The sequence below is a fragment of the Paramisgurnus dabryanus genome, chromosome 3, assembly GCF_030506205.2.
Source record: "Paramisgurnus dabryanus chromosome 3, PD_genome_1.1, whole genome shotgun sequence".
Classification (NCBI taxonomy): domain Eukaryota; kingdom Metazoa; phylum Chordata; class Actinopteri; order Cypriniformes; family Cobitidae; genus Paramisgurnus; species Paramisgurnus dabryanus.
In genome coordinates, this window is record NC_133339.1 from 16,242,776 (window position 1) to 16,386,954 (window position 144,179).

At 37.3% G+C, this 144,179-nt stretch overlaps 11 protein-coding genes, 1 non-coding gene and 1 pseudogene across 19 annotated transcripts; 5 read left to right on the plus strand and 8 right to left on the minus strand.

Annotated features, from left to right (window-relative positions):
• Positions 1-11,470: 11,470 nt before the first annotated feature.
• On the minus strand, positions 11,471-34,406 carry LOC135768483 (interferon-induced very large GTPase 1-like; annotated as a pseudogene).
• A 3,882-nt stretch (positions 34,407-38,288) lies between these two features.
• On the minus strand, positions 38,289-42,678 carry LOC135769073 (GTPase IMAP family member 7). The gene is made up of 3 exons (XM_065278425.2): positions 42,166-42,678; positions 41,548-41,595; positions 38,289-40,228 (listed from the first exon to the last, which is right to left on the minus strand). The coding sequence occupies exons 1-3, from the start codon at positions 42,197-42,199 to the stop codon at positions 39,303-39,305; spliced, it is 1,008 nt and encodes a 335-aa protein (XP_065134497.1). The 5' UTR covers positions 42,200-42,678; the 3' UTR covers positions 38,289-39,302.
• Positions 42,679-42,785: 107 nt separating this feature from the next.
• On the plus strand, positions 42,786-47,580 carry tefb (TEF transcription factor, PAR bZIP family member b). The gene is made up of 4 exons (XM_065278426.1): positions 42,786-43,016; positions 43,600-43,986; positions 44,458-44,678; positions 45,954-47,580. The coding sequence occupies exons 1-4, from the start codon at positions 42,902-42,904 to the stop codon at positions 46,167-46,169; spliced, it is 939 nt and encodes a 312-aa protein (XP_065134498.1). The 5' UTR covers positions 42,786-42,901; the 3' UTR covers positions 46,170-47,580.
• An 8,342-nt stretch (positions 47,581-55,922) lies between these two features.
• Positions 55,923-60,976, minus strand: tob2 (transducer of ERBB2, 2). Its single transcript, XM_065278428.2, has 2 exons — positions 60,790-60,976; positions 55,923-58,538 (listed from the first exon to the last, which is right to left on the minus strand). Exon 2 carries the CDS (start codon positions 58,315-58,317, stop codon positions 57,202-57,204), a length of 1,116 nt encoding a protein of 371 aa, XP_065134500.1. The 5' UTR covers positions 58,318-58,538; positions 60,790-60,976; the 3' UTR covers positions 55,923-57,201.
• A 794-nt stretch (positions 60,977-61,770) lies between these two features.
• On the plus strand, positions 61,771-65,993 carry polr3h (polymerase (RNA) III (DNA directed) polypeptide H). Of its 2 annotated transcripts, none has more exons than XM_065278430.2 (7): positions 61,771-61,930; positions 62,087-62,249; positions 62,482-62,578; positions 63,465-63,551; positions 63,680-63,743; positions 64,450-64,690; positions 64,786-65,388. In XM_065278430.2, the coding sequence occupies exons 2-7, from the start codon at positions 62,139-62,141 to the stop codon at positions 64,834-64,836; spliced, it is 651 nt and encodes a 216-aa protein (XP_065134502.1). In that variant the 5' UTR covers positions 61,771-61,930; positions 62,087-62,138; the 3' UTR covers positions 64,837-65,388. The 2 variants fall into 2 exon arrangements, with proteins under 2 accessions (XP_065134502.1, XP_065134503.1); XM_065278431.2 differs by having other exon boundaries at positions 61,772-61,930; positions 62,139-62,249; positions 64,786-65,993.
• A 155-nt stretch (positions 65,994-66,148) lies between these two features.
• Positions 66,149-70,241, plus strand: csdc2b (cold shock domain containing C2, RNA binding b). Of its 2 annotated transcripts, none has more exons than XM_065278433.2 (4): positions 66,149-66,275; positions 67,047-67,310; positions 67,408-67,530; positions 68,036-70,241. In XM_065278433.2, exons 2-4 carry the CDS (start codon positions 67,126-67,128, stop codon positions 68,196-68,198), a joined length of 471 nt encoding a protein of 156 aa, XP_065134505.1. In that variant the 5' UTR covers positions 66,149-66,275; positions 67,047-67,125; the 3' UTR covers positions 68,199-70,241. The 2 variants fall into 2 exon arrangements, with proteins under 2 accessions (XP_065134505.1, XP_065134504.1); XM_065278432.2 differs by having other exon boundaries at positions 66,150-66,275; positions 67,070-67,310.
• On the minus strand, positions 69,676-75,553 carry LOC135769081 (phosphomannomutase 1). 2 transcript variants are annotated; one of them, XR_010542366.1, is made up of 9 exons: positions 75,270-75,553; positions 73,397-73,514; positions 72,649-72,725; positions 72,479-72,570; positions 72,214-72,313; positions 72,062-72,137; positions 71,117-71,232; positions 70,804-71,038; positions 69,676-69,874 (listed from the first exon to the last, which is right to left on the minus strand). XR_010542366.1 is itself a non-coding variant. In XM_065278429.1 (8 exons), exons 1-8 carry the CDS (start codon positions 75,351-75,353, stop codon positions 70,916-70,918), a joined length of 786 nt encoding a protein of 261 aa, XP_065134501.1. In that variant the 5' UTR covers positions 75,354-75,553; the 3' UTR covers positions 69,676-70,915. The 2 variants fall into 2 exon arrangements, 1 of the variants encoding a protein (XP_065134501.1); XM_065278429.1 differs by having other exon boundaries at positions 69,676-71,038.
• A 3,120-nt stretch (positions 75,554-78,673) lies between these two features.
• Positions 78,674-93,378, plus strand: gucy2ca (guanylate cyclase 2Ca). 2 transcript variants are annotated; one of them, XM_065278435.2, is made up of 27 exons: positions 78,674-79,174; positions 80,700-80,812; positions 80,914-80,981; positions 81,165-81,383; positions 81,584-81,702; positions 81,845-81,941; positions 82,012-82,126; positions 83,518-83,656; positions 83,731-83,816; positions 83,899-84,010; positions 84,090-84,171; positions 84,268-84,370; positions 84,478-84,540; positions 84,682-84,753; positions 85,922-86,026; positions 86,123-86,209; positions 87,055-87,187; positions 87,260-87,397; positions 87,498-87,586; positions 91,078-91,169; positions 91,249-91,407; positions 91,488-91,680; positions 91,807-91,981; positions 92,197-92,295; positions 92,621-92,715; positions 92,897-92,973; positions 93,103-93,378. In XM_065278435.2, the coding sequence occupies exons 1-27, from the start codon at positions 78,982-78,984 to the stop codon at positions 93,275-93,277; spliced, it is 3,198 nt and encodes a 1,065-aa protein (XP_065134507.1). In that variant the 5' UTR covers positions 78,674-78,981; the 3' UTR covers positions 93,278-93,378. The 2 variants fall into 2 exon arrangements, with proteins under 2 accessions (XP_065134507.1, XP_065134508.1); XM_065278436.2 differs by lacking the exon at positions 78,674-79,174 and having other exon boundaries at positions 80,736-80,812; positions 80,919-80,981; positions 93,103-93,377.
• A 1,663-nt stretch (positions 93,379-95,041) lies between these two features.
• Positions 95,042-97,521, minus strand: LOC135768432 (tumor necrosis factor receptor superfamily member 17-like). The gene is made up of 3 exons (XM_065277657.2): positions 97,359-97,521; positions 97,063-97,239; positions 95,042-96,509 (listed from the first exon to the last, which is right to left on the minus strand). The coding sequence occupies exons 1-3, from the start codon at positions 97,456-97,458 to the stop codon at positions 96,301-96,303; spliced, it is 486 nt and encodes a 161-aa protein (XP_065133729.1). The 5' UTR covers positions 97,459-97,521; the 3' UTR covers positions 95,042-96,300.
• Positions 97,522-100,252: 2,731 nt separating this feature from the next.
• On the minus strand, positions 100,253-108,555 carry plbd1a (phospholipase B domain containing 1a). 4 transcript variants are annotated; one of them, XM_065278440.2, is made up of 12 exons: positions 108,427-108,555; positions 107,754-107,849; positions 106,822-107,044; positions 104,572-104,655; positions 104,353-104,491; positions 104,040-104,180; positions 103,815-103,959; positions 103,193-103,393; positions 102,969-103,109; positions 102,668-102,853; positions 101,045-101,151; positions 100,253-100,975 (listed from the first exon to the last, which is right to left on the minus strand). In XM_065278440.2, the coding sequence occupies exons 2-12, from the start codon at positions 107,812-107,814 to the stop codon at positions 100,799-100,801; spliced, it is 1,605 nt and encodes a 534-aa protein (XP_065134512.1). In that variant the 5' UTR covers positions 107,815-107,849; positions 108,427-108,555; the 3' UTR covers positions 100,253-100,798. The 4 variants fall into 4 exon arrangements, with proteins under 4 accessions (XP_065134512.1, XP_065134509.1, XP_065134510.1 ...); XM_065278437.2 differs by lacking the exon at positions 108,427-108,555 and adding an exon at positions 107,964-108,088; XM_065278438.1 differs by lacking the exon at positions 108,427-108,555 and adding an exon at positions 107,970-108,031.
• Positions 107,967-108,039, minus strand: trnar-ccu (transfer RNA arginine (anticodon CCU)). The gene has a single exon. It is a non-coding gene; the product is annotated as a tRNA-Arg (tRNA).
• A 425-nt stretch (positions 108,556-108,980) lies between the features above and the next one.
• On the minus strand, positions 108,981-114,955 carry pick1 (protein interacting with prkca 1). Its single transcript, XM_065278441.1, has 13 exons — positions 114,783-114,955; positions 114,471-114,560; positions 112,698-112,809; positions 112,426-112,554; positions 112,052-112,118; positions 111,882-111,971; positions 111,741-111,794; positions 111,591-111,653; positions 111,375-111,508; positions 110,972-111,064; positions 110,848-110,898; positions 109,921-110,065; positions 108,981-109,846 (listed from the first exon to the last, which is right to left on the minus strand). Exons 2-13 carry the CDS (start codon positions 114,509-114,511, stop codon positions 109,602-109,604), a joined length of 1,224 nt encoding a protein of 407 aa, XP_065134513.1. The 5' UTR covers positions 114,512-114,560; positions 114,783-114,955; the 3' UTR covers positions 108,981-109,601.
• A 10,316-nt stretch (positions 114,956-125,271) lies between these two features.
• Positions 125,272-127,917, plus strand: LOC135768433 (aerolysin-like protein). The gene is made up of 2 exons (XM_065277659.1): positions 125,272-125,303; positions 126,632-127,917. The coding sequence occupies exon 2, from the start codon at positions 126,649-126,651 to the stop codon at positions 127,588-127,590; it is 942 nt and encodes a 313-aa protein (XP_065133731.1). The 5' UTR covers positions 125,272-125,303; positions 126,632-126,648; the 3' UTR covers positions 127,591-127,917.
• The last annotated feature ends 16,262 nt before the right edge of the window (positions 127,918-144,179 follow it).

The window sequence follows — 144,179 nt, forward strand, 5'->3', positions numbered from 1 at the left end:
GCTCCGCCCCGTCTTTACTCTGCGTTTTAGCGCCGTCTTCAATCCACGGTCTCACAGTGCGCGTGAACTTCAGAAGAGAACAAGGTGTGTGTATTTACTGCTATTTCCTATGATATCTGCATATGTGCACTTCCTTACTATAAATGCAGTTTACACAATGTGACGCTGGAGCAATACAATGCAGTTTTCTTTCCACTGTAAAGTCTTCGCTCTGTTCACCCCAGTTTAAAAAAACACAAGGGGATTTACGTTCCCTGTTTTGTGTTATGATTCTAACGCGAAGTCAGCCCTTATAAGCTGTTTAAATTAACGTAGCCCGTATAAGCTAATTAACATAAACTAGAAATGCGATCGGTTACACACTGTTTTGTTTTGTAACGCAATATGCAAAGAAAGGATTTTTATGCAGTCTTAAATCGAGTTGGTTGTGATAAAACTGAAATGCAACTAAGGCTAAACTAGTCAAATTATGTATATTAAAGCTTCTCAACTTGCAACAGGATTAAGAAATCAATGGAAATCTATGTCGTAATCTGCTATAGTTGTCATTCATTTCATTTTAGAGCCCCGTTGATTAAAAAACAGTCTCATTTAATAACAGTATAGCTGTTTTCTTAAATAATAACTCAACCCTAAACCAACTTTTTTTAGTTAATGATCTGTAAGAATGGGGTTTTATTAGTGCTGTTCATTGATTTTAGTAAGTTTTTTGACATTTGGATATAAAGTGTTTCAATACTGGTGTAAAAACGTCTGAGTGCTGCCATCTTCAGGTTGAACGGTGGCTACTGCAGTTGAATTTTCTTATTGAATGTTGGGTCCAAAAAATGCCTCGTAATGTAAACAGGTTCAAGCTCACCACGCCGCTTTGGTCAAGCATTGTTGACCCAGTCTTATTTCAGGCAGAATGTACATAGAAAAGATGCATTGTTGTTGTTCGCCATTTTAAAATGTTACAATGTCTCGTGTGTAACAGCTCAAGTATACAGTATGTCACTAAGACTGTCTCTGAAAATCAGACTAAAGCCTCAAATCTTATTGTGAGATAAAAAGCATCACAGTTTAATTTCAAGCATTAATTTCACTATGATTTCAATCGCTGATATGACATTACTCAGTCAATATTAAAGATATCAAGTTTATTAAAGATATTAATTTTCACAAATGTTCTTTACATTATATAGGATGATTTTATGTGGAAAACAGTAAATCACAAAAAAAATACTTCAGCTGGGTTTTCACGGGCATGGTCACATTTATCTTTAATCTTTAAGAATGTTGCATTTTCTCTGAATATTTGATTTAATGTACTGTATTTTTCAATTAAATTTACATTGAACAATAAATTATCTTAGCTGCAGACATTTTAGGTATCTATAAATACTGATAACTGTGGTCAAAACAATATCAAAATAAATAGTTCTGTATTATTAAATTACAGACAAAGATTTTGAATAGCTACAGTAGGTTGGATTGTATGTTTGGTACGAAATGGGTATGGGGGGGCCTGACCCCCTATTTTTTCATAGGGCCCAAAATTGCTAGCGGCGCCCCTGAGCACACACCGCGAGCGTGGTGACGCTATTCAAAGATGCATTTATTATAACATCTCAACAAAGTGAGTTTGAAGGCTCAAAAAGATTATTAACAGCACCGGTGACAGCTACCAATGCTCGTATGTGCTTCTCTTCTGTCAAGGGCGCTTCAGTCAGACGAAGGACAGTGAATGAACGGACACACAGGGGCGCTTCATGACAAATGCGTCGACACATCTTGTTCATTATATCACAATATCTGAGCTTTGCGATATTTCCTGTCACAATATTTCCTGATCTGTTAATAAATACAATTGTTTTAAAAGATCGTCAAATGTTTTTATATGAATCAGACCTTTAGATTAGCCTACCGGTGTATGTAGGTGATTTATAATACAAAAATTACATTACCTTTGCTTGCATAAACTGTTTATTTCCTTTTTGAATGACAACGTCAACATTGTTGCTTTTTAATTACACCGGAAAATTCCACATGGCAGACAAAATAAATCGTAGATGAGGGGTTTAATACAGTTTAAAGTTTTAATCTAAGATTTGTTAATCTGTGTTTAAATTTAAGTGGTGCAACACAACTCGAATTAAAATTAAACTGAGATCAACAAACCCTAGATTAGCTCTAAACTCTGCTTAATTTAATCCTTGTTGGTGCAACCCACCCTAAGAATGATAAGAACCCTGTATTCTTTTATACTGCTTATGCTGTTAAAAATCTGTATTATTTTATACTCCTCATACTGTTAAAGATCTGCACTGCCAATGGGGTAAGCTAATTTTTCTTGAATTTTTCTTGAATTTAGTGTTTAAGAAAAATTTGCCAGATTGGCAGATTATTATTTTTTGCTTGTCTTATGCACAAAATCACTTAAATTTGATATTTTTGGTCTAAAAACTAGACTTATTTTTTTGGGTCGTTTTGCTCATGAAGAAAAGGCATCTTAATTTAGTAATTTTTAGATATTTTTACTGAAAACAAGACAAAAATACTACAAAATTTTTTCTTGAAAATAATTTTTTGCAGTGTGTATTCCTTTATATGCCTTATTATATTTTATGTTGCTTTCATGCAAAGTATTGCATGTTTTAAAAGAAAAGAGAAGACACATGTGTGATTTTGGATTGTTTTACTCAAAATAGAGTAGAAAGATTAATGCATGTATTAGATAGAGTAAAGTAAAAGAAATACATTACACTTTGACGTGTGATTTTTAGACCTGTCTTCGACGAAGAAAGCGCAGGAGAGCTCGGAGAAGAACAACAAAAAACTTTGTCATATATATATATATATATGAGAAGATATTAGGGGCATTCCCCAGAAAACGTGCGTTCCATGAGGCATTGAACTTGACGTTGAAATTTGGCCTTGAGACTTTGACTATGAGTTGATCCAGCTGGGTGACTCTATTCAGATCTGGATGCCGCAGCCGGCCTCTCCGTTGTCTGACAGCCTGAAATCTTGTGTGCTCTAGACTTAGTATTTTTTAGACTCTGTATTTTTGTTTCACTACTTTTTATCTAATTTGGTATTTTTATTTCTTTTTCTTTGTAATTCGGCAAAACTTGTAATCGCAAACAACTAAATTGTAATATCTTTTATTTTCATCTCATTCATTCATATCATACATGAACGAAAAAAGAAAAGAAACAGGAAGAAGAAAATCTTATAATACCTGTCACTTATGCCTACAGAGTCAAACAAAAAACAAAACAAAACAAAACAAAAAATAAAGAAAGAAACTACATAAATAAGTCAACCCCACTCCTTACCACAACCACCAAACATTTTTTTTTCAATACCACTCTTAATCATATTAGTCATCTTTTTTTAATAACCTTCCAGAATATTTTCTTATACAGATTCTTAAATTTACAAACACCTTTGCAGTAACCAAAATATGGAAGAATTGGGGAATTGTACAACATCAGCAATGTAGAATAATCTAAAACATCTTTAACTTTATACAAGACCCCAATACTTTTACAAATGTTATTCTTAATATTTACTATGTGATCTTTCCAATTCAATTTTTCATCCAAAATAACACCTAAGAATTTTATCTCATTAACTCGTTCTATATCATTTCCTTGAATTGATATTCTTACCTCTTCCTTTTTTTTACAATTACCAAAAATCATGTATTTAGTTTTTTCCCAATTTAAACATAGTTTATTTTTATCAAACCACAGCTTAATTTTTCCCATTTCTGAACTTATGTTTTCTATCATTTCTAACAAATTATTTCCAGAACAAAAAATGTTGGTATCATCAGCAAACATCAAAAACTGTACCACCTCAGACACTTCACAGAGATCATTAATAAACAAAATAAAAAGTAATGGGCCTAAAACGGACCCTTGTGGAACTCCACATCTTATCTCTTTTAACTCAGATCTTAGACCATTAATTTGAACAAACTGCTGCCTATTATTAAGATAACTATTAAGCCATTGATAAGCTAGACCCCTTATGCCATAATTGTATGATTTTGACAATAGTAAACTATGATTTATAGTGTCGAATGCTTTGCTTAAATCGATGAAGACCCCCATTATATGTTGCCTCTTCTCAATTGCAGATGTAATTTTTTCTGTAAGCTCAATTAATGCCAAAGCAGTTGATCTTTTTGCTCTAAAGCCATATTGTTTTTCTGTAATTAATTTATGTTTTTCTAAAAAAATAGTAAGTTTTTGAGCAAACCACTTTTCAAGGATTTTAGAGAACTGGGAAAGCAATGACACTGGTCTATAGTTATCAAAGTAATGTACATCTCCATTTTTGAAAAGAGGAACAACCTTGGCAACCTTCATCTTCTCAGGAAAAACACCCGAGTGTATAGACAAATTAAAGATAAAAGTCAAAGGCTTTATAATGCAGTCAATGGTCCTTTTTACAATAATCATATCCAGTCCGTCACTGTCGGTAGATGTTTTATTTTCACATCCACTAACAATAGATGTAATTTAATTTTCCTTAACCTCACATAGGAACATGGACTGCATTATTCTACTATCCATTCTATAGGCAGCAGTTTGATTTGTGTTAGGTACCTCAATTGATTCGGCAATATTTTCCCCAATATTAATAAAAAATGAGTTAAATTCATTGGCCACATCTATACTATTATTCATAACGGTTTCATTGCACACAAAATATTCAGGTAGCTTAATATGTTGTGAGTTTGGTTTTATTATATTATTTAATATTTTCCATGTAGCTTTCATATTTCCATTTTTGTCTTTCAGTTGTTTATTATAATAATCCCTTTTAGTGTCTCTTAAAATTGTGGTCAATTTTTTTTATATACTTTATATTTAGCCTCACAATTTAGTGTCCTATTTTTTACAAAATCTTTATACAATCTATTTTTCTTTTTACATGCTCTAATTAATCCTAATGTCATCCAGGGTTTATCACTTTTAGGGTGTTTCTTTAACAACTGTAGTGGGCAACATTTATCATAACTAGATATATACAAGTTTAAGAAGGTTTCATATGCTTTATTCACATCAGTGAACGTCTTGTTGTAAAAGCTCACTCCTGAAGTCATTTATTGTTTTTTCGGTTCTTGCTCTAAAATATGAAGGCTGATGTGAACTCGTGTATATCTCAGGTTGCATATCACATATGGTAAAAACAGCTTAAGTCATTTATCAATAATCCACTTTGAACAATTTTTTTAAAATCGTTTGTAACAATATTATCAATTAATGTAGCACACGTGCTAGTGATTCTACTAGGCTGTGTAATTAATGAATAAAGAGATCTTGTGTGCAAGGCATCCAAAAACTCTAACGTGAGCTTACATTTAGATTGATTAAGAAAATCAATATTGAAATCACCACTTATTAAAAGTGTTTTCTGATTATTCTGTGTATCAAGTAATTCTTCAAATTTATCCTGAAAAAGATCTATTTTAGATCCTTGAGCTCTATAGATGCAAGCAGCGATCACATTCCTGTTTTTTCCCATATCAATTTCAACAGCTTCACATTCAAGAATTCCCTCAATTTCAATTGTTAAAAAGTTTACATTTCAAACAACTATCAACATATAATGCCACACCTCCTCCTCTTTTTAATGATCTATTTACGTAATATAACTTGTATCCTTCTAGTTCAAAGTCTGCACCCTTTTTATTACTAATCCATGTTTCAGAAAGTGCTATTATATTAAATCGACTTGTAAATGTACTAATATAATCCTTCATTTTATTAAAATTTGCGTAAAGACTTCTGATGTTGAAATGAACAAGCGACAATCTATCCCTTAAATTAACATTTAAATTAAATTCATAGTCAGTATAGTATTTTGAGGTATCACCTATTTCATTCAACCCATAGTTGTCAGGGTCCAGATCCTTATCAAAATCATACATACTTTGTTCTCCAATATCAAATCCTATCAGTGTTACATTTATCTAGTCTTACATAATGATAACTAAAATCTCCATATATCCAGATCTGTTCAAAAGATAGGTAGACAACAAAATATTGGGCTGAATCCGAAACCGCATACTGCCATACTATATAGTAGGCAAAAAGCAGTACGCGAACGAATAGTATGTCCGAAACCTGAGTATACGTAAAAGGGTAGGCGAGAATTAGCGGGATTTTTGACTATTTCTCGCGAGATTCAGAGGCACGTGTACTTAAGTATTGTTCGAAACCGCCTACTTACTGAAAATGTAGTAGGGGAAACAGTACGTGAACAGAGTAGTACATCCGAATCCTCAGTATCCATAAAATCAGTAGGCGAGAAATCCCCGGGTGCCCTACTGAGTCCGCCCAGATTCTGAAGCGTGCATCAGATGGACACTTCTATCCCAGCTTTCCCATGATGCCACGAGAAAGCAAAGCAATCGACCGGAGACCAGCCAATCGGGTGATTTCGATACACACACAGGGCTGTTCCTCAGCACCCAGACTTCACGCACAGACCCAGGATATACCACAATTAAAGTGCTCAGCTGATTCATGAAAATAAAGCTGTAGAATTGTCACAGCTGTGTTGAGCTGACAGTAAATATGTGATGGTTTGTTAGAAAAATACATTTGAATAAAGTTTTGTTTCATATGGGATTCACTTCTATACGTTTTCATTTATTGTGATGGTTTTATTCATTCATTTTTTAATTCATGTTTCCTGTCGTTTTAAGTAAATACAAGAGATTGCTTCACTAAAATGTATATAATAACATTGCCTGCATTGTCTAGTTTGTATTCAAGCACAGTTGTCATCTGACAATAGATATTAAATTACAATCTGCTTGTTTTACTTATTTTGTCCACTACAAAATAATGTGTAATATATCTGTAACACTGTTACAGATCAAGTTACTGATGCAATCAGGTGTTAGTGCACCTGTCCCTCATACACACGTATGTTTTCATGTCTGTTATTAGGTTTGTTCGAGTTTATGCACTGCTGTAAGAACCAACAGTTGGATGACATCAAAGTACCGTGAGAGCGATTCCAGAAATCACACGGAGAAGTCTGATTTCGAGTTGCTCTCGCGGTATTGTGATGTCAATCTCCTGTCAGTTCTTGTGGTTCCGCATGAACTCAAACAAGTCTACTATGTTATATGTCACATGATAACTTCCAACATGGCGAATGCTGTCCATACTTAACGCGAACGTACATACTGCCTTAGCGCACGCTAAGTAGGTACCCAGTGAAATTCAGTACACAGTAAGTATGCGATTTCGGATTCAGCCTTGGTGATTGAACATTCCCTTCCCACTCTTCCCCCACTCATAATAAAGATACATAATAGAGATCCCGCTCTCATTTAAAGATACATTAGGGGGTAGCTAAAATAGGCTTAACTGTAGTACTATGGGCACAAACACTAGATAGGAATTAAAATAGTGACGTGCTTATACAGTGTATGAGTTTAGATGTCGAGTTTATTTTGTCAACAGTGGACAAAGATGACTTAGGGACCATAAAAAATATATGGTATGGACAACAAACCGTTAGAAAAAAGACAAGGAGAGCCAGTGAAAATGGATTGCGTTAGAAAGTACCAACAAGAAATAATTAATTTCAAGGTTGAGAAAGAGATCCCACCAGAACTTAAAAAAACAGAAAAGGCAGAAATATGAACTTAAAACAGGAGTTTTCCCAACAGGTTTTCTCCTAGGGTTTTTTTTCGTCCCCGGGAGAGTCAGCCAACATTGGCTTAAATTAGCACTTTACTGTATACATTAAATTATTAATACGCTCGCTTGTACGGTTTAACCTTAGCTGCTATATTCTATTTCTTATACTATCTATTGATTTTCTGTGTTCTCCTCTACATCTACTCATGTAAAGCTGCTTTGCAACAATTAACAATTGTGAAAGCACTATATAAATAAAATTGAATTGAATTGAACATAAAAGTGACAATACACAATGGTCTATTAAAAGACACTAGCAAAGGTATGTTAGTCCTAAATTTCAACGAAACAATGATTACGGGAGTCAGAACAGCAAGTGCGATATTTAACAAATTAGCAGAGGACGCATTAAAAGAGATTAAGATCTCTCGCGAAAATCTAGGTGCATACAGGTAACCAAAGGGAACCCAACGTGGAAATGTATAGCACACGCTGTTATGACAGACTGTAGAACAAAGCTATGTAGCAGAGAGTGATCGGAGTTGGAAGCCGAGACGATAACATCATCATTAATCGAAATCGCCATTAGTAGACAAGTTAACCCCCTGGGGTCCAAAAACTCGGCACCGCGTTTTGACATGTTTTCTCCTTATCATGGCAGAATCAACTTAAAATACTCCATCATTAATAATCATACACTTACGTGTTTTACATCATTTGAAACTGTAAAGGGTCTTCTTTAATATGTGTACATTCACAATAATAACAGATCTTTGTGTTTTTGTCAAATGAAGAAAATAAACAGGGTGTGCATCCAGACATTTCTGTCTCCGCCAGCTGTCTCTCAAAACACGATACAAAAATCAATTGAAACTCCGCGAATACTCATCACACAAACATGATACACATATTCAAAGAAAGCCTAAAGTGTCTACTTTTAAACAAGCTAATTATAATCGAAAACAAATAATGCCTGTTTATATAATCTGCACTGAAGTAAAGAGAGTACTGTTTTTCCTGGCTGACTTCATTATCTTTAATGCGGTCACGCCCACAGGCGGTACACGCTGTTGACATGGTAATGAAGACAAGAGCTGTTCAAACCATAACAAGCAAAGCATTAAGTTTTATCAGATTTAAAGACTTTACCGCATGTTTGGATGATAAACTTTATACACACACGTGAGGAAGATCTTCATTTATGTCTTGACATTGAGGAAGAGAAGCACTTTAACATTACCTAAAAAGAAGAACAATGGAGGACGCACTGGAGGAGGATATTTGAAGTAAGTAACAGTTAATTTATACCATTTATATTTGCTATCATGTAAATAATATGCTTATGGCTTGTGCAGTTCAGCCTACATACAGTAAGCAACCTCAGCAGACTGCACGCTTCGGATTGAAAAACTTTTGCATTGTTTACAAACGAGGACGCGTGATTTCACGTAATGGCGGATTTCACTGTTGCATGCTGTACAGTGTTAAACACAGTTATTCACTTATATCCTTCATGGCAACTTTGAGTAAGGCTGCACTGCTGTATCTTTTAACTCTTTCACCGCCATTGACGAGATATCTCGTCAATTAAGAGAAAACTCTTCCCCACCAATGATAAGATTTTCCGTCTTTCCGCAATACCGCTATTATCCACCAGGATAATAAACCCGGAAGTATTGCCCTATGGCAAGCGGCTGCATGTCCGTGTCTGTTTTAAAGATCGCTCTGAATGGGATCTCTATGAAAAGTCCGTCACAAAAATTGAATTATCTCTGCTTTTTGCTCAAAATGTGGTGTTTTTGCAGAAACCTACCCATATTCAAAAGCTGATTACAAAAGAACCACTGAAGGTAGGATGAAAGTTTTTTTTGAAAGCAGAGGGTCTGTTCTTTCATTTGGTATATTGTATGTTTATATATTTAAAGAAGAACATTTTCTGGAAGGCATTAAACTTTGGTGAAAATCATGAAAAACGTTGGCGCTGGCTGGCAACTTTTTTTAAAAACGCTGGCGGTGAAAGAGTTAAGTGTGTGCTGTAATATGATTCCATGTTTACATGCTTATTTACAAACGAGTACACGTGACCTCCCGTAATGGCGGATATCTGTAAGTAATGCTGCACTGCGGGATCTGCTGTAATATGATTCCATATTGTTTACATGCAAGGGAATTCCATACATTGCGCTTTACATGCAACACCGTTTTTATGAGCACCGCATTGTTTACACTGAGACGCGAGCTTGCGCACATAGACGCCATATGCTACGTGTTTTTAAAGTTCATAAGCGTTTACAGAAACGCGTTTTAAACAGAAGCTAGACGATAAGGGGAAGGGCATCTGAAAACAGTCATCTAAAAACAGCTTTTTATATAACTAATCATTGCAGATGTTTATCTGAGATGTTCTGAATTTAGTCCAAATGTATATGATAGTTTATCTGAATGTGGTGCTATCAGTGATATTTACCCATCAGTTATGTATGTAAGGGTACTTCTGTGGACAATTTATGCTAACAGCTGTTTATAACTCTCTTATAGGTCTGCATCCCTCTCATCAGTACAAAACTATGAAGTGGAAAAACATATTCACACTTTTTGGACATAAAGTTATATGGTAACATGAGCCACATGAAGTTTACAGCTCTGTTGTTTATCAGTTTCTTATACAAGTTAAGTTTTTGAATAGAGTTTGTTTCCAAATAAACTGAAAATGTCCTACTGACCTTCATTTCTATTTTGATTATATTGTTAACTTCTTAAAAAATCTCAAACAAACGTGTATACATTTGTCCTCACATTCTTTACTGTAGTTCCCAACATTCCTGCCTCATTATGCAGCTCATTATACGAGTCTTTTGTTGCTCAGCTGTCAATCAATCCTTCTCGCATACGGCCCCTCTAAACAAAAAGTGTCTTACAATTTCTAAATCAATATATTGGTTTATGTGAATGAGTAAGCGGAATGATTTCCACATCATTTTAAAGAAATAACTCTAGACTACTAGATTCTGTTTAGGAAAGTCTTCTTAAAACATGTTTAGTAGTGACTTCAAAATTTTGCTTTTTTAAAAACCACGCATAAACCTTTTTCTCTCAAAAATACAAACATGTACATACATGTAGCTCATATAATATTTTAGCCCAGTTTGTGCTGAACAAAGTGGTATGAGACACTTGCCATTATTATGTTTTAAAGCAACTGAAAAAAGACCAAATGTAAGAGCATGTCACAACCTCTGACAGTGTCCCAAAATGGTCGGACCCCAGAGGGTTAAGTACTAAGTAATAATCATCAACAACATGTACTTACTATACTGTAGGGTTGGGCAGTGCTGTAGTGCAGGGTATCTGCAGGTATACGGAGTATTCCCACCTCTTTATTTGATGGCATGGGGTATACCCACTTCTACTGGGGGCATACATTAAGAGTATACCCTCTTCTACTGGGGGCATACATTTAGAGTATACATCCACTTCTCCAGACACCACTACACCACTGGGGTTGGGGTTAGGATTAGGGTTTGGTTTAGGATAAGTTGCATGTAATTATGCATAATTAACTGTTATTACTATAATAATTACATGTGTCATGTGTAACAAAGACACCGTAAAATAAAGTGTTACCCGAGGTTTTACTGTAGCACTGTTCACTTATAATTACAATAAATGTTTACAGTACAGATGATGATAATGCAGTGCTCTTCCACATTAATCTCTAAGATTACACCAAAAGAGCAAAATCCTGAAGTTTAAATGCAATTTGAATTTAGTTTGTTGTGATTCAGTCACATATATTTGACACAGGTGCTTCATTAGATGTATTTATCGAGACTCTCAATAGCATCCTGCTTTGTGTATTGCATCCATTCATCTGGAATCTCTCCTTTTCCCTGAAATGTTTTCTTATAGTATATTTCCAGATCTTTCTGAAATCTGCACACAAACCACTTCCAGTAAGGCATATTAGAGAAGTCAGGGGTGATGCTCTAGTCAGCATAAACCTCTTCTGTTATTCTTTGTATTTTAAATGGATTCCACAGATCTGATAATTTGAAACTTTTTGAACTTCTGACTACAGTTGAGCAAAAATCTGTACAGAGATTCTGTGTATCTTCATTATAGAATCCATTAACTCCAGTCACTCTGTGGAAGTGAGCACTGTGATTTCCATCATGGTCTTGTATTTTGTTGGTGCAGATGGCTTTACAAAACGGACACTGAACCCAACAGCACCGACAGAAATGATTAATCAGAATCTGATCTGTTCTGTTGTTGAGATCCAGTTTTTTATTAAATGTATCTGTGCGGAACTCTCTGCTGATGTCAGATATTATAGGATGAAGTTCTTTCCTTATCACATCTTCCACAATTTTATAATCATGAACATAATCATGTTGGAGGCCTCTGAAGTCCTTCATAGAGAATATCAGAACATCTGAGAGCTTCTGTGTGAAAAACTTCAACCACAAATCAACATCTCCACTCTTCATTTGAACATCTTCAGTAGATTCATGAGCTGCTGTCAGGATCTTCTGCTGCAGGACTTCAATGTTCTGATTCATCTTGGGTTGAACTCTGATACTGAACTGATCACTGATGTACTGATGGACTTCATCTATGATGAAACTCTTCAAGTGATCTCTGGGATTATGAATGTAATTCATGTATTTATCAAAGTTATCCTCTTCTGTCAGTCTCTTCAAGATGTGTTTCTCCAGATTTGATCTGTTTCCATTTAGTGATGGACAGTTTAGTTTTATTTCAGCTGCTAAATCTCTGGCAGTCTGTTTATAGACACTCTGTTCAATGAGTTCTTTTAGTTTTTGACAGATCTCCTCACCAAAAATAACAGCTGATGTTGCTCCTTGACAGTATTTCTGAAAAATACTAAAGTATTCTCCTCTCTTCTTCTCCAGATAGAGAACAGGATCATTGACTTCTCTGAACATTCTGTGTTGGTCAGTGAATGTCTTTTCTGCTCTCTGAAATATAGAAAATACCAAATCTATGAAGAATTCCTTCTTGAACACATAATTCACTGCTCCTTCCTCATATTCTGTTATTCTTCTCTTTATGTACTCTGTGAGTTGTTGAATGTAGCTGATGTTGTAGCCCATCTTTGAAATATTAAATGACCATATTGTTCTGTGTATCTTATAATCAATGTCAGTGACCAAGGTTCGTAAATTCTGTCTGTCAATTTTAAAGAAATTAACACATTTTGTAAATCCACTGCATTTCTTTATCTGTACATAATCTGAATAACTCTGCACAGTAAAAATATCACATATGTTCCTGGTGTCTACAGAGAGACTTTCATAAATGTCACTGAGGATCTCTTTCACATCTCTCAGTATGTCAATGTCTTTGATTGGTGGAGTATCTGTGGAGATTTTCTTTACACACTCCTTCCAAAACACATCAAACTCTCTCTTCAGTATATCTTTATTATTTGTTTTGTGTTTGAGTTTTAATGCAAGTTCTTTACTCTTTTCTAAAAGAGTGTTTTCATGTTGTATCCTCTGAGCATCTATCTTTCTTTTCAGATCTCTCTGAAGAAAATCATTCAGTTTTCTCTTTGTTTCTTTCACAATGCTTTCCTGAACATCTTTGGTTTTTATCTCAAAAGATGCTTTCCACTGAATCAGTATATCTTTATCTGCGTCTTTCTCAAAGAAATCTGACATTGAGTTTTTCACTTCTTCAGTTTCTCCTTCAGTTCTTTCTGAAGATCTCTTTCCTCAGTCTCATAAATTGCTTCATTTTCTATTTTGTTTTGTAGTTTGTTCTCAATTTCCATCATGGCACTGCGTAGAGTCCAGGTCCACTTGCTGTATTCTGTCTCCAGTCTTCTGTATGCTGAAATCTCCAGAGAATTTTTAAAGCTGAACACAAATTGTTCATTCAGTAAAGCCTCCCAGAGATTTTTTATTTGATCACGCAGGTGTGTCAGACTCCTACCATGTGATTTTGATGCATTGGAAATAATATTTTCCTTTAGTTCTTGAATATTCTCACAGTAGTTTGGGTTTGGTGGTGCCATTGGTGGGCTTCCCTCCCACAGCTGTGAAAAATACTTCACATCATTCTGTACAGCAAACCTAATGACATCACTGAAACATTTAGCATCGCAGACTTCCTCTTTAGCAGCGAGTTTTGTCATCTCATCCAGTTTCTCCTGCAGTCGTCTTCTTCCTTCCATGTTTTTCTCTCCAGCTGTGACGTCTGAAACGTTCTGATGTACAAACATACAGCTGGGATTCAGATTGACCTTCTTCATCCTCAGAAAGGCCTGAACAACAATCTGAAGAATATACTGCATCTCAGCTGGGTTTTCTCCAAAGATGTTGATTAATGTCAGATTACCAAGACCAACAATAAATGTGGCCAGTTCATTACCATGATGTCTTGTGGATCTTCCAGACAGTTCTAGAGCCCGAAGACCCTCAGTATGAACAACCAGAATATAATCAAACTTCATCTGATCTTTCATCTCCTCTGATAATCTGATCAGCTGCATGAAAGCTCCTCTGGTACATCGTCCAGCACTGACTGCAAACTGAAGTCCAAACATGGCATTCAACATGGTGGATTTCCCAGAGCTCTGAAGTCCTAAAACTGACAGCACAAAGACTCTCTGGTCTCCCAGTTTCTGTATGAGTTTATCTAGAACAGCAGTGATCCAAATCAGAGGAACATGAGCAGCATCTCCATCCATCAGCTCCAGTGGAAATCCACAGATCATCATCTCTGCTGCAAGACTCGGGAGAGAAGAGAAATTAAACTGAAGATCTGGCTTATTCTTCTGCACAGATGAACATGATTCATAAATCTGACTGATCTCTCTCATGATGTGCTCCAAGCCAAAGGTTGATTCTTTAAGTTCTTCAGATATTCGCTCAAGTTCTGTTTGTTCAGCTTTGAGTTGTTCAGCTTTATTTTTGTATTTAAGTTTTAAAAATGTTGACCACTTGTCATTACATATGTGATGTAGAGCAGAAAGATCAGCTGAGGTTAAATCATTCAGGAGGATTCTGAGCCATTTGAGGAAAAACATCCTTTTAACAGTTAATTTCATTTGTGTTGTAAAAAACTTTACAAAGTCACTTATGTGAGATTTCTGTTGCTGTTCACGAATTTTCTTCATTTCTGTTTGTTTTCTGCTTATTTGTTCCATGTCTTTCCTTTGAGTTCGATGAAGTTCTTTGTTCTTTTGACACCACTGATGCCAGAGTTTCCCCTGACAGGGCAGAAATGTTTTTTTGATTTCTCTCAGATCTTTCTTCTTCAGTAAACTCATCATCTGCTGTGCTGCTTCTCTTCCTCTCCTGCAGTCTTCATCATCTTCCTCATCTACTCTGATATCTGAGTGTTTGGACAAATCTGAAAGTCTGAACATGGAAGCTGATGCTGAAGATGAGAGACAATAATTTATAGCTCTTCTGAGTTCTTCAGATACTTCTGACTGATTTCTGTCTTTCAAACCAATTTTATATTTTCCTACCCTCATCTTAGTAACAACAGATTCATCCTCAGTAAAAAGCCAAATAAGTGGCTTTTTGTCTCTGTACAGGTTTTGAATCTTAATCATGTTTTTGTCATTATTGTCAAGTTTTGGTAGGAGAACAACATTGACTGAAGACATCTGAGTCAGAATCTGCAGTTGTTTCTCATGGACTCCTCCATCACCATGAAGATTACAGAAGGCAACACAGTCAGTAAATTTATCTGTGCTTTTTCCAGATGGACAGAACCAGGCGATCTCCACCACTCCATCCATCAGTAGTCTGGTTCTGCTGCTGCCTGGACAGTTTCTGTGGAAGAACGTGTTGTGCTTCTCATTGATCAGATTGTTCATCAGCTTAGACTTGGATGAAGACACAGAACCAAACCTGAAGACAACACCATTGGAGTTTCTGCTTTGTACACCGGCTCTTCTTTACTGATGATGTCATTGTTAGTATTTCTTATCTTCAAGCTCTTGTTGATTTGTCTGAATGTCCAGAGAGGAAACTCAATCTGTTGTGTGAATGGATGAGGAACAAGAAGAGGAAGAGCAAACTGACACTGTGAGAGTTTAGTGACCATCAGCTGCTTTAGGAAACTATCAGCACAATGAAACACAGACATCTGAACATCCATTGGGTGAACTGGGTCTGGTTTACTTGTTCCTCTACTAGACAAAGACATTTCTTCAAAAATATCCTCCTCCTCAAGTAAGTCATCGTCTGTTTGTTGTGTGTGATGTTGTTCATTGGTGTCTTTAGTTGTAATGTATCTTGCTGTGTAGTTCATCATCAGTAGTTTCTGTAGATAAATCTTCACCAGCTCTTCTTTATCACAAGACTCATGAGACTGAAATGAATGTGTAGATATCTGAAGAACATCTGAAGCTCTCAGTTTATTCTGGTGTTTGTCTGTAAGATGAAGCTTCTGAAACAGATGTTGTATTTGTTCAGTCTTATCTTGTTGTAGATGTTAATCTGGTTTGACTTCTGTTGTTTCGAAGTCCTTATTTAATAGACAAAACAATAAAACAATGTTTATAATCAGTGTCATTTTTTCTGAACTTCTGTAGTGTAAATAATCATTTAATAATGAATATTAATTATAAGAGCAGACATAAACTTATACACTCAATCAACTTATTGTTAATTTCTGTCATGTAGTTTTTCAGTTCATCTGATTCTTATGTTAATTTTGTTGTAATGTTTGTACATTTTTTGTTTTATTGTTTGATTCTTTATTATTATTCCACAATTAATCTATCATTAAGAATCAGTATATAGAGTGTAATAATGTCTAAATCTCATTCACTCTTATTCAGTCAGTTTTATTTCAAGGTTTCTCAGATCTGAAATGTTTCTTTAAAGATGTGATTGTGACCGTGAGATGATTAAATAATATGAATGCAGTGAAAGTATTTAGCTGTTTGTCAGGTGTAAACATGAACATTAAAAACAGAAAACTATAAATAAATGTGTAATGTTTCTAGCAAAAATGTTGTTCTGAATATGCACACGCGGTACGCAGAAAAAAGTATGATGGCACCATGCCAAATGTGTTTGTGATGCAAAACATGATTCTGTAAATGTGAATATTGGTTCAACTCTACACACCATGTCTGTATGTGACATCACAAAATGCAGAATGAAGATTATTGAGGATTATAAACATCAATGAAACACGAGTCTTTAAATATCTCACCTGTAGTGACTGAGAGCAGATCTTCTTCATCTCTTCATTCTCTTCTTTCATGAGTTTCATTTTATCTTTAAAGATCTTTTCTTGTTCTTCTCTCATGTTTCTCTCCTCCTGTATTCTCTTCTTAAACTCTTCTAGTTGAACATCTTTCTCTCTTTCTATTCTTTCTTTCTCTCTTTCTATTCTTTCTTTCTCTTTCATGATTTCATTCATTTCACTCTTGAGTTTCTCACACTGTTCAACATAGATCTGTTTCTCTTTCTCATCTTCCTCTCTTCTCTGTCTCTCCTCTCGTCTTTGCTTCTCACATTTCTCTCGTTCTCTTCTTATCTCATCTCTCTTCCTTCTCACATGTTCATCTTTCTCTTTTATTTCTTTCTTGTATTCTTCTTCTCTTTGTCTGAATTCTTCCTCTCTTTTCTTCTTCTCTTTGTCTTGATTCAGTTTTTCTTCATCTATGTGGTCTCTTAACCTCTTTATTTCTTCTTCATGTCTCAGCTGATGATCTTCTTTCTCTGTTTCTATTCTCTCTTTCTCTTTAATGATTTCATTTATTTCATTCTTGAGTCTCTCACACTGTTCAACGCAAATCTGTTTCTCTTTCTCATCTTCTCCTCTCCTCTGTCTCTCCTCTTGTCTTTGTCTCTCATGTTCCTCTCTTTCTTTTCTCATCTGTCTCTCTTGCTCCTCTTTCTCTTGTATTTCTCTTTTATATCTCTCTTCTCTCTCTCTAAACTCATCTTCTCTTCTCTTTCTCTCTCTCTCATGATTCTCTATTATATTCATCAGTGTGTCTGTTTGTGTCTCATATTTCATCAGGAGATCTTTATTTTCTTTCTTCAGTTCATCTATTTCATTTTTTAATGTGCCTCGTTCTTTTCTCATCTCATCTCTTATCTGTCTCTCCTGCTTCTCTTTCTCTTGGCTCAATTCTTCAATTCTCTCCATCAGTTTCTTTATTTGTTGTTGTTGTTTTTCTCGTTCCATCTCTCTGAATATCTTAGATGAGTAGTAACTTCCTCCGTTTGCTTTCACCATGTCATCTATTTTCTCCAGTAGAAGAGAAACTTGTGTTTGATCTTCAGTCAGATTATTATTGAACACATGATATCTGTTTCCACACTCTTCTAGCAGATTTCTAATCACAGATCCAGGTTTTCCTAAACACTGATCAATAGTTTTGTTTCTCAGTTGATCTCCTCTTGTGAAGAGCACCATGGTGAACATTAAAGAGTTTTCACCAAACATCTCTTGAATGATCTTCACTAATGTTGACTCCTCTTCAGTGAAACGTTGTGCTAAACTCAACACAATAATAAACACATGAGGTCCTGGCAGAATCATTGAGATACAGTTCATCATTTCTCTCTTGATCTCTTCATGACTGCGTTCAGTATCAAACAGTCCTGGAGTGTCGATCACAGTGATCAATCTGTTGTTGATTTCAGCTGTTTGTTTCTGACATTCACTGGTCACTGATTCAAAAGATTCTTCAGATATAAACGCTTGTCTGTTTAAGATTGTGTTTCCTGTGGCACTCTTCCCAACTCCAGTTTTACCCAGCAGCACAATCCTCACATCATCTCTCATCTCTGGAAGATCTATCAAAGGGAAAATGTCTTATAGTTATTTGTAGACAATGTCTGATATCAAATCAAATTAAACTGCATTGTTGTGTGAATATAATAGATGTGTATATCTGTCATCTTGTTTACAGCTATGGTATGATGGGTGCTGTGGTTATAACGGTCAATCATCATAACATTATTAAGTAAATAAATCGGGAGAAGCAGTTTATCAACAGGAGTCTACAGAAACGTGTAAGTGTATTTGTTTATAGTAGGGATGCACCGAATCCAGGATTCGGATTCGGCCGAATACTGGGCTTTTTGACGGGGATTTTTTTCCCACCGAACCGAACCCTAGGCTTGCGCTACGCTGGTCGACGTCACGCGGGCGTTGATTACACACATCGGGTGCTGACGTGGAGATGAGCTTTTTCTTTCGGTGAGCCTTAGGGGCTGGACACACCAAAACTTTTAAACACGGCTGAAACGCCTTGAGGACGCCAAATGCCAGCTGTTTTTCAGCCGAGCGCTTGGTAGCTGTGATGCTTCAGCTGTGAGCCGGTTGGTTGCTGTGGTAATGTCCCTCGCCTCCTCCACTGTAATTGGACGGCCGTGTGAAAACTAACATTGACGAGCGGAGCTTCTCACTCAAAGTTAAATATAGTTTTCAGCGCGGAGCTGCTTGCTTATTGTAAAAACGAGCGTGTCGCAACGCATCGCTTTCATTATGCATAGGCTTATTGTCAAAATAGTTTTTCCAACTTGTCATCCTGGCATAATGTACAGTTAAAATTAAATAAAATGAAAAATACACTGCTGTGGACGTTGTTTACTTCATTAATGTGTTTTACTGTGTTGGAATAAGGATGCGAGTAGGATTCGGTATTCGGTTTCGGATTTGGCCGAATCTTAAACGGTGGATTCGGGATTCGGCCGAACCTAAAAAATCTGGATTCGGTGCATCCCTAGTTTATAGTCTTAAGTTTTAGCACAGTCCCATTGCTAAGAAACAATGTCTTGTTTACCTTTGTCTCACATGCTGAAATTGCGTTTATTCTTGTGTTTATTTGCGTGCATCCCCCCTCGTGTGAAACCTAAGAGTGTAAGACCAGAGACTCTAGCTGCACGACTCCAATGCACTTTTTGTACTAACTTTTTGTTCTATATTTATCTTTTTCTCCTTTCTTGTACATTTCCAACTTCTTTTGATTATGTGCTTTATAATCCCCACTGTCACTACAACTTGTAAATCAGTTGTATCATGTGGACGGCAACGCAATGCTAATAATCTTTGCACTCTTTCACTATCCACAACTACCTCAATTACTTTTCATGTTGGCTTATGGAAATGAAAGCGTCAGCGTAAGTTCTACCAGGAAGACTCTAATACCACGTCATTCATTCATAAAATCGGCTTGCCAATCACAGCTCAATGCCGACTATTTAAACGCTGAACTAACACTCTCTCCTGCTGCCCGTAGGTGTCGTAGCTGAAGTTCGATTGCTCGATGCTTAGTGCAAACCAAACGTTTTCGAAGCGATTGTTACTCATACGTACCACGCAGAATCGGATGTCAAACCGCTCGCCCTTCCTCTGCTTATTTGTGAATTCGGTATGTTTACTCGGCCCGCAATGTTTTCGTGCCAATTTAACCTTTTCCCAGGATCTTTCATTCACGAAATGCTACTCGGTTTCATCTGCCACTCGTTCTCACAGACTGCAACACAAGGTTACGGTAGGCGTTGTTTGACCAGCCCCTTCGAACGCAACTCATCTTTGCCAAAGTCCCTTATTTAGGGAAGCTCGCAAATTTGGCACAAAAACGCAATGAATGAGGCCGTTTCATTTCAATGAACAGATTAATACAATGCAGTCCTGTTTAACGTAAACTGTAATCGACCAAAGCAACTCACTGGACGCTTGCACAGGTGTCACTGATGATTGCCTGAGCTTCGGCCGCAACAGGTGTCACTGATCATATTGAATGCCTGAGGAGTTACGGTTCATGGTAAACACCGAAGGGTGATGTCTTCCTAACTAAAATATCTCTGTCTTCTCAACTAAACGAGACTCACCACGCGAAGGCTCCGTAAAGCAAACATGTGTGTGTATATATATATATATATATTATTTTTTTTAATGGCATTATTCATCCTGAAAGGCGATCGCGTTTTAACAGCACGGCATTAACGCGTGAGTAAGTTAACGTCAAAGACCCGAACGCAACGGTCTAAGTGAATTACGTGTTTGTTGTAAACAAATTGTGTAAAATGCGTAAACGACAAAATGGTGTAAATTTTTCATGTGTCTGCCTAAAAACCAAGGTAAGGTCACTGCTTTACATAATTTTCCTGAATATGTCTAATTTATACAACCTTCCCGATTGCCTACCTGTTCCGACCAATTTAAGGGACTTAAATGTTACCTATTGTATTTGTCAGTTATTGCAGTCTTTGACCAAATATACGGGATGTCTTATTTTAGTTGTGAATGTCATTCTTAATGTCACTGTTAACATCTCTATGCAGGCTGCTCAACACTGACGATAGGCCACATTGGCATACTAACAGCGGAATAAGCACGCAGTCGTAACGCTCAACATGCATTTCTTGCGCAAATCGCGAGTGTTTGTCTGGTTATGTTGGTCAAATGTACAATTATCACTGTTTCATCCGACGGCCGTTCGAAACGCCGTTGTCACTTATACAGTTGAAATCAATTTATTGCATTTCATAAGAATTGTGGCATTAAATGCACTGTCATTTTAATTTGGTGTGAGGTAAGTTACATCATTAAAATTATTTTTCTGATCTAGAATGGGCGATATTATCCAGAGATCTCCTCATAACGCAGCCCGTGAGATTGCCGACACGATATACTGGGAATGTGACAATTTATTTCCTCTTATTTAATATAGCAATGCTGACATCGCGGGCACGCGCGTAAAATCTGCTTCTGCCCGCGCGGCAGAATGCGTCTCACTTTTACAATGCATCTCATGCAATATCCAGTCCTCGTCGCAAGGTTGTATGTTTTCACTAAATACGACAATAAATACGTCAAGTCCGACCACCGGAAGCGTTTGATATGTTTAGTTTTCAACTCGGAGGTGTTTTTAGTTCACAGCAACGGTTTATAAATGAGTGTCACTTTCAACCGGTCGGTATGCTTCCACTAAACTCTGGACACTAATGAAACGTTGATGGACCACAATATATCTTTTATCTTGGTGCTGAAACATGGTAATATGGAGGAGATTGTATTTAAATAAATCGCGAAAATGTGCATATTACATTTCTTGTAATAGACTACAGTGAACGTCATGTCAGAATGTCCACTGCAGGCATCGTTCTAAAAATAATGGTTACCACGGGTCCGATGCCCATTCCAACTAAAGTCTGATGCCCACTCTGACTAAAACAGTAAATGTTTATAATTTAATTTGAAAGTACTAACAAAGTTCTACCTTCTGTTAAAATTTCATGAAAATGTCTGATAAAATGAGAAAGTTATAAGCAAAAACATGTGAATAAGCAGCATTTTGGTCACACATCATATAACTTTCCTCTGATTTCTAATATTAAAAATACCATAACTTTCTCAATCTTCAACGGACTTTTACAATCCTGGTATCTTTGTAAATTGGAATGTCTGCTCTGTCTAGTCGTGTGATAGATTTTGAGCTTTGGGGTTTTTTGAAAATTTTCATCATATCTATTTAATATATTTAAATGCAAGTCACCAGACCGACCAGCTTAAGCAGCTGGCAACACCTTCGTTTGCAAACCTCTTAAACTTTGTTGCACATCACTGATGCCTTAGCGGTTTGAAAATTACCTTGTAACAGGGAATGGAACTCGCTCTCATTGATTTTAAACCCAGTGTGCATTTTAACCACTGTAGTGCGAGAAGTCCACGCTACATGCATTACAAGTTCAGGTGCAGCGAAGTCAAAGCATTACTCGTGTATTGAAAAGGTAGTTTCTCATAAGGCAAATCATGCTATGCACATTGGTGTTGCAACTGCAGGTTATGTAAGGATGGTATGTGAAAGTGTTCAGCATAATTAAGTTAAACTTTAATGGATAAACAAGTCAATTGCATGTTGTCAAAGACTTTTGGTGAAGTCTGACTCACAGCATCGTCTAAAATATGTTCTCTTAAATGTTCGAAGGTCCCCGTGTCAACAGAATCATGCCCCGGAAGTGATCTGGGAACGCTTACATGGAGAAAACCTAGTAAAATTGCCGTAAGATACACGTAAGGTATTCAGAGTGAACAAGGGCAAAACGATGCGCAAGCGTCACCACAACAAGTTATGGTTTAGCTCTTCGATGCTGGAATTTAAACGCAGCTCAACATTCACAATGAGATGTCTGCAATCTGGACTAAAGCAGAGACCAGGGAGCTCCTCGCTATACGTGCTGCTAAAGCTGAGATCATTCACATGCATGACAGAGCAGCGCATCACGCGCTCCTCATGATCTCCCAAAAACTACGAGTTCCGAATAACTGCCAAACTTCAGAAGCGTCGAAAAGACAAGCACGTGCAGGACTTTACATGCATCACACGTCTTTACGGCTTTTCACAGTAAGCATGACTCCGAAAAATCATTGGCAGAATAAATGGCCCAAAATTTAATGATTCCAGACAAATCCTGGAAGTTTTTTCTGTGTAGTATCATAATCTCTCTGTGAGAAGGGCAATTGATGGCGTCGGCTATCATTGATAATATGGTCTATTGACATAACCTGATCCCGCACCTTCTAGTTTCAAGATGTTAATAACACTTCAGTCAAGACACTAAGCATTCAATTGCGTATTGTCCGTTCAGATTTAGTTTATACAGCTTAGATTAATTTACTTCCATTTTACTAACCTTTCTAGTCTATAATTATTAATCTTAATTCAAAAACCATAAATTCTTTCTCGATCAGTTTCATGTTAATTGTTATGATTCTGTTTTCCTAGGTAATTTTTCTGCCATTATTATGCTTGCAATTCAAAGCCATAGCCAAAATCCTATCTTTTACTACATAAATACTTCGAAAAGTTAATACACTTGAAATGCAAAGTTTCATCAGTTTTCTATAGTTTTAAGCTGCATAATGATCACGGTATGATCAAGCATATACTGGTGGTGGTGTAGGTTACTCAACCATGTCTCATTTCTCGCTAAATTAATCTGTGGCATAGCGTGCTTTATCGGAATATTGTTGCTTTTCATCACAGCCTCCGACATGGCATTCACAGCCTCCGACATGGCATTCGCAGCCTTTCTCACTATAGGGTATATTGTTGCCCCATTGCATGGCTCTCGTGACCTCCTTGCTGCGTGGCCTATCATTGCCCTATATCCAGCATTCACAGTCGTCTGCTATACTGCAAACTGTTGACTTGTATCATGGCCTTCTCGCTAATCAGCATATCATTGCCTTATCATGGGCTCCCGCTCGTTTTTCGCCATGTAACTTATGGTTTATCTGTATCACGGCCTCCTCGTTACTTTGCATATGGTTACATTGTGTCATGGATACCACAACCGACTTATTACATTCCATATGTTGCCCCGCATCTATCCTCCACAGCCTTTATAATGAGTCGGCATATCGTTGCCCCGCATCATTGCCTTCGCGGTCTTCACGCTACATGGGAAGTCGTTGCCCTGTAACAGGCTTTGTCGCATACAGCATATCATTGCCCCGCATTTACCCTCCGCTGCCTTTATCGCTATTTGGCATATCATTGCCCCGTATCTGTGCCTTCACGGTCTTCACACTAAATTGCAAAACGTTGCCCTGTAAGTGTTCTCCACGGCCTTCTCGCCTATCGGGGCTATCGATCAACATGGCCTATCGTGGCTTTACACATCGCCTATCGGGGCTATCGATCGACGTAGCTTTACATATCGCCTATCGATCGACGTGGCCAATGGTGGCTTTACACATCGCCTATCGGGGCTATCGATCAGCGTGGCCTATCGTGGCTTTACACATCGCCTATCGGGGCTATCGATCGACGTGGCCAATGGTGGCTTTACACATCGCCTATCGGGGCTATCGATCGACGTGGCCAATCGTGGCTTTACACATCGCCTATCGGGGCTATCGATCGACGTGGCCAATCGTGGCTTTACACATCGCCTATCGGGGCTATCGATCGACGTGGCCAATCGTGGCTTTACACATCGCCTATCGGGGCTATCGATTGACGTGGCCTATCGTGGCGTTACATATATTGCCTATCGGGGCTACCTATCCACGTATAGCCTACCGTGGCACTTTACGACGAAGCATTTTGTAATTCTTATCCTATTCCTTTTGTGTGAATCAGACATGAAAGTGAATGCCTATGCCTATTGTGGCTTAATTTTTGGGGGGGTTCCAATAAATAGCTTTTATAGCTTAAGAAGTCTGATTCCTTCTTAACATTTTCTCTTGTTTCAGGATTGACATCTCTTCGATTTCCTAGCAATCAAGCCAGTTGATCTATTTCACTTTTGGGGGTAGGCTCCGCCCCTGCCTTCAACATCAGGCAGGATCTGCCGGACTACAGCTAGACCCGGACGAAAGGCGGGGCATACGCCAAAATAATTTATACGAGACTCAAGCATCCATTTAATTGAGTCTGATTTGAATTTCTGTCTTTTAATTCAACATGGAATAAATGTCATTCATACGTTCACTTGCCTTCTGAGTCTTTATGGTAGAAATGAAAGCGTCAGCGTAAGTTCTACCAGGAAGACTCTAATACCACGTCATTCATTCATAAAATCGGCTTGCCAATCACAGTTCAATGCCGACTATTTAAACGCTGAACTAACACTCTCTCCTGCTGCCCGTAGGTGTCGTAGCTGAAGTTCGATTGCTCGATGCTTAGTGCAAACCAAACGTTTTCGAAGCGATTGTTACTCGTACGTACCACGCAGATTCGGATGTCAAACCGCTCGCCCTTCCTCTGCTTATTTGTGAATTCGGTATGTTTACTCGGCCCGCAATGTTTTCGTGCCAATTTAACCTTTTCCCAGGATCTTTCATTCACGAAATGCTACTCGGTTTCATCTGCCACTCGTTCTCACAGACTGCAACACAAGGTTACGGTAGGCGTTGTTTGACCAGCCCCTTCGAACGCAACTCATCTTTGCCAAAGTCCCTTATTTAGGGAAGCTCGCAAATTTGGCACAAAAACGCAATGAATGAGGCCGTTTCATTTCAATGAACAGATTAATACAATGCAGTCCTTTTTAACGTAAACTGTAATCGACCAAAGCAACTCACTCACTGGACGCTTGCACAGGTGTCACTGATGATTGCCTGAGCTTCGGCCGCAACAGGTGTCACTGATCATATTGAATGCCTGAGGAGTTACGGTTCATGGTAAACACCGAAGGGTGATGTCTTCCTAACTAAAATATCTCTGTCTTCTCAACTAAACGAGACTCACCACGCGAAGGCTCCGTAAAGCAAACATGTGTGTATATATATATTATTTTTTTTAAATGGCATTATTCATCCTGAAAGGCGATCGCGTTTTAACAGCACGGCATTAACGCGTGAGTAAGTTAACGTCAAAGACCCGAACGCAACGGTCTAAGTGAATTACGTGTTTGTTGTAAACAAATTGTGTAAAATGCGTAAACGACAAAATGGTGTAAATTTTTCATGTGTCTGCCTAAAAACCAAGGTAAGGTCACTGCTTTACATAATTTTCCTGAATATGTCTAATTTATACAACCTTCCCGATTGCCTACCTGTTCCGACCAATTTAAGGGACTTAAATGTTACCTATTGTATTTGTCAGTTATTGCAGTCTTTGACCAAATATACGGGATGTCTTATTTTAGTTGTGAATGTCATTGTTAATGTCACTGTTAACATCTCTATGCAGGCTGCTCAACACTGACGATAGGCCACATTGGCATACTAACAGCGGAATAAGCACGCAGTCGTAACGCTCAACTTGCATTTCTTGCGCAAATCGCGAGTGTTTGTCTGGTTATGTTGGTCAAATGTACAATTATCACTGTTTCATCCGACGGCCGTTCGAAACGCCGTTGTCACTTATACAGTTGAAATCAATTTATTGCATTTCATAAGAATTGTGGCATTAAATGGACTGTCATTTTAATTTGGTGTGAGGTAAGTTACATCATTAAAATTATTTTTCTGATCTAGTGTTGGGCGATATTATCCAGAGATCTCATCATAACGCAGCCCGTGAGATTGCCGACACGATAGTACTGGGAATGTGACAATTTATTTCCTCTTATTTAATATAGCAATGCTGACATCGCGGGCACGCGCGTAAAATCTGCTTCTGCCCGCGCGGCAGAATGCGTCTCACTTTTACAATGCATCTCATGCAATATCCAGTCCTCGTCGCAAGGTTGTATGTTTTCACTAAATACGACAATAAATACGTCAAGTCCGACCACCGGAAGCGTTTGATATGTTTAGTTTTCAACTCGGAGGGGTTTTTAGTTCACAGCAACGGTTTATAAATGAGTGTCACTTTCAACCGGTCGGTATGCTTCCACTAAACTCTGGACACTAATGAAACGTTGATGGACCACAATATATCTTTTTTATCTTGGTGCTGAAACATGGTAATATGGAGGAGATTGTATTTAAATAAATCGCGAAAATTTGCATATTACGTTTCTTGTAATAGACTACAGTGAACGTCATGTCAGAATGTCCACTGCAGGCATCGTTCTAAAAATAATGGTTACCACGGGTCCAATGCCCATTCCAACTAAAGTCTGATGCTCATTCTGACTAAAACAGTAAATGTTTATAATTTAATTTGAAAGTACTAACAAAGTTCTACCTTCTGTTAAAATTTCATGAAAATGTCTGATAAAATGAGAAAGTTATGAGCAAAAACATGTGAATAAGCAGCATTTTGGTCACACATCATATAACTTTCCTCTGATTTCTAATATTAAAAATACCATAACTTTCTCAATCTTCAACGGACTTTTACAATCCTGGTATCTTTGTAAATTGGAATGTCTGCTCTGTCTAGTCATGTGATTAGATTTTGAGCTTTGGGGTTTTTTGAAAATTTTCATCATATCTATTTAATATATTTAAATACAAGTCACCAGACCGACCAGCTTAAGCAGCTGGCAACACCTTCGTTTGCAAACCTCTTAAACTTTGTTGCACATCACTGATGCCTTAGCGGTTTGAAAATTACCTTGTAACAGGGAATGGAACTCGCTCTCATTGATTTTAAACCCAGTGTGCATTTTAACCACCCTAGTGCGAGAAGTCCACGCTACATGCATTACAAGTTCAGGTGCAGCGAAGTCAAAGCATTACTCGTGTATTGAAAAGGTAGTTTCTCATAAGGCAAATCATGCTATGCACATTGGTGTTGCAACTGCAGGTTATGTAAGGATGGTATGTGAAAGTGTTCAGCATAATTAAGTTAAACTTTAATGGATAAACAAGTCAATTGCATGTTGTCAAAGACTTTTGGTGAAGTCTGACTCACAGCATCGTCTAAAATATGTTCTCTTAAATGTTCGAAGGTCCCGTGTCAACAGAATCATGCCCCGGAAGTGATCTGGGAACGCTTACATGGAGAAAACCTAGTAAAATTGCCGTAAGATACACGTAAAGTATTCAGAGTGAACAAGGGCAAAACGATGCGCAAGCGTCACCACAACATGTTATGGTTTAGCTCTTCGACGCTGGAATTTAAACGCAGCTCAACATTCACAATGAGATGTCTGCAATCTGGACTAAAGCAGAGACCAGGGAGCTCCTCGCTATACGTGCTGCTAAAGCTGAGATCATTCACATGCATGACAGAGCAGCGCATCACGCGCTCCTCATGATCTCCCAAAAACTACGAGTTCCGAATAACTGCCAAACTTCAGAAGCGTCAAAAAGACAAGCACGTGCAGGACTTTACATGCATCACACGTCTTTACGGCTTTTCACAGTAAGCATGACTCCGAAAAATCATTGGCAGAATAAATGGCCCAAAATTTAATGATTCCAGACAAATCCTGGAAGTTTTTTCTGTGTAGTATCATAATCTCTCTGTGAGAAGGGCAATTGATGGCGTCGGCTATCATTGATAATATGGTCTATTGACATAACCTGATCCCGCACCTTCTAGTTTCAAGATGTTAATAACACTTCAGTCAAGACACTTAAGCATTCAATTGCGTATTGTCCGTTCAGATTTAGTTTATACAGCTTAGATTAATTTACTTCCATTTTACTAACCTTTCTAGTCTATAATTATTAATCTTAAAATTCAAAAACCATAAATTCTTCATGTTAATTGTTATGATTCTGTTTTCCTAGGTAATTTTTCTGCCATTATTATGGTTGCAATTCAAAGCCATAGCCAAAATCCCATCTTTTACTACATAAATACTTCGAAAAGTTAATACACTTGAAATGCAAAGTTTCATCAGTTTTCTATAGTTTTAAGCTGCATAATGATCACGGTATGATCAAGCATATACTGGTGGTGGTGTAGGTTACTCAACCATGTCTCATTTCTCGCTAAATTAATCTGTGGCATAGCGTGCTTTATCGGAATATTGTTGCTTTTCATCACAGCCTCCGACATGGCATTCACAGCCTCCGACATGGCATTCGCAGCCTTTCTCACTATAGGGTATATTGTTGCCCCATTGCATGGCTCTCGTGACCTCCTTGCTGCGTGGCCTATCATTGCCCTATATCCAGCATTCACAGTCGTCTGCTATACTGCAAACTGTTGACTTGTATCATGGCCTTCTCGCTAATCAGCATATCATTGCCTTATCATGGGCTCCCGCTCGTTTTTCGCCATGTAACTTATGGTTTATCTGTATCACGGCCTCCTCGTTACTTTGCATATGGTTACATTGTGTCATGGATACCACAACCGACTTATTACATTGCATATGTTGCCCCGCATCTATCCTCCACAGCCTTTATTATGAGTCGGCATATCGTTGCCCCGCATCATTGCCTTCGCGGTCTTCACGCTACATGGGAAGTCGTTGCCCTGTAACAGGCTTTGTCGCATACAGCATATCATTGCCCCGCATTTACCCTCCGCTGCCTTTATCGCTATTTGGCATATCATTGCCCCGTATCTGTGCCTTCACGGTCTTCACACTAAATTGCAAAACGTTGCCCTGTAAGTGTTCTCCACGGCCTTCTCGCCTATCGGGGCTATCGATCAACATGGCCTATCGTGGCTTTACACATCGCCTATCGGGGCTATCGATCAGCGTGGCCTATCGTGGCTTTACACATCGCCTATCGGGGCTATCGATCGACGTGGCTTTACATATCGCCTATCGATCGACGTGGCCAATGGTGGCTTTACACATCGCCTATCGAGGCTATCGATCGACGTGGCCAATGGTGGCTTTACACATCGCCTATCGAGGCTATCGATCGACGTGGCCAATCGTGGCTTTACACATCGCCTATCGAGGCTAGCGATCGACGTGGCCAATCGTGGCTTTACACATCGCCTATCGGGGCTATCGATCGACGTGGCCAATCGTGGCTTTACACATCGCCTATTGGGGCTATCGATCGACGTGGCCAATCGTGGTTTTACACATCGCCTATCGGGGCTATCGATCGACGAGGCCAATCGTGGCTTTACACATCGCCTATCGGGGCTATCGATCGACGTGGCCTATCGTGGCTTTACACATCGCCTATCGGGGCTATCGATTGACGTGGCCTATCGTGGCGTTACATATATTGCCTATCGGGGCTACCTATCCACGTATAGCCTACTGTGGCACTTTACGACGAAGCATTTTGTAATTCTTATCCTATTCCTTTTGTGTGAATCAGACATTAAAGTGAATGCCTATGCCTATCGTGGCTTAATTTTTGGGGGGGGTTCCAATAAATAGCTTTTATAGCTTAAGAAGTCTGATTCCTTCTTAACATTTTCTCTTGTTTCAGGATTGATATCTCTTCGATTTCCTAGCAATCAAGCCAGTTGATCTATTTCACTTTTGGGGGTAGGCTCCGCCCCTGCCTTCAACATCAGGCAGGATCTGCCGGACTACAGCTAGACCCGGACGAAAGGCGGGGCATACGCCAAAATAATCTATACGAGACTCAAGCATCCATTTAATTGAGTCTGATTTGAATTTCTGTCTTTTAATTCAACATGGAATAAATGTCATCCAAACGTTCACTTGCCTTCTGAGTCTTTATGGTAGAAATGAAAGCGTCAGCGTAAGTTCTACCAGGAAGACTCTAATACCACGTCATTCATTCATAAAATCGGCTTGCCAATCACAGCTCAATGCCGACTATTTAAACGCTGAACTAACACTCTCTCCTGCTGCCCGTAGGTGTCGTAGCTGAAGTTCGCCTCCATCCTCCCCACCACCACCAGGTTGTTCCCTGTTCTTTTGTCCGGGGGTAGGCTCCGCCCCTGCCTTCAACATCAGGCAGGATCTGCCGGACTACAGCTAGACCCGGACGAAAGGCGGGGCATACGCCAAAATAATCTATACGAGACTCAAGCATCCATTTAATTGAGTCTGATTTGAATTTCTGTCTTTTAATTCAACATGGAATAAATTTCATCCAAACGTTCACTTGCCTTCTGAGTCTTTATGGTAGAACTGCCAATCTGCTGTAATCAAAGCAGATTTCATTTCTGCTATTGCTTCACATTCAGTTTGTTTTTGTTCTAGCACTTACTGAGACCTGGATCAAACCATAGGACACTGCCACTCCAGTTGCCCTCTCCAACAATTACACTTTCTCCCACAGTCCTCACACTACAGGGACGGGTGTAGGGACCGGTCTGCTCATTCCAAAAGACTGGAAATTCCAACAGCTCACACCCTCATGTGATTAAGCTCTTTCATGTCGCATGTTGTTACTATCATCCACCCTACTAAAATCCATTTTCTAGTTATCTATCGCTCCCCAGGTCACCTTGGACACATCTTGGAGGAGTTTGATTTACTTCTGTCTTCATTCCCAGAAGATGGTACTCTGTTAGTTGTACTTGGTGACTTCAACATCCACCTTGAGAAATCACAGGCAGCTGACTGTAACACCCTGACTGCATCATTTGACCTCAAGTCAGTCCCCACTTCACCATCCCACAGGTCTGCTAATGTTTTGGATCTTATCTACACACGCTGCTGTTCCAGTCTTCACACCCAAGTCACCCCGCTGAACACATCTGTTCACTTCCTTCTCACTCTTGATCTTCTCCTGAACACTCATCATGTTTAAGATCAGAAGAATGACATGAGGTCCTGGATGAGACAGATCCACACACTCTCTCACTGTCTGTATGATCTGATGATATGAGAGGTTCACGTTCCGGCACAACCTATGCACGCTCCTTCCCTCCCGCTTATCCTCTGTGGTCTCTTCCATGCTCCCCCAAACAACTCTCTCTACTAGATACAAACAACGCCACCAACACTATACTCCACACTTACATCTTGCTTAGACATCTTATACCCTCTGACATCTGGACCAGCCCAGGCCACACCATCTGCCCCTTGGCTATCTGAGGTTCTCTGTGAGCATCCCTCCAGATTAAGGCCTGCAGAGAGGAAGTGGCGCCAATCTCTATCAGTCTCTTCTGGCCTCTTTCTCCACAGATGACGCATCTGCTAAAACTCAGTACTATCACTCAAAAATCAACAGCTCACCTGACTTTCGTGCTCTCTTTCAGATCTTCCCTGCTCTTCTCTGTCTGTCCCCCCACCTTCATCTGACTTAATGGCTGACTTAATGGCCCCCCGCCACCTCTTGCACATGCTTAAACCCCTGATGCATGCTCACTCCCCTCTTTCGCTCTCCTATCTGAAGTGGATGTTTTCATGGTTTTTGCTTCTAAACATCTGACTACCTTCCTGCGAGATCCCATACCCATCCATCTCCTTCAGACCATGTCTCCATCCGTTATCCCTGCTCTCACCCACATTATCAACTCATCTCTTTCCACTGCTACATTACCCGCAGCTTTTAAAGAGGACTGGACCCACACTTAACCCTGCAATGTTAGAAAACTACAGACCCGTATCTCTCCTTTCCTTTATTCCCAAGACTACCAAAACAAGGGTATGGTTTTTGACCTGCTCTCCTCCTTTTTCACTCAAAATATCCTCCTGGACAGCAATCAGTCTGTTTTCAAGAGCAGTCACTCCACCGAGACTGCACTGCTCTCAGTAATTAAAGCCCTAAGGCAGGCAAGGGTAACATCCAAATCATTTCAATACCGGGGTACCTCAAGACTCAGTGCTTGGACCAGTGCTCTTTTCGATATACATGACATCCCTGGGTTCTGTCATTGAGAAACATGGCTTTCACACAACACACAACTCCACGCGACCATCACGCCTTCCAAGACAGCCAGAAAATTGGGAGTGTTTATCAACTAAGATTCTTGGAGATTGTTAACAGCACCGCCTGCACTTGTAGATTTATTCTCTACAATATTAGGAAAATTAGACCTTTCATAAATGAGCATGCTACGCAAGTCCTAGTTCAGGCTCTTGTCCTGTCCAGACTAGACTATTAATGCCCCGCTACCTTCACTCACTTATACAGACATCTGTATCCTCTAGATCCCTGCGCTCTACCACAGAGCGACAGCTTGTGGTGCCGTCCCAAAAAGGAAAAAAATCACTATTGCATACCTTCTCAGGAGCTGTTCCACATCTGTGGAATGATCTGCCAGTTGCGACACAATCTGCTGACGTTGTAGCTGTCTTTAAGAATCAACTAAAAACCCGTCTCTTCTGCCAACACCTCAATTACTAATTCAGAGCTTAATCTCCTTTTCTATTTTCCCATCTTTATCTGGACATTTTCTGTGACATTGTTTTATTAACTAACCTTTGGCTATGTATACTGTGTTAGACTTGATGAGACTAGTTTTAGTGCACTTATGTATTGCTGTTCTTGTGTTGCTATAATTGCTGCTATTGTTTGCCACATTTGTAAGTCGCTTTGGACAAAATCATCTGCTAAATTACTAAATGTAAATGTAAATCCTGTATGTTCACACTCACCTCTTTCATCTGTCTGCTGTTTCCCTATGAAACTCTGTGCATCTTCATAAACATCACAGATCAGATAACAACCATCATTTGATTTGATAATGTCTCTAAAAGTCTCAATAAGATGAGCAGCAGTGCAGTTTTTCTTCAGTCTGTAATGTCTGTTAAAGGATTTTTTAATGATTTTCTTTATGTTGTCATTGACTTCAGTCTGATGAACACTGTGTGAGTCGTGTGTTGTCAGCACCAGTGTGTGTTGATAAACACTATCAGAGAAATAGTTGAGGATTATCTCCAGACGCTGTTGATCTTCTCTTGAACAGTCATCAGGTTTAAAGATGAGAAGGATGAGATGAGGTCCTGGATGAGACAGATCCACACACTCTCTCACTGTCTGTATGATCTGATGATATGAGAGGTTCAGCTGGAGCAGATGAGGACAGTTGATGATCATCATGTCTTTTCCTCTGACTCTCTCAATCTGATGATCATCTGGAGGAGCTTCACTATCAAACGCTGATCTTCCCAACATAAAGTTTCCCACTCGACTGTTTGTTGACACATCTTTACCCAGCAAAATAATTCTCACTATAGACAAGAATCACACATTTAATATTTACAATCCTCAACATCAAACACTGACACAACACAACATCATCTGTAACATGTTTCTGTATGTAAAGACTTACTGTTAGGAGGATCTTTTTCTTTGCTGTTTTTTCTCCTGCGAGCAGGATTGTGAACAACAGACACTGCAGTAAACAAAAACATTACATTTATATTAATTTATATTATAACTCTGATATTCATAACAGTGAGAAACATCAACATTATCTGTGTATCTCACCTGTGCTGTCAGTGGTGGACATGATCCCATTTCTTTATTTTATTTTCACATTATCTTCTTCTAGCCACAGATAAACATCATCACACCAAACATTTGTTTTTCTTCTGCTTAAATCTTTTGAAGTTTAAAATATTAAAGTTTCATTAAACAGCTCAAGAGATTTGATTTCAAAGTGAACATCTGTATACATTACACTGTATTAGATTTCTTAAATTTGTCTGAGCAGTTGTTTGTTTGACACGCCAATGTAATACATAAAGAAACATAAACTGGACAAAGTACACTTTCAAATGTCAAAGTTGGATCAACGCCTACAAATTACTTCAATGGGTAACACCTGCAATTTTAATTTATTTATTTATTATTATTATTATTTTTTTTTAAATGTGAAAATGTTTAATTTTTTAGGTGTTAATAATTGCAGTAATTGTAAAAGTTGATTCAACTTTTACTTTTTACAGATCAGTCATAGGATAACTTTAAGATCTTAACCTGAAGAACTCTCTGTGTGAGCAGACCTTCATATCTGATATACATTCAATACAATGACACCCCATAGAGAACTTATGAGAATGTAACCTGATGATAACCTAAGGGTCTAATCATTTTAATAAACAATAATACAGTAAATTACTTCATATTTAAGTAAGAATAAATAAAGATCTTAGTGCATTATGATTTATTTACAGTAAAGTTTAACCAAACTTTTATCTCTTAATGCAGAATTTGTTCATTAACTCTTAATGCATTATGTTTATGTTCTGTGTTTGTTACACTTGTAAAGTAAAAATAATCATAACACATCACACAGCTCTTCTTCTGACACTTAACTAAATCTTTAACACAAAGATCTGATCATGAGTCGATTCTGTAAAATGAAAGTGAAACTATCTGATGTTACTGCAACTCATTCAGACATTAATTACATTTATATCTCTTTGTTTTTTTTATTTTTTCTAATATTTATACACACTTATATTAGAAATATAAAGAGATTTGAAAATACCTTTATGTTAAGGTTTCATCATGTTAAGGTGATTCTGGCAGTATTTTCTTCATGAAAGCAGGAAGAGATCTGAATGGGGGTGGAGTCTGCGAGTGCGTGCGTGTGCTTAAAGGTATAGTTCACCCAAAAAAATTGTAATTCTCTCATAATTTTCTCACTCTTATGTTGTTACAAACCTGTATTAATTTCTTTTATCCAAACCGATCATGAGCCCCATTCACTTCCATAGTAGGTAAAAAAAAATACTATGGAAGTGAATAAGCTCATGAATGGTTCGGTTACAAACATTCCTCAAAATATCTTTTATAACAAAACGGAATTGAGAAAATGATGAGAGAACTTTAATTTTTGGGTAAACTATCCCATTAAGTAAAAGCATGTAATGGTGTGTTACTGATGGGTATGTTGAGGCAAATCAACGGCATTGGCATATAGTTTAAGATCTATCAGTGAAACCCAGTACACTTCCATAGTGTTTTTCAAATGCTTTATTTTCATGCAATAATTCTGTACTTAGTATACTAAAAGTTCTTCTTTAGTACTTCTTAAAATAATCTTAAGAACAAAAATGTGCTAAAAATGTATTTAAAAATGTATTTAGGTAGTAAACTTGAACCCATCTTTGTATGAAAATAGAGCACTTTAAGTACATTATGGAAGTGTACTACTTTTTCACCTGGGAAGTTATTTTCAGTTCCCTTATGCCCTCTATTTGTTTGGGCCACTGCCCCTCAAAATGTCTACGCACGGCCCTGTAGATAGTAGAAATTATTCCAGCACAGTAAGTGACACTCAGAGGTGGACACTACTTAGTATTTTAAATAGTATTTTAGTTACATTTTCCAAGCATCTGTGCTTTATCAGGGTGTTTGTCTAGGGAAAAATGTACTTTAGTTTACTAAAAAATTTTCACTACATTCCAAAGCATAGAATCATACTGTGTATTCCTTTTATATTTCATATTAAAATTGATTTAATACCTAATTACATAAAAATTGTGTACTTTTACTTTTTTACAAAAGTACTTTTTACTTAAGTAAAACAAAATACTATTATCAGTGGTGTATAAAGACCTTTCATAATGAACCATTATGTTTTTATTATCTTAGAATGAGATGTTTATATCTACATGCACAGAGGGTCCCCTTAGGTGGAAGTCGTCATTTTGTGCACCATGTTTCTACAGAAGCCCTTAACAGACAAACTTTTTTTACTAAGTTGTCTCAGAAGATGACATGTTTGTCCGGTGGCAGCTACCGTAACTTCTATATGCGTTTCAAAAGGGAGGGGTGAGCTGTGGACTGAGCCGTTAGTTGCAATTCGCATCTGCTGCTAAAATGTACACACTGCACCTTTGAATATTAAATATAAACCAAAAACTTGAATTTATGAAATGTAGTGGAGTAAAAATTATGATAATATGCTTTGAATATGCTTTATAAAATACAAATACTTAATTTACTTTTATGAAGAAAGTAAAAATACTTAAGTAGTGTCCGCCTCTGGTGACACTGATAGATTGCACAATACCAAATAAGAAAAAATAATATCTAATATGATTCTAAGACTCTAAGCTTGTTGTCCCAGTTCCTGTTTTCTCCACGAGTTACAACATATTTAGGCTTACATTTTGTTTTACACAAATTGTTTGCATTCTCAACAATTCAAGTTTGTACTGCCGGGTTGCTTTTGAAACATTTAATGAAACTCTAATTTGAAATGAAAATATAATTTACTTATTTTTTGCAAAGCTAAAGGACAACATATTTTGGCAGATACATATTAACAAGATTATAGTCTATTTAAAAAACCATCATAGATCACAGGTATATTAAATAAAAACAAGAGTAACACAAAAATATATCTTGTTCTGTTGTGTTACTTTCATCCCATCTGACAGGGACAAAAATAAAAGTAACACTTTACATAAGGTTCATTAGTTAACATTAGTTAACTGCGTTAATTAACATGAACTAATTGTTAACTGCACTTATACAGCATTTATTAATCTTTGTTAATGTTAATTTCAACAATTACTAATACTTTATTAAAATCTTGTTAATGTTAGTTAATGCACTGTAAACTAACATGAACAAACAATTAAAAGCTTTATTTCTATTAACTAACATTAACAAAGCGTAATAAATACTGTAACAAATGTATTGCTCATTGTTTGTTCATGTTACTTAATTCATTAACTAATGTTAACTAATGAACCTTATTCTAAAGTGTTACCAAAATAACAATGCGCTCCCAATGATCAAATTGAAATTCTATTAAGAGCCATCATGGCTCCCCTGCTGGCCTGCAGAGGCTTCTCCCACACATCACCCTCAGGACTTCATTACACATCATCCCATGCACTAGTCTAGTCTAATCACCACAGCTGTTCCCTTTTTGTCATTATCTGGTCTATTTAACCATGCTCACCACTCAAACACATTGCCAAGTCTTGTATTCTACTGCCTGCATTACTGAGCGCTTATTCCTATCATTCTGTTCTGTGTCTTTATGTTTTACCTGTGCCTGGATATCTGGATACTGTTTTGGATTACCTTTGATGTTGTTGTTTTCTGGTGTATGACCCTTGCCTGTTGTGGATTTCTCTCAAATAAACCTGCAGTTGGATCTAACCAGTTTCACCATGCATGACAGAACTGAAGTCGTTTTACATTTCTACAAAATACCTACTGTGTTGACAGACCACATTTATGAGTTACTGACCACAGCAAAAATATTATCTCTGTCAAAAACATTAGCTTTAAAACTTTTTTCCCTGCTCTCCCCTACTCAAATGTTATATTTATAAACTGAACTTGCCATCATTAAGATTAGATTATGCCAGACAGGACATTTGTTGGATTGTAAAATAAGGTACACTTTGTCCTGGTGGACCGATTAGAGTCAAACACCATTCTGATTTTGATAAAACTTTACTGAAGTAGCAATGAAGGGTGTGTGTGGTCTGTATAATAAAACATAAAATTGATAGACATGAGAGACAATAAACTATGCAAATATAACTTTAAATACTTATAAATGCATTTAGCAAAAAATTATAAAATTATTGTCAGAGTAGCATTAACAATGGGCAAAGTAATGACTGTGGAATATTAAATCTACAAAAAATATTTAGATAACTGCTCAAATTCAATGTTTATATTACAACCATATACAATACAATATACTAATTTACACAGTAAGTAAATGGAATAAAAGAGCAATATAATCAAAATGAATTAATCGATGCACGGATTATCATGGATATAATTAACATTTGATAAACAATCTTAACTCAAATTTAAATCTCCCTAACGGTGATATCCTGTAGGATGCTCTGGAGAATATTTCTCTCATAAATAACTCACTTTTTTGATTCACGCACACATTTGAATGGCTCGTAGCATAGACATTATATACGTAGACGCCTCATAGACTAACGCTGCCTATTTGAGCTGACGTATCAGGGCGGCGGCCATCTTGGTCCCCAATGCGCCCCCTGCATTTATTTCTACAGAGGAAAGTGTATCCCCAACTACAATAATCATCAGTCTCCGAATATTTACCATGTCTTCACACGGTTTGGTTACACGTAAGTAACGTAAGTTACTATGACATAATATTATAAATGTTAAAATAACCAAAAATATTGTTCAATCTTACTTGCGAAAGATAATCACATGCGATCTGGTATCAATACTGCACCGGTTATTGCAACGGTAAGATGCACAAAATACTGGCATAGTTGTTCGCTCTCCGTTGACTCCGATTGACTCTTTAGCGTATAGAGTGAGGAGACCCAACCAATATGGCAGCGACAAACGATAACGCTCCAGCACGTCATGAGGTGTCTACGTATATAATGTCTATGGCCTGTAGCGCTTCATTACAGCTCCCCTCACATTTAAACTCTGTCTTCTGCAATTATACAACAATTACATATAAACAGGTGAATTTGATAAGCAGAAAGATAACCAGATGAACTGACATGATTAGAGTTGGAGGTTAAGTAACTTGGTAAGGATCTTTGTCATCTTAGTTTCACTGATACGAGTCTGTAGTTCTGCCTCCTGTCTAACTTCTCTGAGCTTTGTCTCATAATAACGCTTGTACTCAATCATTATAGATCTGTTCCTCTGATTCAGTTCCTCTAGATCTTTAATCTTCTTTTCTTTTTCCTGTTCAGATGCTGTTAGTCTGTCTATTTTCTCCTGGAGATTTCTCTTCTCCTCATTAAATCTGGATTCTAGTTCCCTCTGTTTGTCAATTAGTTTCTTTTCATAGAGTTTCTTCAGTTCTTCTTCTTTGGTCTTCAGTGTGGTCTCCACTTCTCTGTAAGAGTCACTGGTGTAATATCCACCTTTATTAGCCGTGACCATGTCATCTACTTTCTTCAGGAGCTCCAGAACCTGCATGCGATCTTCAGTTTCTTTATTATTAAAGACATGAAATCTTCCTCCACAGCGCCTGAAGATTTCTTGCAGGTCTTTATTGCCTTCACTGATGTATTCCTCAATAGTGCTTGTCAGTTCATCACCGTGAGTAAAGAGGATGATTGTGTGTTTATCTGCTTCTTCTCCAAATATAGCTCTGATCTTCTGCACTGACATCCTCTCCTCTTCTGTGAATGGACCCGGCTGAATGACCAGGACAATGGCATGAGGTCCTGGTGCTGTCATGTTCACACACTTACTGATCTCTTGTGTGAGAAACTCTTCTGAAGTTTCAGTATCAAACAGTCCAGGTGTATCAATGAGCGTGATCGCTCTCCCGGCCACCTCTCCTGTCTCCTTCCAGCATTCTTTGGTAACAGATGAAGCACCTTTAGCTGCTCTGAAAGATCTACTGCCCAGGATTGTGTTTCCTGAAGAGCTTTTACCAGCTCCAGTTCTTCCTACAAGAACGATTCTTAAAGACACTAAAAAATAATAACACCATTAGAAACAGGTTGAGTATATTTTTGATATTTATGAGTGGTTTCCTGGACAGGGTTTAAAATAAACCAGTAAACTTAGGCCTTAATCTTTTTACTTATTAACACCATATTAGTGGAGTAGGAGTGTGACATGGCTCTAAATCAGCATAGAGCCTCGTGCCTCTGGCCTAATCACAGTTGATATTGCGTTTATACAATTTGACGGCACAAGTCTTTAAAAAACAACAACAATGGAGTGTCTTTAAAAGCCTCTTTTGTATGAAACTACTTTCCGCCACAGATACCCTTTTTAGTCGTATGTTCTGAATGTCATAACTGAGGTAGGTATGAGTTTTTTATTGCACGTGACGTAAGCGGGAAGAGCACAAGACTGAAAAATGAGGATACGTCTTAAAGGGGACATTTCACAAAACGGTTTACATGTAAAATAAATCTGTATATGAAGTATGTGAAGATGATTTATTGTAACATGCTAAAATTGTCACTTTAAATGTAAATGAGCAGATGAAATGCAAACACTGAACACCATAATGGCGGTTTGTTGAAATTGAATCTCAAATGTGCTGTCAATAATTTTCTCTCTTTCATGCCGTGGTTAGATTAAGAGGTGTTATCATTATAATAAGATCCCATTTTGACATCACAGGGAAGTTACGGGGTTGATCTTTTTCATGAATGTTAGCATTTATGTGTTAGCATTTAGCCTAACTCCATTCATTAAGATCCAAACAGAAATGAATTTAGAAGCCACCAAACACTTCCATGTTTTTCCTATTCAACACTTATTTGTTTTAAGTGTTTGTGACACGAATAAACACACAAAGTGGTATTTAGGATAGATCAAACATTATGGAGAAGGAAATGCTCCTCAGCTTTCTGTTCTTGGAAAAAAAAAAAATAAAGGAAGGACAATGATGATGTGTGCAACCGTTGTTTATTACCTTTGTGTATGTTATCTCCTGTCTCAATATTTTTCTCATACTTTTGTACACGTACCTGCACATGGACGAAATAGACCCTCTTGATGATAAGAATTACGTCAAGCAAGTGGCATGCAAACAAAGTCGACTGAAGTATGCTTTGGGCTTAAAGGTGAAACACTTTCATTAAACCCAAACCAAATAAACCGTCTTCCTGGTAGGCCCCTTAACTATGGAGACCTACAGGATACATTTAAAACTAGACATGGTTATGTAATAAAGATGAAGGTTTACTCCTGGTTTATTTTAAACACTGCATAGGAAACCACATGTTAATGTTTAAGAATAAGCAGAATAAGAACTCTGAGAACATTTACTTACTATTTGGTACGTCCCTATCAAAGCTTCCTTTTCTTCTCTTTGTTAGGCCTTTAAGAAGAAAAGTCAAATTATTTCAAACCGAGTTAGCATTAAAATGAAAAGAAAACCAATTATCGTGTTAGGTATTTAAAATAATCTAAAGATATCAGGCTGTGGTGTGGAAGAGATTTATTCTTCATTGTCCTCATGAAAATTAACCATGGTTTTATTATAGTAAAAGTGTAGTAAAATCACATTTTACAACAAATATCATGGTTTATATACTTTAGCAAAACAATGGTTAATTTGTAATAATCATGGTTTTACTGTTGCATTTGTAGTAAAAACTTAACTTTCATATGATATAAACATGAATTAAATTACTATTTAAATAGATTATTAAATAAATTATTATTTAAATAGATTTTTAATAATAGGCTTCTCAGCTTTGTATTAATTACACAGTTGTGTTATACACGTACAATTTATTTTTGCATTGTATTGCACGTTTAGATGTTAGTTTCACTTTCGATTTGTAAGTGCATGCTGTCTTGTCGTCCCCTTCATCTCTCAAACATTATATATCGATGCTAAACAACAACACAAATTATATTGAAATAATATAGATCAAAACTTTACCTTCTGTCTCTGATGTTGGACTTGGTAACGACATTATTGCCGCACTTTTGTAAAAGTGAAAGCTTGTTCAAAAGGAGGAAGTAGAAGCAGCAGAAAAAACTGATGTCGTAACACAACAATATGCGTGAAAGGAGATTATAAATGTTTTCTTTAAATGCAAATCAATTACCGAGAGGCTTCGGTAAGCTAAATAATCCGCGTTTGTGAGGAAATATATTATTATTTCTCAGGGATGGCTGACGCGAAACGTGAGTCGAGTTCATAGGTCGAGATCCTTAACCGTCCCGTGACGTTTCGGTGCATTTCACATGTGTTTCGGAAGGTGGCGTTGTTTATTATAGATTTCAGAAATAACACAATAAACAAACGTCTTTTGTGCAGTAAACGCAACTCTCCTCACAGTTGTGTTCAATGCTCGTCGTCTCCCCTCGTCTTTATCAAACGAAACATGTTTTATAAAGATCCTATCTCATTTTTAGGATCTTCATTGTTTTAGCACAACATGACGTGGATTGGCAGTTGACCACTCAGCAAGCGAGAATCTCTTTAATCCTTAATATTAATGTATCAAAAGCAAAAACCCAATCGGCGCGTTATGTTTCTTTCAGGGGGCGTGTCCTCATGAATATGTGATGTGTTGAATGCAGTACGCTGGAGTAGATTGACACACGGTGTTGTTTTGCTTGTGTTTTATTGCGCAGAGACGACACAGATTTAACAGACAGATACTGCAGTGATGTCCGGACAGAAGTCAGTGACTGTGACCACAACACCACACAAATCATCTGCTTTTGTTTTAAAGAAGATTATGAATATTCCTCCTCCAAATATACTGCAGGATCAAGACGACGGTAAATAAACCTGCTCTTTGCTAACATGCTAATCAAACCAGTATCGATTATAAACGTGCATGTAATACAACACAATAACATCAATGTAGGATAATACATATAATACATGCAAATCGTTATGTTTCGTGCACGTGACATTGATGCGTGATAAATCAACATGAATCCAGCGCGTGTGAACGCGTCTCTAAAGAACAGAAAGTTCCCGTGCAAAAGTGCTGTGTTGACATCATAATACAGCTAAGTTATAGTCATGGTACTATGTTATATATCACGGGTTTCTCTGTGTTTACATAGGACTTCAAAGAATACCATGGTATTACCATAGTACACGTAAAACCCATGGTATTGTCATTGTAAAAGGTCCAAATATTTTATTTGTATTTAATTCACATTGTGTTTTGTTTGTGTTCCTACATTGGAAATGGCTGAGCTGCACCATGGTACAGTAATGAAAGTACTACAGTGTAGTATACGTATGATTCGTATTGTAAGATGTGTAGGGTGGGAACGGAAATTGAAAGATCACAAGATTAGATACTGTATTGGATTAAGATTAAATGAAATAAATAATACTCTCTCACAGATATTGAGAAGGAGAAGCAGAGTTCAGCAGGTGATGGTGAGTCAGGCGGGGCTGTGGGCGGTGGTTCAGGCCGCACAGGTGGAGTCTCCGCCTCTCTCACCCCCACCATCTGGGACAAGACCATCCCATATGACAGTGAGACCTTTCACCTGGAGTACATGGACCTGGATGAGTTCCTGCTGGAGAACGGGATTCCGGTCACAATGGAGGAGGAGCTGAGTAAGGTTCAGGGGGCGGAGTCACAGGGGTCCCTCACAGCCTCAGATTCACCTTCGGCTGTCCCCCAGACGCATGAAGAGAAAGAGGAGAAAAAGAAGGAGGATGAGGAGAGCAAGCAGGAGTCTGTGAGGGATGAAACAGAGCAGGAGGTGACAGAGATGACAGAAGGTGAGCACAAATAGATTTCTGTTATTCAAGTTGATGTTTTATGGCATTTTTGTGTGAATGTTGTGTGTAGTGACACTTATCATGTGAGTAAAGGGGGTCACACACCGGATGCACAGCGCCGCGAGCGCCAGTCACATAGTTTAACATTAAATAACATCATATTTGTCCCAAATCTTTAACAATTAACATTGGCTGCTAACGTATATTTTGCATTTTTAAGTAGATGCTATCTGACTAAGCTTGCACTATTTAATGTGCAATTCTGGTGTGCGATACCTCCGTGTTGTCCTAGACGCGACGTGGCGCTGAGCTGTGCATCTGGTGTTGGAACCCCTTATTTCTTCTCTAAAATTGAACTATTGTTGTAACCAGAACAGAAGTATTGCACTGCACTCCCTGATTATTATACATTGATATTTCGATGTAATCCAGTACCGTTAGTACTTATAGAAAACCTTTGTTTCTTACCAGAACCCAAAGATGATCCAGACCCAGCGACACCTGCTTCTATTGATCCAGAAGAGATTGAGGTGAACATCTTGTTTCAGCCGGACCCTACAGATCTGGTTCTGTCCAGTGTTCCTGGAGGAGAACTCTTTAACCCTCGCAAACATCGCTTCACTGAAGACGACCTCAAACCTCAGCCCATGATCAAGAAGGCCAAGAAAGTTTATGTACCTGAAGAAGCGAAGGTGAGAGATTCTCTCGCTCGCTCACTCGTTTACTACCTTACACACTCATTTTCTCTCTCTCTCTCTCTGAATAATGCTGCGTTAACATCAGCCGCGGTAGAGGCGGCAAGCGCGAATGATTTACATGTTAACTCAATGCAAAGATGCAATTGCGGTAAGCGCGGAAGGCGCGGCCCGCGCGAATTGAACGTTGCCGCGGGAAACGTGCAAGTTGAAAAATCTGAACTTCTGCGGATTTCCGCGCCGTGTTAGCCAATTAGGACCTTGCTGTAGTAGTGACGTGATTACAGGAAGCGAGCTGAGTTGCAAAGTCGCAGAAACCCCTCCCATGACGTGGATTTCCATGTGAATTTCTCGAATGACTAGAATTTCACGCGCAAATGAAGCGAGTGAACTTAAATGTTCAAGGGTCCAACTACGTGCGAATAGCACGTTTTTGACACCTCTACTGCGGCTGGTGTAAACGAAACATTATATAGTGTATAATGCATAAATGTAATCATCTGTTCTTTTGTAATCAATCTCAAATTTTTTATGGTTTGTGACTTTTTTTATGTGCCGTAGAATGTAAAACTGTATTTATGTAGGCATAGATGAATAATAAGAGTTGTTTACATGGTAATGACATATCATGAGCCTCAAACACGATTGTTTCCTCCTTATGTAAACCTCAAAAGAGCGCTGGAAAACAGACCAATATCAACATAACATCAACTGTGACGTTACAGTTGAGATGAATGCCCCAACTTTAAATTAATTACAATGTTGTTACGATGCTAAAACAAAGTTGTGACTGCTGAGTTAGCGCTATATACTAGTTAATGCTAGTTAGCGCTATATGCTAGTTAATGCTATATGCTAGTTAATGCTATATGCTAGCGTTTAGGCTGAAGTTCTACTATTGACGTTACAGTTACGTTTTGCATACTGAAAAAAACACAAACTAACCACTCAGAAACGTCCATTAACAATCTCCAAACTATTGATTATTCCTCAAAATCTGATACAGACTCAAACATAAGATCTGTTTACACACACACAGAGCTACTGAAGAAGAAACAGCCAATCAGAGCAGAGCTTAACATTATTATTCATGACCCTTTCAAATAAGATAATAATAGACCATTTCATTCTAAAGACAAATCCTAGGGTTGTAAATGGACATGAAAATTGTAATATATAAATCTGTTTTGATATTATATATTTAAGTTTCATATTTAAAAACAAAGACTTATGTTGTCCTATAACAGCTTTAATCTCAATGTTTTGTCTCAGGATGATAAGTATTGGTCACGGAGGAAGAAGAACAACGTAGCAGCGAAGCGCTCGCGAGACGCTCGGCGTCTAAAGGAGAATCAGATCGTCGTACGCGCCGCATTCCTAGAGCGAGAAAATGCGGCGCTGCGACAAGAAATGGCCGAGCTGCGGAAAGACTGCGGCCGCTGCAAGAAAATCATGGCACTGTATGAAACCAAATATGGAGCCATATAACAGACAAACTTCATCTGGATGAAACAGTCATTCCTGTAGCTGAGGATTCTGGGTAATTCAGATGCATGAGGTGGTGATGAGTGAAGAGCACATGTTATGTGTTAATGTTATGATGAGAGGATATCAGGGGTGTGTTTCCAGTCACCAGGGCTTTCAGGAGACACGAGGTCTCCATCAGATCAAGTGGATGTGCCAAACTGAACCACATAATATATAAAATACCATCAGTCATGACATTTACCTCATCTCACCCCTCCCATGACCCTGACAGGAGTGATATTCATACCGATATCAACAGATTAATCACATGAGAGTCTTCATTGCACTAAAGTTTCCTCCTCATGTTTGAGTCCATGATTCTTTACACAGATGTTTACCGTGTGTATAAAGTGCATGGCTTGATGTTATATGAAGCAATTATGTTATAGAATAATCTTCAGTATGAGGGTGAGGATCGACTGCTCGTGTCTGATAATGATTTCAGGAGGATCTTTATGGGCTTGATAATGAAGGTGTCGTCCTAACACAAACCCTTCAGTCTCTTTGGGTCAGATGAGTTCTGGTGTATATAAATGAAGCTGTTTATCTTCCAGAATGATATGAATATATTCATGTAGATTTGATCTGAGCTTTTCTCATCCTGTTGCAATTATTCAGACTTTATTTCTCTCTTTTAACACAAATCTTTGTGCAGGGATTTTAGCAGTGACTTTGATCTTCTGAACTGGATTTACTTTTAGTTTTCAGGATTCAGTACAAGGCAATAACAAATAATTCATCTTTATATTGTGATCATGTTCGAGTCTGGCAGCTCAGCTCTGTGAATGAAAAACCATTCATGGACTTAGAAATGGTTTAAAAAAAATTTTACACAAATATTATCTGCAAACTTTATATTTGTACTTGTCTTGATATGGGATATATATGTATGAAGCGTAATAAATGTACATACACACCTCTGTTCCTCACACAAGAGACTTTACATTTATTTATTACATTTATATTTAAAAACAGCAAAAATGTCTAAATGGGCTTCCAGTTTAAAACTAAGGGTTAAAGTTTGTTTTTAAAGAGCACAAAGTGCTTCTATATCTTCATTTTTTCAACAGCACAAACATTTTTTGTATAGTTAGGTCTTGTGTTTGACAAACAGTTTCTCTTCTGGTTTTATATTATATGTGTGTGCAGTACTAAGGATTGTTTTGTAAATGGGTTAAATGTTATAATGTTCTGCATGCTGATGTCATAGTGATGCGTGCAGTGGGCGTGTCCTTCTCTCTTACACATGTTACGTTCAGTGATGTTTTTATTCTATCTGTATAATATAAACACATTCAGATCTTTCATCTGTTAAATCACTGTGTTGAACATGTAATGTTTGTGATAAATAAATGTGATGATGTTCAAATGATCGCCTTTATGTTTAGTTTCATTTCAGTTTAAATGTTTGTAAACTCCTGTAAGGGTCCAAATATGACCCCATCCATCCGTTTGGCCCAACGGCGGAATCCAAACGAGGATTATAACGCGTTCTGTCTTTTCCGGCGCTTGCAGTTGACGTTTTGGGATTTATGTAATTTTGTATTATTATCTGACTCCAAGATAATGTTAATATAAATCGGATTGATAATTACTTTTAACAGTTACAGAATTTGGGTGGATGTTTGGTTATTCTTGTTTAGCCCTACTTGTTATTGCATCCGTTCATTCGGCTACTCATGTCGCTTTGGACTCACGCACCGGCCGTTTATTAATATTTAATAATCATGCGGGCCCACGATCACAACCGAATCAGGCTTGGTCGCTGCTAGAGGTTTGACCATATGTTCAGAAGGCCGCCTTTTACGCGTGCTCATCTCTGAACATACTTTATTTAGTCCCCATAGAGGTGCAACTTAATTATTACAATATTTATTTCTAAACAGAGGCTCACGACCACTATCATAAAACAAACTGACCGTCTTCTCCAATGATAGTTTTGTATAATCGTGTCATAATTTAATATGCAACTTAGATAGATTAATATTGAAATAACCAGAGGCTGAGGCTCATCTGATTTAGAGTGGTCAGACAACATTTACTTGTTACTCTAAACAGGAAATTAGCCTCCACGCATCTAATTTAACTTAAACTAACGCCAAGTGCTAGTCGGATCTCCAAAATCCTCCGCTGATGTACTACTATGCCATCTAGTCTGGGATTTTGGTCCGTAATACTAGCCTGATTTTCAGACATTGCGGTAACAAGGATACATCGTAATTTACTAATCATGTCAATAACTTTCGTAGCAACACAGAATAATCCAAACACAATTTATTAACCAGGTAGGTAGCACATAATTCAGAAGCCAATTTACATTCCAATTCAAATACGAAACAAACGAAAAACCATTGCATACCTGGTAAGGAGATGAAGATCTGGTTACAGATTCCTCAAAGTAAAATAAAAATACATGATGCTGTGCCAGGACAGCATCATGGGGGTGCATTTCTCGATATTGAAAGTCCCCCCTAAATCTTCTACACATCTCCTTAAATAACCAGAGAACAAAGCATATAGGAATTTTGTACTGATTGGTTGTTGGTAAAACTAAGGGCTGTCCTTAATCTCTATACAGTGGGTGATTGGTTTATGCTTAGAAAGGGAGGTGTCTATCAACATTGAATGAAGTTTCACATATACTTTAACATTGAATTCTGTTGTTATAAGAGTGAGACCATTGTAACCACTTGCAATGAGACATTCCAATAGAAAACAAATAAGATACAGATTTTAGATTCTTTGTGCATGTAGCATTTCATATACAGTTTGCTTTTAGAGAAAAGAATACAAATGTATGACACCCTAAAGGTGTGTCTTTGAAACCCAAATGTGTCTCAGTGGGAAGTCCACTGTGAATCGTGGAGAGAGGCTTTTCCCGGGCACTCACTTTGCCCCCATGCAGTGTCCTTTGGGGAGGTGCTATCTTATTTAGGAAATTATCTTACACTCCATACGTTGAGTTATGTATTCAATATACTTGTATAAAAGGCACACATGTGTACAATGAAATTGATCTATTAATCTAAAATACATTGGAAACCCTTTAAAGTAAGGTTGTATTAGTAAATGTGTTAACTAAAATGAACAATATAGTTTTTCAGCATGTCCGTACAGATAATAATGTTAGTTTATGGTGCATTAATTCATGTAAACAGTTATAATGCTTGATTTGATAAATGTATTAGTAAATGCTAAAATGAAAATGAACTAAGATGAATGAATGCTGTAGAAGTATTGATCATTGCAGATTATGTTCGCTAATGCATTAACCAGTGGCGGTTCTACACGGAGGCCAAGGGTGGCCCGTGCCTCTGTAGAGATGTCCCTGGCCACCCCTGTGGCCACCCCGTGCTGACCAAATAAAAAAGTATAAATTTATTTTGATTTTACACGCGAGCGCCAAAAGCGGAACTAATGCGACTAACGTTCTACACGGGCAAATTAGAGCGGCGCACCCAACCACTAGCCGGGTGCTGCTCGGCGAGTGTCTCAATTTGTTCCCAACCTCCCGATGTTGAGAATGTGTATGCAGGTTTGGGCACTGGTAAGGACTCTTGCTCACTTCACATTGGGACACTGTTCAATTGTTCTCTTGTGACGTTCACTTGTTCTCCTGTGACGTGGCTGCGTGACGTGCGTGAAGTTGGCCCCCCACCCAACGCAAAACGTCGGCAAAATATGCTCAATCGTTTGTGCTCCGTTTGTGCTGGTTTGTGCCGCAAAAATTTTCGTTTGTGCTGCTTTGGTTTTTTAGATATTAAAAGAACATTTATAGGTCATACTGAGGTCACGTAGCCCCCCAACATGCTCCAAATTTACCCAAAATAGTCTTAAACGTTTGTGCTTCGTTTGTGCTGGTTTGTGCAGGTAAAATTTTCGTTTGTGCTGCTTCGGTTTTTATAATATTTGACATTGAAATAAGGCGATGACGTCACTCAGCCCCCCACATGCTTCAAGTTCACCCAAAGTATTCTTGTTTGATTGTGCTTCGTTTGTGCTGGTTTGTGCAGGTAAAAATTTCGTTTGTGCAGTTTTCGTTTTTTAGATATTAAAAGAACATTTATAGGTCATACAGAGGTCACTCAGCCCCCCACATTCTCAAAATTCACCCAAAATAGTCTTAAACGTTTGTGCTGGTTTGTGCAGGTAAAATTTTCGTTTGTGCAGTTTTCGTTTTTTGATATTAAAAGAACATTTATAGGTCATAGAGAGGTCACTCAGCCCCCCACATGCCCAAAATTAACCCGAAATAGTCTTAAACGTTTGTGCTTCGTTTGTGCTGGTTTGTGCAGGTAAAATTTTCGTTTGTGCTGCTTCGGTTTTTATCATATTTGACATTGAATTATGGTGATGACGTTACTCAGCCTCCCGCATTCTTCAAGTTCACCCAAAAACTATTCTTTTTCTATTGTGCTACGTTTGTGCTGGTTTGTGCAGGTAAAAATTTCGTTTGTGCTGCTTCGGTTTTTATAATATTTGACATTGAATTATGGTGATGACATCACTCAGCCTTCAAGTTCACCCAACAACTATTCTTTTTCGATTGTGCTACGTTTGTGCTGGTTTGTGCCGGTAAAAAATTTGTTTGTGCTGCTTCGGTTTTTATAATATTTGACATTTGAATTATGGTATTGTTAATTTCAATAAAGTCTATAGTCAATAGAGTCTGATGTTATTTCTTTTTTTTTTTTTTTTTTTGCTTAACAATGTTCACACAAGTATAAAGATGGAGAAAGACTTAAACCTTTTCTGAAGGCTTAAAATACTATTTATCTGATTTCTGGTTATCGCCTAGGGGTGACCCCGAATAGTCGAAGATTCGATGATAGGAGAACCCTGATTCGACTACCAATCTCACAGTCGAATCGTCGCAGATGTGTTATGAAATGAGGATCCTTTAATTTTGGCCGTATATGAGTGCACACATTATCTGATTTCACATATAACAGCTTTCTCCCAATATATTAATATACAGCATATTATTATAATTCTGCAAATAATTTGTGAATTATCAGCTTTCAATAAATATTTTTAAAATGCGTTAATAAATCCAGCAACCCCTGTGACCGAGCTATACGTCCATAAGAGGTTCCTATGTTAATAAACCATTGCCTCTTTGTTTCTACATTTAAAAGAAAAAGCTGGAAATTCTGGCTATACTTTCATTCTTTTAATAATTTCTTCATTTTATTTTATTTATAAATCACTCTGGGTTATCTGGTGTATCTATTTGGCTTGTGTTTTGTTTTCGTGCACTTGAGGCATTTTGCACATTTGTTCTGCAGTTTGTTAATTCTGACCTTATTTTATTAAAAATTGTATTTATTATAAACGTAAATTCTGATCTAATTTAAGTCTGTACATTTTGGATTGCTTTTCGTTGTATAGATTTTGCACTATTGCGTGCTGGCCATGCTTGCGCATGCAATTTAGCCGAACGTGCTAGGTTCTCTGCATCTCATGTTTAGAAGTTCATCAAACTAAACATTAAAAAACGGATGTTTTCGACGGGTATAAGTTTTTAAAATGTATTTAAAACATAGTGGTTATCTTGTCAAAAGTTAAACTACCAAATAGGCAAGCAATTTCTTTAAATTTCCGTGATGAAACGGAAAATATCTGCACCGAACCTATATTTATGCCTGACACGACTGTCTTTCTTGTGATTTAATATTATGGTGTTCACTTTCAAATGATAGAAAAGAGATTCCTGAAATAAATTATATTATCAGTTGTTTCTGTATCTAAAGTGAATGGAGATGATCAAAGTGAAAGCAAGCAGGTATTTCTGTGCTAATAACGCGTAGTGTCTATAAAATAATTAATTTCAGTGTTTTTATGAATTGTATATAAAGCTTATTTTTTATAATTTGCAGTAACAATCACAAATTATTTGTCATTTGTCGTTTTTTTTGGTCATGACTGCTTTGACGCGCTTAATCTCCAAATTAAATAAAAACACTGAATTAGCCGAGGTTTCCAAGGCAGGATCACCTTTGTTATATTTTTAGGTTTAGTTATCAAAATGTTTTGTGTGATGTTCTGTAGATCGTTGCTTTAAAATGTTATGAGGAATAATTAAACAAATGTTGCCTTACATTTTACCTTAAAAATATATAAATGCATTGTCAGTTTTGTCGCGTTTATCACTTGAAAGACAGTTTTTGGTCACTTTATCAGAAAGTTGTTTATGTGTGCTGCTTGTGAAAGAAAATAAAAGTTATCAATTTGTACCTGGTCTGACCCCCTCCCAACCATAATCATCACCATAATTCAATATCAAATATTATAAAAACCGAAGCAGCACAAACGAAAATTTTACCTGCACAAACCAGCACAAACGAAGCACAAACGTTTAAGACTATTTTGGGTAAATTTGGAGCATGTTGGGGGGCTACGTGACCTCAGTATGACCTATAAATGTTCTTTTAATATCTAAAAAACCAAAGCAGCACAAACGAAAATTTTTGCGGCACAAACCAGCACAAACGGAGCACAAACGTTTAAGACTATTTTGGGTGAATTTTGAGAATGTGGGGGGCTGAGTGACCTCTGTATGACCTATAAATGTTCTTTTAATATCTAAAAAACGAAAACTGCACAAACGAAATTTTTACCTGCACAAACCAGCACAAACGAAGCACAATCAAACAAGAATATTTTGGGTGAACTTGAAGCATGTGGGGGGGCTGAGTGACGTCATCGCCTTATTTCAATGTCAAATATTATAAAAACCGAAGCAGCACAAACGAAAATTTTACCTGCACAAACCAGCACAAACGAAGCACAAACGTTTAAGACTATTTTGGGTAAATTTGGAGCATTTTGGGGGGCTACGTGACCTCAGTATGACCTATAAATGTTCTTTTAATATCTAAAAAACCAAAGCAGCACAAACGAAAATTTTTGCGGCACAAACCAGCACAAACGGAGCACAAACGATTGAGCATATTTTGCCGACGTTTTGCGTTGGGTGGGGGGCCAACTTCACGCACGTGGCTGAGTGTTGTGATCATTTACAGCTGTTACTCATCAACAACCGGCAAAACCAACATCTCGCTAACTTTTTAAAGTTTACACATTGTAAAAAGCGCTGTAATTATGCTCTTACATATACGTGCATTAAATTGGAGCAATATAATTAAATTTTACATATAAAAATGTTTACAATTTAAAAATAAATATTATTTTAAATGTTGATTAGATTGTGGTCCCTAACTGTCTAGCAATGTGTATTTATATGTAAACTAAAACAAACGTTTGTCTTTATAAAAGTTTGCATTTCATAAAGTTTATTGAGTAGGCTTGCATGCTTTTCGGTTGGGGGGCTTTAGAAAAGAGCCCAGCTCCCCTTTTGCACCTGCACTCACTCTTGTATTAAATAAAAAAGTATATGATTGTAAAGTAAAATAAAGTTTACGGGGTAGTTTCCCGGAAAGGGACTAGTCCTAGACTAAAATAAATGTAAGAGCTGTCCAAACTGAAAACAACTTGCAATGCCATATCTTAAAATACAGCTTTGTTTTGCTTCAAAATGCACACAAGTAATGTATAATGTATGTTAAAACTAGTTATATTTCCTAATTAAACTAAGGCCTAGTCCTATCTTAAACTAATTCCTGTAACCACCCCTATAATCTTTAAATATAATTTCTTGCCATTTTTTTATGTGCCCCTCTGGTAAAATACTGGTCCCTCCTTGGCCCCCCTAGTGAAATTTGTCTAGAACCGCCACTGGCATTAACTAATGTTAACAAATACAATCTTATTGTAAAGTGTTGCCAATACATTGTTAAAAATAAATTATTTCCTTTTTAAGATTGAAGTGCTGTTTTAATAAAACATGTCTTGTCATCTGAAATGGATCTGTGTAAGGTAGTGTCTTATAACTGTATCATGAATATTAATAAAGATAAATAAAGCTATGACCTTATTGAGGTCATGGTGAATCTGCTCTGTGATTGGCTCTTGCTGGTGACATCATGTTCTTCTGCAGCACACACACACACACACACACACACACACACACACACACACACACACACACACACACACACACACACAAGTGAGCATCACAGAGAGTCATGAACACACACACATACTGGTTTATGTTTTATGACATACACTCTTAAAAATAAATGTGATGCCATGGAAGAACCTTTTTTGGTTCAACAAAGAATCATTTATTGTATACATTTTTATCAACTTAAGGACCTTTTTTCACCTTAAAAGAATTTGTAGTGAAACAGAAATGTGCTTTAAAGAACCATTTAGACAGAAAATGTTCTTCTATGTCATCATGAAACACTTTTATTTTTAAGAGTTTACAGCATAAACATTTAATCTCACACACCCAACATTTGGATCTAGTTTGTGTTTCTCTATTGTGTCGTTTCATTATTACCTGTGTGTGATTGTGTAATACTGTTGAGCATCCTTACATAACATCGGTTTCAAAGATCTGACACATTACACATCCAACATGAAATTAAGTTTCACACTGTAAAGAATTATGTGCCTTAGTTTTATTTTGGGTTAAAAGTACTATTTTAAAAAATTAGAGTTTAGAGTTAAAAAAATAAATTCTAAATTAACAAATTGAGTAAATTCAACTTAATTTATATTATCCATTTAAATAGGTAAGAAGGGAATTAGTTTAATTTTGTGTTGTCTACATGAATGATTTAAGTAGACATAATTAACTAGGCAGTGGACTTGTAGTTCCCAGCATGCTTTGCATGGGACTTCATTTGGAGAGTAAAATTTGAAATTACACACAAATTTTTCATACGTTTTTAATTAAAAGAAAAGACTTGTTAAATTTTCATTTATCTTTGAGATTTAGAAGAGTTTTGGTTTCTTTGAGTTTTGAAGTTGTTCAGAAGAGTGCTGCTTGTGTTTAGAGGTTGTGTAGGTGACACAATGAAAATTGTGTGTGTTAATAACTGGGCTAATGCCAGTACTGAGAACAGTTTCTTCTTAATAGCTTATCATAATGTGGTATATAATAATGAAAAAAGAAAATTCATTTTACATGATTAAATCAGGAAGATTACATTCAAGTAATAAGCCTTAAAAAGTAATTACAATATTTATAATATTGTTACCAAAAATTTGTATCACTTTTTCTACAGTCTAATTTTACTTTGTTTCTTAATTTCCATATGTGTGAAATTAAAAGTATTTATAGTGCACCTAAAAAAAGAAAAAAAACTTTTACATTTTAATGTGCAGGATTTTTTTTTTCTTGATTTTGGGCATTGATGTTTTCTATGCTCCCATTAATGTAGGTGTGCAAGATTACCCATTCATCTTAAAAACAATAATGTTTAACTGTGATTTAAAAATTTATGAATACACAGTTTAACTTAAGTCTTTGTCATCGTATAACCAATTTGTACACGATTTAATACTTATATTAAATACATTTATATTTTAAAATAGAAGTGATGTGATGCAAAGACACAACATAAGAACAAACATGAAACATAGGTTGTCATTTCTATTGATTCATAATATAAAATAAGACCGTACAGATAATAGAAAGAGGTGAATTAAAAGCAGCGAGTTAAAGCTCAAACCCACCAACATTCAGTAAAATACAAATCAAAAATAGTTAGCGGTTACTTGTACTCATTCAACCAAAAGAATGACACCTTTACCACTGTTAAACATTTTATTAATTTCATTTTGCATATATATTTATATTCATATAGTCTGAAAAAATAACTTCAGCACGTAAGAAACTAAACAAAAGATCTTAAACATAAGAAATATATACACATTCATGTCATTATAGTAAATATCTTCATTTGTTTTACAAACGCTTTGATAAATCTTTTGAAAAACAGCAAAAATAGAAAAATTGTAAGTAAATTATAAACAAATGTAAAAATACACCCAAGTCATAGCATTTATAGAGAAATCTGAAATTAAATGAAAAGCACATCTGAAGTTATATCAAGTCAGCATTCACAGATTAATGTTAGACGTCACAGCCGGATCAGGACACACATTTGAATACAATCATCTATACTTCACACAAGCACGCAAACGACTATTTAAGGGTGAATAGAGGACATTTAACATCTAATGCGTTTATTTTTTAGTGAGGTCTTGTGTGAGTAAAGTGCGTCACAACTGGACACGATGATGTCAACATCCATCACAGTGTCCTGAATAGTCTTCACAACCACCTCACAAATAACACAGTAAAAATGACGTTAACTTTCATCATCCTAGATATGTGAAAACAAACAGAACGGTGTGCAATTCTCCATGTAAAAATCGCTTTCATATCAAACCTCTGAAAAGCATACAAGGAAAAATGCATGAATACAACAGTGTGGTAGAACACATCATCACCTGCGTCAACCTGAACACCTTCACACACTGCTGACCAACATACCGTGTGTATAAGAGACGATCAGAGACGTAGATACACCTGTCAATCATTCTGTCCTGCTTTTACAACTGCAACTATCAAGTGCACTAAACGCTGTCATTAAGAAATATCCACATTAAACGCTGGTCTGGAATATGCTAAATTGAGCTCAAACAAAGCTGTTGTTTGTTGTAGTCCATTTAAAGCCTGAATGAACACACAAACACACAAGACGTGAGCTCAGGATGGTGAACAATTCATAAACTTTACAATAATCTTCAAATATGACCACTGAGATGTCACATTAACAGTCTGATCACATCACAAAATCAGCTTTAGAAACACTGCTGCATTCCCAAAATTCCAAATTAGCATCTAGCATTAGCACTTTTTCCAGAATCAGTTTAAAAATGAGCATCTGTTGTCAAAGCAGAAGAAAAGAGATGCACAAGAGGTCTTAATATGGAGAAACATTTGGGCAATCACAGAAACAAAACACAAAGATGTGCAACACTTGGTCAAAATAAAACAAATTGTGAAATGGGAAACTAACAAATACTTTGATTCAGAAACAGTCTTCAGGGAAAACATTTCACAACCTTCATTTCAGTTGGCCAACACCACCGGCTGGAAGACCTGGCCAGAAAACTGCAGGTTGTATCCACCAAGACCCTCCACAAATGCAGGATTATCCATGAAGGAAATCCCACTGTTGCCACCCATGATTCCCATCGCCTGAGCCGGTGGTGGCCTGGAGAACAGATCAAAGGAGACGTGAGGAGTCGGAGCTTCAGCATCAAAGTACAGAGGTCTCGGAGAAGCTGGAAACACAAACTCTTTGGCATCTGGTGACAGCTGGCTGAAGACGGGAGGAGATGTCAGGGAGTGCATGGAGAGAGAAAGGGGTCTGTGCTTCATCAGGCCAGGTGGGGAAACGGTGCAGGGCGAGCAAGTCATCATCCTCTGCTGATGGACAGCGCCGGTACCAGAGGAGTTTCCGCTCATCCTTATCTTTGTGGAGCCAAATTTGGTTGCGGCAAAGCTTGCTGTAGTGAAGGTGATGGGCTGGGGCATGGCACGCAAGCCGGCACCTGGGTACACGAGGCCCGCACTGGTTGGGGACGGGGTGGAGGTGTTGGAAGAATGAGGACTCGGGTGGGTAGGGGTGCTGGGGGCAGCGTAACTGAACGGCCCCAGGCAGGACGAGGTAGAGAGAGGAGTCGGAGAACCTGAAAGTGAGACGGGTGACAACCGGCTTCCAACGGGCACAAACACCTGAGCTTCTGGGTTAAAGCCCAGATTCTTTACTTCCTCAAATTCTTCTTCTCCTTTAAGTGCACTTACATCTGACCGTTGACCCCCTAAATCCAGTGGATCGTCTACATAGAGAACTTTCACTTCGCCCTTCTCTCCAATCTGGTAAGAGACTTCATAAGGGTCGATCCAAATGCTTAACTCAGGTGGAACGTTATCATGAACTTCATCCGTGTCCAGACCGCTCCTCCTGGCCGCAAGTTCAACCACCGGATCCCTGGGAGCCCCGAGATGAAGGCAGCGGAAAGCAGAACCACGTAACGGAGATTCGGGGTACCAATGGCCTTCAAAACGGGACACTAGGATTCGCTCCAGCTCCTCGCCGAACAAATCCGCCCTCCGGCGCGGGAGCTTGTTATACAAATAGGACACAATGAAGTTCAAAGCAACCTTCACCTCCAGATGCATGATTATATCTTGAATTATCTTGGGTGAAAGAGAAACAGTCTCCACATTTCTTGTAAATATTAAGGTGTAAGTTGTGGCCGTGATTTTGAATTAAAAGTAAGGGTCCCTGATAAGAGTTCTTTCGTCAAACATCATTATAAAAAAACATCAGATCATAAAAAATTCATCTTGACCCTATGGGTGTTTGCAGTGTGTGAACGGCTCAAGTTTCTTCAAAGCCCCTGGAAAGACAAACACACAAAAAACAACACGCATAAGAATGTAAAACATACAAAACTGTGTATATCTGCACATTTCAGATGCTAAAGACTACAGTATGATGATCTTTAATGATGAAACCTCTCATCTGTCCATCTCACTAAAGCACTTATGATTACGTAAACCCAGAGGATAAAACATATTCGGTCTACTCTAAAGCCAAATTAAAACTGAATTATACAACAAACATAATAAGTTATTGTTAAGTGTTTGTCTCACAATACAAAAGCAATGTTTTATTTAAAGGCTAATTCACACTGAATCACATAGGACAAATCTGCACATGAACGCCTTCAAGAACTTTAGTGTATTTCACACTGTACGTCAGTATACACACTGAATTTTACATTAACTGCAGATCATTTTAATAGCGTTAATGGTTCACATCAGCACATAAAAAACCTTTAAAAGGAATTTAGCTTATTCACCAAGTCCATACCTACCTTATATGACTCATTGTCTCATATCGGTCTCATACGACATTATTTGTAAACACTGTGACTATACAAAATCACAACATATACATAGGAAAATGTTGGCATTAATTTGTCCCTTGTTGGGAGCAGTATGCTAGCTGGAGCCATTTACTTCCAGTCTTTGTGCTAAGCTAGGCTAACGGTGAGCGCGTCAGACAGAGTTACGGGACGCATGGAGATGAAAAGGGTATGTATGGACTTCTTACTCTTTGGGACTTTAGGTCATTTACCGTATACCACATAGTCTGCCTATTCCTTTAAGGAACAGCAGGTAAAATTGTGCTGTTGGAGACAGGGCTTAAAAACTACACCTACCAAAATGCACCACGCCACTCCCTGTGACATCATCACTGTGCATCTTCAAAACACTGATCTTCAACATCATTCAACTCTCATACATTCATATCACACCGTGATGACACACAGTTAACACCTATAAAGCTTTCATTCAGTGTCAAAGTCATTTTAATGTGTAGAAGGAAGATTGCCAAATAACAAGCCAACCATTATATCTGTACCAATTCAAATATTTAATACCATTTTAATAGCTTTTATAGAAAGATGAACACAAAGACTATGTGTGACACGATGATTTAAACTTTAGTTTGCTTATATCTGCTCTGTACTCCATGCTGATACGCTGATAAATGAAACAACAAGAGTTTTCACAGCAAACATTCAATGTCACTCAATGTCATACATTCATCTAATGTCACAGCCATGTGTTTGATGTTGTAAAGACGACAAGTACAGAGTTATTCCTCAACCAAACAAAAGTAAACATTTACACTCATCGAACTTCACATAAATCCCATAATCACCATTACACAACAACACACATAGCAACACTTTATGTGAATGTATCTTATACAATTATATTATACAGCTTGCGGGATAGTGCAAACACACCTCACATCTTAAGTTTTAAAACAAACTAAATGAGGATTATTTAAATGTGTTCAAAGTTTTCTGTGAAGGTGAAGTTTATGGCTTGGGTTAGGGGATATAATATACAGTTTGTACAGTATAGAAACCATTTTGTCTATGAAATGCCTCCACGCATGTGTGTGTATCATGTTTTTGCAAAAGTGTGATTGGATAAACAGGAGGACTACAGCACCGATTAACAATGACATTTCAAAATATATTTCCTTTTTGTTTTAAAAATGTAGTCATTTAGCAAACGCTTTTGTTATTTTTATTGGTGTTTTGTTATTAGTATTGTTGTTGTCGTCATCATCATCATTTATCATTATTTGTAACCTGTACATTGTTTTGAGCGTCAAAGAATAGAATTCTAAAGGATAAAGAATACTATGGAAGTGAATGAGGCTCACAAATGGTTTGATTACAAACATTCCTAAAAATCTCTTCATTCCTCTTCATCAGAACATATAAGTGTATACAGGTTTGTAACAACATGAAAGTGAGTAATGACAGAATTTTCATTTTTGGATGAACTATCCTTTAAACTTTTCATGTTTAATGGAGTTTCCTTTAATGATTTGATTGACAGGGGATCCCTGCACATGCGCACTGACACGCCGTTGACTTCTGACAACCACATCTGTTATATTTGCATAACTGTGTCACTTTTTGAAATAAATTCATTCAACACAACAACAAACATTATCAATGTGGCAGTGGAACATGACAGAGTCCAGAACAAAACAATTATGTTGCTCTTTTAGAACGGTTTATAATGAATGCATTAACCCAAGAGAAATAAAACACTTACTGATTCAACCGTGCGTTCTCATCACGCGCCTTCAATTTTCATGAATCCGTTTAAAGTATCGAAACGTTGTTGTGGTGGCGTGGATAAAGATTCCTTCACTGAAATCCGTGACATTTGAATGATATTTTTTTACATTATTTAATGTTTAATTGCTAGCGTGCTGCACGCGCCTGAGGAAACTTCAGTGTTTGACAGCCTCGCGCATTTATACGCAGCTGTGATTTGTTTCAGCCGGGACTCATTTCTGCATGCGCGCAATTATTTAACCCCTCTGCAAACTTGTGAAAAATCCACAAATTTGATAACATTGTAATTTAGTATATAACGTGTTTTACAGATTCACAAATGAACCAATGTATACCGTTAATGTAGTACTGTTAACATTTTAATCATATGGGTTGTATTTTTTTTACATTATGGACTGGTTAAACAGCACAACTTTTATAGGTTAAACTCCTTATGTCTTATTAAGTCTCTAATTAATTCGGCGAATAAATATTTCCATATTTAAGGATGTGCTGCGGAGGGCTAAAAATAAAAGATGCTGTAGCAACAGACCCTCTATTGGCTGCACGTTTGACATCTGCAGTGTCCGGTCAGTAGGGGGCATAGTGAAATATTAAACGCTTGTACAACTGCATTATGGGAAATGGAGTTTTAATAACATAAAAGACGAGAACATTACATACATATATAAAAGGATCACAATGTGCTTATTATTACATTCAAAATATCTACCAAATGTATCAAACCAAAGGAAGAAAAAATAAACAACAACATGGGGATATTTTAAAATAAAGAAAATGTTTCATGTATACATTCGTTTTGCTTTTTTATTTCTAAAACTTTTAATAGTTTCAACATAATTCCTTGGTTCTGTTCTAAATAATATGCTGTTGGGTTTATTGTTTGCCCATTTTTGTTTTGTTATTCATTTTTTGTGTTCGTTATAGAACTGACGGTGACGTCAGAGTCGTAAAGCGTCAGCTACTGTCGTGATTCGGCACACGTGTAGCTGTTGTCATTCCGTTCAAATCATGTTATCAAATTATTATTGTTTATGAGTGCAAATGTATAAAGTGAAACAGCGGAATAACTTCAATCTGCTTGCGCACACACGGTGGATACACTGAATATAAAGGTAAAGTAATGAATAAACTACAGCTGTTTATCAGTTTATTTGTGTATTAACGCGATATATGTAATCCATAACATCAATGTTCATAGATCAGTCTCTGGTTGGTTATAAAGAGATCTGTGTTGTTTTGTCTTTATCATCTGATTGCGGGTAATTCAGTCGGCTCTTCCGTGTGTTTGATCGGTTCGGTTCGGTTCTGGTCTGGTTAAAGATGTTCGTGGTAGTTGAGATGGTGGACACAGTCCGGATCCCTCCGTGGAGTTTCCACCGACACCTGAATGACGCCATCGCAGAAGAACTTAACAAGAAACTCGCCAACAAGGTCTACACACACACACACACACACACACACACACACACACACACACACACACACACACACAAACACTAACACAAATACTCAGATGTGTTCTGGTTCTGTAGGGTTTGTTATTTGTTAATTTGACTGTGTATTTGTGTAGCTGCTTTGTCTTGTGCACAGTTTGTTACAGTGTGGGCTTGTGTATATATATCTCATTGCAGGTTGTGTATAATATGTGTTTGTGTATCTACAGGTTGTGTATAATGTGGGTTTATGTATCTGTCTTTATGACATCACTAAACTGGACGATTCATACATCTTTCCGGGAGACGGAGCATCTCACACTAAAGGTACTGATGTGAGTGTTTTTTATTGGCTATGTTTACATGCACCAAATATTGAATCTAATCCAATTGAAGGTTAAGAAAGTACAGTTTATATGAACCCTAAACATTACAATCTGATTAAATGTTTGTTTGCATGTACATTCAATATAATCTGAACCAAATGTCTGCGCAAGCGCACAGCTAGATTCCAGACATGGACAGAATGGACATTCAAAACTAGCCCAAAAGCATCCCGGTGATTATTCACAGCCCAAAAACCAATAAGTAATAAACAAAGTCCTTGCATATTTAACCCACAGAAAAATATAAACTCTCTTAAACCGTTTAAAAGAAACCCAAATCTGTACTCCATTAAAAAGCAGAGGATTTGGCAACGCAGCACACAGCTCAAGTTCATGCTTTATCTCTGGATAAATGTACAAAGTCAAATTTAAGTTAAAGAAAGTTGTTCTTAAGAAGTTTTCAGACATAAACAATGTAATGTTTATGTAATGATATCAAAGACATGAACGCTACAGAATGTACGTCACGTGACAACATTACTTTAATATGTGTGCATGTGAGACGTAAATATTTTAGACGTAAACTTAAGCACAATTCTTCTGCGCATGTGCACTTGTATTTCTGCATCCGATTGAGAAAATACTATCTATGATTCACACGTTTACATTTCTTTTTTCCTGATGATCGGATCACAGATTGGACTACACCACCACTTTCAATACGCAATACGATCAAAATTTGCATCTGATCGACCTCAATCGTATTGATTAAAGTGTTTAAATGAAGACTTTTCCATCCAATTGAGCCATCAATATGATTACAAATAGATTATTTAGTTGCATGTAAACCTAGCTATTGAGTCAAACTAACTCTTTCTCTCTCTCAGTTCATTTCAGATATGTGGTGTTTCATCCGTTTCTGGATGAGATTCTTGTGGGAAAGATTAAGGGCTGTAGTGCAGAAGGAGTTCACAGTGAGTTTTGGTTAAATAGATGCTGGTTTGCTTGAAAATGAAAATCTGGTTCACCTAAATATAATCCCTGTTTACAAAGTGACGCATTTAAATACTATATAATAATTGGTGTTTTTTTACTTTCACAGTCACACTTGGATTTTTTGATGACATCATAATCCCACCAGAGTCACTACAGCAACCGGCTAAATTGTATCCTGAATTATCACTTAGGCTGTGTCTGAACCGCCTACTTCCATACTATATAGTAGACGAAAAGCAGTAAGCGAGTGGCATGTCTGAATTAATAGTATTCCAAAAACAGTCAGCGAAAGTAGAGATGAGTCTGTCTGTGATTACTGCAAGCTTACAGGACCAGACGTTACTTAATGCGGGGGCGTATCTTGATGTTGTCCAAATCACACAGAACCACACGAGATGTGTACTATTCACATTCATACTATATAGTACCTAATGTTTTAATGGTCGATCATCTTAATTCAGTACCTACTGTCACTGTATGCGATATCGGACGCAGCCTTAGATTATTTACTCCTGATAACTTCATTACCATTACACAGATTAATGTTACAGCTTTAACACAAGATAAAGAGATAAATCATTCACTTGTCCTCATGTTGTTCTAAACCTGTATGAAGTAACGTCACATTTTGTTTTCTTTATGAAAAATAATTGGGATTACATGGGGTTTAAAACAACATAAAAGTAACAAAGTCAAACACAGCCTTGTAAAGTATATTTCATTTGACACGCACACAGGCATTTGATGTATGCTCAACAAATTGTGTTACCTCTCCTAACCAACATACTACACACTACATACTCACAAATCTGGCTTTATGGCCTGAATGATGATGTCATCTACCCAGCATGCTTTGTTCCTTTACGGTTGGCACAGCGATGAGGCGGAGCAGGTGTGGATGTGGGAGTATGAGACGGATGAGGGCGCACATGACCTTTACATGGACCAGGGAGAAGAGATTCGTTTCCGGGTCATGGACGAGGTTTTTATAGACACGTCGCCCACTGGTCCCAGTACAGAGAAAGACTCCTCCAGTGCGGCGGGCACAGCTGGCACAGCGCCACCTGCTGGCACAGATGACAGTGCACAACAGAAAGAATCTCCATACACTCTTATAGTAAGTGAAAATATTCACTCGGTTATAAATCTTTATAGTGTATATTTTAATAACTGTAAATGTGTAAATCACATCATGTTGTCTCTGTCCCTTAGGGTTCTGTGAGTGAACCGGGTCTGGGTCTTCTGTCCTGGTGGAATAGTTAACATCTCTCAACAGAAGTTTATCACTGCAGAGTTACAATGTGTCACACTTTAATGAACTGAGCTGATTGACAGCTGCACGGACCAATCAGTGAGCAGAGGGTGCTGACCAATACAAAACACATAAAGTAAACTTATTAATGATCATTTGAATAAAAATAATAAGTTGTGACGTTGCTGTTGTTTAGGGGATTGTAAAGATTTAAGATTTAAGTACAGGTTTGCTGTGTTTGTTGTACAGAGAAATTAATTTACACAGGATTAGATATGGAAAATCTCATTTGTATCTAGCTTGCTTTGTGATATTAAAATATATTTAAACTTACGTATGATGAGTCATTTGAACTGTTTTTGAGAAAATACAATAATTTATTTTTGTAGGTAATTGAAATCCAACTTTACTGTTTGTTGTCATTTGCCGGCTGTTAAATGCATTGTGTTAAAAGGGGCATTTCCCAAAACTTTTTTTAAGATGTCAAACAAATCTTTGGTATCCCCAGAGTGTGTATGTGAAGTTTAAGCTCAAAATACCCCACAGATAATTTATTATAACATTTTAAAATTGACACTTTGTAGTAAAATGTCCTGTTTTGTGTTCTTTTATATTCAATTGAGCTGATAATGCAAACACTGATCACCATAATGGTGGTTTGTTGAAATTGAAACTCAATTGTGCTGTCAATTATTTTCTTTCTGCACTAAATGTCAGTGCTGTGGTTGGATAGTGTAGATTAAGGGGCAGTATTATTATGATAAGATCCCCTTCTGACATCACAAGGGGAGCCAAAATTCAAAGAGCTATTTTTTCACATGGTTGCAGAGAATGGTTTACCAAAACTAAGTCACTGGGTTGATCTTTATCACATTTACTAGGCTGATTTTAACATGAAAAAAGTCAGATTTTCATGATATGTCCCCTTAAAACAGTACTTTAGACTACTATGAGTCTTACAAGTAGAACATTTACTATTACAGTGGTGTTAAATGGCAAATCCAGGTTTAAGATGGCCTTAACCCCCCCCCCCAAATCATTCCCACTTGATCTATCATAACTGCACAAAACAAACCAAAAACATTGATGAAAGCTGTCTTGAGTACTTTAGCTTGTTGCTCGTGCGAGTGATGCAGAGTTTAGCCTCTGACGTCCTGATCTCATTTTCTTGTATGCGACTTTTCTAATAAAAATGAGTTTATAGGCAGATTTTGTTCAAAATGAATTTGTTTTCAATTATTAATACATTGGAGCGAGCTGCTGGTGTTTATGTAAGCACATATGATGCTCCAATGAGTCATTTGAACGCATTCGATGCGTCATCAGCGATTCTCCCGGTAAACTCGTGCGCATGGGAATCACACACACACGCGCGCGCGCATCAGTGCTGGTGATTTATATCAGATCTGTGATCGGGACGTGATGAACATCTGAACTCCAGACAGCAGTGGTAAGTGCATCATTTAGTCTCTTTTAACAACTATTATTCTTTACAATAGCATTACAATAACAACAGAACCAAGCTGGTGAAATCATTACGGTGACTATTTAAATAGTTGCTTTATTGTTAAGCGTCTGTGTGGCGCGCGTTTAGCAGGTTACACGAATAATACCGGTGACTTCAATAATAATATTGCTAGTTAGTTTAACTCGCATATATGTTTTATAAATGCTCAGTATATTTTGAGTCACGCCCCCTAGAAGATTCTGGAAGCGGATGCTGCTGCTGAGGGCATCGCTCAACTCCTGCAAGCGTTTTCACGCGCGTCTCATTTGACGCTGTGATTTGATGCTCGGTGTTTTTAGTTAGAAAAAGTCACAGCACGCTTAATAAAACCTTATCCGTGTCTCACTTGTTAAGTCAAACACACAGACAGTATTGATATTCTGAACAAATTAAACTAAATAGAGGCACTGAAATCACATCTGACGAGTTGATTCAATGGTTCTGCTTTCAGAGAGGTTCTCTGTTTTCCTTAGACGCAAAATAAATAATAGATGCTTTTGTACGAGAGGAACCGGGCATGAATCTCTGGCGCCCCGGGCACAGGCTGTCCTGCATGTAAACACACAGACAGAGTCTTTGTACAGGAGTGACTTTACAGAAGAACTAAATGTGTTTATCTGCACGTATCTCAGGACCACATGTGTCAGTGCAAACACAATAAAGTACACTGAGTGTGTCATCATCAATCACAGGCAAACTGTTTTATGTGTGTAGTTTGTGTTATTTCTCTGTTGCAGGTTGAAATATTAAAGTGAAGTGAATCTCTACAGAGGTCTGTGTTGAAGTTGTGATCATGGCAGAAACAGATCTGTCGTCTCCATCCGATTCATCTCTCCGGTCTCCTCCATCAACACCTCTCTCATTATCCTTCCCCATCCTGAGAGACAGCAGTCGGGTGTGGGAGTGGGACAGAAGAACGCTGAAGTCTGGGGATTTACTCAGTCCACTGCCCACCAAACGCACACGATCATACTCAGCGTAAGACACAAACACACACAATACAAGTGTTTACACACCAGAGAAAGATCAGATACAGGAGATTTATTTATTTATTTATCTCTTTCTCTGTGTGCAGGACCGTTCGGGCAAACGCAGGCCCTGTCTTTAAGGGTGTATGTATCAGTTTCTGCAGGTCTCAGGGTCATGGTTACATCAGACCGGCTAATGGTGGAGAAGACATCTTTGTGCACATCTCTGAGTGAGTTGTTGTATTTATTAATCTCTGTTAATGTTAGTTTATGCCATTACAGATACTCATGTTAGTTCATTGTGCAATAACTAATGTTAACAGTATAACTTTTGATTTTACAAATGCATTAGTACATGCTAAATTGAACATGGACTAAGATTGGTAAATGCAGTGAGGTTGTATTTGTAAACATAAGTTAATGCATTATTTAACAGGAACTAAAAATAAACAATAATTCTACATGCACCACACTTCTACAAAGCATTAGTTAATGCATTAGTTAACAGGAACTAAAAATAAACAATAACTTTACACGCACTACACTTCTACAATGCATTAGTTAATGCATTAGTTAACAGGAACTAAAAATAAACAATAATTCTACACGCACCACACTTCTACAAAGCATTAGTCAATGCATTAGTTAACAGGAACTAAAAATAAACAATAATTCTACATGCACTACACTTCTAGTATAATAATAATAAAACTCAATGTGTTTGTCTCATGTCAGTGTGGAGGGTGAATACGTCCCTATGGAGGGAGATGAGGTCACGTATAAAGTCTGTTCAATCCCACCTAAGAACTTGAAGGTCCAGGCTGTAGAGGTCACCATCACCCACCTGAAACCAGGAACTAAACACGAGACCTGGTCAGGTCAGATCATCACTTCATAAGAACACTGTGTGTGTCTGTGTGGGATACAGAAGAGGAACAGGAAATAATGAGAGCTTGAAAGAGCAAAGCATCATGGGAAGGACTTTAAAAGTGATGGAGGTGAATACAGAGCAAATGAGACTGGAAACAGACGTATGGAAACACAAACATATGTAGCTACACAAACTTGAGTTCACAAATGTGTGAGACTGAAATTCACAACACAAATACATTACTGCAGTCTGTTTACTCTCTCAGAATCTCAAACACACATCATACACTTGGGTTAAGTTTATGATCATTTGATAAATCTTTGGAAACCTGTTCACAAATCCAGGTCATAGGGCATTTAAAATGTAAAGATAATTTAATTAAACACCATTACATCAGTTTATAGGATTATACAGTAGGATTGTTTTACATTGTGACCGCTTCATTGTCATTAAATTGATTTGATTTGACCTGGAATTGTTTTGTGCAAAGGGTTTGATCAGAATTGTAATGTCAAATTGATTCATTTTACACTTGAAACCCCAAAAACACAAACTGCCAAACCGACCACATATCCCAGAATTCCTGGGAGTTTTTCAGGGTAAGATGCAGCATTTTGTAGTGCAGTTAATAAATAACAGCGCTTAAATCTACATGAGTGATGTCATCATTTTATATTGTATAATCTTCATCATGTCAATGCTCTGGATGTTTGATTGATTAAATCTTCTTGAGTTTGTTGAATTATTTCATTATCAGATGCTTGCACATTTGAATTTTGTCTTGTCAATTTTTTATTTCTGTTGGTGTTTCTTTTATAATGTATTGTTTTTGCACGTTTAGCACTTAGATCACAATGGTTAATGTTATTTACCTGTGACTTTAATAAAATTAATTACTAATTATTCACACGTCTGTAACTTACACTGTCTGAAATTACAGTGACACATACAGCAAAATATAAATTTCTTTGGCCAAAAATGTTTTATATATATATGCTAAATACATTTTGTAGAAAGTAATGCTCAATTGATTTCATATATTAACATATATTTCAAAATGTATTTCAGGGGCAACAAATACATTTCTAATTTTACAACCCATACACCACATATATTTTCCTGGCCAAAATCTACAAGTTTTTATAAAGTATAAGGATAAAATACATAAAATCTAAAATTATAAGTATATTTTTGCTTTTGAAAATATATTTAATTTAATGTTTACAGGTTTGTAACATACAACGTTTTACTTCCAGTGCAATGTGAATATAACTGCTTTAAAATAAAATATCAAATAATTGTTAAAAAATACATTTTTTGTAAACATCTTTCAAAATGTATTTCAGTACATATATTATTAGGCCATTTTTTGTTTATTTAAAAAAATATATATTTTTTTGCAGTATGGGGAACACAAAGATTATAACAATGTTTAATACAGTATGATTCAAATTAAAACTTTTGACTTAATCTCACCGTGAATGATGTAAATCAACACATTACATTACAGCAATTTACTACAAATATTTATTTATAACAAATGTTTACATGAATGGAGTCATGTTCACAATCATTTCATTTATTTACACATGATAATTGCATTAGAGTCAGGAGTGTTAAAACTTCAAAAGAAATATGATTTAGTTATCTATAGTGAAGAATATAGATCTGATCTGCCTGAATTTGCATCATTTCTTCATATTCTGAAAAACACATTCAGAGTTATTTTACACAGAATCGATGTGTGTTTGTTTATATCATCAGATATGAAATACAGTTACATTAATATTTCTATTATAATGAAACATAACTGATAGATGAATACTGTAAATCCTCATGGTGTGTGAGATGTTTCTGGAATGATAAAAGATCGAACGAATGCCTTTATAGTTGATCTACAGACTCAGTTTTCCAGTATCTTGTACCAAAAGCACCATATTTATAAGATCCTATGTGAAGTTTAAAACATTTTAACTTCTGATATGCACTGAACCCATTTCAAAACATTAAGATGAACACTGATTGAATAAGATGTGCATCTCCTGTACTTATATGTGAGTTAATTAAAAATGCAGCATTATTACATAATTTATAACATAATTTTTTTTGCTACTTCAACTTATTCTGTTAACTTAATCACATGTCAAAACTTAAAATAGTAGATTAAATTAAGTTGTTTGAACTTCATGCTGCATTTTTTACAGTGTGGGTATAACCAAATGAAAACTAGTGCAGTGTATACAGACTTTCACTTTAACTTTCATTCATAAATATCCGTCTCAGACTATATACCTCGTACCTCAAACACAATACATCCCTCTGACATTAGCACATGGCTATTTTACAGACACCAAATAAAAACAGCCGTGAACGATCTCTGTCTGGTCATATTTTTGTAAACAAACACTAAAGTTACCAAAAGATTCCCAAAACCATCTAAAAAAATTAAAAAACGTCTGATGTCACAATGAATCAACAATAATCTCTCACATGTCAACAACGACAAACTGACTTACAATCATCTGTCACAAAGCACAAAAGTGATCAGAAAATAATGAAAATGTGTCACTTCAACACTGGAGGATCTTCATTATTAAAAAATCTGATTAAAGTCTGATGAGTGATGTGTTACCAGTCAGTCTGATGTTCAGTAGTGGTGTGTGCAGATCTCTGCAGTACTCAAACTGTCCTGCAGTGGGCGCTGTAGAGCTGCAGATACTCGTGCAGGTGAGGGGGCGGAGCTGTCACGCCTCATTGGGCGGAGCTTTAAAAAACATCTCTCTGCAGAGTCGAACCGTATCTTCCGGACAACAAACAGTGAAGCCAATGGTTCGAGGGTCCTCAAATATCTCATAATCATTTCCACCCTGATGACACAATGACACAAGTCAATAAAATCACCTGAAATACACAACACACACACACACAAATACACACACACTCACCAGTGAAGTTTCATTGCCAAAGAAGTAGATGGCGTCCAATCCCTCCTGCTCTAAAAACTCTAAACAGAGACGTTTATCCCATCCTTCTGGAAAGACGTCAAAACTGATCAAACCTCCTGAAAACACACACACGGTCATGATGACAACACTTTTTATAAAGAGTATGTGAGACACATTTACTGTAGTGTGTGTGTGTGTGTGTGTGTGTGTGTGTGTGTGTGTGTGTGTGTGTGTGTGTGTGTGTGTGTGTGTGTGTGTGTGTGTGACAGAGAAACTTCAGGACAGAACTGTTAAAAAGTAATATTTCTTTGCACTGAACACACTCCACCCACAAAACAAACGCACACACACAAACACAACACACACACACATTAATGTTCCACCTCGCAGCTACAGTCACATTCCACTGGTTAACCAACTGTTGGCAGGGCAACGGCCAATCAGAATGCTTGATTACCCCACACACCCCTTGGCCCCGCCCCCTGTCTGTCTGTCACAAACAGGAATATAAAACAAAAGTCTCTGTGTGTGTGTGTGTGTGTGTGTGCGTGTGTGTGTGTGTTTGAGGTCAAACTTGCTGAATATGAGATCATTCGGACACAATCTCTCTCACGTCCTCAATGATAAAGTCATGAGTAAAGTCAATGTGTTTAGTAAAAAATGACTTACTAGTGTTTATGTAGATAAACCTTTAACCCATAGCATTAAAGTGCAGTTAAACACACACACACACACAAACACAGTGTCAGATCACACATAATTGTCTCCTGTATCTTATCACAAATATTGTGTTTGTTTGTGTGATTGTATGTGTACGTGTGTGAATGGCACAAATTAACTACACTGTTCACAGGTCAGTTGTTGTTTTAATCATAAACAAACATGAACAGATCTCAGACCAGTCTTACAGGAGGAGGGTTTGTGATGATGTCATATCCTGTTTACCTCTAGTAAAGCGCAGTCCTTTTCCTGCAAACTCTTTCTGCAGAGCTGCAACAAACTTCTCTCGTATCTTCTCTCTCTGTCGATGAGCAGATGTTGTGTGTGAGGGTTTAACTCTTACTGTTAATAACTAAAGAAATAAAACTCAACATTACCTTGTCAACTTCTGAGAACTCGATTCGCTCTTCTAACGTGCAGCTTCGGCCAATGGGTGAGATGTTTAACATGCCGTTACGAAACTCAATGAAGGTCCCTCTGGGGAGAGAGAGATGTTTATACTTTATTAAAATCACATTAAATGGAGAATGAGTGTGTGTGTTTGTGTGTGTGTGTGTGTGTGTGTGTGTGTGTGTGTGTGTGTGTGTGTGTGTGTGTGTGTGTGTGTGTGTGTGTGTGTGTGTGTGTGTGTGTTTGTGTTACCGTTTCTTAGGTAGTTTCAGCAGCCCCATGTATCTGAGACAGAAGTTTATCAGATCCTGCAGCAGTTCTTCTCCTAACTGATTCTGAATGGCCTGAGAAACAGACACAACTAGTTAACATGACTGACACACACGTGCGCACACACAATGAATCCAGGTATGTTAACTCACCTGTTTGGAGAGAAGTTTGCCGTCTTTGTATTGCACTGTGCCGTTCTCAGCAAACACATAATCAAACTTGTAGATGACTGAGAAGAAACACAAGACATCATCATCATCATCATCACATCTCCTCTAGAGATCATCAATCAAAACCTCATTCACTCATCTTCCTCTCATTCATTCATTCATGAGTCAATGTAAACCACATCATCATCAATGTTACCCTGAAGTGTTTTATAAACACATAATACAGTTTAGTAGATCAACTCTTCATCATCTCAAACCATTGTTTGATCAGTCTTGTTTTTACTTTTACAGGAGTTTATATTGACTTAAAAAACATGTGAAATATATGTACATTTTTCTAAACTGTAGTTAAATCCAGAGCTCAGTTACCCAATATATATACACAAACATTTCGATGTATGTCTTTATATATAAAGATTAATCTGAGATCTCCATAAAGTCTCGTGAGCTTTGACCGAGTAAAACATGAGAGCAGAAGATGTCTGGTATTGATTGTTTTACTTAAACCTTCAGTGCTTTAACTAATGTATGTCAATGACTGAATGTGTTTACATGTCTATAAAAACAACAACCGTCCAGTCAAACTAGTTTCTCTTCATTCTGACTCTGAGGTCACACATACATTAAATAACCATCATTAATCTGTCTGTCTGTGTGTGTGTGTTTAGACTACAAGATCAGTGTTTATAATAGAAAACTGTGCAGGCGTTTGTGTGTGTGCGTTTCTAACCTTCATCTCCTTCTCCAAGTTGTTCTGCAATTTTGGAATAATCGGATCCACCCACCACTCCAATCTTCACCTTCTTTCGTAATTCCTGGAAAAATTCATCCAGCTGAGGGACGATCTTCTGCACAAACACATACACAGAGAGAGAGAGAGAGATGTTGTTATTATTATTATTATCTTTATGGTTTATACAGTGAGATAATCATGTTGTTTTGTGTGTTTATTGCACTTTAGGGGTTGTAGTAAAGATAATAATATAACCATATTGAAAGTGAAACTAACACCAGGCCTCCAAATATAACTTTACATCTTCACATTTTTATTATTCTGATGTTTCAAGGATTCATTGAACAAGTAAAACATGTTGTACATTACAATAATAACAGAATCAGATGTTTGTCTCATATGTTCCTCACAAAAAAAATATTCACAACACAGAACATCTGAATGCTCCAAAAAACTCACTGTTTTCATTTATAGACAATTTTATCAGACGCACACGCATGTATATAGTAGTGGTTACGTGTTGGAACTAGTGCTGCCTCATGATTAATCGCGACTAATCGTTTGCAGAATAAAAGTTTTTGTTTACATAATATAGGTGGGTATACTGTGTATAATAATAATAATAATGTATAAATACACACACGCATGTATATAATTAAGAAACATTTGCATGTGTATATACATGTTTATATTTATATTATATAATCTATATTATATAAATATGTTTTTCTTAAAATTATAAATGTATGTGTGTGTATTTATATAAACATAATTATTATACACAGTACACACACATATATTATGTAAATAAAAACTTAGGCAGCACTAGTCTGAACCGAAGTGAACTTTCGGTCTGTTTCTTTATGGGTTTGGCTGGTGGCTAAACTGATCTCTGAAACAAATACCTTATCAAAAATAAAATGTTTTTGTTGGTCAAAGACGATGAAAGAGGTAATTTACTCTCAGTTATGTTTATTTTGCTTGTCACAGAAATAAACTACTGTAAAAGGACTCTGTTGTTATGGATTCTATGTTGACGATTCTACCGGAAGTTGCGTTTAGTCCACAAAAGCTGTTTGTTTATGTTGTTGTTGCTGCTGAAACATCTAAACAAAATTATTTACACATGAAAATCCATCACTCTCTTTATACAATAATATAAATGATTATTTTTCTCTTTAGATTTCTGCGGTGAAATGACACCCTGAAGGGTTTCTGACAGATTCATCCACATACACAAACTGTAATTCTAGCTCGTGTGTAAATATTGTGAAATCTGATGACTGTCGTTCTGTACACTATGTTTCAGCGGTATATTTAAAGTGCACATTGTAAGGTCAATGAGAAGATTCTTTGTCAACGAAGGGAACCTCCGCGTAGTGTGCGATGTGTTGTGTTGCGTAACGTCACATACTGTGGACGAGGAGAAGAGTACAAGAGTAATGGTGTAATATAACACTGAACACATCATAAACACACAACATCATCAGCTGACGCGACGCCACGCGCCGTTCCTCCTGCAGCAAACTCGCGACATCCACAGCGAAATTGTACATGATTTCTATTTATATGAAAGCGTTATGAATGCAAATATTCGCATTTCTATTATTACCTATCCTCGTCATAACGCTACAGAAACCCACACAGCGGTATATTGTGTGTATACGTGCAGAACGAGTGTTCCATACTGCACACACACACGCGCGCGCACACACACAGACACTCGCACGAGGCTCCGCGTGTTTTGAAGACGCTTCGGTGATCAGATCAGTCATGTAAACAGAAACGTGATGTAACATAATGCGTGAATTTCTCATAAAACATGAAAGGACGCTTCATCATGTAAATATCACATAAACTCGTGTCTTACCTCTCTGGGAGGCGTCAGCGTTCCGTCCACGTCAAACAAACACAAAACATTTCGACCTCCGGCTACTCGAGTGTTTATGTCCATTTCAGTAGTTAAAACAGGTTTTAAAAAATCACATAAAATGACTAAATATATGCAAATCAGACTCAAGAAAAGTCAAAGCTTAAAATAAAACGAGTTCTTCCTAGAAACTGAAAGATAAAAGTGCAATTTCAATACTAACGAGTTTTACTCGGACAAGAGTAAATACTGCAGGCTACATGATCACTACTGAGTGTGAATGAATTCAGACATGTGGATACTCTCCGCCGCCTCAGCCAATCAGAAGCGCACAATCTGGTCACGTGACTAAATAGGCGTTACCGCGCGACTAAACACGTACACTCGGAATTCGGAAGAGCAGCAAGAGCAAAGTCAAAATGATTTGACCTCTCACCTACATCACCTGAGCACAACAACAACAATAACACAACACGAAATATACACAGAATATAAGACACATTTATCGAACTTATTGAATTAATTCAGTTAAATATTACATTCATTATTCAGTGTAATCAATGGTGTTCATATCAACCACACACAGCATTTTAAACATACATGTTTCTGCTATAATTGTGTGTATAATGTCTCTTTTGCTAAACTATTTACCATGCAGGTAAGTATTTATAATTATGATGGATTATGAAATGCAGCAAGTAGGTGAACCTGCAGGGTTTTTAGATGTTTATATGTGTGTTTTAGCGCCACCTGCTGGACAACTGACTGATACGCACAACACACTCAATTTTTCAGTTTTTTTTATTTAATAAATTAATTTATTTATGTGTTTATGAAATGGCGACAACAACAACAACAGAAAAACAACAAAAACAATAATAACAAAAATATATAAAACAGAATAACCGGGGGGTAAAATATCATATAAATAGTTGTGTTGATTTGAGATTGACCCTAACTTCAAAAAAGGAAAGGAACTACAGACAGACAGTTTTAAGGCTTATTTGTTTTCAGACATTTTGATTGAAGTGAGGTAACTATTTCATTTTAGATTTATCATAATCTGTATCACATCCTACCAAAACAACATACATTCATTATAAACTTAATTCCTAATATATTTTAAAATATCGTAGTAATGATGGACTACAGTTTCATCAGAATTGTCACAGAAGGAGCAACTGGATGAAATGTCTTTTTTGAATTGTTTTACATGATAGTTTGCAGGGTAACACTTGTGAATTATTTTAAAATAAAATTATTTATTGGTTAAGAAATAGAAATGTTTCCAGCAGATGTTATCTACAGCATTATTCCAATAAGCTGTCACAATGGCACAGTAACAATGTCCTGCTGGAATAATAAACAGATTGATATTATTATTTTTCCAACAGGAGAAAAGCACAATTTTTCAGCACAAGTATTGATGATCAGATTCAAAAGTACTGGAGGAGGATAATAATAATGAGCACCATTTATTAAAGCAAGAACACCTGAAAGGATTGAACCCATAACTATTTTTTCAGGGTTTACAATAGATTTAGTATTTAAAAACAACTGTTCTGGATTTATACATTTATAGTATTTAAGTATTGTTGTATATTGTATTTAAATCAATTATTTATTATTCTAACAATCCTAATAATAGTGACATTAATCCAGATGCTCGTACAAAACTACCGCACAATAAAGTGAGAGAGTTGTGTTTCTGAGTGGATTTTAGTTTTGTGTTCATCTCTGTTATAACACGAGCGTTTCTTTAATCGTGATCTGTGTGTCCGTTTGAAAGTTGAAACAACAGATGTGTTGACTTCATTTGACGCTGCGCAGATCGCTCGGCACATGACATCATATGGCGGTCGATCTGCGCAGCCACGCATTAAATCGAACACGCCTACCCACATTTCTCTGACGTCAAAACCCAGTAGCTGCGTCACTAAGCGCAGACGTTTGCTTCATGTTTATTATTGTGCACTACTTAAAAATATACAGTGTTGTAGAATTTAATTCGTTACAGTGCTGTGAATGATTTCATTTTATAAGATTTTATTTACAAATGTTGTCCTTGCGTCGACATAATATGCCGCCCTGCCCTGAGGACATCTCTCACTCAGGTTGATCGGTAACAAACATTACTAATAAGTTAGTTTATAATATGAATTTATAAACGGATCGAATATAGGAAATAATGTGTTTTTAACCTTAAGAGTATTGAATTACAAATGCTCTGTCTCCACATGACCCATATTTATTCTGTGACACTGCAAACATAAATTAGTAGTTTTGTCTTGTTTACAGTACAAATATTTTAATTTTTTTATTATTAAGATGCATTTTCTGGATAAGCAGGCAGATTTTTTGCTTGTTTTAAGCACAAATCCACTTAAATGTAATGTTTGTTTTTTTTGCCTAAACTAGCCTTATTTTCTTAAGTCGTTTTTCTCATCAAGAAAATGCATCTTGATTTAATGAACTTTTAGATATTTGTACTGAAAACAAGACAAAAATACTACGTATTTAAGAAAGTCAATTTTGTAGTTTTGCAGTTGTGCTAAACCTGTATGAGTTTATTAAACACAAAAGAAGAGATGTTGATAAATGATGGTATATGAGTAAAGTCAACTGTGTGCTCACCATCATTTATTAAAATATCATCTTTTGTGTTTAACAGAATAAAGAGGTTTAGCACAACATGAGGATGAGGAAATGATGACAGATTTTTCATTTTTGGGTGACATTAGCATCTGAGAAAACTGACAAACTCTTTATCTTACTGAAGATGAATTAGTTATAAACTTATCATAAAATCTTATCACGCTTTAGTAGTTTATCTGTTAGACAAACACAGAAGAGAAGAACAGATGATTTAAAACAGGAACTCAATGGCTAACAAATAACTTCTCTTATCCGACTAAATATATTTCTGTGTGAGAGAGAAAACATGTGAAGGATCAATATGTGTAGAGAAACCTATGAAGATTATTCATTATATCTATTCATTCATTAGTTTTAGGAGAGATGTGGGATCAGATGCGATCGACATCTTCTGTGTAAGTAAACACTTAAAGACAGATGTTTTTATGAGCATCTGCCCAGCAATATAAGAGACACACAATCTGTCTGCTTTTATAGCGCACACGTAGAGTTTATCTGATTCAGTGGTTTTACAGCCCTGTGAGACCTTTGGTCTGTGGTCGTCCACAACTTTCACTAACAATTTAAAGCTTTTAGGACAAAGCTCTGTGATAAAAAAAACAATAATGAAAGAAAGAACAATCTGTGTATTATATAAAGGATGAGGAAATGATTTCTGATGATCATGTTGTAATACAGTACATTTAGTGTCTGATACATTCTGTAGTCTGTATGACATTTATTTAGAGAGTCAGATCAGACGTGTGAAAGCAGAAAGAGACGCAGTGAAAGTTTTCTCTCAGGTCAGGTTGATGTTTTTTTTTTGTTTGGTGTTGGTTGTTCATTAACACACACCTGACACACCTGACCACACGTTTCCTCTTCAGGTTTCTTTTCTAAACACGCGTCCACTGAACTTCCACTACAGTCATGTAGGATTCACATTCATCTGATCTCAAATCATCAGTGGTATTTTGGCTTGTTGAAGGATTAAGATGCAGATTTATGAACCTCTGCAATGACGTGGTCATTAAATCCAGGAGATTGTTTGTAAGGACGATCGCTGTCGGTGGACGTGATGTTGGGTTTCTTCATCTGCTTCAGCTCTCTGCTCGGTGTCTCTGGCTTTGATGTTTTAGCTTGCAGAAACTCTTCGGTGACGTTAAACGTGGTTCTTCTGGAGGATGAAGGTTCACCTTGGAGTCTGAAGTTTGTTCAGGATGTGGTGGATAAAGCCGTTCGAGTGGAAAATGAGAAGAACACGGCTGCAGGTCTGTGAATATATCTGAGTTTTGACTTTGTAATGATGTCAGGTTGGCCTGTGTGTCCTTGAGTATCACTTACATGTGTCACTGTGGATCGATAAAAAGATTTTATCCAGGAAAATGATTTAGATAATAAACCTTTAGTAGCTAATCTAAGTGTAGTTTAACTATAGCATATATTTCATCCCATATGTTTTATACATACAGGCTTAACTGTAAAGCTGCTTTCAATGCTAAATTGTGAAAAGTTCAATTCAATTCAATTTTATTTATGTAGCGCTTTTCACAATTGTTAATCATTTCAAATCAGTGCTACAGAAAATCATTCTTTACAACAGATAAGACTTGTTGTTAAACATTATAGGATTGTTTTGCATAATTCTGCTTACATATGAAAATGTATGAAAATATATGAATCAAAGTTCTATTTGTTTAGCGCTAGATATACAAAGAAAAGAAAAGAAGAAAGAAAAAAGAAACAAATATTTAAAAATATATTGAAAATATAATTGCTTCATATATTTTTGTAAACTAATAAATATGTTAATTATTATTAATGCATTTAATGATGCAACTTGGTAACAATAATAATGACTTTGAAAAATAATTTTGAAAAAAATGTTTAGCAATGCACCAACATAGGAATCTGAGTTAAAACCATTGTTGGGTAAGTTACTCAAAAAAGTATATCTTCAATCAAGTAATTAGATTACTGTACAAATGAATCTCTCCACTAGTTAATTAATTTCTAAATATTATTTAGTAAATGATACAAAGATGGACTTTAAATGGCTGAATAAATCATATAAAAGTACATCAATTATTCTGCTCACACTTTTTAAGCTTCAATTCTCACTATTAACTAACTTTGCCTTTATATACTCCTAATTACTGCTTATTCATACTTAGTAAAGTAGTTGTTAAGTATTGGTAGGAATTGTGTTGGATTATTAATTATATATCATTGATCTACACTCCATACACAGATTTAGTTAATTTACATCAGAAGTTACTCGAATTAAATTACTAAGGAATCCCTTACTTAACTTTTTCAAGGAAAAGTTATTAAATTACAGTGACTAAATACTTAGTAACTAGTTACACCCAACACTCGTTAAGAAAGACCTGAGGTTTGTTTTTTGTTATATTATAAGATAATCAATATAAATTCAGATTAACGTTTATATGAAGAATTTCGTTGCAAAACAAGATAACTCCGTTTTATTTTTTAGAAATCTAATTTTTTTGGTTGTGCATTCCAATTAATATCAATTCAACGGCAGTTGGTTTGTTTTGATTTAAACCTTCATAACTTAAAAAATACAGCTAAGCAGCACCATAAAACAAAATAATAACATGATAACATAATAAACATGTTTTGACAAAAATGTTAAAGACGGAGTTATCTCGTTTTGCACAAAACTCTTCATATATACTTTGATTGAAATGACCTAAAGGTGTTATTTAGAGAAGACTTGTTATTGTTTGTGTATAATGTTGTGTTGTTGTTTGTGTGTATAATGTTGTGTAGGTTTAGAATTCAAGATGAAGGTTCTCTTCAGTGGTTTTAATACGACTCATTATAGACGGCGTGGATGTGGCAGCAGCACATGTGAAGCTGTAGAGATCCTTAAATCACTTTATGTAAGTTCTGCTCTGTTTCACACTGAAGGACGTCTTCTGGTTTTAATGGTTTTTTATGGCCTGCAGCAGTGATGTGTAATGATGGATATTTTGTCCTTCAGAACAGCAGTGAGCTGGGTTGTGTTATGCTCGGCCCGTCCTGTACATATGCAACTTTCCAGCTGGTGGAGTAAGTCACATATTATGCATAACGTGGCTTTTAATGGCCGAGTCTTAAATTATTAACTTTAGTCTTATATGCTGTGTGTGATTATAGACTCCCAAAACACCGAGAAGAATTATTCAACACTTTTTAACAAATCCAGTGAGGCGTAAATCTGGTTTTCATACAGTCTGTCTCTCTATCTGTCAGTCAAGAGGTGGGTCTGACTCTTACCGTCCCCATCATCTCTGCTGGGAGCTTTGGTTTGTCGTGTGATTATAAAGAGAAACTCACGCGTCTGCTGCCTCCGGCTCGAAAGATCTCAGACTTCTTCGTTCACTTCTGGAACGCATCCTTCACTAATCTGAAACCTGAGTGGAAAACAGCGTACATCTATAAAAAACCAAATAACACTGAGGAGTGCTTCTGGTACACACAGACGCACACATAAACAAGACAAATACACTTAACAAATGCACACACGTGCACACACGCACACATGCACGAACACTTACAACACTTACACAAGCATGCATGCACATTAATACACACGCCCAAATGCACGCACACACACATGCATACATAAATGCACACACACACACTGAAATGTCTGTCTGTCTGTCTGTCAGGTATATCAATGCTCTTGAAGCTCCATCAGCTCTGTTCGCCTCTAATATATCCAGAGATATGCTGAGGACTCCAGATGAACTCAAAGATGCACTGAAAATAAAAGACCGACACAGTAACAGTGAGTGACTTTACATCTACTACTGGAGTTTATCTCGTTTTTACCAACACTATTTACCACTGCACCCATCAAAAACATTGGATTGCAATGGTAACATAAGTAATATGTTTTCAATCAAAGCTGATGTTGTGTGTTTGTGTAGTTTTTATTCTGTGTGGGACACCAGACGATGTTCTGGCTATTAAGGAAAGCACTCATGTTCCTCCAGATGTGGTCTTCATTCTCATCGATCTCTACAAGTAAGTGTATCTGATGAGAGATCATTTTCATCATCATCATCAGTGCTCAGAGTTGTGTTGTGTATTTCAGTGAAGGATATCACACAAACAGCTCCAGTTATGAACACATGAGAGATGTGTTGGTCATCACTACACACAGCTTCAGGAATTACTCCAGTGACAACTTCTGGAAACTAAACACAACGGTACTTTACTGGGTTTACCTGCATACATTCAGACTTCACATTTATGTCACATACACTCACCTAAAGGATTATTAGGAACACCATACCAATACTGTGTTTAATTCTACGTGGCATTGATTCAACAAAGTGCTGAAAGCTTTCTTTAGAAATGTTGGCCCATATTGATAAGATAGCATCTTGCAGTCGATGGAGATTTGTGGGATGCACATCCAGGGCACGAAGCTCCCGTTCCACCGCATCCCAAAGATGCTCTATTGGGTTGAGATCTGGTGACTGTGGGGGTCATTTTAGTACAGTGAACTCATTGTCATGTTCAAGAAACCAATTTGAAATGATTCAAGCTTTGTGATATGGTGCATTATCCTGCTGGAAGTAGCCATCAGAGGATGAGTACATGGTGGTCATAAAGAAATGAACATGGTCAGAAACAATGCTCAGGTAGGCTGTGGCATTTAAACGATGCCCAGTTGGCACTAAGATGCCTAAAGTGTGCCAAGAAAAACCAGCACGCCTTTACACCCTCACCACCAGCCTGCACAGTGGTAAGAAGGCATGATGGATCCATGTTCTCATTCTGTTTACGCCAAATTCTGACTCTACCATCTGAATGTCTCAACAGAAATCGAGACTCATCAGACCAGGCAACATATTTCCATGTGAGCTTGTGCAAATTGTAGCCTCTTTTCCTATTTGTAGTGGAGATGAGTGGTACCCGGTGGGGACTTCTGCTGTTGTAGCCCATCCGCTTCAAGGTTGTGCGTGTTGTGGCTTCACAAATGCTTTGCTGCATACCTCGGTTGTAACGAGTGGTTATTTGAGTCAAAGTTGCTCTTCTATCAGCTTGAATCAGTCGGCTCATTCTCCTCTGACCTCTAGCATCAACAAGGCATTTTCACCCACATGACTGTCGCATACTGGGTGTTTTTCCCTTTTCACACCATTCTTTGTAAACCCTAGAAATGGTTATGCATGAAAATCCCAGTAACTGAGCAGATTGTAAAATACTCAGAGCGGCCCGTCTGGCACCAACAACCCTGTCACGCTCAATATTGCTTAAATCCCCTTTCTTTCCCATTCTGACATTCAGTTTGGAGTTCAGGAGATCGTCTTGACCAGGACCACACCCCTAAATGCATTGAAGCGACTGCCATGTGATTGGTTGATTAGATAATTGCATTAATGAGAAATTGAACAGGTGTTCCTAATAATCCTTTAGGTGAGTGTATGTTAAATACTTCTGATACCTGCAATAAAAATGAACTTCATACATCTGACTTTAGGTAGATTAGATGATCAAGACATTTGAGTACACTCACTGTCTGCTGGTGTTATTTTGTAAACATGATTGTTAGATAAATGTGTGATGATGAGTTAATGTCTCGCTCCTGCAGGCTTTGAATGATTATGTGGTGGGTTATCACGATGCCGTGCTTCTCTTTGGTCAAGTGATGAGAGAAAATCTGCTGTCCATTAAACATCATTCATCCAGCAGCGTCATAAAGAATCCATTCAGAAACACAGCGTTTGATGGTAAGAAACACAAACACATTACAGACGATGATTCAGAAACATCTCATCTGATCTGATCTGTGTGTGTGTTACAGGTGTAGGTGGACATTATGTATTAGATGCTAGTGGAGACAGAGATCTCAATCTGTCTGTTGTTTATACATCCGGCACAAACCACCAGGTTAAGTGTTTCTCATGAAATATTCAGTTTCATTTCTTAGATATGTGTGAGTGTGACATAAAACTCTTGTGTTTGTCCTCAGTATAAAACACTGTTTGTATTCGACACATCTATTAACCAAACTAAGACGAATCACAGTAATCCAGACCTGCCGTGGGCCGGATCTCGTCTGCCCAGTGATAAACCTTCTCACGGTATTTAATCTCACTCTTTATATCGTTTATTTCAAGTTGAAATGATTTGATTTGTAAAGTGATGCTGGTGTGGTTTCAGGTATGCAGGCTCAGAACATCATCATGATAGTGCTCGGACTCAGTGTCGTCATGGCGACCGGTATCGCTTTCATACTATACAGGTATTCAGTTTGATGTTGCATATAAAAAAGTATTACATTTGAAGAAGCATGAAGAGTTTTAAGATTGTAATGTTGTGTTGTTGCTGTGTTTCAAAGACAGAACAGAAGAGTGAGATACAATCAGAAGAAATGGTCTCATATCAATCCAGCGCTCATCACACCTTTAGATGATAAAGAGAGAAATCATATCAGTCTCAGAGTAAAGCTCTCTCTCTCTCTCTCTCTCTCTCTCTCTCTCTCTCTCTCTCTCTCTCTCTCTCTCTTTGTGTGTTTTTATGACAGCTGATGTGTGTGTTTGTGTTGTAGATTGATGAAGATAAGAAAGGAGACAACAGCATCCAGATACACAAGGGTCGTTATGACAAAAAGGTTGTGTGTTTGTGTGCAGTATGTGTTAAGAGTGTGTGTGCATGTTGTTTGACATTAAGGTGTGTAATGTTTGTGTAACATGCTTGGTGTGTAATGTGTATTTTGTTTAATGTGTGTGTGTGTGTGTGTGTCTATTTCCAGCCGGTCATACTGAAGGAACTGAAGAACACAGATGGGAATTTCTCTGAGGATCAGCGGATTGAACTCAATGCTGTAAAATACTCAACACACACACACACATCTCATCAATTAAGAGAAAACGCTTCCCTACCAATGATGAGTTTTTACAAAAATCCTTAATAGGCCACTAGATGGCGCTCTTATACAACTTATAAAGCACAGTAAAAAAAATCACTTTTGTTTTAATCTTTGTTCTATATCTGATCTCTAACAAAACAAAGTCCTTGCAAAAATACAATGATGTTAGCATGAAGTTAGCATGATGCTAACATGAATTAGTATTAACACTTTCCCACAATTGACAATTTATCTTGTCAATTAAGAGAAAACGCTTCCCTGCCAATGATGAGTTTTAACAGCAATCCATATTTCCTCTATTATCCACCAGGTGGTGCTTTAACACAACTTATAAAACACTGAAGCATCCACTGATCCAAAAACAGTAAAACATTTTTTGTATGCTTTGATCATTGTCCATTTTGCCCAACCTACCCATATTTGAGAAATGATAAAAAAGCACAAGATATGATGAAACTTTTCGAAAGCAGAGGGTCTGTTCTTTCTGCACCGATAGGATTTTTTGGGGCCGATACAGATTTAAACAGACAACTTCTGGCCGATACCGATATTAAACACTTACTATACAGTTGTTCTATTAGCTAGTTTATTTCTGCATCAAATCATTTTTACTGAACACGGATTGGATCTGATTAACATTCAACTGACCAACATAATAAGAGAGGCACAAATTAAGCTAAAACAAATATAATAAGACAGCATGACAACCTTCAAAGGTGTTTTTTGCTATTCAGCATTTATTTTATTGACAACATTAACTCATTTTTTACATATAATGGATTTCATTATGCAGTTAATTAATAAACAATCGGTATCGGCCTTTCTCGTGCTATTGCCGATGTGCCGATGGTTTCAAATTCATCAAAAATCAGCCGATAAATATCGGTGGCCGATACATCAGTGCATCACTAGTTCTTTCATTTGAAATATTGTATGTTTATATATTTAAGGAAGAACATTTTCTGGAAGTAATAAAACTTTTGTGAAAATCATAAAAAATGCTGCCGCTGACTGGCAACTTAAAAAATTTTTTTGGGTTAATGATAATAGATTTTATTAAATGTAAGGTGAATGATGTCATTATTATTGTGCAATTATTTTGTGTGTTATGTCTTTCTCTCAGTTGTTGCGTATAGATTATTATAATCTGACTAAATTCTACGGGACGGTGAAGTTTGACTGCGGTGTGTTTGGAGTATTTGAGTTTTGTGAGCGAGGATCACTCAGGGTTTGTGATGTTCTTCACTGTATTACACAACATTACTCTTAATAAAATAACACAACCCATCTAACACATCTCATCTGTGTGTGTCTGTGGTTTCAGTTTGTGCTGAACGACAAAATCTCATATCCAGACGAGAGCTTCATGGATCTGGAGTTTAAAATCTCAGTCATGTACGACATCGCAAAGGTGTGTTTGTGTGTGTATCTGTGTGTGTGTGTATGTGTGTGCGCGCAGCCAGATCTCATGAGAAATTGTACATATTTTAGTTGGCTAATTTGTATCAATTCATACAAAGCTAATTTTGTAAAATTGTATGATTCTCATGAAAAAAAAACAACAACAGCGAAACTGAACCCCCTGCACTGCAAAAAAATACTTTTACTATTTTTGAATAGAAATATCTAGAAATTCTTAAATTAAGATGCTTTTTCATGATGAGCAAAATGACCTAAGAAAATAAGTCTAGTTTATAGACAAAAACTATATAATTTAAGTAAATTTAAACTTAAAACAAGCAAAAATATCTGCCAATGGGGTGAGAAAAAAAATCAAAAAATCTTTTTTCTTAAACACTTAATTTAAGCAATAATTTCTCACTCCATTGGCAGATAATTTTGTTTGTTTAAATCACAAATTCCCTTAAATTGTATAGTTTTTGTGTAAGTCATTTTGCGCATATAGAAAATACATCTTGATTTAAATATTTTTTATATTTCTACTGAAAACAAGACAAAAATAATAAGTAAGAAAGTAATTTTTTTGCAGTGTAACCCAACACCACAGGGGTCAAGGCAAATCGTACCAAAACTTACGAATGTGCTCATATGAATTAATACGAATTAGCAAACTCGTAAAATATGTACGAATTCTCGTGATTGCTTTTGTTTGTGTGTGTGTTTAAATAATTAAACTTAATCAGGGATAAAAATGAATGGAATATTCTGAAAGTTCAGCTGTGTTGTGTAGTAGTTGTGTTGTGTTTTAATGTTGTTGTGATTGTGTCTTTCTCTCTCTAATGTTTTTAATATCAGGGGATGTCTTACCTTCACTCCAGTAACGTTGAAGTTCACGGCCGACTAAAATCTACAAACTGTGTGGTGGACAATCGCATGGTGGTTAAAATCACCGACTTTGGCTGTAATACGATCCTCACACCAGGGAAAGGTTTGTAGATTCATCAGCACACAATCAAGTTTAACAACCGAAATACATTGATCTTCTCTTTCTTTTTCTTAGATCTGTGGACGTCTCCTGAACACATGCGGCTTCAGGGAATCTCTCAGAAAGGTGATGTTTATAGTTTTGCCATCATCTCTCAAGAGATCATCCTCAGGAAAAGCACCTTTTACACCAGCTGTTGTTCAGATACCGCAGGTACAAACACACACATACAGCTTATGAGATTGATTATTTGACATGATGACACTAAACACACACAAACACTGTCTCTGTCTGACTCTTGGTTCTCCTCTAGAGAAGATCTATCGAGTACAGAACCCCAGAGGACCAAACGTCTTCAGACCCGATCTCAGTTTTGAGTCTGTCGGAGAGACCGAAGCTGAGGTACAGAGACGTCATTTAAAATTAATGAAGAACAACAATACACACAGTTCACATGTATTATAGAGCAGAGAGACAGGACAGGATCAGATTTATGTCTTATTATGGTTAGGATCTAAAAGTGAAACTCCGATGATGATGATGATGATGGTTAGAAGCTGGTAAAGATATAGGTCACATACACAAAATTATAAATTAACATTATTTTTTTAAATTATGCAAATTGATATTAATATAATGTGACATGATATAAAATCGTCTGTGTAAAATATTTGCTTTCCCCGTATGTTCCCGCGAACTGTCGGCACATCTTAAATTCTGCTGTGGGGCAATCGAGAATTTGCCCACAGGAGGCGGGTCTTTGTAGAAGTTTAGTAAATTTTGCTGATTTAAGAAATAAACACATATGACATCAATATAATCCGTGGATTTTTCACATTTTACCAATCAGCGTAGTCAAATCTGTGGCCTCATTTATAAAGTCCATATTTATAAAAACTATCTTTGACGTGCAAAAGTAAGTGCTAAGCGCCACGTCAGGGTCTGAGCAGACATCCGCACTTTTGCTTGTCCGACTACTGAAAGTTTTTGGAAAAATAAGCCATTCTTGCTGGTCATAAAAGATTTAAACATTGACAAGCGCTCTTTCATACGTCTATGACATTACTTAGGCATCATTTAAAGGCGGAGATCTGAAACTGCACAGCTGCGCACAAGTTCAAGATCATTTGTGATTTATAGATTTGAAAAGGGTACGCACGTTTTTTGTGCGTACGTTCGGTTTATGCATCACACGCATTTTTGATAATAATCGTAAGATCAAATGTAGGATGTTTTTTACACAGAATTTTATAAATGAAGGCAATGATCCAAGATGAGCAATTTCTCTGTTGCCCCAAACTGCTAAATTCAGGACTAAAAGATAGGGGTGCAATTTTCACTACGTGACGCAGGCATAGTCTTCACTTATTCTGGGAAAATCTCCTTCATAATAACACATAATTCTAAATATAATGGTTTTACTACAAATAAATATCTATCTGCATGTTTTTACACTTTTACTATATTACAACCATGGTCATTTAATCAGCTGTGCATTTAAACACACGAGATCCCAAATTTAACAAATCAGTAATCAAAAGAAGTTTTAATATGAAACAAAATCGGATCAAATTCTAAATAAATTCTTATGAAAAAAGTAAAAGCACAAACCATATGCTCTTGTGATAACAAAATACTATTTCTTTCATAATCAGAAACAATAGCAAAAGAACAACAATCAATTAAAGATCTAATATTTTTATATCATTAATATTGTGTTTTTGTTAAATATATCAGTTCCTCATGCACTCGCTTACTTTTGGTTATTTGTTCTGAAAATTTCTGTAACTTTGTTTACTTCTACTGAATTTTCCACAACTCTTAACATTTTAAATTAATATTCAAATACAATAATGCTACTGTCAGGATCTTGTCTTGAATACAAGGGGATTAAATAGGGAGCAACTAAACAAGATAACAAGACAAGGACAGGTGAAGGGAGTTTAACAATAATGATGAATGAGGACAACAAGGGAGCGGGGTAAAAGAGACGAGACAAGGAAAACACATGGTCTGATTATAAATAATCCATAGCCACACAAAACATGGTACTGTCAGAACCCTGTCACAATGAACTAGATGTAATACAAGATCCTGACAGCTACATTATGATGTGTATAATGGGGCGTATACACCAAACGCAAACACACTGATTTGAGCTAGTAGATTACATACAAAGTTAATTCAGAGAATAGATGTGAATCTTGTGGTGAGATTGCCGCAAAAACACAAGATATTCGTCTCAAATGCGTATTCGCGCAAGTTAAATTCAAGCAAAAAATTCACATGACACAAAGTTAAATCCCGCAAGTAATCTATAGTGAAGAACGCAATGCTTCATGTTTGGTGTGTATGCAGCATAAGAGAGCTAATTTTAGAGCCAACCAGTCAATCCAGATTAATGCGTAATAACACACCAAACGTAGATTACATACAAAATAAAAAAGACGCAAACTCACACGTGACAATGCGAATGACACGAATTGGGTGGCGAGATTGCTCTGATAACACACACTATTTGCTTCAAACACGTCTTTGCGCAAGTTAAAAATATTAAACTCGAAATTATTTAAGCGAAAATTTAGCATGTCACAAAAATAAATCCCGCATGTAATCTAGAGCAGTGATTCCCAACTGGGGGTACGCGTACCCCAGGGAGTACGTGAATAGATTTAGATTTTGCTTTGATCTCAATTACTTTGAATAAAAATGTCTTTAGTTTGTCCAGTCATTTACCTAAGATTGATTTTTGTGAGGAAAGCATTGTAAAAAGTACTACTTTGTAATTTTAATCTTATAATTAAATTATTAGCCGTCATGAGTAAATGCGCTGCATGATACAAAACGCAATAGCGATTTCCAACTCAAGAACGATCTGACTATTTTCAATGAACCTGAATAGTTTCTAAAGACACAAAGTTTATTAACTATAAATAATCTTCAAATAATGATATTCATTCCCGCTGCCATTGCATTTTCAAATGACGCAAAAAAAATTTTGTCCCGTATGATGTCTTTTGTATTTATAGTGAATGTCTTACCACATGTTGTTTCTCTTTATATTTGAACAGAATAATTTAACTTATTTGCACACTTTAATTATCAGTAACTTAAAGATTTTAGTAAATTTAGGGCATTTACTAAAAAGGACGTGAGAGCTCAATTCCAAATCCGTAGTGGATAATTTGCTTGTGATTTACTACAAAGGCGCAAATAAAATACACAGGCACAATACTGAAATAAGCACATTTCCATAATGACCATTGCAATCTATAAGAGCAGCGCAATTTACAGGGTCGCAAATAAGAGACTTCGGCAGGGCATCACAATGAAAATGCGGACTGCGGAGTGTGAAATTCCAGCTATGTAAAAGTAAGAACCGGAGGACGAAAGATGAAGGGTAAAAGAAGTTTTGAAATACCTGATTTGACTTCTCCTCATGACTTCTCCTCCTCTTTTCTCCATCAAATTAAACATAGCATGGCTTGGCAAACTATATATATATATTTATTATACTTAGGGCTAAAAAGGTTGGGAAGCACTGATCTGGAGTAAGGAACACAATGCTTTGCATTTGGTGTGTACATTTGCGCTGCCTAATTCATGCTGCCCAATTTGCAACATTTCCATCGCCCTGGATGAGTTTGCATCGTTTCACGTCTTTCTATTGACTTTGTATGTAATCTACTTGTGCAAATCGTTGAATTCGCGTTAAGTGTATACGCCCCATACGGACACTAAATGTCTGGCTAAAAATATATTCAGTTATCTCAATGTAAAACTTAGTTTGTTGTGCCTCCAAAACAATTTAGCACCAGCCGCCACTGCATCTGACTTCAAAAATACACACATTCACATTGTTTTCACATTATAATGTGTGTTTGTGTGTGTAGTTGTTTGTCCTGATCAAGAGCTGTTGGGAAGAGGATCCAGAGAAGAGACCGGACTTTAAGAGGATTGAAGGAGCTCTGGGGAAGATCTTCAGGTTTGTGTCTGAAGCAGATGTACACATTGTTGTGTGTTTGTGATAGTCCACTGATGTTCTCTGTCATTGTGTTCTGCAGTAATCTTCATAACCAGGCCAATGCCAGCTACATGGATAATCTGATCCGTCGACTGCAGATGTATTCCAGAAACCTGGAGCACCTGGTGGAGGAGCGAACGTCTCTGTATAAAGCTGAGAGAGATCGAGCGGATCAACTCAACTGTATGCTGCTGCCCGGGTTAGACACACACACACAGAGATATTTACCATAGCAATTGTGCTGTAAATATATTTATTTAAAGTCTCATACACACACAGGCCTGTAGTTCGGTCACTGAAGGAGACGGGTCGTGTTGAGCCTGAACTCTTTGATGAAGTCACCATCTACTTCAGTGATATCGTTGGCTTCACCACCCTCTGTCATCACAGCACACCTATGGAGGTGGTGGACATGCTGAACGACATCTACAAGAAATTTGACAGCATTCTGGATCATCATGACGTCTACAAGGTGTGAAGATGATCTCTTATCTTACAGATGTTCAGACAATTTAGTTTGAGACCTCAGATTTTTAACCTCTCTGTCAGTAATGTGATGATGTGTTTGAGAAGAGTGATGATTGTACTGATGTGTCAGGTGGAGACGATCGGAGACGCTTACATGGTTGCGTCTGGACTGCCGAATCGTAACGGGAACAGACACGCTGTGGACGTTTGTCTCATGGCTCTCGACATTTTAGAGTTTATGGGAACATTTCAACTGAGACACCTGCCGGGAATCCCACTGTGGATCCGGATCGGAATCCATTCGGGTACATGCACGCACACACATTCATGCACGCGTGTAAATCTTTAAAATGAAAATTGTAAATTATTAGTTGGTGTCAAGTGTTATTCATTTGTCTTCTGGCAGACAAATTTTTGTAAAATAAATACAAACCTTAATTATAATTTTTTTTAATTTTAAACAATTTGCAAGGTTCATGTTACTGTATGTGTGCATGTGGATGTGTGTGTGTGTGTGTAGGTCCTTGTGCTGCAGGTGTTGTGGGGAATAAGATGCCACGGTACTGTCTGTTTGGAGATACAGTCAACACAGCATCACGTATGGAGTCTACAGGACTACGTAAGTTTCACGCACACACACACACACACGCACGCACACACACATGCACGCACACAAACACACGCACACACACAAACATGCATGCACACACGCAAACACACACATGCATGCACACAAACATGCATGCCATCACACAAACACACACATGCATGCACACAAACCCACGCACACATGCAAACATGCATGCACGCACGCAAACACACGCATGCATGCATGAATGCAAACATGCATGCAAACACAAACACATGCACAAACACGAATGCACACAAACATGTACGCAAACACGCGCACACACACACAGGTAAAGTGATGAATGTTTTTTCAGCTCTAAGGATTCATGTGAGTCAGTCCACCATTGAAATCCTGCAGAGGACCGACTGTCAGTTTGAGTGTGAAAACAGAGGAGAAACTTACCTGAAGGTAAAACACTGCACTCATAGATGTGTACTGCATACTGCACACTGTATACTGCTTACAGTTTAATACATGTTGTATGCTGTACATTTTGTTTACAGATTTATATGCTGTGCATGTAGTATACACTAGAGAAATACTGGGTAAAATGACAGACTCACCACAGATTTGTTTTGTGTGTGTTTAGGGTAAAGGAAAGGAGATGACCTATTGGTTGACTGGAGTCACAGGACAGAAATATAATCTGCCAACTCCACCTACAGCGTAAGAGAAACATCAACAAACACAGCTCTAATTCATCAATAATACATCAGTTAAAACACTGAAACATACACGGCCAATCTCTCTCTCTCTCTTTCTCTCTCTCTCTCTCTGTCTCTTTCTCTTCTCCAGAGAGAATTTCCAGCGTTTGCAGCAGGATCTGGCTGAGCGGATCATTTCTACATTGGCCACCCGTGGAAATGAGCGAAGAAAAACTCTCTCCACACGACAGCGCAGAACACCAAGACACAGCGGTGACAACCAACCTGAATACCTGCATCTGACTGACCCCAATATACACCTGTAACACACACACACACACACACACACACACCTGTAACACAAACACCTGTACTACACACACATACACCTGTAACACACACACACACACACACACACACGCACCTGTAACACAAACACCTGTACTACACACACATACACCTGTAACACACACACACACACACACACACGCACGCACCTGTAACACACACACCTGTACTACACACACATACACCTGTAACACACACACACACACACACACACACACACACACACACACACACACCTGTAACACAAACACCTGTACTACACACACATACACCTGTAACACACACACACACACACACACACACACACACACGCACCTGTAACACAAACACCTGTACTACACACACATACACCTGTAACACACACACACACACACACACACACGCACGCACCTGTAACACACACACCTGTACTACACACACATACACCTGTAACACACACACACACATGCACCTGTAACACACACACCTGTACTACACACACATACACCTGTAACACACACACACACATGCACCTGTAACACAAACACCTGTACTACACACACATACACCTGTAACACACACACACACACACACACACACACACACACACACACACGCACCTGTAACACACACCTGTACTACACACACATACACCTGTAACACACACACACATGCACCTGTAACACAAACACCTGTACTACACACACATACACCTGTAACACACACACACACGCACGCACCTGTAACACACACACCTGTACTACACACAGACACTAGGGCTGCATAACAACTAATCACAACTAATCGTTTGCAGAATAAAAGTTTTTGTTTACATCATATATGTGTGTGTGTGTGTGTACTGTGTATAATAATTATTTATATATAAATACACACATGCATGTATAATTTGAAGAAATAAAGTATATGTATATATTAAGTATTAATATTTATATATAATATAAATTATATGTACAAAATATTTCTTAAACATATACATGCATGTGTGTATTTATATAAACATAATTATTATACACAGTACACACACATATACGATGTAAACAGAAACTTTTATTCTGCAAACGATTCATCACGATTGGACGTTATGCAGCCCTAACAGACACACACAATGTTTATTAAACTGTATGAAGCAGGGTTCCCACAGAGATCCTTGAACGTTTGTGAATCTGGGAAAAACAATTCAAGGCCCTAGAAGGTTTTTGAAAAGTATACATACATAGATAAAGGTGACTAAAAGTGCTTGAATCTATTTTGTGCAATAGGTTTTCTGGAAAAAAATCCATAGTATTCCCTATATGTAGTTTAGGATGATGTCTTACAGATTTTAGTGCACATGCTAAACTTTTAGGTTTTAATGCTTATATTTTCTGTATGCGAATTTTCATTCATACCAAAATGTTTTTTGCATAGTTGTGTTTGACACATGAAATCTGTAACAATGTTTCTTACAAGATAACACGATGTAACCTTGCACTCATTTGAAATGTGTCCCTATATGAAGTCCTTGAATTTAAGGGTAACCAAGGTGTGGGAACCCTGATGAAGTGATGTTTATTGTGTTTTTCTGTGTTCTTAATATTTGATTTGAAACATTATATAATCAATCATTTTTAGAAATATGTGTGTGTGTGTATATATTGTCTTTCATACGGTACTGTGTGTGATGTATCATAACTCATTTTTCACACTTATATAGACACAAAATAAAAGAACAAGACTTATTTTGTTTATAAAATGATTTATTAACCAAACTGACAAATGAATATACAAACATAAGAAAATGTTTTTTAACATTAATATGTGAGAAAATATGACACATAACCAAACACTGGAAATCTCCCTAAACTATAAAGAAGAAAATTTGCTTTTCAAAATGCAGCAGATCTGAATCACATCTAAATTTAAAATATCTAAGAAACATATTTATAAAGCGTGTTTGTTACAGTATTTCCCACTAAATGAAATAAAAGAGTTACTAAATCCAAAAGATTTCATTTGACGTAACAGCCGTATAAAGCTTCATTTAAGAGCTTGATTGTTTGTAGTGATCCACTGATCTGTATTGTGTTTATCTCTCTTATCTAACACTCCAAACTGCATTTCCATTGCAGATTTGCGCAAAACTTTACCGTCATTTTCTAATGTCAACAATGGCATTTCCATTAACTGATGAAACATAGTCTTTCCTCTCATGATAAGTCATTCCAAACATCACGTCGACTGATGTTGGTAGTTTTACTAATATCACATCCATCGCACTAGGCATTATTATTAACAGAAGGAGATGTAAGAGTATGAGGTTTACATAAAAAGGAGGAAACAAACATGTTTGAGGCTCATGATATGTCATTACCATGTACACAACTCTTATTATTCATCTATGCCTACATAAATAAAGTTTTACATTCTAGGGTATTTTTAAAGGTGCCGTTTGTACATTTTAGCAGCATCTAGTGGTGAGGTTGGGAATCGCAACCAATGGCTCAGTGCACCGCTCACCCCTCACTTTTGAAACACATAGAAAAGCTACGGTAGCCGCCACCGGATAAAAATGTCATCATCAGAGACAACTTCCTGTCAAGAGATCCGTCTAAAAATTACACACTGCGCCTTTAAAGGGTAATGTAAATGCAGCTACTGAGTTGAGTTCATGACGTGTCAGGTGTGTTAAATAAGTAAGAAACATACAAAACACACGAGCAGTGGATCACCAGAAACAGATTTGAGAATCACCGTCATAAAAGACTCCATTAGCATCAAGGCATTCAATTTGATGAATGCAAACCATCATTCGCTATTTATTAAACCAGAAGTGTTTCTCTGTTTGGCAGGAAGACAAAAACGGTATTTAAGAGCCATTATTTTTGGTTTATTTACAGTAAAACTTTATGTTGTCATATAAGAGTAACTATAAAACATAAACTAAAAACCTTGAAACCTTAAACTAAAGTCTTGAAGTGAATCTGAATCTGTTCTAATGTTGAATATATTTCATTAGTTTTAGTCAAACCTCAACAGGTTGCCAAGTTTTAGTTGTAACGAGGGCAGAATCTCCCAACTCGGTTGCAGGGAGTGGCAGAACATGCTCCGCCCATCCATTACACAGGCCCCGCCCACATGTCTCCTCAGTGATGGACACTTCCTGTAGCTGGCCGTTGAGATGCAGAACTTCCTGTTGTGATGTCACTGCAGTGTGATCGTCCTTCTGACCAGCTGGACAGATAAACTCATAACTACACAACAACTTTACATTTATACACTTACAGCATATACACATCATCATCATCATCATCATCATCATCATCATCATCATCATCATCATCAGCGTGTGTGTTCACTGAGAATCAAACCTACATGACTTGATATTAACACAACATTCAAATAAATGAGCTACAGGAGCTTAGAATCAAACGAAATGAATGATTGACAGCAGAGAGAGAGAGAGACATGACTGACTGATGATGATGATGATGAACTCACTGTCAACCTAAAAACTCTTCAAGATAAATTTAGCACAAGAGTGTCGTTGTGTCCTTCCTCTGAGCTGATCTGCGGATGTGTGTGTGTGTCTGTGTGTGTGCATGTGTGTTGGTGTGTGTGTGCATGCGTGGGTGTGTGCATGTGTGTGGGAGAAATGGGGGCGTCCCTGTAGACCCTCCAAGGTCCTCATGTGGGGTACATGAGGAAGAGAAACTCTTTCTGTTGTGTTATCAATTATAAAAGTAGAGTTGTTAGTTGTGTTGTTTAAGGTGTTTGCGTGTCGTACCTGTGTTCTGTGAGGTCCTGCTGTGATGTTTGTAGATGATGAACCAGAAGATGAGGACCAGCAGTGATCCACTCACCACCAGTCCAACACAGATCCACACACTGAGACCTACGGCGCTCCACGGCTCTGTCGCATCTCTGACGCTCAACACCGACTTCACAACAGCCTTAGGAACATCTAGAGAAACACAATCATCATCGACAATCACACAACTACTCGACTGGTGCTTCTTCTGATCTGATCTGATCTTCTGCTCATAATAATGAAGATGAGATGATGATGTGAAGGTCACTCACCTGTGATGGATGATGATCTCAGCTCATGAGATGTGTGAGATATGCATTGTTTGGTTAAAGAATCCCAGAAAGAACCAGGAGCACATGATCCCTTCTCCATCACTACAGACAATAACTGTGAAGACTCTTAAATAAACACTGACAGACACAGAGAGAGACTGAGAAAGAGAGAGAGACAAAGACAGAGCGATTAGGGGAGGTGAGAGGAACGCAAGAATGTTTCACTTCTTCATTTGTAATGTAGGAAAGAATGAATCACTGAGTCTCTAGAGAGAGGCAGAGTCAGAAGAGAGAGAGACACAGAGAGATAGTGAGAGAGAGAGAGAGAGAGATGAGAATTTTTACTTAAATGCTTTAAAAGTAAAACTGAAAATCAAAGTAGTAAAGACTATAGTACAGATAAAAACAAATATAACTAATCTCTGAAGAGAGTTACTGCAAAAAGCAAGGCGTGAAACTACATATACAAAACAGTTCCTGTAGCTCAACGTGTGGATCTTCACATTAGTAGTTCAAAAGGTCATGGTTTAATTCTCAGTGAACACACACAAACTGATCTGAATACACTGTAAGTCCCTTCAGATTAAAGCATATATGTAAATTAAACAGTGAATATAAAACACGATGCTGCTTCTAGTATGAAAAGTTTCCAAAGCAGTGCAAAAAATTTAATTTCTTTTGCAAAAAATATGTTTTAGATACATTGTGTAGAAAGTAAAGCTTAATTAAATGTATTTAGTTTTAAAGGGGAGATTTTTTAAGATGTCAAATAAATCTTTGGTGTCCCTAGAGCACATATGTGAAGTTTTAGCTCAAAATATCCCACATATAATTTATTATAAGATTTTAAAATTGACACTTTGTAGGTGTGAGCAAAAAATGTCCTTTAAAATGCAAATGAGTTGATCTGTGCACTAAATGCAGTGCTGTGGTTGGATAGTGCAGATTAAGGGGCGGTATTATTATAATAAGATCCCCTTCTGACATCACAAGAGGAGCCAGATTTCAATTAGATATTTTTTTACGTGCTTGCAGAGAATGGTTTACCCAAACTAAGGGGCTGTCCACACGGAGACGCGTATCACTGCATACGTATAAATTTGTTATCGTATTGGCGTTTCATCCACACGGATCCGGTGTTTTGGGAGACTGAATCCGCTATTTTTTGAAACCGGGTCCTAAAGTGAATAAATCTGAAACCGACACCCTTGCGGTTCCGTCTGTACAGCCAATCCGTATATTTTGTGAAGCAAAAACGTCATCACATCACGTGTCGGAAGCGTCACACGTAACAGCAACAACAATAACGGCGGATTACGTGATTGTGTTCGTGCTACAGAAGCTACAAAAGCCTACTAGCTTTATTACAGCAAAATCTATTGCTTCAATGCAATTGTGGTGACCAATACTGGTCCGGCATATATACTACACCGCTTTCAGTCGGTTTCAGTGGTTTCGTGTTTACGGATTATTTTTTTAGAGCAAGGAAAAAAAATGATCGGATAGGGAATGCACAGGCTTCGTGTGGATATAGCCTAACTTACTGGGTTAATCTTATTCAAATTTTCTAGGTTGGGACCCAATTATAGCACTTAAACATGCACTGTAAAAAATACTTTGCTGCCTTAAATTTTTTGTTAAATCAACTTAGATTTACAAGTCATGTCAACAGAGATGGGTTGTCACAACTTATAAAATATAGTTGAGAAAAGTCAACTTAATTTGATAAGTTATAACAACTCACCTGTAGTTATAACAACTCTTCTCTAGTCAAGATAAATAATAGTAAGTTGAAATGACTTGTAAATCCGAGTTGATTCAACAAAATATTTTAAGGCAGAAAAGTATTTTTTACAGTGTGGAAAAAGTTAGATTTTCATGATACGTCCCCTTTAACCTTCATCATATATTTCAAAATGGGCAACATGTCAGGGACAACAAATACATTTCATTTTACAACAAATATATTTTTTGTCACCAAAATATAAAAGTTTATAAAGTTTATAAAGTATAACATTGTTACAGTTAAATATATATTTCATTTGAACCTTTTCAAAACTGTAAAGGTTTGTAACAACAACAAAGTTTTTCTTTTTTAATGCACTGTCAATAAAAATGCTTAAAAAAATTCTTTTTCAAACATATTTGTAAAAATATTCAGCACAAAGTTAAAACAACTTGGTTTTGCGAATCAATTCAACCTACTATTTTAGGTTTTGGCTTAAAAAAGTTGACATAACATATAAATGCAAGTTGAAATCGTTCAACTTAGTTTTTAAGTTAAATTAACATCAAAATATATGTTGATTTCACAAAAATGCTGCAAATTTTTTTACAAATGGTAAATTTTTGACCTTTTTTGTATATTTTAAAATATATTTTTTTTAAATTTGCCGTATGGGATTGAAAGTTGGAACTGTGTGAACACAAGACTGTCTCAGGAAAAGCTCATCAAACATGACTGAATGTAAGATTTAAATTTACATTAAATTAACTCTGTAATGAACTTTAAAAGAAGAAAAAACAACATTCAAGAGTTCTGATCAATCTCATATCATCTGATATTCAGTCCTGTGAGATTCACCTCAGACCACATACTCCACAACATAAAGTATCCCACAAAAAACAACTGAAGTCAATGAAGAGAGATTCAATCATACTGTGATCTTCAGATTTATCAAGATAAACTCCCAGTGCTTTTAAAATCAAATAGGCCTTCATTGTTCATTGAACAGATCTGTAATGGACTGATCGCTCATCAGGAGGTTTTCTGAGTTTGGATGTTCTGTTTATCCTTTAATTCTCAAATGAAGTCAAAAACTGTGACTCATAAAAGCATCAGTCCAGAATCAGTGATTCAATCCGTGTGTGTTCAGTAGAAACGACAGATGATATTGTGAAATACTGTTGGTTTATTTAGTGATTCTCAGATTCATCAATACATCCACAGTCATACACATTATCATGAAGAGACATGTTGAGATCTTTGAGAAAGTCATCATGTGTGAATATGAATGATTGATTCATCTCAATACAAACATCTTACATGAAGCACGGAGAATAAAGCTATTAAAAATCATTTTACATTCATATCAATATCGGCAGATTTAAAACAACTGTGTGATATTCATTCATTCATTCAGTGTGACCTGATAAATATCCCAGACAATCCTCCAGACAACACTTTGTGAGAGAATTTCAGACAATGATTTATAATAGTGCAAAACTTGATCTGAAGAATCAAAAGTTTATCAGCGTTTAATATAAAGTAAATCATTAAAAAAAAGTATCATCACTGTGTAAACTGAAGCTTTAACCCTGGACATCAAAACAGTTGAGTGCAGATTTATGGCTTAAAATATCAGAATGATTCAAGCGAGACAGATTCAAGAGATTCATTTACATATGAATCATAGTTCAGCGTGCAGATGGGTTTAGGGTCAGGGTCTGAAGAGAATCGGCTGCATCGTAATAAAACTGAAGTTATAATGTTGAGGAAGACCCTGATGTAATGTACTGTTAAACTTCTCCCAGGAGAAGACCGGAAGTCCACCGTCTGTGGTCGGTCCGTTCACGGCCTCGGACACAAACTCCTGAGCCATCTGAATATCTGTTACCTACACAGAGATTACCAATAGTTAATCAACCACTGGTGCGCTTTAACCATATGGTGTTTTGACTCTTACCTTGGTATCATAACATCCTCCAGGACTGGGGTGTTGTTGGCGCAGATCATTACGACAACAGATGGATTTACAGGGGTCACCCTCAGAGTACGGATCATTCTTATAATCTAATCACAGATTTAACAATTAATAAACTTTAATTTCTTCAATTTCTCATTGTTTATTAAAGGAACAGTATGTAAGGAATGTATATCAGTTGCAGCCCTCAACTGATGTTGTCATGTTGTGTATTGGCCACCAGCTGTGTGATTGCAGTACCAGTTTTAGCCACAATCCTACATAATGTTCCTTTAAGTATTTACTTTATAGAACTAAAATATAATTTAACCCCTAGTTGCTCCAGAGGCGTTTGACATATATAGCAATTGTAAGTCGCTTTGGATAAAGCGTCAGCTAAATGAATAAGTAAGTGTTACGGAGGAGTCTCTAATGTCATCGCCTGGCGGCCATCTTACCACAGGCAGCTCGCTCACTCGTAGCATTGTGTTTTATGGTGCAGGTACTTTAAAAATGACCATAACTTGCTCAATTTTCTACCAATTTTTAAAAGGTTTGGTTTCTTACACACACTATTAACGTGGCTATAATTCTGGATGCTTTAACATGTTTAATGGATTTTTTTTAGTATAAGTATGCAGGTACATCTTTGACATTTATAACAAACCAAACCGTTTGAAAATCAGTAGAAAATTAAGCAATATATATATGGTCATTTAAAAGCACATTCACCATTAAAACACAATGCTAAGAGTGAGCGAGCTGTCTGAGGTAAGATGGCCGCAATGACTTCTGGGACGTCAAAGTGATTTCAGCCCGCAAGTTTGCACTCCATGCATCTTCGATATCAAGAACACATGCGGGTATTTTCATGCGTCCTCTGTACTTGAGTTCTTGAGAATTGGAATTGAACTTCGACTGTTAATGATGACGATGACACAAGGATGCAAGATCGCTGAAGAACGCATATTGAGAAACAGCCAAATATAAATACGCAGGTCGTAGCAGCAAACACACTGACACACGATCTCCACACTCAATTTTCCATGCAAGATCTTTTTTATTCCTGTTTCTATTAAAGTACGAAGATGTGTCGTACATCTCCATGTATCCACATACATACAGTGATGATGATTTAAGTATTTCTGCCATGTCATAATCACGTCACCACTAGACTCGAGCAAGCTCCCGGTTTGTTAACACGGTACAGATATCCATCAAAGTTCAAATTCAAAACGCCCAATTCACATAATTCGTGCCACCTTATTCCCATGATAGCGCTTTAGGATGTCTATTGCGTCTTTGCATTGACTTAAAATGTAGATCACTTTGCTTATTTCATGCAAAAAACTGTCTTAAGCTATCTTTGTCACAAGAACGGGAAAACTGACGTCTTTACACGACATAGGATCACAGATAAAGAGCCACAATCACAGAAATTGACACAATTGTTTTACAATGGCAATCTTTCATCTGGGACAACCAAAAATTGTCTAGTGTATTTTTTGGTTTAAACCTATTATTACGAGCAATTTCTGAACCAATTAAAAGCAGACAAACTTCTGAGTTACTCTAACTTCTTATAACAATGCTAATAATGGGATGTGATGTTGTTGCTATGGTTACCGTTGTATCTCATGATGCGTTTGAGAGAGGTCAGGTCGCTCACTGAAGACTGATCCCGACGGAAGATCTTGGCACGGGGGCAAAGGTCATAGGAGAAGTCATCACCGTATCGCTTCCACATCGGCTCGTACCCGCTCATCAGGTAAATCTTACGGTGAAACGGCACATTGTATGATGGCCAGTAACCTAAAAATGACACAACGTTTACTATAGTACTTTAAATAAGATGCCTTAAGAGAAGAAAACTATATATTTAGCATAAAGAAACTGAATGTGGTTTTGTGATGCGTGTGTGTCTGACCTCTCCGCAGGGTTTGCGTTTGATCCGAAAACTCCACCAATCCAGGAATCTGTTCGACCACCGTCAGAGCTCCGTCCTGTAGTCTGCTGCCCAGATTCACTCGACTCGTGTCCACAATCATATATTGATTATTATACGTGCCTGACAAACACATTCACAACAACTCCAGACACTGAGTTTGGTGCAGAAAAAACTCTCTCGACATTCACGTGAATGTTACTCACCAGAGTTGTATTTTGAGAAGGTTTGTGCCCATTCCTCTCCAGTGTGTGCCAGCGCGTGTGCCAGTCGAACCCGCTGCCATGAGAACAGACTGGCAGGAGTGATGTAAGAGTATAGTGAGGTGTTGAAGACGTTATTGGTGGTTTGAGTCATCATCAGACCGCTGCCCAACAGATAGAAATCATCCAGAGACACCAGAAACCCTAAACACAGAGGACAATAGTGTACTGAAATCAGATTGTGATCCTGTTTATATTTGTTACTTTTTTTTAAAGCTGTGTTTCAAAATATGAATATCGTGCCGCTGGACCGATGTGTTTGTCATGGTTTCTCATGGAGTTAACTCCATCTGTTCAAGCTCCAGTTATAAAAGTTATAAAAAGTAAAAAATAAATATAAAACACATGTACGCACATACTTAACGCATTTTTTTTAAAGTCAATGAGAAATTGTTTAAAACAATCATGATTATGATTTTTCCCATTATCGAGCAGCCCTAATTCGGACATATTACTCACCTCTCATACTGCTCTTTGTCTACTATATGTATCTAGTATAGAAGTAGATTATTTCAGACAGTCTTCGATCAAACTAAAAGACATTTGTGTAATGCTGTGGTTATACCAGGATAGCTGCTGAAGGAGAGTTTTCCAGTAGCTGTGTGCGGTTCGTTCAGTTTAAAGTCCCAGTGTTTGTAGATGCGCATGGTGGCCGCATATGTGTACCAGCTGGAGTGAGCGAACAACAGATTCTCATAACCGGGCAACATCTGAAACGACACAAACAGAGAAATAAAGCGAATGAAATGAAACTCATATGAAGTCTGCACAGTGTGTTTTATAATTTCACCTTTATGAGCGCAGAGCAGTGACCCATGGGTGGTGATTTATACTGGTTTAGTGTTGATTTATCACCGGGCACCAGCGCTGGGATCAGATCCAGTAGATCACCAACAGCATTCAGAAACTGAATAGCAAACTGTGAGAGAGGCTGAACGGAGAAGAAATTAAACATCTCAGTCTGTTATAAAAGGTGAAGTGTTCTTTACTATCTTTAACATCATGTTAATCTAATCATCAGATTAGTCAAGGGTCAAAATAAACCTAATAAATGATCATTTATTACTAGTTATCTAAACTTCTTCAGGTTGAGATCATCTCACTTTTTGGCCCTGCTGTTTGGCCCAGTCAGCCACACCAGCCTGCAGTCCGTCCAGCTGTGACACAATCAAACCCACATGAACCCAGAACGGATCCGTGCTATTCCTCTTCACCTGCCGGCGAGACCAATCGTCCTGTTTCCTGACGGATGAACAAATAAAAACACGCATGATCAAAATAAGAAGATTCATTCCTACTGGTTCAAGATGAGAAATACTCACGCCATGAAGCGTTTGACAGCCACCAGTGTTTTAGGCTTTTTGATCAGCTGTGGGTACATGTTGGTGTAATGATCATAAATCTCCCTAAAAACAACAACACAAACACAAACACACACTTAAAACTTCTTAAAGTGCTTTTTTATGCATTATGTAAAAAACCATAGACTGTAAAAAAAAGATTGACAACACAACACTGCTTTCTTCCACTGTAATAAACTGAACGTAAAATGTCTGACGATGGGCGCTGACATGTTATGCAAAAACATCAGTTTGGAGCCAGGGCATGCGCATAAGGAATCGTCCGTGGAGCCCGGAGGTGGAGCTGCTGTATCAAACTTAAGACAAAGGCTTGCACGCCCAATTCACCCATGCCCCTTGAACGTCTTAGCTTATTTAGCAAGTCAGTCAAATACAGCTCATTGTGTCAGTGTGAAATAACACAGAAATCAAAAATTAATAGTTATTTCTTCAATCTTCCCTCGAAGATCTGAGTGTCCGCTTACATAGATATGTACACTAGATGTCGCCTTGGCTACGGCAGTGCATTGGACCGAATGCGTCAAACAGAGCCGCCATCTTGAAACAGGGGAATCCCGCATCAGCGTCATTGTAGGCAATGGTGTAACGGAAATAAAATCACCACAAATCGTCATGAATGCGATTTTCTTCGTTTTCTTTTGGTTCGTTTCAACAGTCAGACATATATTTAGCATTGGGTCAAGAAAAAAAGTAAAGTTTTAAAATTTTGAAAATCGACTTTTTCTAACTGTAATGCATAGTGCTAGTAGCCCTAACATCCATACGCAGCACAAAAGTCCGGCATCGTCCATGAATTCGAAGTACAGGCAGAGATAGCAGCTTTACCCAGATACTTTCTATGACAAGACCCCTGTCCTAAGATGGCGGCGGTTTTGACGCATGCTCAGAACCCCAAGGCGACATCTAGTGTATATATCTATGGTCCGCTTAAAGAAGCTGTCAATCACTAATGTCAATCATAACGGCACGCCCCGTTTCTATAGTTTGAAGAACTAACTAAAATGAAACGTATCACAAAAATCAACAACTGAACATATATCAGCATGATAACAACTACCTTAAAGGACCAAAACCATCTTTAGGAAATTCTTATTGGAAGTGTAATTAATTTTTTTATTTTGACCCGAGTCCTGTTTTTTGCATGGATAGGGCGGGATTATGACTTGTACTGCATCCAGCCACCAGGGGCCAAACAAAGACTTTTCAACACAGTTTAATGCAGGATTAAACTGTGGTGCAAATGGCCCGGAACGTGTGGCTGGTGCGTTCCGCACAAATTGAGTGTTCCTCGGGAGACGCGCGAGTAGAAAAATCTGAACTTTGGCAGATTTTCGCACCGCGTTAACCAATCGAGTTGCAGAAGCCCCTCCATGACGCGAATTTCCGCGTGAATCTCTCGAATAAGTAGAATTTCACGCACAAATAAAGTGAGTAATCTCAAATGTTCAAGCATCCAACTACGCACGAGTAGTGCATTTTTGCCGCCTCTACCACGGTTGGTGTGAATGCCCCATTATATTGCGTTTACACCAGCCGCGGTAGAGGCGGCAAAAATGTGTTATTCGCGCGTAGATGGGCCCTTGAATATTTGAGTTTAATCGCTTCATTCACGCGTGAAATTCTAGTAATTCAAGACATTCACGTGGAAATCCCTGTCATGGTAGGGGCTTCTGCAACTCTGCTGAGACTCCGCTCGCTTCCTGTAATCACATCACTACTACAGCAAAGGGCGTGATTGGTTAACGCGGCACGGAAATCCACAGAAGTTCAGATTTTTCAACTCGCATCTCTCTCTTCATTGAAATGGGGCGGTCCCAACCGGGTCATGAGTCACAGGCGGTAAGTAAATCTGCATCAAATGTCTGTGTTTTGTTGGCAAGAATCAGCGCATAAGTGCATATAATGTAAATGACATGAACGTGTAGTGAATCATAAGATATCCAGAGATAGTGGATAATGTTTTGTTTGTGTCGTGACTCGCTCCTCCCGCTGGATGCGTCTAGGGAGTCGTGGTTTTCCAGAAACATTTACTAGAGCTGATCTCTCGTTTATAAATCTGATCAAACTAAAGACTCTTGGGAGATATGAAGGATGTAATACGACTTTATAGATACTCACGATTAACATGAGATGAGCAGAAACACTGTGTGCTTTAACAGATCAGATTATGACAAACTAACGGATGTGAGGCATCAGAAGCCACACACTTACGGTGCTGTCAGGAAGCCCTCCAGATAGCCAGCCATATAAAGCGTGACCTCATCAGGTTCTGGCGTCTGTCCGTATCCGGCTCGGACCTCCAGAACACCCCAGCCCGTGGAGGAGAGAGTGTCGTTATAGTAACCGTAAGCATCGCTCTGAGGGTCCAGAACGCCCTGCTTCAGCACAACGGTCTTATGGGTCGAGTCCCAGTATGCAGAGGCTTTCAACAGTTCTGTAGAGCAAACACACACACACACACACGCACGCACGCACGCACGAACGCACGGACACTCAGTAATAAGGTATTGATCTATATAATAAACATTGTTCTTACAGGGAGAACCCCTGATGAAAAATAAGTGACATTTCATTAATCCAGGTTTAGATACTTCCTTAAATTCACTTCTGCAGTTTTACCACAAGAGGAACTAAGCTAGGGGTATGAAACAGTAAAACCAAAACTAAAATCTGAATATGTACAATTATTATTATTTTATGCAAACATTCATGTACTAAAGTGACAACAAATGTTTACAGTGAATCAGGGTCTGTCACTATAAGAAGACCGAGATATGAAGGATAATTTAAACCATTTTACTCTGTTACTTCATATCTAATAGTACAGATAAATTACATCTCACAGCTAAATATCGCGAGAGACTAGGAAAAGTGCTGTGTCGATTCACTCTCGCGGTACTTTGATGTAATAAAGCGAAGGATCTGCGCAGCATAAAGCATAAACACACCTTTAGTCACGTGAGTTTCTTTGTTAATAATCGATATGAGGAGTCAGTAGTTTCTTGAAATAGAAGTAACTTTACTCTTCAGTGTTTATAAGCGACAGAAACAGATACACAGACCGAAGCTATCATCTGACCTGTGTATATATGAAACACGAGCTTTTTGAAAGTCATAGTAATATAAATTCAGAGTTTACTTACTGTCTCCTCTCGCGGCAATAACAACACAGCAAACAAAGATTAAAACACACAGGCGTGTCATGTTTGCGTCGACGCGATTCAGCTGCAGCAGATAAACTGAAAATAAACGCGACAGTCAGTCAGTGTAAAGTACGACATATAGAGATAAGACAGCAGAACAACATGAATGAATCATAATCCGCGTAAAAGACTGAAAAAATACAAAACAACCTTCACCCCAGATGGGACTCGAACCCACAATCCCTGGCTTAGGAGGCCAGTGCCTTATCCATTAGGCCACTGGGGCACATGATGCTTATAGGGGGGCGGAGGCGCTTATAAACGCGTCCAATCAGCTTTTAGCGCTGTGACGTGTCATTTATGCGAAGGCAAATCTGACCAGCTTTTTAGAAGAGCTAGCTTTACTTGGTGAAATGAATACTTTATAGACTTTGAAATAGTGGTTATATTTTTATTCACAAGTTAAAAATTATCTAAACCTGTTAGCACAAGCCCACGATGGTGTGACCGACTGCAGTGTTTTAATCTGTTTACGGTTATTGTGAAAAATAAACCACACACAACTCTGTGCAATTCATCAGTTTGATTTCACACTTCATTAGGAAGTCACAGAAAACAGAAATGACATTTAACGTTGCCTGTAGGATTTATATAAAGCAGTTTAATGTCAAACCTCAGTAGGGTTGTGGTCATCTTTTGATGTAGAAACACAGTTCAGATGATTTAAAGCAGAACCGATCTGAAATATCATCAAATGCCCTCGGTGGTCTTCATCCATCTGACTTAAAATATTCAGACAAACATTTAAATCCTGCATCTCCCTACTGAAAAATCTAGTTAAGACCAGCATAAGCTGGTTTAAGGTGGTCCTCCAAGCCTGGCAGAGCTGGTAGGTCAGCTGGTCTTCCAGCTAGACCAGGTTAAAAAGTGACCAAAACACAGCCAGGCCAGCTGCTACACCAGTAAAACCAGCTTGATTTCTAGAGCATTGAAATAAATTGTGTCTCAAATTATAGCACATTTGAGTACACTTAGGTGTTCATAAGTATATCTTAAGAAATACTAAGACTAATTGTTTATATATTAAGTACAAAATGAGAGCATAAAAATCATATGTTTACATAAATGCACTTTTATTATCTGTGAATACACAGGATCAGACTAACAATCACTACAAATAAAATAATCTGAAATATACATTAAAGAAGACTCATTTCTCAATGTCAATAAAGTTAGATTGATATTTATTCGCATTTAACAGGATTCATATTTGTCAAGGCTTCTTGTTTAAATAATGCTGCTTTTCACCTTCATCATGTTTAGTAGTCATATCACAGGTGTATACATTACCCACCACCCCAAACAGCAACTAAAAAATACCACAAATGATTAAATTCACAAGAAAATCAAACAAAACTAGACAGACAGAAACACCATGACATTTAGATCTGTAGCAGTAACTTCAAAATATATTCATCCAGTGTTTAAGTGATAGTAAAATATAAATAAATAAGGCAAAAACTTTGTTGTGCAAACACATTTGAATACATGAGCTCCACCAGACCTTATCAGATCCACAAGCTTCACAAAATCCATTAGATTTAAGGTCCCTTTGATTTGAAATGTTTGAACAGCAATACAATTATATCTTTATTTAAAATGTTCTGCGTGCAAAAACCTAGAAACCCCACAGCACACATTTTACTCATTCACCACTGGTTCACTTACTCACTGATTCACTCACTCACTGATTCACTCACTCACTGATTCACTCACTCAGTGATTCAATCACACACCTAACTGAAGTAGTTCAATCACTCACTTGTTCATTCATTTACTCATGTACTTTCATTCATCATCAATAAGTTTCTCTGCTCCGTTCTCTTTTTGCTGAAGATCTTGCTCTGCTTCTCTGTTCTCCTCCTCGTCCTCATCTTCATATGAGAGGTTTTGTCCACTGTAGTTGATGGTGGTTCTGGACAGATCCACCTCGATCGGGAACACGTCCGCCTCTTTCAGGACAGCGTAACAGTCATCATAGTAATGAGACATTCCTGAGACGAAGCGCTGCAGCTGGAAGACGATATCCTGAACTGAAGAGAGAAACAGATGAGAAACACATCTCTCACACATGAACTCAATTCATTCACATGTCTTCTGAACACACCATGTTTCTGGTCCAGCAGTTCGATCTTCTCCAGAACATCTTTGCGCATTTTAGCGAAGCGAGCACGAGCTTCCTGACGACAGCGCAGAACCAGGCGGTACTCATAGTTACCGGTGCTGACTCGGTACAGTGGATCACCCAGAGCCTGACAGAAAAGTCATACATATATAAATGCGTGCTTGTAATTAAACTAATTTTCCTGATTTTACATAATTTACAGTGTGTGATTATATTCAAAAATAAAGTGTTTATAAAGCTCTCAATATTTATGCATAACGATTAATCACAACTAATCGTTTGCAGAATAAACATTTTTGTTTAAATCATATATGTATTACATTATACATTTTTACATATATATATTTATATATATATATTTCTTAAAATTATACATGCATGTGTGTGTATTTATATATAAATAAATATTATACATAATACACACATATATGATGTAATCAAAAACTCTTATTCTGCAAACGATTAGTTGCGATTAGTTGTTTTTCAGCCCTACAAAGGATTTTGATGTCTGTAAAAGTCTTTCAATGTTTGTACAAAAGTCTTATGACAGCTGCATGACCATCTTCTCAAAATCATCATGACTAATCCAGAGTCAGGAGCTTTGTGAGGTTGATATCAGATTTTTCAGTTTTCTGATGTTGTGTTGCCGGATAAATGAATTTTTCTGAATCAATCATATCAACTGTATCATTTAATTAAAGGATATAAAACCACTAAACCTTACAAAAATGCTCAGATGTCATACTGCACATAAAAACATTCACTGAACATTCTCAAAACCATTAACTATGTGCATTAAAAAAAACTGTCAAAGATGTTAAGAAACACACAAACCTGTTCACTATTAACCTGTTAATGATATTTAAATGATTTGTTATCTCTTGTAATAATGAGTGAAGAAGAACTTACGATACAGCTGTATTCTTCATCATCCATCTCCTTCACCTTCAGACAGTACGACTGAAACACAAACATCATCATTACATGACATGACCTCTCTACAGATGTGTAAACGAATCTCTATGACTCTCACCAGATACTCAAACTTGACGTCCAGATATTTTCTGATGGTGAGTTTGGTGTCTGGAATGGCTTTGTGCAGATATGTGTTCAGATCGTGCAGCATCTGAAGAAACACAATTAACCGTGGTATTTAAAACTTTTACCTCATAAAATAAATGTTTTAGATGTTTGTTAATATAAACTACACTGACAGATGTGTTTGATGGGTTTTAAAACACAGCTTTAAATCATATTTCATCATTTAAAACACTCATAGTTTATTTATTTTCTCACATACCCTGAATGGATATATTCTCAGATCAGAAAAACTTATTCATGTCAAATATAAAACTGAGATTTTTCAAATGAATATCATTTGAGATGTTTAATGAATAAGAGACCCAAACATTGATGTTAAACTCATGTGCTCTCACAGGTTTGATGGTCTTCAGCAGCTGGATGCCAAACTTCTCCATGTTACGATGAGCTTCAGCAAACTTCACGAAAGCTTCGCTGGCTGCGGCCTGTGGCTCACGAACACCGATGACAGAGAACACATCGCCAAACGCTGAGAGATCAACACATATGATCAGACACATCTGATAAAACCAATGACAGATGATGATGATGATGTGTGTGTGTGATCTCACCTCTGTGTGTCTGAGAGAGCTCATAGAAAGCTCTGAGAAGCCTCTTAGTGTGATCCATCAGACCTAAACACACAAACCATAGTTTAGTTCATGAATCTCTTCAGTCATCAGTTAAATAAAGAAATCTTTAGATTAGTACAGATGAATAACCTTTGTAAAGTTCTGCTGTTTTCTCAAGTTCCTCCAGTCTCTTCACCAGACCATCTAAACACACAAACACACACATCAAAATAAATGCTGTATATGTGTGTATCTAAATGTGTGTGTGTGTGTGTGTGTGTTTGTTCTGACCGTTACACAGAATAGCTCTACTTAGACCGAGAGCATCTGCTGTTCCTGAGCTCAGGTTCTCCACCAGACGATGCTTCACTTTCTTCAGAACTGAAAGAGAAACGCAAACACACATTCATGCTACTCGTGTAATCCAACACAAAAATATATAACACAGCAGAAGTTCATACCAATATCCAGAGATTTGCCCTGCTTTGGGTCGGCCTGGAGTTTATTATACTGAATCACAACTTCACTCTGTAGATAACAAACACACAAAACACAAGAACATCACTGTTACACACATCACAATATTTCATTATTACTGTCTGTCAGTATTGAAGTATACAGTAGTCATTTCTCACAAACAGATGGATTTTTAAACCAGTAACAGAGATGTGGAGGGATCTTCTGAACAATCAACAACAGATCCTGAATCAGTGGTATTAAAATGTTTTTCTACATCCAATAGACACTTTTTACTTTTGCACAAAGCTTAATACAACATCTGCTGTAAGATTATCACACGTGTGTCTGTGTGGCTTTATCAGACGTGTGTTGCTACCTGAACTGTCTGGATCATCTTGGCCACCTCCACTTTAGTTTTTCCTTTTACTGGTTTACCGTTAACCCCGGTAATCTCATCACCAGCAGCCAGAGTCCCATCTAGAGATGCTGGAGTGTTATCAAACACCTGACAGACAGACAGACAGACAGACACAGGTAAGAAAACAGGTGATGCCATCCCTCGGCGAGAAGTGTTTACAAATAGATCACAAAAATGATGAAATGCAGCTGTAAATGTTCTTGTGTCTGACATTGATTGACAGGTGTCACCTGTACGATGTAGAGACAGGGACAGAACTGAGCTCCGCCCCCAATGCTGATCCCAATCAGATTCTGTTGGTCTTTCTTTAGAGTCACTGTTCCTGGAACTGTAGGAATCCCACTGTAATACATATACAGTACATATAGTGTTGACAGTGAAGACTCAGTAACAGTATTGAGATGCTTTGTGTTTGTTAGTGAAACAAGTTCATAGTAAACGTAATGATGATCAACAACTGTGGGAAATGAATGAAATATCAAAACATGATTTGTTTTCTACTGCAATTAGGGTTGCAAAGGGGTGGAACGTTTCTGGTAAATTTTTGGGGTAGGGTTAAAATTTTCCATGGGAACTTAATCTGGGGAATTCTGGAAATATTCCAAATTGGAAATTTAACAAAAAGTTATGGGAATTATTTGTACATTTATATAAACTATATTATATACAAACATAAAATAAACATTTTGTTTGGTCATATGCCGCATGCAAGGTAATACACATTAAGAAGAATCCTGATACTTAAGCTCATCAAGCCTGGATTTATTTAATCAAATATATTCCAGAAATTATTCTAATATTAATCATTTCTGAAGGATTTTTCATCAAATAAATGCAGGCTTGATTAGGATAAAACCTTAAAAAAAGTAAAAACTTTTGGGTGGTACAGTAATTCTGTATAATAACAGAAAACTGTCTAGCAGAATTTAGATGATCACAGCTTGAGCTACATTAAAGCTAGACTTATAAATGTTCAATGAAATATTGCTAGCTTACATTTAGATATCTGATTTATTGGCTATTGTTGTTTTTAACAAAACTAAACTGCAAGACTTTTTAACTACATTTAAGTTTACTGTTATCAGTGTTGGGTGTAATTAGTTACTAAGTAATTAGTTACTGTAATTTAATTACTTTTTCCTTGAAAAACTAAAGTAAGGGATTACTCTTATTTTTCATGTAATCTAATTACAGTTACTTCTGATGTAACTAAATACTGTATGGACTGTAGAACAATTATGTATACTATAAAAAATAGTGGATTTAACATGGTTTTAGATTACAATTCACACTATTAACTGGTTAATTATTAGCATTATTACTGAGATATTGGCTGTTTATTGATACTTAATTTTTATTAAGCACATATTAATGCCTGATTCTGCAAAACCTTATACTACATTTTAACCCTCCCCATTTCTACCAATACTTAAAATAAACAACTACTTTAGTATTAATAAGCAGTAGTTGGAGTATATTAAGGCAAAGGTAGTTAATAGGGAGAATTGGACCCTAAAGTGGGACCAGAATAATTGATGTACTTTTATACTGTATATTGTTTCTTCGAGCCATTTCAAGCCTATCCTTATATCATGTATTAAATATGTTTTAGAAAGTAATTTGTAATAAGTAATTAAATACTTTTTGGAGAGAGTAATTAGTCAAGTAATCTAATTACATGATTGAAGATGTAATTAGTAACTAGTAATTAATTACTTTTTTTGAGTAACTTACCCAACACTGACTGTTATAGGCAAATCTCACTTTTTTTTTTTAATTCCCAGTTTATTCCTGTTAATTCCCATATTTTCCCATTAATTGGCGTAAAAAGTTTCAGCCATAAAAAAATCCCATAATTTGCAACTCTAATTGCAATAACAATATATAAATATATAAAATTCTAATGAAATAAATTGTATTATCTGCAAGAGTTAATTACATCATTTAACCAATCCTCCATACGTGTCATGTGTTTTTCTTCATGTGATTGTGATTATACTCACAGTTTGTCCTCCTCCAGCTCATAATCCATATCTGTAAACATGACTGCACGTGTCTGTGTTAAATCTTTTCATTCATTAAGATGCTGAACTCTGAAACACAACAATAATAACGTTACAACACTAATTAGTTGTCTCTTATAAAGTTTAAACATGTTTAATTCAAAACTGCTCTCTAATGTTAAAATATAAAGCTATTCATGCATTGTAAATGGTTTTATATAAAAGCATCTGTCAAATGCATGAATGTAAATGTAATGTTGTTATTTGTCGACAGATGTTAACATCAGAAAATAAAGCGTCTGTTTCTCTTACCGCGCTCTCGATGAACAATTAAAGATCAATTAGGTTACTGCATGTAAAAATAAAGTCTATTTCTAAATATAAGTGTATATTTATAATTTAATCTGACAATCATTCAGTTGTTTTATCTGTACGTCAGAAAACAGGCTCTGCGATGACGTCATTTCCGTTGAAGCGGAAGTCGGTTCAAGAGCGCGCATGGCGGCTCGTTCTCGCGTGTAAACTGTGTTACGTGTTCACGTGCTGCCCTCTAGTGGACTAATGACGCTGTTTGTAAAGAAAAAAATATATATTTATTCGTTTTCAGTGTTTTCAAGCTTTACATATTTACAGATCATTACTCGTTTATTTTGATTGATTGATAACATTCAGTGATTCTAAACAATGTAAACTTTTCAACAGTATGATGGGACAAAAATACATTTCTCTGATAATTATGTTGGCTTGAGAAAGCCAACATACTGTTGTTGCACTTAAACTTATTATTATTCCCTCTTCTTTTCTTCTGAGACTAAAATTTCTAACTCTAACTCCTCCTAGAGCTTTCAAGCTACAGCCATCAAACTTTGGACAGACTTTCGGTCTGATCTGACGAGGTGTGCTATATCTTTTCTAACTGATGGGACCTTCCGAATTCCTAAACGGGGCGCTGAAACACCCCAAAATTTCCATTGACTTAACATTCAGACAAACTTTGACGGGTCAAAGCTGCGAGTGAGAAACTTGTAGAAACTTGTGGCTTACCACATTTAAGGAGGCTGACAGGCTGTGTAAGAACATACCTCACAATGGGGTGTAAGCTGTACCCCTGGGGTGTAAGAGGCCCCCAAAATTTCCCATTGACTTATAATGGGGCAGGAAACATGCCCATAAAAGGGAATAAAAGCGTCCCAGATGGAATATCTTCACTTTAGAGGGTCTTAGAGACATGGGGGTGGGCTCATTTTACTCAAGCATCCAATCAGTCTCTTAGGATCACCCCAGAGCTATTAAGCCACGCCCCTAGCAACAATTTTGGGTACCCTAGCAACATCTCCCATAGACTACCATTATAAAAAGCCCAGATGGATATCTTTGCACCAGAGTGTCATAGAGACATAGGGGTGGGCTCATTTTACTCAGGCATCCAATCAGTCTCTTAGGATTCTTATTGAGGTTTTAAGCCACGCCCCTAGCAACAAAATATGAAGACCCTAGCAACATAATAAACAAAGCCTTATATCTCTGGATCTGAACATCGTAGAGACACAGGGGTTGGACCGTTTTTCTTGTGGTTTGACGTGTAATCATTATGGGATGCCAATTTTCTCCCTAGCAACCAAACTTAGTACCCTAGCAACGGAATAAACAAAGCCTTATATCTCCGCTTCAGAACATCATAGAGACACGGGGGTTGGACCGTTTTACTTGTGGCTTGAAGTGTGATCATTATGGGATGCCAATTTTCTCCCTAGCAACCAAACTTAGTACCCTAGCAACGGAATAAACAAAGCCTTATATCTCCGCATCAGAACATTGTAGAGACACGGGGGTTGGACCGTTTTACTTGTGGCTTGAAGGGTGATCATTATGGGATGCCAATTTTCTCCCTAGCAACCAAACTTAGTACCCTAGCAACGCAATAAATGTTAGCTTCATGCTAGCTTCTTGCTAATCATGCTAGCTTCATGCTAGCTTCATGCTAATCATGCTAACATCATGCTAGCTTCATGCTAACTTCATGCTAATCATGCTAGCTTCATGCTAGCTTCATGCTAACTTCATGCTAATCATGCTAGCTTCATGCTAGCTTCATGCTAATCATGCTAGCATCATGCTAGCTTCATGCTAATCATGCTAGCATCATGCTAGCTTCATGCTAATCATGCTAGCTTCATGCTAACTTCATGCTAATCATGCTAGCTTCATGCTAGCTTCATGCTAATCATGCTAGCATCATGCTAGCTTCATGCTAATCATGCTAGCATCATGCTAGCTTCATGCTAATCATGCTAGCATCATGCTAGCTTCATGCTAATCATGCTAGCATCATGCTAGCTTCATGCAAATCATGCTAGCATCATGTTAGCTTCATGCTAATCATGCTAGCATCATGCTAGCTTCATGCTAATCATGCTAGCATCATGCTTGCTTCATGCTAATCATGCTTGCATCATGCTAGCTTCATGCTAATCATGCTAGCATCATGCTAGCTTCATGCTAATCATGCTAGCATCATGCTAGCTTCATGCTAATCATGCTAGCATCATGCTAGCTTCATGCTAATCATGCTAACATCATGTTAGCTTCATGCTAATCATGCTAGCATCATGCTAGCTTCATGCTAATCATGCTAGCATCATGCTAGCTTCATGCAAATCATGCTAGCATCATGCTAGCTTCATGCAAATCATGCTAGCATCATGCTAGCTTCATGCTAATCATGCTAGCATCATGCTAGCTTCATGCTAATCATGCTAGCATCATGCTAGCTTCATGCTAATCATGCTAGCATCATGCTAGCTTCATGCTAATCATGCTAGCATCATGCTAGCTTCATGCTAATCATGCTAGCATCATGCTAGCTTCATGCTAATCATGCTAACATCATGTTAGCATCATACTAGCTTCATGCTAATCATGCTAGCTTCATGCTAATCATGCTAGCATCATGCTAGCTTCATGCTAATCATGCTAGCATCATGCTAGCTTCATGCTTATCAAGCTAGCTTCATTCTAAACATGCTAGCATCATGCTAGCTTCATGCTAATCATGCTAACATCATGCTAGCTTCATGGTAAATCATGCTACCTTCATACTTAAACATACTAACAGCCAGATAGCCTACTAAACTAAACTTATGTCAAACCGTTTTAAACGTTCAGGCTACGCTTTCTCAAGCCAACATAAAGTTTGTCTTCAAACTTTACTATCTAGTTCAAATATATTGTAGCAAGTAATGCTCAATTGAATATATTTTTGAATTTGGAAATATATTTAGTTTGAACCTTTATGTATTAAAATATATTTCAAAATGTATTTTAAGGGCAACAAATGCATTTCTAATTTTACATCCCATATGTCAAATATGTATTTGGCATAAATATATTTTAAATATAAGCTAAATACAAGTTCATTTTAAAAAGTATATTTTTGAATATAAGATTAAAATGTATAAGTATGTATAAAATACAAAAGTATAAGTATATATTTTGCAGTTAAAATATATTTAATTTGAACATACAAAGTTTTTCTTTCAGTGGTGCTGGTCATATAATTAAAACATCATCAAAAAGTTGATTTATTTCACTAATTCCATTCAAAAAGTGAAACTTGTATTATATTCGTATGTAGTATAGAAATCTGTGTCAACTGACAAGTATGAACAGAAAAGTATGAGAATGTACAGCACTCAATACTTAGTTGGGGCTCCATTTGCCTGAATTACTGCAGCAATGCGGCGTGGCACTGAGTATGTCAGTCTGTGGCACTGCTCATGTGTTATTGCTCTGATAGTGACCTTCATCTCTTCTGCATTGTTAGGTCTGGCATATCTCATCTTCCTCTTCACAATAACCCATAGATTTTCTATGGGGTTAAGGTCAGGTGAGTTTGCTGGCCAATTAAGAACAGGAATACCATGGTCCTTAAACCAGTTACTGGTTGCTTTGGCACTGTGTGCAGGTCCCAAGTCCTGTTGGTAAATGAAATCTGCATCTCCATAAAGAAAACAAATTGGACCAACACCAGCAGATGACATGGCACCCCAAACCATCACTGACTCTGGAAACTTTACACTGGACCTCAAGCAACATGGATTGTGTTCCTCTCCTCTCTTCCTTCAGACTCTGGGACCCTGAGTTCCAAAGGAAATTCAAAATTTACTTACATCACATACCCAGAACATACCTTTGGATCACTCAGCAGCAGTCCAGAAGCGAGACCCTTTTTTTAGCAACCGGAAAAGTGGACAAAACAGGAAGAGGGAGACAAAAAATGTTGCCCACAATGAATGACAGTAAGTTAAGATGCAACACATTAGATCGTGCCGGAATCATGTTTGTGACCGATCTTATTAGAGAAATAATTATTTAATATAGCGCCAGAAATAAAAGTAATCACTACATTAACTACAGTAACAGATTCGGTAACTAGAAAAAAATGCAACTATGCAGCAGAGATGATTTAGGTCTGTTACAGACGTCTATAAAACAAAGTAATCACACAAACTTACAGAACATTGTGTTGCTCTTTATTTCCTATCTAATACGTATGACATTAACAGCACTTATATACATATGTAAGTTTATACTTTATTTATTATATATATAAATATATATATATAACAAATAAATATTAATTATATATTAAATCTATATTGTATATTTTCTCAATTTTTATGTATTATATGTGTCACACGTAGCAACGGGGTCAACCACACCTCATCAATAAGATAGGATTTTCCATCCATTCCTTGCTCACTGAACATTTTCTGGAATCACTTCTAAGCTAAAACTCTTGGCAAGGAATTTTTAGGTTAAGTTAGGAGCTCTCTGAGAGGATTCTCAGAATCTTTAGGGATACGGGCCCTAGACAGTAGTGGAGTACATTTATTTCAGTACAGTAATTTTGAGGGATCTGTACTTTACTCGAGTATCATTTTGGTCTGAGATACTAAATTTGGTTGTCAGTTATAATCATCAAAAGTAAAAGAAATAATCATTTGAAATATATCAGTCTGTGTGTAATAAGTAAGGGATAATGTAGAGGCAGCCGGTAGTTATCGGGAAATAAGCCCCGACAGTGTGATCAGGACCCGACGCGAAGCGTCTCCATTTTTTCTCTTTTAACCAGTCTTTGAGAAGTTTTAATGCCCATTCTGTATTTTTTGTGTGTTGGCTTCGTAGCTGTCATGCTCTATTTTGTCAAGTTCAGTCTTAGTAAGCTCTTTGTGTCTTGTCGTTGTTCGTTCTTCTATCCACTGTTTAAATGTTTTGTTTTTTCCGTACATGGTAAAATTAATGTGGTGGTTGTCCAGTGTTTGTCACAAGATGGCACCAAACAGTAATCTTTATTGATCTTTATTGGTGCGGAGCGATTTTACTCGTACAAGTAGTACCGGCTATGCGTGATTACTTTGGAGCGGTTATTATTTGAAAAGAACGAACCTGCAAATGTCTCAACTGACCAATCAGAATCAAGCATTCCAGAGAGCCGTGTAATAAATAAATATAATATATTTCACTTTTTGAATGGGATTAGTGAAATAAATTAACTTTTTGATGATATTTTAATGATATGACCAGCACCTGTACATTTACCTGTAAGTGTTGAATGGGTGTATATGCATGGACAGAGTTCGGCTCTCCTGATTTTGCCAAGTGGCTGATGTCCTCAGGGCAACATTATGTTGACCCTGGGACAACATTTCCATCAACCAATCAGATTTCAAAAATGTTTACAGTTTGTTTTAAGTTTAAGCAACCAGGATTAGCTGTTTCTAGACCATTGTTTTTCACTTATCATGTCCCTCTGATTTTAGGGTTTGGTTATGGTTGGGGTGGATTTAGGTTTTATTTAGAAAAATGTTGTCTTTGGGTCAACACAATATGTTGGGTTAGGTTTTAATGATCGTTTAACTGTAAGAAAGGCTTTGACAGAGATAGTTCAGTCTAGTAAACATAATGTGTCTCTGCAATTAAGGAAGTGCATAGAAAGTGCATACCCGAATAAGCAGAAGTCCAAAATAGCATTAAATGTCAATGGTTCTTTTAAGAAATATGTAGGTTTACAAAAGAGTAAGTATGAAATGTTCTGTACAGAGACTTGACCTTTTTACCTATAAATACTGAGACAACCTAGAAGCTTTGTGATCATTGCTCCCAAGATCTTGTAAAATCATCAACCGTTATCATCTTGACGCTTAAATAAAATACTTAGAAAACAAGTTTGCAGTCATTCTTATTTTTTCCCAAAACATTAGATATCGGATCCATTTATAATTAAACTATTGTTAGAAAAGGGCTCGATGAATGAATAGAGTGTGGATCAGGGGCGTAGCACCAAATTTTGGGCCCTGGGTACAAACCATCTTGCTGGGCCCCCGTACCAAATACCATAGTGATACCAATGGGTGGAGTATTGCATTTTTATCATAAAACACTTAAAATGCACACAAAATAAGCCACACTCTGATTAAAATATTTTTGTTTTATTGTCAAAAGTACTACTTACTGAGATGACAAAAGGTCTAGCAGGTCCAAACCTGGCCAAAATCAAATAAACTGTAAAGCAGTTCTGAATTATGAACAATGACCATACCAAATAAGAAAAACTTTGGTCTGAACATGAATAAACACAAACTAAATAATGTCAGTTTTTACTAAATGGCCATTGACAAATTTGATGATCATTTCTTTAAAGTCCAATTTTTTTTGGCCAATTGACTTTCCACAGAGAGTATGGCAAGTCTTCAAATGTTCTGGGACAGATTCGGTTGGCAAGGGTAACCGACTTAGAGCATCCGCATTTGCGGATGTACTTTGGCTGCACAAACAAACTGGTTGGATGATACTCTGAAAACTCGTCTGGGGCTTAACATGGATATACGTTCGTAATTTCTTTCATTTGCCGGGATGAAAGAAAAACCCTGGATGAATTCGTCAATTTTGCCATTCACATCGACAACCTGGTTCAGGTACGACAACCATTTCGAGCATTCAGAACTGTATCACCTACCTCTCCCGAGGAGCATGAACTCTGAACAAATTCACTTCTATGTGATCAGATCACCACACAACCCTATCATTTTAGGATTTCCATGGCTTCATCAGAAGGACCCGCTCATTTAATGGAAGGACAAACAGATAATTCACTGGGGCTCCAGTTGTCAATCCAGATGTGACATCATTACCCCTGAGTTACCTCTATGTTCAACCCAGATCACTCCAGTAGTCTTCATACCTGAAACCTCCCAAAGCATACCACGACTTATCTGCTGCCTCTGGTCCCAGCCGCCTTAGAGCAACTACGCAACGTGGTTTACAGTAAGCTAGACCTCTGCAGCGCCTACAATCTGATCCACATTCGTGAGGGTGATGAATGGAAAACTGCCCTTTTACGATCAACGGTCACTATGAATATTTGGTCATGCCTTTCTGATTATCTAACAGTCCGTCCATCTTTCAACCCTTCATTAGTAATGTTTTCAGGGACATGATTTACTCGGATTCCCTGGAGCAGCACATTCAACATGTCCGGGCAGTATTAAACAGGCTCATTCAACACCAACTGTACGCCAAAGCCGAGAAATGTGAATTTCACCTTACTTCCATGTCATTTCTGGGATACATCATCAGTCCTTAAGGGGTTGCTATGGATGAAAAAAGGTACAAGCTGTATTAAACTGGCCCAAACCTTAGTCTGTTAAGGAATTGCAACGCTTTCTGGGTTTTGCAAATTTCTATCGACGCTTCATAAAAATTTTAGCATCATCGCCACTCCTCTAACATCCCTGGTGCGAAAAGCATGTCGTAAAATAACCTGGTGTCCCGACACAGATCGAGCTTTTGATGACCTAAAATCACTCTTCACCTCAGCCCCCATTCTTCACCATCCCGACCCAGAGCACGCTTTGCGACGCATTGGTGCTATACTCTCTCGAAGACAAGATAATCCCCCTAAACTTTCTTTTCAAGAAAACTCAGCAGAACGAAATTATGACGTGGAAACCGTGAACTATTAGCTATGAAGGCAGCATTAGAGGAGAGGAGCCACTGGCTAGAGGGCGCAAAACACCCATTCACCATTCTCATCGATCACCGTATCCTTGAATACTTACAAACTACCAAACGTCTCAACACCAGACAAGCAAAGTGGTCTTTGTTTTTTACATGCTTCCATTTCACCATTACTTATCGTCCCGGCTCTAAGAACACCAAGGCTGACACCCTCTCCCATCAGTTTGATGCTTTACCTCAGGCCCCTAGCACCGAACCCATCATCCTACCATCCCTGATCATAGCCCTGGTTCAGTGGAACGTCATACAGGAAAATGATCAGGCTTACACTCTCAATCCACCACCCACAGACTGGCCTGCCAATCGCACGTTTGTTCCACCGACCTTCAGACATCAAATTATCCTAGCGTTAACATCACACTGCAAAATTTAAAGAACAAGTTCTGGTGGCAATCCATGCTGAATGATGTAACTTCTGTTGTGAACTCCTGTGCCATCTGTGCAGCTAACAAGTCCCCTCATCAAGCCCCGGCAGGCCTCTTCCAACCTCTTGAATTACCACGAAAACCCTGGTCTCACAACTTGTTTTTATTTGTTTTGATTGAGCTAACATCATGATCAATGAGTTTCTGTGTGAATGGTAATGTTGGCTTATAATCATTTATGTCTTCATTGTTGTCTTTGTTCTGTTCGTGTTTGATTTGCTTTGTGGTTCATTTCAATCAAATTAAATCTCTGATGTGTTGGTCTTTGTCACAATTTGTTAAGCCAGCTGTGAAAGAATGTTAATTCTTTTTATCACCAAATAAAGTTCCTTTATGCATCTTGTCCTACAAAGTATTTACAGTTTAATGAAGATACTGTGAAGTTGAGAACAGACTTTCACATCATGCAGAGAAAGAACTGTTTCAAATGTGTTATGGAGAGCTATCTTTTATTGGAAACAATAATGCCAATGACCTTCTTATCACATATCATATCACATTTCTACAGAATTTCTGACCCTCTGCACAAACTATTTCTGTGTTATGTGTGTCAGCATTTCACTGTTCCTGCTTGATCAGAAAAACAAATGAAAATAAGTTGATACAAAGGAAATGTCACTAAGATTTTTTTGCTCATCACATTTTTTGGTAATTCTCAGTAGCAGATCTAGAGATTTTTTCCAGGGATGACAAAGGGGTGGCATGAGGTTTCAGGAGGGGGGGGCAAGGACATTATTCATAATTTAAAAGGCAACAATTTTCATTGAATGCATTTTTTCTCTACACTACATTACATGGAGTGCGAGTCAAATCAGAGATGTAGCTGGGTTTTTGGATGGTGTGGGTCTTCATTTGTGATTTCTGGACGCTTTCTCTGTGTAATAATTATCAACAGTCTGTGTAGTCTATACTTAAATTGTACCGTGTGAAAAAGCAATTCATGGGGGGTTTGGGGGTATGCTCCCCAGGAGATTTTAAAAAAGACCCCTCAAATGATGTCTTCTAGTGAGTTTTGAGGAAATATATACATATTTAATCATACAACATAAACCATCAATAGATTTAGTTTATCTTGATTGAAACTAAATCTGGATTGAGATTATAATGCAGGATTGTTGCATTGATAAGCATGACTGTCAAAACATTTCCCTCTGATTCAATAAAGACTCAATGAAGTACCTTTTTAGTCAAACATTATTTTTTGGATTTTTTACAATATAATACAACCATTTAAAATGTACATAAAAATGTCATTCACAATCTCTCACACACACTAAAATGTGTGCAGCTCCTAAACTATTTGTCCTACAAGCATGATTGTGGTATATTCTGAAAGAAGATGCTTAAAACTTTCTTTTCAGAATTTACGATTTCAGATAAGTTAAAAAGAAAACAAGTTATAAATGTTTAAGTATAGTGGAATTGAAATGTTGTGCACAAAACTTTTTTCTGTTTCATAAAAAATATATAAAATATATATGTCTATAAAAAAGCTGAATTGTCACCATTGTTGAGATTCATATTTTGATGTTTGTGCATCCCAAATTCACACCGGTTATGTTTTGTCCATATTTCCTAAAAGTCCTTAATGACAAGCTGCAATGTTTCTCTATTATTTACATAACAAGCAAAAATGTAAAAATGTAAAACGGTTGTTTTTAACATTTAACATTAAAACATGGCATTGTCATAACATTTGAAAATGGTAGAATGTAACTTTACTCTAAGATTCAAAGAACCCAAAACAAATGTAGTTGGCAGAACGTTTTTGGTAACATTGGGAACATTCTTAGATCTTTTCTCTGTTAGCTGGACATGCACATCTTTTATTAAGGCATTTTTTTACAGTGTGACTTCAACAGAAGCAATGTTGAATGCTGATCTGTGTTCAGGTAAGAGGAAGTTTTATTTAATCATCTCTTTAGTTCAGAGGATGCTCAAACACATCCACAGATATGAAGATCACTTTTGTTAAGCTATAGTTTTCTGGTCAAATATATTATTATTATTGAAATTGTTTTTATTTGTTTTGTTTAAGCTCTCATTATGATCAATGAGTTTTTGTGTGAAGTTGAGAACAGACTTTTACATCATGCAGTGAACTAACGGTTTAAAATGTGTTATGAAGAGCTATCTTTTATTGGAAACAATAATGCCAATGACCTTCTTATCACATATCAGTCATTTCTACAAAGGATGTTGTGGGAGTTTCCTTTAAGGTTACACAATGTTTAAAATGAATCATAAGCTAAATAAACAGCTGTCAGGTTAAACAAAAATCATCAGAAGATCGGCTCTTCAAGCTTACAATCAGACTACAGTCATTCAAGTAAGTGCACTTAACCCATTTATTAAAAAATCTGTTTGTTTTGGACAAAATACAGTTTAAATGTTTGCTAAAGCATTAAAAAAACAGTGAAGCGTAATTAAAGATATTTTTGAATTTAATATATTTGATATATTTAAAAGTTATTTTAACAAATTTAAAATAAAGTTAAAGCTTTTCTTCCGATGTGACATGTGAATATACTATTTAAAGTGAGGGATAAATATATATTTTTAATTGCTTTGAATATTTTTGAAATCCATATTAAAATATAAATAAATCTTTAGACAATCTCCACACATAAAAAGTATAATAACATATAATATTTTAATTTACATTAAATGATCAATTATGACCATTTAATGCCCATGTTTAAATTTTACACAAACTCACATCAAACTCACTGCATTTACAACCTGAACAAGAAACATTTCTTCAGTAAAACTAAAATACATGTGTATAAAAATGAATAATATTTTAATTGACCTAAACTTATTAACTTATGGTCATAATGAATGCCCATGTGCATTTTTCTTAATGGACGAAAATATTTTTTTATTTAGGGTATTTTGCATACAAAAGACATTTCAAACATTTAAACAAACACCTACAGATTAAAAAAAAAGATTGTGGGAAATATTTCAATCAAGTGTTTCAAAACTTTTCACTGGTAGCGTACATTTACATGAACATGTTTTGAAAAATATATCTCCATTTTTCTCTTTTCCTTTTTTGCTCTATGAGAAGAGACGGCAGAGCCAACAGCTTACTTTTTATCCTTTAAGGTGCTTAAAAGGTTTTCACTTTTTTTTTACCTTTTTATAATCTGAACAACATTTTTCACCACAAAAAAGCTTTTGTAAAACAGAAATGTGTTTTTAATGTTAAAGTTTATTTTTTATAGCTAAAAATGATTCTTTTGTAGCATCGTGAAGCACCTTTATTTTTAAGAGAGTAAAAACTGATTTCTTTCATTTAGTCACTGACCCCATTTACATGCACCCTCATAATGTGATTATAATGGGATTTTGGCAATACTGGATTTATACTTTACCTCCTGTAAAAGCAATCCTTCGATAAAAATAATGCGATTAAGCTCATAATCGCGGTAAGTATAATCATATTAAAATAGGCGGCGTATGCCGTTTTTAATCGCAGTACTGCATGTAAACAGAAGTGAAGAGGTTAGCTCCAGTCATGTAAACATCTTACTGCGATTAAGTCCTTATTCTGATTATTGGAAATAATCGCATTATTGGTGTACATGTAAACAAGCTCACTGATTGATTGTTTAGTCATTTCTGATGTTAATTTGTGATTATATTTCTCAGATCTTCTGGCTTTGAAAATGTCAACAACTCTGTATTTAATCGGTGGTCATGGAGGTCATGAGTTTTCCTTCACCGGTAAGAGTAATGGTGCCAGTTTACAGAGGATCTGGGTTTGGGTTGGAGGATCACAGGTGAATGCGGTCAGGGCCTGGCTTACAGACGGAAGAAAAGAAACCTTCGGTAAACCGGAGGGATCGTATGAAGAGTATGTGTTTCAGACCGGTGAACTCATCACATCATTGTCTCTGTGGGGAAACGGAATGGGAACGCGTCTCGGAGCCATCAAATTTGAAACCAATCGTGGAGGAAGATTCTTTGTGTCAATGACAAGCTGGGGTTTGAAGACAGAATATCCTATGAATGTTGGCTCTGGTTTCTGTCTGGGAATTGTGGGAAGATGCGGACGAGAAATTGACCAGATGGGTTTTTTGTTTCTTGATAAAATACAATCAGTAGTTCTCACCAATGTCAAGTATCCCACTCTTTCCCAGATGAAACCGTGTGTCACACTGGAAGAAATGATATCTAGTACCTATAAAAATGAAACCTCCGTCAGTCTAGAGCAAACGAGTGGAAGCTCAAAGAAAATAACCAAATCGTCCTCTTGGTCTACAAAAGAAAGTGTTACCAGAGCATTCTCTATGGAGGTGAAGGCTGGGATTCCTGGGATTGTAGAAGTTTCCGGTGGATTCAAGTATACAGTAGGAACAGAAAACACTTACAGTAGAGAACATAAGGATGAAAGAACCCAAACCGAATCATTTAAAATAGTTGTTCCACCGAAGAAGAAAGTGGATGTCCATATCACCATAGGCATGTGTAGTTTTGATGTTCCTTACACCGGTACCATAAAGGTCACGACTGAAGATGGTGCTGTGTTAAATTATGAAACCAGAGGTCAATACAAAGGAGTCACTTACACTGAAATTAATGTAGACACCAAAGAATCTATTGTGTGATATCAAGACTACATACAGAAATTCATTTCTTTATTTGATTAATCAATCTTTCTACATTTAATTGCATAATTTCCTAGGTGTTTAATTTCAAAATGAATATTTTCAAGTTAAAGTTACTTAAGTTTTCTACTTAAGATGAAAGAATACATCACCTGTATAATCATTTATTGCTTTACGTTATGTGATTTCTAGATGATATTTCACTTTCAGTCAGTCAGCTGACATTGGCTTAACTTAGCACTCTCTTCTTATTACATTATTACTACGCTTGCCAGTTTGGTTTAATCTATATACTGCTACTTATGTTGTCCATTGATTTTTCTGTGATTTCTCCTACATCTATTAATGTAAAGCTGCTTTGAAACAATTAAAAAATTGTGAAAAGTGCTACATAAACAAAATTGAATTGAATTACTGATAATGAGCTGTGTATTATGAAAACTTAACATGAATAAAGTTTTTTTAAGCATCAGTTGCTTGCTTCAATTTCTCTTTTATTTTTAACTCCACTGCAGAAATGAAGCTAAACTTTAATCCAACAAAATAAACCCTGAAACCATAAACGGAATAAAAAATCTACAATCCTAAAATACTTCTTCTAATAGTGGTAAACCTTTACAAGTGAAAAACTTTGCCCATTGACTTTAAATGCTTCAAATCCTATGGTGTTTAAAAAAAGTATATTTATTTTTACAGAGGAAGGCAAGTTTATTTGAATAGCACATTGATACACAGAGGTTAGCGGTTATCAAACATGTCAAGTGTAGGGCAGATTGGACATTGTATGCCTGAGTTAGAACAAATTTCTGTTTTATGGCGAAAAGCCAAAATTTGCCAGGCCGCCACAGACATACCCTCCCACGAAAAGTCAAAAGCTCTGCAATTGAACATTGCAAAGGCCTTTAGATTAGATAGACCAAATATGATGATGATCTGATGAAATCTCTAGGAAGAGTTTCTTAAAGTAGGAAGCCTGGAAATGGCAAAATTTACACAGAAATCACAATGAAAATTCAAAATGGCCGACTTCCTGTGGGGTTTAGAGCTTGGTTCTAATGGATTTTTTTTGTAGATCTTAAGTTGATAGATGACTCTACCAAATTTCTTATGTACGTTTTTCATAGCGGGAGGGTTGTTCTTTTGAAATTTTGCAGGTGGTGCTCATATCTACACGGCCACTTCTGATGCCTATACCACATGTACATTTTCATCACTTCTGATGTGTGTGCAAAGTTTCATGAGTTTTCGAGCATGTTTAGGGCCTCAAAAATGCGATTCACTTCGGAGAAGAAGAAACTGAGCAAAAACAATAGGGCTTTGCAATTCTGGCCTGCTCCTCGGTGCTTGGGTCCTAAAAATAAATGTGTTTAAAAAAAAACTGTTTAAAATTTGTGAAAAAGAATAAAATAGGAATAAAAGTAACTGTAGTTAAAAGTGCTGAAGTAAGATGTGTTTTTAATCTAGATTTAAAAGTGTTTACTGTTGAAGCACATCTGATCTCTTCTGAAAGCTGATTCCAGCTACAGGTGGTATAATAACTAAATGCTGAAGCACCTTGTTTTGAGTGAACCCTGGGTATCTCTAACTGACCGGATCCTAATGATCTGAGTAATCTGTTGGGTTTATATTCAGTTAGCATATCCGTCATGTATTTCGGTCCTAAGCCATGAAGTGATTTATAAACAAGTATCAGTACTTTAAAATCTATTCTATGAAACAGGAAGCCAGATTAAGGGACCTGGGCTCTCATTTATAAAGCGTATGGACACACAAAACATGGCTGGAAATGTGTGTACGCCAGTTACCACGCAAATGCTGTGATCTATAAAAAACAAACTAAATGGGAGAATGGGCTTGCAGGGTGGGATCTGATAATGATTCATGTACACACACTTACAGATGATCTGTGATTTATAAAGGGAACATTGCTTTGTTTTTTAAATCTTAATATTTTTTGGCGTATGCCATTTTTGGCTTTTGTGCGTACGTAGACTTTTAGTAAGGATCCTACACACAGTTTTATAAATGAGACCCCTGAAGACTGGAGTGATTTATAAATGAGTTACGGTACTTTAAAATCTATTCTAAATGTAACAGGAAGCAGTGAAAGGACCTGAGGACTTGAAGTGATTTATAAACAAGTAACAATACTTTTAAAATGGGTTGCCCCTCAGGGAACCCCATGGTTAAAGGATGGATTCTATAAGAGCAGGAGACAACCGTGCCTGCAGTCTTAGATATCCATAACACCCAGAAAAGAGGTCCTCTGTGCTGGAGAAGCACACTTTTCCTGGTGTTTAGTTGATAGGACATTTTTGTCCCTTTTGGCTTTCCAGAACTGATCCCAGCTAGAAAGAGATGTGTCTGTCACTAATGTTATGTGGCAACAGACCGCACCTAACTTTGGACCTGTAAACAAATACCCAAAATGTTCCCATATTCTTAGGGCACAAAGACATATGTGCGTAACCCTGAACATGTGAAAAAGCCAACACTGGCCTTTTTGAGAAAGGAACCATAGTTTCTTCCAAAATACTAAGGTACAAAGCATTTGTGTGTGAAGTTGATTATGCAAAATGGGTTGCCCCTCAGGGAAACCCATGGTTAAAAGATGGATTCTATACGAGCAGGATACAACTGTGCCTGCAGTCACTGAAATCCATACCACGCCCAAAAAAGAGGTCCTCTGTGCTGGAGAAGCATACTGTCCCTGGTGTTTAGCTGATATGACATTTTTGTCCAATCGGCCTTCCATAACCAATCCCCAGCATGAAAGAGATGTGTCGGTCATTAATTTCATGCAACTACAGAACACACTTAAAACTAGGCCTTAGACAGAAACCCGACATTTTTCCATATTCTTAGGCCACGAAGACATGCCATAATACTAAGGCCGAAGCATCTGCGTGTGACCTTGATCATGAGAAACGGATTGCCCCTCAAGGAACCCCATGGTTAAAGGATGGATTCTATTTGAGCAGGAGACAACCATGCCTGCAGTCATTGAAATCCATACTACGCCCAGAAAAGAGGTCCTCTATACTTGAGAAGCACACTTTTCCTGCCGTTTAGCTGATTGGACATATTTTTCCTTTTGGCCTTCCATAGCTGATCCTCAGCTTAAGAGAGCTGCATCTGACATTAATATCATGCAGTGACAGACGACACCTCACCTCGGCCTTGAGACAGAAACCCGAAATCTTAACATATTCTAGAGTACAAAGACATGTCTCGATGCTGTGCTACCAGCTGTGCTGACTGGGCTAATATTAACCAATCGTCAAATTAAATAGTATTCAAATGCCCTAAAGATGCAATGGAACCAGGGCAGCATTTACACATTTTGTAAATGTGTGAAGGGATAGAGCTAGGCCGAAGGGAAGGCTGATATTGGTATGCCATGCCCCCAAAGGCAAACCTGAGATTGTGTGATCAGAAAAATCTATTGACACAAACCAGTCCTCGGATCTGATTTGAGACATAATGTGAGTGACCATCAATATCATGAACCATAATTTTATGACGGTTCTGTATAGCCTTTCAATAAAAGTGATTCTAATCCCTGCTCTAAAAGGGATGTAGCCTAAATTTTTGTGCATAACACGCATTGATATATGTTTGGAATGTTTTTCCATGCTGTTATAATTTTTACCAAGGGAAACTGATTTACTGTGCTCTGTACTACGAGAGGTAGAGTGTTCACAGTTAATACAGGAGGGTACTGAGAAGTGTGGGACCTGTAAATGGCGAATAAATTCCACACTTTCCAGGAGGGCATACCCTGATAGGGCTTTATACATATATTTGACAATGTTGGAGGCTTTATGTCACGATCGGTTACACTGGAAAGTGGAAACAAAAGGATGAACCCAAACGCAGAGGAAATGTATGAAAATATAACTATGAATTTATTACTACAGAACATAAACACCCACGATGGGGTAAAACAAGGAATAACAAACAATGTGATGGAACACAAATAACCACGGGAATATATGAACAGGTCACAGAATACATGAACACTGAATCAACGACAACGCACGCACACCACACAGAGAACACGAGGGCATTAAATAGACAGCACATCAATGGGGAACAGGTGAACATAATTAATCACTTAAGACACGAGTACATAAGGGAGTAGGGTAAAAGTGACAAGACACTGGGAACACGTGTCACACATACATGATGTGAAAACACACGTGTTCCCACATAAACACAATGCTGCCATAATCTTGCCAACATCCGACCTGGACTATAACCAAAGTTAGGCAAGACCATGACAGCCACAAAACACTGGGAACACGTGTCACCCATACATGATGTGAAACACACGTGTTCCCACGTACACACAATGCTGCCATGGTCTTGCCCTCTAACATAGACCTGAACCTATACTAAGGTCTGGCAAGATCACGACAGCAACAAGACACCGGGAACATGTGGAAGCCACACACAGAATGTGATTCCACATGTCCCCACACAGAACATGATACTGCCACGGTCCTGTCAGATGCACGCAGACCTACATCTAGCACAGATGTCTGACAAGACCGTGACACTTTAGGGATGAAGCCACTCATGGCAACATAAAAACATTCTCTAAATATAGCTGTTTAAAAGCTGAAGTGCTTGTGTAAACATGGTCAGAGAATGGTCTTTTCCATGATTTGCATAATAATGGAGATCAGGAAAGAAATGAAGCCTCTGGTGTTGAGATTGTACTCATTTTGTAAGAATTCTCTCATCTAACTTGCTGGATGATATAGTTTCTTTCTTATCTGCTGGTTCAGATATATTAAAACTAGCAGTGTCATGAGAAACAACCTCGATCAATTTCTCATTCAAAGACTGGTTGAGGTGGATCTCAAACCGCAAGGCACACAAATATCGTCTGACACCGTCAAACAGTGAAGCACGGGCTACCGATCGGGGCGGGAGAAACTGGAATGCGGGCTCCAAAGTCACTCCCGCAATGCGAGCCTTCACTCAAAGTACACTACACCACCTCAGTGGACGCAGGACTTGAGCCGCAAGAGATACGATCATTGTCTTGACTCTTCAAAACAACGACACACAGCCCGAGTGGTGTGTGGCTGAGTTTTAGCATGTAGGAAGGGCTTTCACACCCAGAAGAGGAACAACGGAGCATTTTGAAAGGTTAGTTATCATAATGAACACACGCCAGGCCTTCAAGAGCAGTGTGAGCATGCTCAGCTCCCAAACGTGCAACACACATGTCGTGCGACCCCCCCCCCCACCAGCTCTGATGCAGCGTTAAAGTTCCCTCGAAAGAGAACTTCGGTTAGTACCATTTATCTTCATTTGACCCTCAGGTGGGGCTGTTGACTTGCATTTGAACCCTTTGATCTCTTCAACTAAAATTCTCTCAGCCTAAATCTTCCCCCAAGCCTTCAGGCTCACATCATTGGGTATTGACTGAATATATATGATATTATGTTGTTCTGAGATTGTAATTTTATATTCATGTGTGGTTTTGTTTTAAAGATCATTGCGATGGGTAAAGAGGTGAATTGAATTTATCAAATATTAATTTTATTTCAATTTCCACAGCTGAGCATGAGTGAAAATAAGAAATGTCAGAAAGTTCATCAGTTTGTTAGTGTGTTAATTAAAGAAATGTTTCAAACATTCTGGAAGGAGTCTGCCAGTCAGGTGTTTCATATAAGGAGACATCATTATGACCTGCTCACTGCTACGACACATTACGCTTGACAAAGTAGTATTAAAAATTAATGTTTTTTATTTTTTACATAATTTAAGATCATATTTTTTTATATCATCTTTGCTTAAATACACTGTTAAACCTTGTTGTAGATTTCTGGGTAAATAACTGTAAAATTGGCAGTATTTAGCTTTAACATCGGTGAAAGGTATTTTACTGTGATATGGGGTGCAGTTATGCTGCACTAATAACAAACTACAGTAAATTACTCTTTGCACCAATTAAGGGAAATAACTGTAATTTTATCTGGTAAATTACTGTCCTCTACATTCCCCATGATGCACTACGTCACAATTATTAAAAACTGTTTACATCTTCAGTGAGAAAACAAGGATTAATGCATTAACACACACATATGCACACATACATGCATGCATACAAACAATACATCCACAGGTGCAGGTGTCACCAATTTGCCTTGATAAACTTGTTTGTTTGTTTGTTTGTTTACCCTGGAGCGTGCTGTGTTTAACAATATAATAGTGGATTTGTATGTTTAAAAGCTGAAAATGAGTAAGTAAACTGTTAAAATATTTGTGAGTGTCTTTAAAACACATAAAGTTAAGATTCCACATAGCTTCCTGATTAGCAAGTTTTTAGCATCTCCTATCAACGTTAACCCTTGTGCATTGTTCAAATTCACTGCCCTTTCATGTTGTTTGTGGCCAAAAAATGCCACTAAATAAAACTGTTGTAAAAATGTATCAGATTAATATTTTAATCTGTTAATCAACCTCAGTACTGATCAAAATTACCAAATATTTACAAAAATTCCATGATTGTAACTCTTTAATTGCCAAGTTCATAAGTGATGTATTTATTTGGGAAAAAACACAAAATGACTTATTTTCAATTTAAAAAAGTGATTTTGGACTGGATTTTTAGAACCCCTACAGTCTTGGGCATTTCAAAGATTACAAAAAAAAAACATTGGCTTTGATTAATGTTTAGTTTTTGTGCACCATCAGATTTTTTTTTCTTCCTCATTTTTTGTTATTGGCTGTTTTTGCCCCATTGACTTCCATTATAGCAAAATTTTTTTGATTGCAAAGCTATGACACCTTATTATTATGCATTTTTGATTATTGATAGTTTTTCCTTTTGCAAAGAGGTAAAATTTGTCATTTTTACTGTGACATATGGAGCATTTTTGTTAATGCTTGAATAGCAAGGATATAAGAAGGTCATGTAAATTATGTTGAATTACTGCAGGTTTTGAATAACCTGAGGGTCAACGGTGACTGAAATCTTTTTTTTAGGGTGGGTTTGACATGATTTTGTTAAGTGTCTTAAAATAATTTGTATTTATCTATTGTCAGGATCCTGCCAAGGAGTCTTGTTTTGTATTTATATCTGGTCATGATGGCAGGGTTCTGGCAGTCCCATGCTCTATGTGGAGGTTCATGGTCTTGTTTATTGGGTCATGTGCCTCCGGTGTCTTGTCTCTTGTCCCCGCCCCCTCGTTCTCCTGCTTATTAGTAATCATTGGTTTTCTCCCATCACCTGTTCCCCCTCGTTATCTTGTTTGTTTGTTTTTCTATGTCATTGTGTCCTTAGTTCTGTGCAGGTTCATTTGGTTTTGTTCTCGTTTTCATGTGGTTATCTAGCCGAGTTATCTTGTCAAGTTTAGTGTTATCTGTCTGCTTACGGTGTTTCATGTTGTGTACCCCCTCGTGGGTTTTGTTTTATGTTAGTAAATAAAGTGTTTTCTGTTTTCCCCGACTTCATCTGTGATTGGGTTCATCCGTCCTCTGATCCTGACATCTATTGCCACAGTAATAAAGTGTATTTGTCTAAATATTTTGGGGTTCTTTCTCCTTTTTAATAAAGTAACATAAAAAAAAGAATCTTTCAAAAGTTTTAGAGTACCACAATGAGTACGGCATTTTATATACTGTTTATACAGTATTATATTTGAAGCATGTGGTACCGTACAGTAATTAACTGAAATCACTGCTGCCAGTTATTAACTGTAATTCCTAACCTACAGTATAAAACTGGCAACATTGTTGCCAGTAAGACACCGTAATGGTACAGAGACAGTAAATTACTGGCAACACTGTTGCCAGTTATTCACTGTATTGTCATAGACACAGTACTTACTATACTGGCACTGTTGCCAGTAAGTCACCATTACAGATGCTGTACAGTAACTAGCTGGCAACAGTGTTGCCAGTAATTTACTCCTAAAAAGCCTGGTAAGGTTTAACAGTGTAGGCGGACTTTTAAAAACTATAAAGATGATAAACATTTAAACTACAAGAATTCCCGCTCAGGCGCAAGGATACAGTTTCTACTGGAGCAGCAGGAGTCTCTCACAACCGTTACAGTTTTCATTTATTCTGAGTTTTTAGAAATTGTAATACTACGGTGCAAGTTCACGGACTGCACAGCGATGAATCAAAGCAAACGTTAACGTGCAAGGACATTTATTGAGTTTGGCTGTGGATGCTTTGGAAGTTCTTCACAAAACTGTTGAGCAAAGATTAATTGATGATCAGAAGACCATCTCCAGAAGAGTGAGCAATGTTTGTGTTGTTTTTGAGTCTCAAGTGTTTTAAGAGTTTGACTTCTTTCAATGCTTATTTTAAATGTTATGTTAAATTGTTAGTCAGTACCTGCAATAGCAGTTTTGAAATGTTGTTGATTATTTTAGTATTGAAAGTGTTATAAATTGACAATAAAGTATTTTGATATATTGAACCTTTACAGTTTTTTAATTTGATTTGTCATATTGCACCTCCTTCATGTTTTGTGATGTTATAGATAAATTAACTGTTGAATGCTGAAAACTGATATTTACCAAACTGAAACTATGTTGCTTTTATCAGTTATCAATTTTAATCAAATATATTAAGTAAATTTAATTATGCATTGATAGTATAATTATAACATAATAAGGGACTGGTAAATAACATGTGGGCTTCAATAGGTGGAGGCAATATGGGCCCTATGTATGTTGCCCAGGGCCCCACATAAGCCAATTTTGAGTATAAATATTCATAAATTCGAGGAGTTTTTGTTTGTCATCGGCAAAAGGCAAAGTTTCTGTTAGGGTTTGAGGACGGATGAACCCAGGGGCAGACAAAGATACGGGACTTTACAAAAAAAACAGGGAAAACAAAACTAAACTTATACAAGATTACAAAATGAACGTGCACAGAACAGCAAACACAAGGACTTTAAATAGGGATCAAATAATGAGGACAACAGGTGAAAACAATAATGAGAAATGAGGATCACAAGGGAGCAGGGTAAATGAGACAAGACAAGGGCTGTTTCTCAATTCTAAGAACGCAAAGAATGGACTTGTGTTCTCGTGGAGACTGGTCTTGCCAGGTGACCTTGGAAGAACGAACTCAGAAGGTTGCGAGAACACAGAACGCACTTGTGAGAATTGAGATGTGCACGATCTTCTTGCTGGTCACGTGACCTCCCCAGATTTCAGCGCGCAAGTCTGCACTCGATGCATTCTCGATATCAGGAACTCATCCGGGTATTTTCATGCGTCCTCTGTACTCGTGTTCTTGAGAATTGGAATTGAACTTCGCCTGTTAATCATGACGTAGAGCGAGGACACAAGGACGCAAGATCGCTGAAGAACGCATATTGAGAAACAGCCAAGTAAAACACGTGGCTGGATAACTCTTTCCCCGCCATTGACGAGATATCTCGTCAATTAAGAGAAAACGCTTCCCCGCCAATGACGAGATTTTCCGTCTTTCCGCAATACCGCTATTATCCACCAGGTGGCGCCCTTCCGCAACTTTTTAAAACCGGAAGTATTGCCCTATGGCAAGCTGCTGCATGTCCGTGTCTGTTTTAAAGATGGCTCTGAATGGGATCTCTATGAAAATTCCGTCACAAATATGGAATTATTTTTGCTTTTTGCTCAAAATATGGTGTTTTTGCAAAAACCTACCCATATTCAAAAGCTGATTGCAAAAGAACCACTAAAGGTAGGATGAAACGGTTTTTTTTGTTTGAAAGCAGAGGGTCTGTTCTTTCTTTTGGTATATTGTATGTTTATTTATTTAAAGAAGAACATTTTCTGGAAGGCATGAAACTTTGGTGAAAATCATGAAAAACGCTGGCGCTGGCTGGCAACTTTTTTTAAAAACGCTGGCGGTGAAAGAGTTAAAACCATCTAAGGCCACATGTTCCCACACAAAACATGGTACTGTCAGAACCCTGCCACAAAGACTAGATATAATCCAAGATAAGATTCCAACAGGATCCTGACAGTTTCTCTGTTGCTTATTAAAAACTGTTGGCTATGGGATTTTTTAAAATTATCATTTGTTCTACTTATTTTTATTTTATTTTTCTGCCTTCATTTACTCAAATAATATCAGTGTAAAAATATTAAGTAAATCATAGTTCAAGTTAGGTGTAAAAATTACTACATTGTGTACAACCAAATGACGTTTAAATTCTAAACTGATGTTTAAATTCAGATTTTGCTCGTGACTTTGCGGTTTCGTTTGTGCTTTTTTCGGATAATAATATGTTTTAGTACTATTAACATTGCATGAATTCATACGAAAAGGTGATGCCATGTTAAAACGAGGCACATTTGTTCAACAAGATCATGTTGAAGAATACAGATGTTTTAGTTTATATCTAGCTCTTAGATAAAGCTCTTTCATAACGTTCTGAAAACAAAGGCTTGAAGCACACACTTGACACAGGCAGCTCCCAATTTCTGTCTCACTAAAAGCTCAACAAACAACAGCAAGATGAAAAGTGTCTCACCCACACATCTGAGTTACCTCAAAGTCCATCTCTTTGTGTTGATGGGCCACACTGTAACAGCTAAGAAAGCAGTTTTGTCCCATTCCAGAGTGAACTCCCCATCCAGGCCAGACCCTTTGTTTCAGATACACTAAAGTCATTAGCCACACACATGCTAATTGTCTCTATTCTGACGGGAAAAGTGGAACATTTTCTCCTCCTTCTGCCGGTATGTTGCTCCCTAGCCGAACCAGAGGAATGAAAACGCTTTTTATTCTATTGAACAGCGAGCCCTATAAACGCCCTACATTTGATTAGAGGGCCTGCTGCTGTCCTGTCCCCAATGCACTCCAAAAGAGACACTTAATAGAGATACTCAATACAAGAATCTGTTCATGTTTTGTAGTCCACAGCCTACAGTACATATTTTCACAGAAATTTGTTATTTTACATGTGGGGCACACAAAACATTGTTCATTGATTCTTGCCCTCTTTATTCTCTCTCTTACTTCTAGTTTTTGAATCAAGGTAAACATTTTTGGCTAAAGAAGCCTAATCCAATATTTACATTTCAAAAGGATGAAATGTAAATATTGACTATAGTAAATATTAAAGCTACTACAGTATTTATTTTTGAATTGCTAAAACACTAAACTCCAATCTCTGAAACAAATTCAGTGGCCTAAATACATTTGTCAATTCATGCACTCTTTTTGCAAAACTCTAAACAAAAACTTCTAACTGAAACACATTTTACACTGCATTGCACTTCTTTGATAAATGTTCAATTCAATTCAATTCAATTTTATTTATATAGCGCTTTTCACAATTGGTAGTTGTTTCAAAGCAGCTTTACATTAATAGAAGCAAAGAAAAGCACATAAAATCGACAGATAGCACAACATAATACACAATAGCACTGCAGCTAAATTTGCTGCGGCTATGAATCAACATTATAAGCGTGCGTATTACTAGTATAACGTATAGAAGAGGGTGCTAAGTTAAGCCCAAGAAGGCTGCCTCCCCGGGTTGAAAAAAACCCTAGGAGAAAAAAACCCCAGACTTTTTAGCCAGGGAAGTAAAAAAAGTCCTTGGAGGGAAAAACCCTTGGGAGATACACAGGCAGGCAAAAGTTGGCAGGCACCTCCACATGGCTGGAAAGGGCTACGGGGAAATTGCCAAGCAGCTCGGTGAAAAAAGGTCCACTGTTGGAGCAATCATTAGAAAATGGAAGAAGCTAAACATGACTGTCAATCTCCCTCGGACTGGGGCTCCATGCAAGATCTCACCTCGTGGGGTCTCAATGATCCTAAGAAAGGAGAGAAATCAGCCCAGAACTACACGGGAGGAGCTGGTCAATGACCTGAAAAGAGCTGGGACCACCGTTTCCAAGGTTACTGTTGGTAATACAAAAAGACGTCATGGTTTGAAATCATGCATGGCATGGAAGGTTCCCCTGCTTAAACCAGCACATGTCCAGGCCCATCTTAAGTTTGCCAATGACCATTTGGATGATCCAGAGGAGTCATGGGAGAAAGTCATGTGGTCAGATGAGACCAAAATAGAACTTTTTGGTCATAATTCCACTAAACGTGTTTGGAGGAAGAAGAATGATGAGTGCCATCCCAAGAACACAATCTTTACTATGAAGCATGAGGGTGGTAGCATCATGCTTTGGGGGTGTTTTTCTGCACAAGGGACATGCGACTGCACTGTATTAAGGCGAGTATAACCAGGGACATGTATTGTGAGATTTTGGGGTACAACTTCCTTCCCTCAGTTAGAGCATTGAAGATGGGTTGAGGCTGGGTCTTCCAACATGACAATGACCTGAAGCACACAGCCAGGATAACCAAGGAGTGGCTCTGTAAGAAGCATATCAAGGTTCTGGTGTACCATGGGTCTCCAGTCCTAAAACCAATAGAGAATCTTTGGAGGGAGCTCAAACTCCGTGTTTTTTTTTTTTTTTTTTACCTTTATTTAACCAGGAAAGTCCCGTTGAGGTTAAAAACCTCTTTTTCAAGGGAGTCCTGGCAGCAAAAACATAGTCAGTTACATTTATAAAAGTTGTTACAATACAAATAATTAAAAACATTTACAATTTATACAGATCATTTCAGGTTCTCTCAATCTGGCCTTAAAAACATTTAAGGAAATAAGTTCCGATAATTTCAAGTCTTTTTGCAAAGAGTTCCATGCAGAAGGAGCGGAGTAAACAAAAGCCCTTTTTCCCAATTCTGTACGGGCAAATGGAACCAAAAGCAGCAAGTGATCGTTTGATCGCAATGAATAAGAACCAGCACTTCTCCATGTTATTAAATTACAGATGTAAGATGGTAACAGACCCAGCATGGCCTTATAGATAAAAATATGCCAATGCCCTGATCTCCTGTTAGACAATGATGGCCATCCCACTCTGGAATACAGTTCACAATGATGAGTCATGTTTTTACAATTCGTAATAAATCTCAGAGACGCATGATAAACAGTGTCAATCTTATACAAACATTGTGCTGAAGCGGTCCTATACACCAGGTCTCCATAATCTAAAACAGATAAAAATGTTGCTGTAACTAGCTGCTTTTTTGCTTTAAAAGAAAAACAAAATTTATTTCGAAAGAAAAAGGACAGTTTAAGTTTGAGTTTCTTCACAAGGTTGTCTACATGAGGCTTAAAAGTGAGAGCATCATCAAGCCAGATACCAAGATACTTATAAGAATGAACCACCTCTATAACATTTCCAGTCAAAGTGAACACAGAAGGAGGAGCTTGAAAAACCTTCTTGCTATTTCTAAACAGCATAAGTTTGGTCTTATCAGCATTGAGAACCAGCTTAAGCTGCAATAGTGTATAAACCTGACTGAAACCTGGTGAAAAACTACAGGAAACGTTTGACCCCTGTAATTGCAGACAAAGGCTACTGTACCAAATATTAACATTGATTTTCTGCCAACTGTGTGTTTACCATCATTTATCAAAATATTTTCTTAGTCATTTATCACAATACTTCCAAAATATTTTATTCCTACTATGGAAGTCAATGGTCACTTACTGCTGTGTGTTTACCATCATTTCTCAAAATATCTTATTTTGTGTTCATCAGAAAAAATAAATTCATACAGGTTTAAAAAAACATGAGAATGAGTAAATGATGACAGAATTTTCATTTTAAAGTGAACTATCCCAATATATGCACGTGTGCCACATACACATTCAGTTCTTGTGTGTGTATTATAGTTAAAACAACTGTTTTGTAAAGATTTACTGCGTTTGTATCATCTATTATGGCAACCCCTAACTGCACAAATTATGCCGGTCTTCCTGGATTTCATAATAAGCATTAAAATGCCAGTCAAAACACTATATTAGCTGGAGTGGCTCACTGAAAGTTTTACCCATATGAGCTCAAAGATGGCGGCGCCCGCATTTACCTCAAGAATAAGGTGGATAGATAGACAGCTTTAAGAATTTCAAGCCCAACAATGGACAAATGGACTAACCTTAGGTAATGCTCACAATGTCATGCTACCCACATGTCTCTATGTTCTGAAGTGTAGTACGGCTGGTAAATAATCAACTTTAAGGACTTGCTAAACTTACTTACTTTTAATTCTACTGCATTTAGCTGAGCTTAAGCTGCATTAAGCAATTTACAATTGCTACATATCACACAATTGCTATATAGGTCGCACGCCTCTGGAGCAACTAGGGGTTAAGTGTCTTGCTCAGGGACACAATGGTGCATCACAGTGGATTTGAACCCGGGTCTCTCACACCAAAGGCCAGTGTCTTATCCACTGCACCATCACCACACCTGTTGCCAGGGTACCAGGGTGCCCGGGTACTCTGTTTGACTGGGGTGAATTTGCATTTACCAATGATTATACTCTAAGCCACGAATGAAACAAACACTCCCCATGTCTCTTTGATGTATGATGTTAAGGTGCAGCGATATAGTAGTTGTTAAACAGTTGGGAGAGAGAGAGAGAGAGAGAGAGAGAGAGAGAGAGAGAGAGAGAGAGAGAGAGAGAGAATTGAATTTTCAATTCAACTTTATTTTAACAATTATCTATCAGAAAAAGCACAGAAGACAAAAAACAGCACAACCAACACTACTTCACATAAAACATATTTAAAAAGACAATGCCAATTCACCTTCCTCAAACACAGAACATAATACATCATTCACACCCCAGATCTCTACAAACATTGGTATACAATCCACTAACTTATAGTAGGCAAATTCAACTTTTAATCTTGCTGCCACCAAACCTAAAAACATAGGAACCACATTTATTGCACCCTGCCCCAATAAGTTGTTTTTCCTTGTTTTCCAGATGGCAAGTTTTGCGGTGCCTGTCAAAAAGTTGATTAACACCAAAGTTTTTTTCCTTTGAGCAGTGTATTTGGGACCGTAAATGAATAATTGTAAAGAGAACTCTTCATCTAAGGACAAAAACCATTCACTTAAAAGAGAGAAAATATCCCGTAAACGTAAACACTGTGCAAACAGATGAAATAGAGACTCTGTCTCTGAACAAAAAGGACAGCCCACCCCAACACTAGGATCAAGGTGTGCCACATGTCTGTTCGTAGCTATTGCTCCATGTACAATCCTCCACTGGAGGTCACCTGTCCTCTTGTCAATCGGACATTTGTACAGAGCACGCCAACACCCTTTAGGGGAAGAGTCAAGTCCAAAAAAATCTTTCCATTTTGTTGAAAGAAAACCAGTGAGCATACTGGCATTGGACACTTTTACACAAGTCAAATACAGGGCCTTTTTTCCAACCAGTTCAAAAATGTCCAAAACGGGGATTTTAAAAGTCAGCAAATACTGCTCATCTTCTTCCCAGTTTTCTACAGCAGCAGAAACAGTGATTGCAGGGAAGGTGTAGTCGTATCCCTCTGTCCATTGTTGAAGCACATTGGTGTTCTCTAGAAACGTTTTGTAGTCATCTCTCAAACCACCACATGTTTCAGTATAGAGCTTGTGTATCAGTCTCACAGATTTAACTCCACTCTTTCGACTAATTTCTTCCACACTGCTGCTTAACACATGACCCAGCTTTGTATATCCAGCATTCGTCAATCGTGACCATAGATGTGCAGATGGTAATACACTTGGAAGAAAAGGGTTTTGAAGCAATGGTTCTTCCAACAACCAAAGACCAGGTGCCAATTCTGGTGGTCTAGATATTGCAAACACTTTCCAAGCCTCGAATAAGGACTTGTAAAAAGGGGTAAGATCTGCTAGGTGCACCTCTTGTAGGTTCATTAGGAATAGATGTTTATCTAAACCCAGCCTGCCTACCATCCGCAGGAGGACTGTGGCAACATTGGTCCAAGCAAGATCGCTGTTGTATATCAGTCTCTGAGAGGCCTGTAAGCGAAAAGTCATTATTCTTGCCTTGATATCTACCAAGCCTTGTCCCCCTTCCTCTTTTGGAAGATACAGTGCTGCAGAACGCACCCAATGTTGTCCTGACCAAAAAAAGGAAACCAAGTGTCTCTGGATTGCTTGAACAAGTCCTGCCGGTGGTTGTAGCACATTAAATCTATGCCACAGTATAGATGCCACCAGGTTATTTGTAATCAAGACTCTTCCCCTGTAGGACAGCTGGGGTAGCAACCAGTTCCACTTAGACAATCGAGCACACACTTTCTCCTCTAAGCCCTCCCAATTTTGTTTTTGAAAATCCTTAGTACCAAAATGTATGCCTAAAATTTTTAAACCCTCTGATGCCCAATTAAGGTTACCAGGTAACGATGGAAGATTTTCTAAATCCTGCCCTACCCACAGAGCCTCGCTCTTATCCCAATTCACCTTAGCTGATGAGGCTTTTCCGTAAACATCAAGAGCATCAGACAAGACTTTTACATCATTCATATCATTTACAAATACTGTGATGTCATCCGCATAAGCACTTAAGACAATTCCTGTATTGTTAAGAAACCCAGGTACATGAAAACCAGACATTTTTTTACGTAACATACAGAGTAAGGGTTCAATCGCTAGGCTATATAGTTGTCCCGATAAGGGGCAACCCTGTCTAATACCTCTGGTTACAGGAATAGGACGACTTAATCCTCCTCCCAATTTAACCAT

Bases quoted from the DNA above. Each gene is read 5' to 3' on its own strand.
- LOC135769073 (XM_065278425.2), bottom strand. From the start codon at position 42,199: ATGTCGTTACCAAGTCCAACATCAGAGACAGAAG. The intron at 41,596-42,165 runs GTAAAGTTTTGA...TTCTTCTTAAAG, and splicing joins TCCAACATCAGAGACAGAAG to GCCTAACAAAGAGAAGAAAA. The intron at 40,229-41,547 runs GTAAGTAAATGT...ATTATTTTTTAG, and splicing joins TGATAGGGACGTACCAAATA to TGTCTTTAAGAATCGTTCTT.
- tob2 (XM_065278428.2), bottom strand. From the start codon at position 58,317: ATGCATCTGGAGGTGAAGGTTGCTTTGAACTTCATTGTGTCCTATTTG.
- LOC135769081 (XM_065278429.1), bottom strand. From the start codon at position 75,353: ATGGACATAAACACTCGAGTAGCCGGAGGTCGAAATGTTTTGTGTTTG. The intron at 72,726-73,396 runs GTTAGAAACGCA...GTTTCTTCTCAG, and splicing joins ACTTGGAGAAGGAGATGAAG to TCATCTACAAGTTTGATTAT. The intron at 72,314-72,478 runs GTAACACAAACA...CTCTCTCCCCAG, and splicing joins CTGAAACTACCTAAGAAACG to AGGGACCTTCATTGAGTTTC.
- gucy2ca (XM_065278435.2), top strand. From the start codon at position 78,982: ATGTTGGGTTTCTTCATCTGCTTCAGCTCTCTGCTCGGTGTCTCTGGC. The intron at 83,817-83,898 runs GTTAAGTGTTTC...GTTTGTCCTCAG, and splicing joins CATCCGGCACAAACCACCAG to TATAAAACACTGTTTGTATT. The intron at 84,172-84,267 runs GTATTCAGTTTG...TGTGTTTCAAAG, and splicing joins ATCGCTTTCATACTATACAG to ACAGAACAGAAGAGTGAGAT.
- polr3h (XM_065278430.2), top strand. From the start codon at position 62,139: ATGTTCGTGGTAGTTGAGATGGTGGACACAGTCCGGATCCCTCCGTGG. The intron at 62,250-62,481 runs GTCTACACACAC...GTGTATCTACAG, and splicing joins ACAAGAAACTCGCCAACAAG to GTTGTGTATAATGTGGGTTT. The intron at 63,744-64,449 runs GTATCCTGAATT...CGGTTGGCACAG, and splicing joins CTACAGCAACCGGCTAAATT to CGATGAGGCGGAGCAGGTGT.
- LOC135768432 (XM_065277657.2), bottom strand. From the start codon at position 97,458: ATGGAGAAGGGATCATGTGCTCCTGGTTCTTTCTGGGATTCTTTAACC. The intron at 97,240-97,358 runs GTGAGTGACCTT...GTGTTTCTCTAG, and splicing joins GAGATCATCATCCATCACAG to ATGTTCCTAAGGCTGTTGTG. The intron at 96,510-97,062 runs GTACGACACGCA...TTATCTGTCCAG, and splicing joins CAGGACCTCACAGAACACAG to CTGGTCAGAAGGACGATCAC.
- pick1 (XM_065278441.1), bottom strand. From the start codon at position 114,511: ATGTTTACAGATATGGATTATGAGCTGGAGGAGGACAAACT. The intron at 111,795-111,881 runs GTCAGAACAAAC...TTGTGTGTTTAG, and splicing joins TAGAGCTATTCTGTGTAACG to ATGGTCTGGTGAAGAGACTG. The intron at 111,509-111,590 runs GTGAGATCACAC...TTGATCTCTCAG, and splicing joins GCTCTCTCAGACACACAGAG to CGTTTGGCGATGTGTTCTCT.
- csdc2b (XM_065278433.2), top strand. From the start codon at position 67,126: ATGGCAGAAACAGATCTGTCGTCTCCATCCGATTCATCTCTCCGGTCT. The intron at 67,311-67,407 runs GTAAGACACAAA...CTCTGTGTGCAG, and splicing joins CGCACACGATCATACTCAGC to GACCGTTCGGGCAAACGCAG. The intron at 67,531-68,035 runs GTGAGTTGTTGT...GTCTCATGTCAG, and splicing joins ATCTTTGTGCACATCTCTGA to TGTGGAGGGTGAATACGTCC.
- tefb (XM_065278426.1), top strand. From the start codon at position 42,902: ATGTCCGGACAGAAGTCAGTGACTGTGACCACAACACCACACAAATCA. The intron at 43,017-43,599 runs GTAAATAAACCT...ACTCTCTCACAG, and splicing joins ACTGCAGGATCAAGACGACG to ATATTGAGAAGGAGAAGCAG. The intron at 44,679-45,953 runs GTGAGAGATTCT...GTTTTGTCTCAG, and splicing joins ATGTACCTGAAGAAGCGAAG to GATGATAAGTATTGGTCACG.
- plbd1a (XM_065278440.2), bottom strand. From the start codon at position 107,814: ATGACACGCCTGTGTGTTTTAATCTTTGTTTGCTGTGTTGTTATTGCC. The intron at 104,656-106,821 runs GTAAGTGTGTGG...TGTTGTTTTTAG, and splicing joins GAGGGCTTCCTGACAGCACC to GGAGATTTATGATCATTACA. The intron at 104,492-104,571 runs GTGAGTATTTCT...TTCATCCGTCAG, and splicing joins GCTGTCAAACGCTTCATGGC to GAAACAGGACGATTGGTCTC.
- LOC135768433 (XM_065277659.1), top strand. From the start codon at position 126,649: ATGTCAACAACTCTGTATTTAATCGGTGGTCATGGAGGTCATGAGTTT.